Below are 144,179 nucleotides of genomic sequence, written 5' to 3'. Positions count from 1 at the left end.
CTTGGGAAAACAGGAGCAGAATGGAAGATGACAGCATGTGAAGGAGGTGTGGTGTCCATAGGTTCGGGGTCTGACGTGATTCCTGCTGAAGCACCGATGCCCGCCAAACCCGTCAATGGGGTGCTGGGGAAAACAGGAGCAGAGTGGAAGATGACAGCGTGTGAAGGAGGTGTGGTGTCCATAGGTTCGGGGTCTGAGGTGCTGCCTGCTGAAGCACCGATGCCCGCCAAAGCCGTCAATGGGGTGCTGGGGAAAACAGGAGCAGAATGGAAGATAACAGCATGGGAAGGAGGTGTGGTGTCCATAGGTTCGGGGTCAGACGTGCTGCCTGCTGAAGCCCCGATACCCGCCAAAGCCGTCAATGGGGTGCTGGGGAAAACATGAGCAGAATGGAAGAGGACAGCCTGGGAGGGAGGTGTGGTGTCCATAGCTTCCATATTAGAGGTACTGCCTGCCTGATCTGAGAGCAGAGAGTGAAAGTGGGAGAGCTTCTTCCTAGATTCTAACTCCTCTGAATTTATAGCACTGGCTCAGCCTGGCTTTATGACATATCCATTGTACGTGTCACAGAGAAAGGGCGGGCGGGGCAGGGGGTGAGGCAGGGGTCACGTGCAAGCCCAGCTGGTGGCTTAACCCAGGCCCAAAGGGAAAGGGTGGGGCCCCTTCTGGACTTTCTAGTGGCTGGGACTTCTCGCTGTGGGTGGCAGGTGTTTGGCGCCAGCTGGGCCACCATGCGGAGACTGCTGGGGACTGTGGAAGCCTCCTCCAGAGCTCACCCTGCCTGGGGACTGGCTCTGCAGGCCCCTCAGCCCTGTGTATGTATCGGCCAGGCCTTCCCCACCACGGGGCCCAGAGGCCAGAGCCTGCTGAGACCTGAGGGCAGGAGGCAGCCAGAGCTTACCAGGGTGTGGGCCACCTCGTCCGGAGACCTCCCCAGCTTCTCTGCGAGACCTGGAGACAGGATCGCCTTCTCCAGGGCTGCTCAGCTGCCAGCATCACCATGAGCCAGGTGGCCAAGGTTTCTGAGCAGGAGATGCAGAGCCCTGATCCGACTGGATACTGCACCCCACGATGTCCCTTCCCGGCAGATAGGTTCTTTCTTCACTTCTTTTTTGAAATCTGGTAAAACAACATTTAAACCTTGGCCTGTCCTTCAGGGTATATAGATGGTAGTGGCTTAGCTGGGATTCGATCCAAGCCTGTGTGATTCCAGAGCTCGTGCTCTGGACTGTGGTGCCTCCTTATCGTATATGCTTCATGTGTTACTTGTTTTTCTTTTTCTCTTGTAGTCCTTATGGTACTTAGCCCTAAGTGCCATACCTGTAACGAACAGCTACACTGCCCTGTAGGAGGTCTTCTTTTGTTCAATGCATGAATTGGTCATCCACCACACTGTGTTGTAATCTCAGAAGATACAGGTCAGGGACCACCAGTTGTCAGCATGGCACCATTCCATATTTCTAATTGAGGCTTGAAGCCCGTATTTTCCCTTTGTCTAGTTTGAAGGATCCAGATATGTCAAGATGATATTCTAGATAAATCATGGGCTATCGTGAAAGAAATTCACCAGTGAATTGTTCCGTATGGATTAGAAGCCAGCTTCTCTGGCCTTCCTGGAGTATATCCAGTAAGGCGTCTCATTCATGTCTAGAAAGCAAATATATCATTTATTGCAACTTCAGCGTGGGGCGATGTATTGGTATAAAGTACGATCAACACAATTTGGTCATTGTGAGTATGCCAGCTGGGTCCACTCTTACTACAGATATGTAACTCTAGAGATTCTTATGCCCAAGAGAGGAGACATACTCTTGGCTGTCTAGGACAAGGGAAGCATGTGTTGTTATTCAGGAGCTGGAAGCTTCAGCATGACAGGTAGGAATTGAACAATCCTGGTCTACACATCACTTGACCTTGCTTAAAACTTGTTTCTTTGGCTTGCTTCATTGGAGTGTTTTCTCCCTCCTGGGGCTGACATTGTCTGTTATGTATCACGCATGTGACATGTAGAAGTTTCAGAACCCAAAATCATATAGATCAGTAAAAATGTATATATATATATATATATGTATGTATGTATATATTTTAAAACCTATTGAAACTCACACTGGACATAATTCATATATTCCAAAATCAGTTTGACCCTCTGCTCATGAGATTCTTTTTATGGTATGTCCCAGCAAATCTGGGCTTCCATCCCCAATAAATGTTGGGGTTGGAGGACACAAAAGCTTTTGCTCAGACCTAAATTCTGTCTGAACAAAAGGGAAATATTATAAGCCCTTTGTAACCTCTCCAAGAGCAGAAATGATTTACAGCTGTGGCATTGAACCATAATTCCTCGATCTCCTTTGAGAAGAGTTCAGTTAGAAACAATGTCTTGATTTTTGTTTCTTTTGTTTCTTCCCTGTTTTCTTGTCTTGCTTACCAACAATCCATTGTAATTCATGAGTTAGTATGGCAGCAGGCTGAGTGTTCCCTGGAGCTCATTAAATGAACTGTTTTTCCTAAAATGACGTTTTGTCTCCTTGTTTTCAGCCCCTCTTCTTTCCTCTGCCCTTTACTATAACCGGAGCTCAGCAAAAGCTGAGTGGCTTTGTGCAGACCTTACTTAGGTTCAGCCTTTTTTTCTTCATTATTTTATTCACGGCTCCTCCATTTCATTGTTTGCCTTCTCGAAATGTGTTGAAATCTTTCTGTGGTTGATGACTTCCAAAATATCTTGGCTTTTATTGGTTGATTAATTTTGGTATGTCTACAGTTTTATTGAGATATGGTTTCAGGAGGAACAGAAAGTAAATATATTTCCTAGTCTGCCATCTTGAGCTGAAAATCCCTGTGGATTTTAGCATCCAGTGTTCCCATGGGAAAACACCCAACCATGGCATTAATGGATGTAACACTCAAGATTTCAGCTTTTCTTGAGCAATCACTAAGGATTTAATATGTGGTCATTTCTAATGGGGAAATAATAACTATCTCATGACGTTGATTTGGGGATTAAATTAGATAATGAACATGAAAATGCTTTGTAAGATTTAAAATTCTGTAAAAATGTTTTTGTTATTATTTGATTTGTTGCTATTTCAACTTCACTTGACAGTTGTTTATGACCTTGCCTATGTGAGAAAATGCCCTCTGGGTTACTTTTTTGAAAGCCAGAATGTATTTTTCAATAGCTCAACGGAACTGGCATCATTTGTGAAGGTTTAGGGTGAACGGGTAAATGTTTCTTGACCCCTATCACTTTACAGTGTTTTCAGGAACGAACTGACTCATGTATTCCTCTTCCAAATTTGGTTGAGGACCTCCTACCAGCCACATGCTTTACATCAGGTGTTGGAAAGCATCTTCTGGATTTTAAATATCTTAGGCTTTGTGGGCCATATACAGTTTCTGTAGCTTCTCCTCCTCTTTCTTCTTCAACAAGCTTTCTGAACGTGAGAACCGTTATTAGCTCACAGTCCCACAGATCCAGGCTGAGAGCCTGATTTGATTTGTGGCCATTATTTGTCGATTCCTGCCCTGCGTCCTCATTGAGGAGGGGGACCAGGTTTGAGTAATCACTTCTTTGAATCAACTGTTGGTCTTCTGGGGCTTGTCCTTGCTCTCCTACAATCTCTAATCAACGTGGCATCCAGAGAGATCTTGTTAAAACATAAGTCAGATCATGTCACTCAAATTTCTTCAGTGGCTTCTTCACAGAAAGTGCAAAGTCCTCAGAGTGCCTCCACAGACCTAGAAATCTGGGCCTCTGTTTCCTCTCTGAGTGTTTCCTTCTCCTCTCCAATTTGCTCGCTCTGTTTTTCACACGCTGACATCCTTTCTGCTCCTTGGATACTCCAAGCCTACTCTTGCCTCATTGACTTTCTGCCGCAGGCCAGCCGCAGAAAGAGGATTTCACCGCCCAGGGTCAGAAGGGAAGGGGTAAGGAACTGAAGTAGCACCGACGAATGGTGTCAGAAGCCCATGCGGTCAGAAGGCTGCAATGAGAAGCCTACTCACTGCAACAAAGAATAGACCCCCGCTCGCCAAAACTAGAGAAAGCATGCATGCAGCAATGAAGACCCAATGCAGCCAAAAATAAATAAATAAAAAATAAAGTATAGAATCTTAAAAATAATCTATAAAGGATATTACAAGAATAGAATCACAGGCCAGTTTCTCCTTTGAACATGCATGCAAAATGTGTAAAGAGAAGCACAAACTGTATCCATGGTATGTAAAACAATCATATATCAAAATCAAAGTAGCTTTATTCTGGCAATGCAAGGTTGCTTTAATGTCCAAACATGAAACTGATCCCAGGAATGAATTAGAGTGGGAAAAAAGTCATTTAAAACTGAAATCTTGGGACTTCCCTGGTGGTCCAGTGTTTAGAACATGGCGCTTTCACTGCTGGGACCCTGGGGTCCAATCCCATGTCAGGGAACTAAGATCCTGCAAGACATGAGGCAGGGCCACGAGAAAAAAAAAAGGAAAGAAAGAAGTCTTAACCAGGAGAAGCACAAGATCGAATAAACATAACAGATAACACCTTATGAAAAGTAGGTGAAGATTATGGAATATTCTAAAATTTAAAACAGAAAGAACCTTTTAAAGATTCAAAAGGATGTGGCAAATATTGTACATAGGCAAAAATAAAATGAAATAAAATATACAAATGACGGGAGCCCAAAATTCCAGATGCCCAAGTCCTGTCTCTGAAGATTCTCATTCAATGGGTTCAGGATTTCCTCTATATTTATAAAGCTACAGGTGATTCTGGTACGATTCACAGACACAATGTAAAGCTTCTCTTTTACAGGAAAGAATACCAGATTATTTTGTTATCTTATAGTTATACTAACAGGTTGTACTATTGACGGATAAGTCTGCTGTCAAAATGCACCCCCACTAGGGATAAAAAAGGAACTAGTAGTCTCTACTGCTACTTGGTGGCAGCATGCATGTATTGCAAGGGCAATTATTGTAGGAATCCAAATTAGTGGAACATTTTAGAATTGGAAGGCTACATACAGATCACCTAGTCAAGCTTCCAACTATTATAGTTGTAAAAACTAAGGCCCATATAAATGAAATGATTTATCTCCAAAGAGCATTAGTGAAAGTATGAAGTAACAAATACCTCTGAAGTTTTAAATTAGTGCTGTTTTTATCAATCTCGAGTATTAGCTTCAACTTCAGTGTGACAGATTTGGGATTGAATCCTTGCTCATGTTTACTGATTGCGTGCCTTTTAGTAAGTTACTAAAACACATTTTTTTAAAAATAGACGTATTTATTTATTTATCTTTGGCTGCCTAGGCTCTTCGTTGCTGTGCGCAGGCTTTCTCTAGTTGCAGTGAGCGGGGTCTACTCTGTTGCAGTACGCGGGATTCTCATTGTGGTGGCTTCTCGCTGTTGCTGAGCACGGGGTCTAGGTGCGTGGGCTTCAGTAGTTGTGGTTCACGGGCTCTAGCACGCAGGCTCAGTAGTTGTGGCACATGGTCTTAGTTGCTCCGTGGCATGTGGGATCTTCCCGGACCAGGGCTCAAACGTGTGTCCCGTGCACTGGCAGGTGGATCCTTAACCACTGCGCCAACAGGGAAGCCCTACGAATACACTTTTAACTTTGCTTTTCACGTATGTAAAATGGTGAGCCTTGACTGATATAGAACATGAGATAACCTAGCACTGTTCTTAACACATATATGTAGTTAAATTTTTTTGGCTCTCATCCCTCTTAAGCAGCCTCTATCCTCTTAATAAGGAATGTGTCTTTCAGCTAGCAGAGCACCCCAGAGCTGACCACATTCTGGCAAGAGATATAGGATTCTTTTTCTTACTGGGGGTTCTTTATACCTGATATTTGAACTGCACTTAAACATGAACAACTCTTGTTTATACTGTATTAATGGATTTGATGGATGAAGTTTAGAAAGTAATATGCAGGAATTGAGCTGCCTTACTCTCAAGAAATATAATTCGATAGCGGTGGCTAGAACGACAAACAGTGTTTGGACAGGGAGTCCATATTGGATGTGAACTTGCTGTACTCCCTCCCATTCGTCTATTAAGAATAAATAGAATCCTTTCAAAATGTGTTTTAAAGGGCAGTTATTTCTTTCTGCCTCATTTAAGTTACCTGCAAGAAAAAGACAATCTCCTGAATCCTTGTTTAATAGGCTTTTAATATAAATCAGCTAATTTTTTGCAACATTTCCCAAACTTTTCATTATCCAATTGGCTGAGGCTTCTCAACGATTATCATTTCACAACAACATCTCCATCTTCAGCTTCTTTCAATGAATTGGCCTAATAGATGTGCCATTAAAACAGAGCTTCACTCTCAACGTATTTTTAATTTTGTATTCAAAGAGTATGAAGGATTCAGCTGTAACAGTGAGTGGATTTCTGATACATGCTACATGATGGATGCAACTAAGTGAAAGAAGTCAGGCATGAAAGGCTACATATTGTATGGTTCCATTTATATGAAATGTCCAGCAGTGGCAAATCCATACACACAGAAAAGATTATACATTAGTGGTTGCCAGGGGTTTGGAAGAGAGGGAAATTGGGAATGACTCCTTAAAATGGGTGTAGGTTTCCTCTTGGTTGATGAAAATGTTTTGCAGCTAGGCAGTGGTGATAGTTGCACAACATTGTGACAGTAGTAAATTCCACTGAATGGTACAGTGAATTGTAAAATGATCCAAATGGTGAATTTTGTGTTATGTTCATTTTACTACAATAAAAAGGGGAAAGAATTGGAGAAAGACTTAGAGTTTGGGAAACTAAGGTGAACTGGTCAAGAAAATGACAGCTCTATTATTCAGTTTTCTCTCAGCTCTCCCAGTGCATTATTAATCCTCAGCAAAAAGTAGCCTGAACTTGTAGATGATAGCCATTCAACACAGTCCAGGGAAAAGTAAATAAAATAAAACCCAACTCTTCTTCTTTAACACATGTATGAAAGGTTAACTTGCTGCTCAGCCACGTGGACGTACATGAAGACGTTTCACTTTAGGTGTCCTCTACTTCAGTACTGTACTCACTTTAGCTCATTCACACGTGTAGGCAACAGCATTCCTTAATTCGATGGAATCTGCAGCACTGGTTGTGATCTGTGTCATGAAAAGAAAAGGAAAGGTGGCGCAGAAGCCAAGGGAAGAGATTTTCAAGACAGAGACGTTGTTTAAGGTCTAACTCGGCTTGGCGGTCACAAAGATATGGATTGAGAAGTAGTCCCCTCGACTTGTCAACAGAGAAATCATTGGGGGCTTCAAGGAGGTCAGTTTCACGGGAGTAGTGGGGCAGAAAACAGATCGCAGTGTAGATGGGAGGGGAGAAATGGGGGGCAAGTCAAGAAATTGATGGCAAAGGGAAAGAAGGGAGGGGTGGATAGGAGGACAGGAAAATGGAATGGAGGAGAGCATTTCCTTGTGGCTCTTTAATATGGCTGGGAGGGGCCAACAGAGAAGGAGAGCGTGAAGATGTAGGAAGAGGGGGTGGCATCCCGAGACCAAGGAGGACTGGCCCCTGTCTTCAGCTCCCACCAGCTGGATGTTCCCTTCCTCTAGCTTTCCACGTAGGCTGTGGAAGTTGCCCCTTGCCTCCTTGGATCAGCTGCCCTTGATTCGTTCGTCCTTTTCTTATTTCTCAGCACATCTCGGTCATACGTTATGTGAAGACAAACAAATCACCACTGATGCTTAATTTTCTTGAAAAATCCCCCAGGCAGGTACCATTTTGGAGAACTACATATTGTGCCTCAGAAAGCCAAAGTAGCCCATTTTTCCTCTGTCATTGAGAGAGACTGCTGTTTCTTGGAGAACCTGATGAAGAGGGTGACTCGCACTTAGGAATAACGTTGCTTGAAAGGTGCAAAAGGTGAGGTAGTTTGGCTATGAGGGGCCTCTGAGGCCTGAGACTTCCTGAGAGATGGCAGACTCACAGCTCCCATTTCCCTCTGACCCTGGGCTATGAGCTCATCAAATGAGATGGTAAATAAAATCACTGACATGGTTTAAAGGATAATTTTGTTCTCTCTTTTTCACTCAGAGCAAATTGAATGGAACTTGCATACAACATACGGATGAAACATCTATACGAAGGGGCTTGACCATATCCTCATGGTTCCCCTTCCCTTTTCTACATCTGGCCCCTTTAGCTCTGCAGACTTAACGCCACACCATCAGTCCACCCAGTCGGTCCGCTGAATGTCTCTTCCTCCTTCACATCTGGTCCTTGTCGTCACCTTGTTCTCCACTACCGCCCCCTGCAGTAGCTGTTAGGTCCAGAGCGGTTGGTTCACTGTGAGCAAGTAACCGTCAACTCCATGGACGGGTGGAAGTGACTTGGCAGCCGGGATGCGCCCACCCTGAGTTCATTATACCAATGAGGGTCAAGGAGAATGGGGATGCAGCTGGTCTGCAGAGCCCCAGCAGTTCTGAGACACATGCCCCTGGATCCAAACGTTGCTCCATACCCAGCCTTGCCTTTCTTTTTGCTCTCTCTTGACTCCATCCAGGTTTCTGCTCTCCTTGTCCCTTTGGGGAGGGAGGCCAGTACCAGCCCAGGTGTAGTCCCCCAAAGCTTCCTACTTCCAAGCATTACGTAGGCTTCTATATCCACTTGCTTGGGTTGCCCTGGTATTCGTGCCAACAAGTTGAGTGGTTTATGCCCTAGGCTCTCTTTTCTGGCAAGAATGTGCCTAAAAATCTCCACCTCTGGTTTGGTGGCCCCTAAACATTCCCAGTCAGTTTTGGTGAGGGGACACTTGGTGACAGTGTTGTCTTTCGAAATGAGTAGTTCCGTTACCGACAATACTTTGCTCCCCATACATTATTTATAAGGTTTCCCTGTTTGTATGTGCAAACTCTTTGTGTGTATATTTTGAGAAATACATTGTACAGGCCTCTTTTTTATTTCTTCCACACACCCTAGAGATGTCATAGAGGCAGTAAATGTGTCCAACTTTCTGAGAAATTGGAACAATCAAGACTTACCTGTATGGAATGCTGTTAAAGATGTCAATTCCCGCGACAGTACCTTTCATCTGACACACTTAGGGACTGTTAACAGGCTAAAAGTAGTAAAGACGTGGATAGAGAGAATTTTCATTATCTTGTGCTCTGAAATCTTGGATTTTCACTGGTTTGAATGGGCCTGAAAATGTATTTTTGTTAGTAGGGACATAGAAGCCTCTAGCGGTATTCTTAATAAAGCAAGGTGAGTTGTAAGCAATCATCTGATGGAGGGTAAATGTACCACACTCCAGTTTAAGAGAAATACAATATAAAAGTTTTACCATGGAAGAAAATCTTTATATGATCTTTTGTAAAAAAAAAAAGCTTCAAGAAACGTAAAGACATGACACCATATTCAGTTTAAAGTCAGTGACTTGTAAGCAAGGCAAAGCAAAGACAGTCTGATTAAGGCCGTTGCATTGTTCTGGCATTTTTGAGGTCTCACCCATTTCTGTGGCCTTTTTAGAACCTAAGCTTCTAGGGCACAGAGAACTTCATCTCGACGTAGGGCTGAGCAAATGCACGGAGCATTTCTCCATAAGTAGGCATTAAATTCTAAGTCCAGAAGGGGCCTTGAGATGCCCTCTCTTTACTCCTTGGTAGAACTGTTTTAACCATCCCCCGAAAACAGATTTTTTTTCTTTAAATCTCAAAATTCAGAGATTTCACAATCAGAACTTACTTCTCATATTGCCTTGTGGTCTGCTGTGGGCATCTGTCGAATGGTGTGAACTCTGCGTGGGGAGCCTGGCCTACCCTCCAGGCCCACGGTTTGGGCTGCGGTGGTGCCATGCTGTGCTCAGGGGCCTTCTTTTTTGGAAGTCTGGGCTCCAGTGAGCCTTGGTCATGTTCTTTTATGGAACCTTGGGTGCTAGACCACTCTGACCCTCAGTCTCATTTGCAGGTTCTGGGGAGGATGAAATGAGCTCATGTGATATCCAGGTGACTGAGGCAGAGTCGGCTCGGGATGAACCTTTGCTTCGTTTTCATTAGCCGTGGAGAAGACGATGACAGCTTGGTGCCTCTCCAACTTTAATATGGATATGCCTCTCTTGTGGATCTTGTTAAATGCAGGCTGGTATTCAGTAGTTCTGGGTGGGGCCTGGATTCTGTGCTTCTAACAAGCTCCTAGGTGACGGTGACGCTGAGGGCAAGGGTTTGGCACCTGTGTTTCTCCCTTTCCGGAAGAGCAGGATGTCTGCCCCGCCCCCACCCCGAGAGGAGAAAACATCCGCAACGTGACTACTAGGAACCAGCATCCCTCACAGGCAAGGGACCTGTACCACTGCTCCCAACCATTCTGTCTGAGGCGCAGCAAGCCAAAACACTGAAATGCTGAGGTTTGCAGCAAAGAGGAGGTTTATTCACAGGGCAGCCAAGCGAGGACGTGACGTGACAATAGGTCTCAAATCCGCCTCCCCAAAGGCAAGGGGCTTTGGGTATCTGTGGGATAAAGAATAAAGAAGCAGGGCAGTATGAGGCATGGGGAGCATGAGGAGAGGTGACTGGAAAAAGGTGTGCTCATCATTGTTCTGAGCTGGCGTAACTAGGCTACAGGGCTCAGCACATTCTCAGGCTGGAGATTTCGGCCCTCTGATGGCAGGAGGTCAAAAGGCACTTGCCCAGGTGGAAGATCGGTGGTCCTCTCCACTCTAAACCAGCTCAGCCTAACCAGGCACAGCTGATTCCAAGTTCCTGGACGATCACGGGACAGACATCTTATTGCTTATGCTACATGCTACTTGGAGGACGTGCAGGTGTTCAACCTACCTTGATGAGTGAAGACGGGATTTGACTAATCATGACACATTGTTTCACCACCAGGCGAGCAGAAGAGAGCTGTAGGCTGAGTCTGGCTCCTGGCACCTGGTATTGGAGGCAGGTGGTTTAAAAACGGGCTCTGCCACCCTCTGTGCGATATTAGGTAGATAGACTATTGAACCTTCCTGTGCCTGTTTCTCCACAAGCAGCATGGGGACGCCCAGAGTCCCTCTCTTGGGGGCTGTTATGAGGGTTCAGTGAGATATAGATGCATGCACAGGCACACGGGAGACACCCACTGTGTGTTCCCTTCGTGCTTATTTTTATTAGGACACCAGTATTGTTAGAAGATTTCTGGTTTGGACAACAAATTACATAGGTGGTCATTGCTATAGTTTATGCAACAGCAATTCACATTGCCATTTGCAAAAATGTAGTTGGTTGTCCAAAGGGGATTATAAACATCCGTTTAACATGAGCTACTGAACAGATAGTTTACACAGTAGCTACTTTATTTAAAATCAATTCTCTTTGTTTTCTTAAGCAATTGTTAACCCCCAATTTCGTGAGTACTACCAAGTAAGTCACTTGAAAATCATCTAGAGCCATCTATTTCGCTTAGCAAGCCTAAAGCTATAGTTCAACCATTTTATTTACTGTTCTGTGACAAAAATTACTCTCAACAGCTCTCCCCTGGATAAGTAATCAGCTAAAGCTAGTTTGACTGACTAAATCGATTTACTGAGTTAATAAGCCAGTTGTTTTAGAAAAGGTCTAATGCATATTTCTCGTCCATTCTGCATTAAACTATTTCCCATGCCTCAAATGTCTTTTTTCCCATTCGTACATACCCAAATTCCTACTTCTGTGCTGTAGGCCTTGGCTGAACTACACCTGCCTTCATTGAAACTTTTCTGCCCTGCACAATTGGAGATAATTTTAGTCTCCTCATGACTCCCACGGGGTTACCTCTGTTGTGACAATTGACTATTTGGTGGCATATTTTATTTTATTTTATTTGAAAAAGCCTTCCGTTCCTCCGTGCACATCAAACAGTGAATGCTTTCTCTTCGTACACCTGCATAACACTTTTCTGAACTCTTCTGCTCTGGGCAAGATTCATCAGTACACCAGGCAAACATAGTGAAAGAGGAGACAGTACTTGCGTTCTATTCAATTGGGTCTTGATACCTAAGTGTGACTCTTAACCAAGGATTACGCAGTAGTTAAGGACACAGATTAAAGTTGTTTAGGGTGTGTCCTAAAGTGTCAGTGGCAGAATGTAAGTCTCTACTCTGGAAATTGTAGACCTGAGACATACTACTTCCCTAAACGTCATTTCCTACATCTGAGAAAGATAATAGTATCTACCTTGTAGTAGACCGAATAATACCATTGCCCCCAAATGTCCACATCCTACTCTCCAGAACCTGTGAATGTCACCTTAAATGGCAGAAGGCACTTTGCCAGTGGGATGAAAGTAATGGTTCTCAGATGGGAAGATTCTCCTGGACTACCTGGACGGGCCCAAATATAACCACTGGTGTTCTCGTAAGAGAGAGGCAGAGGGGATTTTTACCCCAAAGAGAATGTGATGATGAAGTTGGGGTTGGATTGATGTGGCCAGAAGTGAAGGAATGCTGGCGAGGAAACAGATTCTCGCTTAGAGCCTCTAGAAGGAGGATGGATGGCCCTGTTGACTCCTGGTTTCAGCCCAGGGAAACTGGTTTTGGACCTCTGTCTTCCAGAACCATAAGAAAATAAGTGTGTTTTGTTAGAAGCAAGCACATTTGTAGTAATTTGTTACAGCAGCCATAGCGAACTAATGCCTACCTCATAGGAAGTATTTCCCCAATTAAAATGTGTGACTGGAAACACACTTAGTGGCATGTGTGACACACACTAGTTATGCTACCGTAGGTCGTTCTTGGAAACTGAAGCCTTGGTTTTGAGGGATCATCAAAACCAGTACAATGGTTGCCATGTTTCTCCTTGTTCAGCCTGGTGACCAACCCGGTAGAGAGAGCTCCATCCTTTCCCACAGGACACAACCTGTGGGTACGTAGAGGGGAGCGGTTATGTCTCACTTAAGGCACCTTTTTCTTTTCCTTTCTACTTTTGTCTTCGTTAATCTTCATCCAACTGACCTTTCTAAATTTTACAGGAAACAAAACCATTTCTCAGTGGATTCAGATTCTACCCCAAGTTAACATTCCAACCAAGTTCTTGTTCTTCTGGGTCTCATCACCAGAAATTTCTGAGCCTAAACCTTCTCTAGTTTCTAGGATCACTCATTTTCTCATTTCTCCCTTCTCCTTTTAGTTCAGAGTCTTGTCAATTTAGTCCCTTCCCTAACCACAACTTATAATAAGGTGACACAGCAAAGTGATGAAAGTCTAGATGGTCTGGTTTTAATCCCGGGTTTTGCCACCTACTAACTGTGTGGCATTAGGCAAGCTATTCAACGTCTCTGAGCCTCAGTTTCCCCCAAAAAAGTGAACACTATGAATATTCCCTACCACTAGGGTTGCCATTATGAGGAATAAGTGAGTTAATATTTGGTAAGCCCTTAGAATAGTACTTGTTATAGTCTAAGCACTACAGTTGTGCTTGTTAATAATAATAAATGAAATTCCAAGCGTATAACTTACTCAATTTTCTGTCATAACTTTGAAGTGTTGGTCTATCTGTTGGCTCACGTTGCAGGTAAATGAGTCGAGGCATGGGCTGAGGCATTGCTACCACTGGGTGGTGTGTTCCCAGAACTGGGAAGAGCAGTGTGAAATGGGTAGTGGTTCTACTTGGAGACAGGGCAGACTGGAAAATGACAGCCTGGGAAGGAGGTGTGGTGTCCATAGCTTTGGTGTTAGAGGTGCTGCCTGCTGAAGCACCAGTGCCAGCCTAAGCGGTAAATGGGGTGCTGGGGTAAAGAGGAGCAGGATGGAAGATGACAGCCTGGGAAGGAGGTGTGGTGTCCATAGGTTCGGGGTCTGAGGTGCTGACTGCTGAGGCACCGATGCCCACCAAAGCCGAAAATGGGGTGCTGGAGAAAACAGGAGCAGAATAGAAGATGACAGCCTGGGAAGGAGGTGTGTTGTCCATAGGTTCGGGGGTCAGACGTGCTGCCTGCTGAAGCCCCGATACCCGCCAACGCCGTCAATGGGGTGCTGGGGAAAACATGAGCAGAATGGAAGAGGACAGCCTGGGAGGGAGGTGTGGTGTCCATAGCTTCCATATTAGAGGTACTGCCTGCCTGATCTGAGAGCAGAGAGTGAAAGTGGGAGAGCTTCTTCCTAGATTCTAACTCCTCTGAATTTATAGCAGTGGCTCAGCCTGGCTTTATGACATATCCATTGTACGTGTCACAGAGAAAGGGTGGGCGGGGCAGGGGGTGAGGCAGGGGTCACGTGCAAGCCCAGCTGGTGGCTTAACCCAGGCCCAAAGGCAAAGGGTGGGGCCCCTTCTGGACTTTCTAGTGGCTGGGACTTCTCGCTGTGGGTGGCAGGTGTTTGGCGCCAGCTGGGCCACCATGCGGAGACTGCTGGGGACTGTGGAAGCCTCCTCCAGAGCTCACCCTGCCTGGGGACTGGCTCTGCAGGCCCCTCAGCCCTGTGTATGTATCGGCCAGGCCTTCCCCACCACGGGGCCCAGAGGCCAGAGCCTGCTGAGACCTGAGGGCAGGAGGCAGCCAGAGCTTACCAGGGTGTGGGCCACCTCGTCCGGAGACCTCCCCAGCTTCTCTGCGAGACCTGGAGACAGGATCGCCTTCTCCAGGGCTGCTCAGCTGCCAGCATCACCATGAGCCAGGTGGCCAAGGTTTCTGAGCAGGAGATGCAGAGCCCTGATCCGACTGGATACTGCACCCCACGATGTCCCTTCCCGGCAGATAGGTTCTTTCTTCACTTCTTTTTTGAAATCTGGTAAAACAACATTTAAACCTTGGCCTGTCCTTCAGGGTATATAGATGGTAGTGGCTTAGCTGGGATTCGATCCAAGCCTGTGTGATTCCAGAGCTCGTGCTCTGGACTGTGGTGCCTCCTTATCGTATATGCTTCATGTGTTACTTGTTTTTCTTTTTCTCTTGTAGTCCTTATGGTACTTAGCCCTAAGTGCCATACCTGTAACGAACAGCTACACTGCCCTGTAGGAGGTCTTCTTTTGTTCAATGCATGAATTGGTCATCCACCACACTGTGTTCTAATCTCAGAAGATACAGGTCAGGGACCACCAGTTGTCAGCATGGCACCATTCCATATTTCTAATTGAGGCTTGAAGCCCGTATTTTCCCTTTGTCTAGTTTGAAGGATCCAGATATGTCAAGATGATATTCTAGATAAATCATGGGCTATCGTGAAAGAAATTCACCAGTGAATTGTTCCGTATGGATTAGAAGCCAGCTTCTCTGGCCTTCCTGGAGTATATCCAGTAAGGCGTCTCATTCATGTCTAGAAAGCAAATATATCATTTATTGCAACTTCAGCGTGGGGCGATGTATTGGTATAAAGTACGATCAACACAATTTGGTCATTGTGAGTATGCCAGCTGGGTCCACTCTTACTACAGATATGTAACTCTAGAGATTCTTATGCCCAAGAGAGGAGACATACTCTTGGCTGTCTAGGACAAGGGAAGCATGTGTTGTTATTCAGGAGCTGGAAGCTTCAGCATGACAGGTAGGAATTGAACAATCCTGGTCTACACATCACTTGACCTTGCTTAAAACTTGTTTCTTTGGCTTGCTTCATTGGAGTGTTTTCTCCCTCCTGGGGCTGACATTGTCTGTTATGTATCACGCATGTGACATGTAGAAGTTTCAGAACCCAAAATCATATAGATCAGTAAAAATGTATATATATATATATATATGTATGTATGTATATATTTTAAAACCTATTGAAACTCACACTGGACATAATTCATATATTCCAAAATCAGTTTGACCCTCTGCTCATGAGATTCTTTTTATGGTATGTCCCAGCAAATCTGGGCTTCCATCCCCAATAAATGTTGGGGTTGGAGGACACAAAAGCTTTTGCTCAGACCTAAATTCTGTCTGAACAAAAGGGAAATATTATAAGCCCTTTGTAACCTCTCCAAGAGCAGAAATGATTTACAGCTGTGGCATTGAACCATAATTCCTCGATCTCCTTTGAGAAGAGTTCAGTTAGAAACAATGTCTTGATTTTTGTTTCTTTTGTTTCTTCCCTGTTTTCTTGTCTTGCTTACCAACAATCCATTGTAATTCATGAGTTAGTATGGCAGCAGGCTGAGTGTTCCCTGGAGCTCATTAAATGAACTGTTTTTCCTAAAATGACGTTTTGTCTCCTTGTTTTCAGCCCCTCTTCTTTCCTCTGCCCTTTACTATAACCGGAGCTCAGCAAAAGCTGAGTGGCTTTGTGCAGACCTTACTTAGGTTCAGCCTTTTTTTCTTCATTATTTTATTCACGGCTCCTCCATTTCATTGTTTGCCTTCTCGAAATGTGTTGAAATCTTTCTGTGGTTGATGACTTCCAAAATATCTTGGCTTTTATTGGTTGATTAATTTTGGTATGTCTACAGTTTTATTGAGATATGGTTTCAGGAGGAACAGAAAGTAAATATATTTCCTAGTCTGCCATCTTGAGCTGAAAATCCCTGTGGATTTTAGCATCCAGTGTTCCCATGGGAAAACACCCAACCATGGCATTAATGGATGTAACACTCAAGATTTCAGCTTTTCTTGAGCAATCACTAAGGATTTAATATGTGGTCATTTCTAATGGGGAAATAATAACTATCTCATGACGTTGATTTGGGGATTAAATTAGATAATGAACATGAAAATGCTTTGTAAGATTTAAAATTCTGTAAAAATGTTTTTGTTATTATTTGATTTGTTGCTATTTCAACTTCACTTGACAGTTGTTTATGACCTTGCCTATGTGAGAAAATGCCCTCTGGGTTACTTTTTTGAAAGCCAGAATGTATTTTTCAATAGCTCAACGGAACTGGCATCATTTGTGAAGGTTTAGGGTGAACGGGTAAATGTTTCTTGACCCCTATCACTTTACAGTGTTTTCAGGAACGAACTGACTCATGTATTCCTCTTCCAAATTTGGTTGAGGACCTCCTACCAGCCACATGCTTTACATCAGGTGTTGGAAAGCATCTTCTGGATTTTAAATATCTTAGGCTTTGTGGGCCATATACAGTTTCTGTAGCTTCTCCTCCTCTTTCTTCTTCAACAAGCTTTCTGAACGTGAGAACCGTTATTAGCTCACAGTCCCACAGATCCAGGCTGAGAGCCTGATTTGATTTGTGGCCATTATTTGTCGATTCCTGCCCTGCGTCCTCATTGAGGAGGGGGACCAGGTTTGAGTAATCACTTCTTTGAATCAACTGTTGGTCTTCTGGGGCTTGTCCTTGCTCTCCTACAATCTCTAATCAACGTGGCATCCAGAGAGATCTTGTTAAAACATAAGTCAGATCATGTCACTCAAATTTCTTCAGTGGCTTCTTCACAGAAAGTGCAAAGTCCTCAGAGTGCCTCCACAGACCTAGAAATCTGGGCCTCTGTTTCCTCTCTGAGTGTTTCCTTCTCCTCTCCAATTTGCTCGCTCTGTTTTTCACACGCTGACATCCTTTCTGCTCCTTGGATACTCCAAGCCTACTCTTGCCTCATTGACTTTCTGCCGCAGGCCAGCCGCAGAAAGAGGATTTCACCGCCCAGGGTCAGAAGGGAAGGGGTAAGGAACTGAAGTAGCACCGACGAATGGTGTCAGAAGCCCATGCGGTCAGAAGGCTGCAATGAGAAGCCTACTCACTGCAACAAAGAATAGACCCCCGCTCGCCAAAACTAGAGAAAGCATGCATGCAGCAATGAAGACCCAATGCAGCCAAAAATAAATAAATAAAAAATAAAGTATAGAATCTTAAAAATAATCTATAAAGGATATTACAAGAATAGAAACACAGGCCAGTTTCTCCTTTGAACATGCATGCAAAATGTGTAAAGAGAAGCACAAACTGTATCCATGGTATGTAAAACAATCATATATCAAAATCAAAGTAGCTTTATTCTGGCAATGCAAGGTTGCTTTAATGTCCAAACATGAAACTGATCCCAGGAATGAATTAGAGTGGGAAAAAAGTCATTTAAAACTGAAATCTTGGGACTTCCCTGGTGGTCCAGTGTTTAGAACATGGCGCTTTCACTGCTGGGACCCTGGGGTCCAATCCCATGTCAGGGAACTAAGATCCTGCAAGACATGAGGCAGGGCCACGAGAAAAAAAAAAGGAAAGAAAGAAGTCTTAACCAGGAGAAGCACAAGATCGAATAAACATAACAAATAACACCTTATGAAAAGTAGGTGAAGATTATGGAATATTCTAAAATTTAAAACAGAAAGAACCTTTTAAAGATTCAAAAGGATGTGGCAAATATTGTACATAGGCAAAAATAAAATGAAATAAAATATACAAATGATGGGAGCCCAAAATTCCAGATGCCCAAGTCCTGTCTCTGAAGATTCTCATTCAATGGGTTCAGGATTTCCTCTATATTTATAAAGCTACAGGTGATTCTGGTACGATTCACAGACACAATGTAAAGCTTCTCTTTTACAGGAAAGAATACCAGATTATTTTGTTATCTTATAGTTATACTAACAGGTTGTACTATTGACGGATAAGTCTGCTGTCAAAATGCACCCCCACTAGGGATAAAAAAGGAACTAGTAGTCTCTACTGCTACTTGGTGGCAGCATGCATGTATTGCAAGGGCAATTATTGTAGGAATCCAAATTAGTGGAACATTTTAGAATTGGAAGGCTACATACAGATCACCTAGTCAAGCTTCCAACTATTATAGTTGTAAAAACTAAGGCCCATATAAATGAAATGATTTATCTCCAAAGAGCATTAGTGAAAGTATGAAGTAACAAATACCTCTGAAGTTTTAAATTAGTGCTGTTTTTATCAATCTCGAGTATTAGCTTCAACTTCAGTGTGACAGATTTGGGATTGAATCCTTGCTCATGTTTACTGATTGCGTGCCTTTTAGTGAGTTACTAAAACACATTTTTTTAAAAATAGACGTATTTATTTATTTATCTTTGGCTGCCTAGGCTCTTCGTTGCTGTGCGCAGGCTTTCTCTAGTTGCAGTGAGCGGGGGCTACTCTGTTGCAGTACGCGGGATTCTCATTGTGGTGGCTTCTCGCTGTTGCTGAGCACGGGGTCTAGGTGCATGGGCTTCAGTAGTTGTGGTTCACGGGCTCTAGCACGCAGGCTCAGTAGTTGTGGCACATGGTCTTAGTTGCTCCGTGGCATGTGGGATCTTCACGGACCAGGGCTCAAACGTCTGTCCCGTGCACTGGCAGGTGGATCCTTAACCACTGTGCCAACAGGGAAGCCCTACGAATACACTTTTAACTTTGCTTTTCACGTATGTAAAATGGTGAGCCTTGACTGATATAGAACATGAGATAACCTAGCACTGTTCTTAACACATATATGTAGTTAAATTTTTTTGGCTCTCATCCCTCTTAAGCAGCCTCTATCCTCTTAATAAGGAATGTGTCTTTCAGCTAGCAGAGCACCCCAGAGCTGACCACATTCTGGCAAGAGATATAGGATTCTTTTTCTTACTGGGGGTTCTTTATACCTGATATTTGAACTGCACTTAAACATGAACAACTCTTGTTTATACTGTATTAATGGATTTGATGGATGAAGTTTAGAAAGTAATATGCAGGAATTGAGCTGCCTTACTCTCAAGAAATATAATTCGATAGCGGTGGCTAGAACGACAAACAGTGTTTGGACAGGGAGTCCATATTGGATGTGAACTTGCTGTACTCCCTCCCATTCGTCTATTAAGAATAAATAGAATCCTTTCAAAATGTGTTTTAAAGGGCAGTTATTTCTTTCTGCCTCATTTAAGTTACCTGCAAGAAAAAGACAATCTCCTGAATCCTTGTTTAATAGGCTTTTAATATAAATCAGCTAATTTTTTGCAACATTTCCCAAACTTTTCATTATCCAATTGGCTGAGGCTTCTCAACGATTATCATTTCACAACAACATCTCCATCTTCAGCTTCTTTCAATGAATTGGCCTAATAGATGTGCCATTAAAACAGAGCTTCACTCTCAACGTATTTTTAATTTTGTATTCAAACAGTATGAAGGATTCAGCTGTAACAGTGAGTGGATTTCTGATACATGCTACATGATGGATGCAACTAAGTGAAAGAAGTCAGGCATGAAAGGCTACATATTGTATGGTTCCATTTATATGAAATGTCCAGCAGTGGCAAATCCATACACACAGAAAAGATTATACATTAGTGGTTGCCAGGGGTTTGGAAGAGAGGGAAATTGGGAATGACTCCTTAAAATGGGTGTAGGTTTCCTCTTGGTTGATGAAAATGTTTTGCAGCTAGGCAGTGGTGATAGTTGCACAACATTGTGACAGTAGTAAATTCCACTGAATGGTACAGTGAATTGTAAAATGATCCAAATGGTGAATTTTGTGTTATGTTCATTTTACTACAATAAAAAGGGGAAAGAATTGGAGAAAGACTTAGAGTTTGGGAAACTAAGGTGAACTGGTCAAGAAAATGACAGCTCTATTATTCAGTTTTCTCTCAGCTCTCCCAGTGCATTATTAATCCTCAGCAAAAAGTAGCCTGAACTTGTAGATGATAGCCATTCAACACAGTCCAGGGAAAAGTAAATAAAATAAAACCCAACTCTTCTTCTTTAACACATGTATGAAAGGTTAACTTGCTGCTCAGCCACGTGGACGTACATGAAGACGTTTCACTTTAGGTGTCCTCTACTTCAGTACTGTACTCACTTTAGCTCATTCACACGTGTAGGCAACAGCATTCCTTAATTCGATGGAATCTGCAGCACTGGTTGTGATCTGTGTCATGAAAAGAAAAGGAAAGGTGGCGCAGAAGCCAAGGGAAGAGATTTTCAAGACAGAGACGTTGTTTAAGGTCTAACTCGGCTTGGCGGTCACAAAGATAAGGATTGAGAAGTAGTCCCCTGGACTTGTCAACAGAGAAATCATTGGGGGCTTCAAGGAGGTCAGTTTCACGGGAGTAGTGGGGCAGAAACCAGATCGCAGTGTAGATGGGAGGGGAGAAATGGGGGGCAAGTCAAGAAATTGATGGCAAAGGGAAAGAAGGGAGGGGTGGATAGGAGGACAGGAAAATGGAATGGAGGAGAGCATTTCCTTGTGGCTCTTTAATATGGCTGGGAGGGGCCAACAGAGAAGGAGAGCGTGAAGATGTAGGAAGAGGGGGTGGCATCCCGAGACCAAGGAGGACTGGCCCCTGTCTTCAGCTCCCACCAGCTGGATGTTCCCTTCCTCTAGCTTTCCACGTAGGCTGTGGAAGTTGCCCCTTGCCTCCTTGGATCAGCTGCCCTTGATTCGTTCGTCCTTTTCTTATTTCTCAGCACATCTCGGTCATACGTTATGTGAAGACAAACAAATCACCACTGATGCTTAATTTTCTTGAAAAATCCCCCAGGCAGGTACCATTTTGGAGAACTACATATTGTGCCTCAGAAAGCCAAAGTAGCCCATTTTTCCTCTGTCATTGAGAGAGACTGCTGTTTCTTGGAGAACCTGATGAAGAGGGTGACTCGCACTTAGGAATAACGTTGCTTGAAAGGTGCAAAAGGTGAGGTAGTTTGGCTATGAGGGGCCTCTGAGGCCTGAGACTTCCTGAGAGATGGCAGACTCACAGCTCCCATTTCCCTCTGACCCTGGGCTATGAGCTCATCAAATGAGATGGTAAATAAAATCACTGACATGGTTTAAAGGATAATTTTGTTCTCTCTTTTTCACTCAGAGCAAATTGAATGGAACTTGCATACAACATACGGATGAAACATCTATACGAAGGGGCTTGACCATATCCTCATGGTTCCCCTTCCCTTTTCTACATCTGGCCCCTTTAGCTCTGCAGACTTAACGCCACACCATCAGTCCACCCAGTCGGTCCGCTGAATGTCTCTTCCTCCTTCACATCTGGTCCTTGTCGTCACCTTGTTCTCCACTACCGCCCCCTGCAGTAGCTGTTAGGTCCAGAGCGGTTGGTTCACTGTGAGCAAGTAACCGTCAACTCCATGGACGGGTGGAAGTGACTTGGCAGCCGGGATGCGCCCACCCTGAGTTCATTATACCAATGAGGGTCAAGGAGAATGGGGATGCAGCTGGTCTGCAGAGCCCCAGCAGTTCTGAGACACATGCCCCTGGATCCAAACGTTGCTCCATACCCAGCCTTGCCTTTCTTTTTGCTCTCTCTTGACTCCATCCAGGTTTCTGCTCTCCTTGTCCCTTTGGGGAGGGAGGCCAGTACCAGCCCAGGTGTAGTCCCCCAAAGCTTCCTACTTCCAAGCATTACGTAGGCTTCTATATCCACTTGCTTGGGTTGCCCTGGTATTCGTGCCCACATGTTGAGTGGTTTATGCCCTAGGTTCTCTTTTCTGGCAAGAATGTGCCTAAAAATCTCCACCTCTGGTTTGGTGGCCCCTAAACATTCCCAGTCAGTTTTGGTGAGGGGACACTTGGTGACAGTGTTGTCTTTCGAAATGAGTAGTTCCGTTACCGACAATACTTTGCTCCCCATACATTATTTATAAGGTTTCCCTGTTTGTATGTGCAAACTCTTTGTGTGTATATTTTGAGAAATACATTGTACAGGCCTCTTTTTTATTTCTTCCACACACCCTAGAGATGTCATAGAGGCAGTACATGTGTCCAACTTTCTGAGAAATTGGAACAATCAAGACTTACCTGTATGGAATGCTGTTAAAGATGTCAATTCCCGCGACAGTACCTTTCATCTGACACACTTAGGGACTGTTAACAGGCTAAAAGTAGTAAAAGACGTGGATAGAGAGAATTTTCATTATCTTGTGCTCTGAAATCTTGGATTTTCACTGGTTTGAATGGGCCTGAAAATGTATTTTTGTTAGTAGGGACATAGAAGCCTCTAGCGGTATTCTTAATAAAGCAAGGTGAGTTGTAAGCAATCATCTGATGGAGGGTAAATGTACCACACTCCAGTTTAAGAGAAATACAATATAAAAGTTTTACCATGGAAGAAAATCTTTATATGATCTTTTGTAAAAAAAAAAGCTTCAAGAAACGTAAAGACATGACACCATATTCAGTTTAAAGTCAGTGACTTGTAAGCAAGGCAAAGCAAAGACAGTCTGATTAAGGCCGTTGCATTGTTCTGGCATTTTTGAGGTCTCACCCATTTCTGTGGCCTTTTTAGAACCTAAGCTTCTAGGGCACAGAGAACTTCATCTCGACGTAGGGCTGAGCAAATGCACGGAGCATTTCTCCATAAGTAGGCATTAAATTCTAAGTCCAGAAGGGGCCTTGAGATGCCCTCTCTTTACTCCTTGGTAGAACTGTTTTAACCATCCCCCGAAAACAGATTTTTTTCTTTAAATCTCAAAATTCAGAGATTCCACAATCAGAACTTACTTCTCATATTGCCTTGTGGTCTGCTGTGGGCATCTGTCGAATGGTGTGAACTCTGCGTGGGGAGCCTGGCCTACCCTCCAGGCCCACGGTTTGGGCTGCGGTGGTGCCATGCTGTGCTCAGGGGCCTTCTTTTTTGGAAGTCTGGGCTCCAGTGAGCCTTGGTCATGTTCTTTTATGGAACCTTGGGTGCTAGACCACTCTGACCCTCAGTCTCATTTGCAGGTTCTGGGGAGGATTAAATGAGCTCATGTGATATCCAGGTGACTGAGGCAGAGTCGGCTCGGGATGAACCTTTGCTTCGTTTTCATTAGCCGTGGAGAAGACGATGACAGCTTGGTGCCTCTCCAACTTTAATATGGGTATGCCTCTCTTGTGGATCTTGTTAAATGCAGGCTGGTATTCAGTAGTTCTGGGTGGGGCCTGGATTCTGGCTTCTAACAAGCTCCTAGGTGACGGTGACGCTGAGGGCAAGGGTTTGGCACCTGTGTTTCTCCCTTTCCGGAAGAGCAGGATGTCTGCCCCGCCCCCACCCCGAGAGGAGAAAACATCCGCAACGTGACTACTAGGAACCAGCATCCCTCACAGGCAAGGGACCTGTACCACTGCTCCCAACCATTCTGTCTGAGGCGCAGCAAGCCAAAACACTGAAATGCTGAGGTTTGCAGCAAAGAGGAGGTTTATTCACAGGGCAGCCAAGCGAGGACGTGACGTGACAATAGGTCTCAAATCCGCCTCCCCAAAGGCAAGGGGCTTTGGGTATCTGTGGGATAAAGAATAAAGAAGCAGGGCAGTATGAGGCATGGGGAGCATGAGGAGAGGTGACTGGAAAAAGGTGTGCTCATCATTGTTCTGAGCTGGCGTAACTAGGCTACAGGGCTCAGCACATTCTCAGGCTGGAGATTTCGGCCCTCTGATGGCAGGAGGTCAAAAGGCACTTGCCCAGGTGGAAGATCGGTGGTCCTCTCCACTCTAAACCAGCTCAGCCTAACCAGGCACAGCTGATTCCAAGTTCCTGGACGATCACGGGACAGACATCTTATTGCTTATGCTACATGCTACTTGGAGGACGTGCAGGTGTTCAACCTACCTTGATGAGTGAAGACGGGATTTGACTAATCATGACACATTGTTTCACCACCAGGCGAGCAGAAGAGAGCTGTAGGCTGAGTCTGGCTCCTGGCACCTGGTATTGGAGGCAGGTGGTTTAAAAACGGGCTCTGCCACCCTCTGTGCGATATTAGGTAGATAGACTATTGAACCTTCCTGTGCCTGTTTCTCCACAAGCAGCATGGGGACGCCCAGAGTCCCTCTCTTGGGGGCTGTTATGAGGGTTCAGTGAGATATAGATGCATGCACAGGCACACGGGAGACACCCACTGTGTGTTCCCTTCGTGCTTATTTTTATTAGGACACCAGTATTGTTAGAAGATTTCTGGTTTGGACAACAAATTACATAGGTGGTCATTGCTATAGTTTATGCAACAGCAATTCACATTGCCATTTGCAAAAATGTAGTTGGTTGTCCAAAGGGGATTATAAACATCCGTTTAACATGAGCTACTGAACAGATAGTTTACACAGTAGCTACTTTATTTAAAATCAATTCTCTTTGTTTTCTTAAGCAATTGTTAACCCCCAATTTCGTGAGTACTACCAAGTAAGTCACTTGAAAATCATCTAGAGCCATCTATTTCGCTTAGCAAGCCTAAAGCTATAGTTCAACCATTTTATTTACTGTTCTGTGACAAAAATTACTCTCAACAGCTCTCCCCTGGATAAGTAATCAGCTAAAGCTAGTTTGACTGACTAAATCGATTTACTGAGTTAATAAGCCAGTTGTTTTAGAAAAGGTCTAATGCATATTTCTCGTCCATTCTGCATTAAACTATTTCCCATGCCTCAAATGTCTTTTTTCCCATTCGTACATACCCAAATTCCTACTTCTGTGCTGTAGGCCTTGGCTGAACTACACCTGCCTTCATTGAAACTTTTCTGCCCTGCACAATTGGAGATAATTTTAGTCTCCTCATGACTCCCACGGGGTTACCTCTGTTGTGACAATTGACTATTTGGTGGCATATTTTATTTTATTTTATTTGAAAAAGCCTTCCGTTCCTCCGTGCACATCAAACAGTGAATGCTTTCTCTTCGTACACCTGCATAACACTTTTCTGAACTCTTCTGCTCTGGGCAAGATTCATCAGTACACCAGGCAAACATAGTGAAAGAGGAGACAGTACTTGCGTTCTATTCAATTGGGTCTTGATACCTAAGTGTGACTCTTAACCAAGGATTACGCAGTAGTTAAGGACACAGATTAAAGTTGTTTAGGGTGTGTCCTAAAGTGTCAGTGGCAGAATGTAAGTCTCTACTCTGGAAATTGTAGACCTGAGACATACTACTTCCCTAAACGTCATTTCCTACATCTGAGAAAGATAATAGTATCTACCTTGTAGTAGACCGAATAATACCATTGCCCCCAAATGTCCACATCCTACTCTCCAGAACCTGTGAATGTCACCTTAAATGGCAGAAGGCACTTTGCCAGTGGGATGAAAGTAATGGTTCTCAGATGGGAAGATTCTCCTGGACTACCTGGACGGGCCCAAATATAACCACTGGTGTTCTCGTAAGAGAGAGGCAGAGGGGATTTTTACCCCAAAGAGAATGTGATGATGAAGTTGGGGTTGGATTGATGTGGCCAGAAGTGAAGGAATGCTGGCGAGGAAACAGATTCTCGCTTAGAGCCTCTAGAAGGAGGATGGATGGCCCTGTTGACTCCTGGTTTCAGCCCAGGGAAACTGGTTTTGGACCTCTGTCTTCCAGAACCATAAGAAAATAAGTGTGTTTTGTTAGAAGCAAGCACATTTGTAGTAATTTGTTACAGCAGCCATAGCGAACTAATGCCTACCTCATAGGAAGTATTTCCCCAATTAAAATGTGTGACTGGAAACACACTTAGTGGCATGTGTGACACACACTAGTTATGCTACCGTAGGTCGTTCTTGGAAACTGAAGCCTTGGTTTTGAGGGATCATCAAAACCAGTACAATGGTTGCCATGTTTCTCCTTGTTCAGCCTGGTGACCAACCCGGTAGAGAGAGCTCCATCCTTTCCCACAGGACACAACCTGTGGGTACGTAGAGGGGAGCGGTTATGTCTCACTTAAGGCACCTTTTTCTTTTCCTTTCTACTTTTGTCTTCGTTAATCTTCATCCAACTGACCTTTCTAAATTTTACAGGAAACAAAACCATTTCTCAGTGGATTCAGATTCTACCCCAAGTTAACATTCCAACCAAGTTCTTGTTCTTCTGGGTCTCATCACCAGAAATTTCTGAGCCTAAACCTTCTCTAGTTTCTAGGATCACTCATTTTCTCATTTCTCCCTTCTCCTTTTAGTTCAGAGTCTTGTCAATTTAGTCCCTTCCCTAACCACAACTTATAATAAGGTGACACAGCAAAGTGATGAAAGTCTAGATGGTCTGGTTTTAATCCCGGGTTTTGCCACCTACTAACTGTGTGGCATTAGGCAAGCTATTCAACGTCTCTGAGCCTCAGTTTCCCCCAAAAAAGTGAACACTATGAATATTCCCTACCACTAGGGTTGCCATTATGAGGAATAAGTGAGTTAATATTTGGTAAGCCCTTAGAATAGTACTTGTTATAGTCTAAGCACTACAGTTGTGCTTGTTAATAATAATAAATGAAATTCCAAGCGTATAACTTACTCAATTTTCTGTCATAACTTTGAAGTGTTGGTCTATCTGTTGGCTCACGTTGCAGGTAAATGAGTCGAGGCATGGGCTGAGGCATTGCTACCACTGGGTGGTGTGTTCCCAGAACTGGGAAGAGCAGTGTGAAATGGGTAGTGGTTCTACTTGGAGACAGGGCAGACTGGAAAATGACAGCCTGGGAAGGAGGTGTGGTGTCCATAGCTTTGGTGTTAGAGGTGCTGCCTGCTGAAGCACCAGTGCCAGCCTAAGCGGTAAATGGGGTGCTGGGGTAAAGAGGAGCAGGATGGAAGATGACAGCCTGGGAAGGAGGTGTGGTGTCCATAGGTTCGGGGTCTGAGGTGCTGACTGCTGAGGCACCGATGCCCACCAAAGCCGAAAATGGGGTGCTGGAGAAAACAGGAGCAGAATAGAAGATGACAGCCTGGGAAGGAGGTGTGTTGTCCATAGGTTCGGGGGTCAGACGTGCTGCCTGCTGAAGCCCCGATACCCGCCAACGCCGTCAATGGGGTGCTGGGGAAAACATGAGCAGAATGGAAGAGGACAGCCTGGGAGGGAGGTGTGGTGTCCATAGCTTCCATATTAGAGGTACTGCCTGCCTGATCTGAGAGCAGAGAGTGAAAGTGGGAGAGCTTCTTCCTAGATTCTAACTCCTCTGAATTTATAGCAGTGGCTCAGCCTGGCTTTATGACATATCCATTGTACGTGTCACAGAGAAAGGGTGGGCGGGGCAGGGGGTGAGGCAGGGGTCACGTGCAAGCCCAGCTGGTGGCTTAACCCAGGCCCAAAGGCAAAGGGTGGGGCCCCTTCTGGACTTTCTAGTGGCTGGGACTTCTCGCTGTGGGTGGCAGGTGTTTGGCGCCAGCTGGGCCACCATGCGGAGACTGCTGGGGACTGTGGAAGCCTCCTCCAGAGCTCACCCTGCCTGGGGACTGGCTCTGCAGGCCCCTCAGCCCTGTGTATGTATCGGCCAGGCCTTCCCCACCACGGGGCCCAGAGGCCAGAGCCTGCTGAGACCTGAGGGCAGGAGGCAGCCAGAGCTTACCAGGGTGTGGGCCACCTCGTCCGGAGACCTCCCCAGCTTCTCTGCGAGACCTGGAGACAGGATCGCCTTCTCCAGGGCTGCTCAGCTGCCAGCATCACCATGAGCCAGGTGGCCAAGGTTTCTGAGCAGGAGATGCAGAGCCCTGATCCGACTGGATACTGCACCCCACGATGTCCCTTCCCGGCAGATAGGTTCTTTCTTCACTTCTTTTTTGAAATCTGGTAAAACAACATTTAAACCTTGGCCTGTCCTTCAGGGTATATAGATGGTAGTGGCTTAGCTGGGATTCGATCCAAGCCTGTGTGATTCCAGAGCTCGTGCTCTGGACTGTGGTGCCTCCTTATCGTATATGCTTCATGTGTTACTTGTTTTTCTTTTTCTCTTGTAGTCCTTATGGTACTTAGCCCTAAGTGCCATACCTGTAACGAACAGCTACACTGCCCTGTAGGAGGTCTTCTTTTGTTCAATGCATGAATTGGTCATCCACCACACTGTGTTCTAATCTCAGAAGATACAGGTCAGGGACCACCAGTTGTCAGCATGGCACCATTCCATATTTCTAATTGAGGCTTGAAGCCCGTATTTTCCCTTTGTCTAGTTTGAAGGATCCAGATATGTCAAGATGATATTCTAGATAAATCATGGGCTATCGTGAAAGAAATTCACCAGTGAATTGTTCCGTATGGATTAGAAGCCAGCTTCTCTGGCCTTCCTGGAGTATATCCAGTAAGGCGTCTCATTCATGTCTAGAAAGCAAATATATCATTTATTGCAACTTCAGCGTGGGGCGATGTATTGGTATAAAGTACGATCAACACAATTTGGTCATTGTGAGTATGCCAGCTGGGTCCACTCTTACTACAGATATGTAACTCTAGAGATTCTTATGCCCAAGAGAGGAGACATACTCTTGGCTGTCTAGGACAAGGGAAGCATGTGTTGTTATTCAGGAGCTGGAAGCTTCAGCATGACAGGTAGGAATTGAACAATCCTGGTCTACACATCACTTGACCTTGCTTAAAACTTGTTTCTTTGGCTTGCTTCATTGGAGTGTTTTCTCCCTCCTGGGGCTGACATTGTCTGTTATGTATCACGCATGTGACATGTAGAAGTTTCAGAACCCAAAATCATATAGATCAGTAAAAATGTATATATATATATATATATGTATGTATGTATATATTTTAAAACCTATTGAAACTCACACTGGACATAATTCATATATTCCAAAATCAGTTTGACCCTCTGCTCATGAGATTCTTTTTATGGTATGTCCCAGCAAATCTGGGCTTCCATCCCCAATAAATGTTGGGGTTGGAGGACACAAAAGCTTTTGCTCAGACCTAAATTCTGTCTGAACAAAAGGGAAATATTATAAGCCCTTTGTAACCTCTCCAAGAGCAGAAATGATTTACAGCTGTGGCATTGAACCATAATTCCTCGATCTCCTTTGAGAAGAGTTCAGTTAGAAACAATGTCTTGATTTTTGTTTCTTTTGTTTCTTCCCTGTTTTCTTGTCTTGCTTACCAACAATCCATTGTAATTCATGAGTTAGTATGGCAGCAGGCTGAGTGTTCCCTGGAGCTCATTAAATGAACTGTTTTTCCTAAAATGACGTTTTGTCTCCTTGTTTTCAGCCCCTCTTCTTTCCTCTGCCCTTTACTATAACCGGAGCTCAGCAAAAGCTGAGTGGCTTTGTGCAGACCTTACTTAGGTTCAGCCTTTTTTTCTTCATTATTTTATTCACGGCTCCTCCATTTCATTGTTTGCCTTCTCGAAATGTGTTGAAATCTTTCTGTGGTTGATGACTTCCAAAATATCTTGGCTTTTATTGGTTGATTAATTTTGGTATGTCTACAGTTTTATTGAGATATGGTTTCAGGAGGAACAGAAAGTAAATATATTTCCTAGTCTGCCATCTTGAGCTGAAAATCCCTGTGGATTTTAGCATCCAGTGTTCCCATGGGAAAACACCCAACCATGGCATTAATGGATGTAACACTCAAGATTTCAGCTTTTCTTGAGCAATCACTAAGGATTTAATATGTGGTCATTTCTAATGGGGAAATAATAACTATCTCATGACGTTGATTTGGGGATTAAATTAGATAATGAACATGAAAATGCTTTGTAAGATTTAAAATTCTGTAAAAATGTTTTTGTTATTATTTGATTTGTTGCTATTTCAACTTCACTTGACAGTTGTTTATGACCTTGCCTATGTGAGAAAATGCCCTCTGGGTTACTTTTTTGAAAGCCAGAATGTATTTTTCAATAGCTCAACGGAACTGGCATCATTTGTGAAGGTTTAGGGTGAACGGGTAAATGTTTCTTGACCCCTATCACTTTACAGTGTTTTCAGGAACGAACTGACTCATGTATTCCTCTTCCAAATTTGGTTGAGGACCTCCTACCAGCCACATGCTTTACATCAGGTGTTGGAAAGCATCTTCTGGATTTTAAATATCTTAGGCTTTGTGGGCCATATACAGTTTCTGTAGCTTCTCCTCCTCTTTCTTCTTCAACAAGCTTTCTGAACGTGAGAACCGTTATTAGCTCACAGTCCCACAGATCCAGGCTGAGAGCCTGATTTGATTTGTGGCCATTATTTGTCGATTCCTGCCCTGCGTCCTCATTGAGGAGGGGGACCAGGTTTGAGTAATCACTTCTTTGAATCAACTGTTGGTCTTCTGGGGCTTGTCCTTGCTCTCCTACAATCTCTAATCAACGTGGCATCCAGAGAGATCTTGTTAAAACATAAGTCAGATCATGTCACTCAAATTTCTTCAGTGGCTTCTTCACAGAAAGTGCAAAGTCCTCAGAGTGCCTCCACAGACCTAGAAATCTGGGCCTCTGTTTCCTCTCTGAGTGTTTCCTTCTCCTCTCCAATTTGCTCGCTCTGTTTTTCACACGCTGACATCCTTTCTGCTCCTTGGATACTCCAAGCCTACTCTTGCCTCATTGACTTTCTGCCGCAGGCCAGCCGCAGAAAGAGGATTTCACCGCCCAGGGTCAGAAGGGAAGGGGTAAGGAACTGAAGTAGCACCGACGAATGGTGTCAGAAGCCCATGCGGTCAGAAGGCTGCAATGAGAAGCCTACTCACTGCAACAAAGAATAGACCCCCGCTCGCCAAAACTAGAGAAAGCATGCATGCAGCAATGAAGACCCAATGCAGCCAAAAATAAATAAATAAAAAATAAAGTATAGAATCTTAAAAATAATCTATAAAGGATATTACAAGAATAGAAACACAGGCCAGTTTCTCCTTTGAACATGCATGCAAAATGTGTAAAGAGAAGCACAAACTGTATCCATGGTATGTAAAACAATCATATATCAAAATCAAAGTAGCTTTATTCTGGCAATGCAAGGTTGCTTTAATGTCCAAACATGAAACTGATCCCAGGAATGAATTAGAGTGGGAAAAAAGTCATTTAAAACTGAAATCTTGGGACTTCCCTGGTGGTCCAGTGTTTAGAACATGGCGCTTTCACTGCTGGGACCCTGGGGTCCAATCCCATGTCAGGGAACTAAGATCCTGCAAGACATGAGGCAGGGCCACGAGAAAAAAAAAAGGAAAGAAAGAAGTCTTAACCAGGAGAAGCACAAGATCGAATAAACATAACAAATAACACCTTATGAAAAGTAGGTGAAGATTATGGAATATTCTAAAATTTAAAACAGAAAGAACCTTTTAAAGATTCAAAAGGATGTGGCAAATATTGTACATAGGCAAAAATAAAATGAAATAAAATATACAAATGATGGGAGCCCAAAATTCCAGATGCCCAAGTCCTGTCTCTGAAGATTCTCATTCAATGGGTTCAGGATTTCCTCTATATTTATAAAGCTACAGGTGATTCTGGTACGATTCACAGACACAATGTAAAGCTTCTCTTTTACAGGAAAGAATACCAGATTATTTTGTTATCTTATAGTTATACTAACAGGTTGTACTATTGACGGATAAGTCTGCTGTCAAAATGCACCCCCACTAGGGATAAAAAAGGAACTAGTAGTCTCTACTGCTACTTGGTGGCAGCATGCATGTATTGCAAGGGCAATTATTGTAGGAATCCAAATTAGTGGAACATTTTAGAATTGGAAGGCTACATACAGATCACCTAGTCAAGCTTCCAACTATTATAGTTGTAAAAACTAAGGCCCATATAAATGAAATGATTTATCTCCAAAGAGCATTAGTGAAAGTATGAAGTAACAAATACCTCTGAAGTTTTAAATTAGTGCTGTTTTTATCAATCTCGAGTATTAGCTTCAACTTCAGTGTGACAGATTTGGGATTGAATCCTTGCTCATGTTTACTGATTGCGTGCCTTTTAGTGAGTTACTAAAACACATTTTTTTAAAAATAGACGTATTTATTTATTTATCTTTGGCTGCCTAGGCTCTTCGTTGCTGTGCGCAGGCTTTCTCTAGTTGCAGTGAGCGGGGGCTACTCTGTTGCAGTACGCGGGATTCTCATTGTGGTGGCTTCTCGCTGTTGCTGAGCACGGGGTCTAGGTGCATGGGCTTCAGTAGTTGTGGTTCACGGGCTCTAGCACGCAGGCTCAGTAGTTGTGGCACATGGTCTTAGTTGCTCCGTGGCATGTGGGATCTTCACGGACCAGGGCTCAAACGTCTGTCCCGTGCACTGGCAGGTGGATCCTTAACCACTGTGCCAACAGGGAAGCCCTACGAATACACTTTTAACTTTGCTTTTCACGTATGTAAAATGGTGAGCCTTGACTGATATAGAACATGAGATAACCTAGCACTGTTCTTAACACATATATGTAGTTAAATTTTTTTGGCTCTCATCCCTCTTAAGCAGCCTCTATCCTCTTAATAAGGAATGTGTCTTTCAGCTAGCAGAGCACCCCAGAGCTGACCACATTCTGGCAAGAGATATAGGATTCTTTTTCTTACTGGGGGTTCTTTATACCTGATATTTGAACTGCACTTAAACATGAACAACTCTTGTTTATACTGTATTAATGGATTTGATGGATGAAGTTTAGAAAGTAATATGCAGGAATTGAGCTGCCTTACTCTCAAGAAATATAATTCGATAGCGGTGGCTAGAACGACAAACAGTGTTTGGACAGGGAGTCCATATTGGATGTGAACTTGCTGTACTCCCTCCCATTCGTCTATTAAGAATAAATAGAATCCTTTCAAAATGTGTTTTAAAGGGCAGTTATTTCTTTCTGCCTCATTTAAGTTACCTGCAAGAAAAAGACAATCTCCTGAATCCTTGTTTAATAGGCTTTTAATATAAATCAGCTAATTTTTTGCAACATTTCCCAAACTTTTCATTATCCAATTGGCTGAGGCTTCTCAACGATTATCATTTCACAACAACATCTCCATCTTCAGCTTCTTTCAATGAATTGGCCTAATAGATGTGCCATTAAAACAGAGCTTCACTCTCAACGTATTTTTAATTTTGTATTCAAACAGTATGAAGGATTCAGCTGTAACAGTGAGTGGATTTCTGATACATGCTACATGATGGATGCAACTAAGTGAAAGAAGTCAGGCATGAAAGGCTACATATTGTATGGTTCCATTTATATGAAATGTCCAGCAGTGGCAAATCCATACACACAGAAAAGATTATACATTAGTGGTTGCCAGGGGTTTGGAAGAGAGGGAAATTGGGAATGACTCCTTAAAATGGGTGTAGGTTTCCTCTTGGTTGATGAAAATGTTTTGCAGCTAGGCAGTGGTGATAGTTGCACAACATTGTGACAGTAGTAAATTCCACTGAATGGTACAGTGAATTGTAAAATGATCCAAATGGTGAATTTTGTGTTATGTTCATTTTACTACAATAAAAAGGGGAAAGAATTGGAGAAAGACTTAGAGTTTGGGAAACTAAGGTGAACTGGTCAAGAAAATGACAGCTCTATTATTCAGTTTTCTCTCAGCTCTCCCAGTGCATTATTAATCCTCAGCAAAAAGTAGCCTGAACTTGTAGATGATAGCCATTCAACACAGTCCAGGGAAAAGTAAATAAAATAAAACCCAACTCTTCTTCTTTAACACATGTATGAAAGGTTAACTTGCTGCTCAGCCACGTGGACGTACATGAAGACGTTTCACTTTAGGTGTCCTCTACTTCAGTACTGTACTCACTTTAGCTCATTCACACGTGTAGGCAACAGCATTCCTTAATTCGATGGAATCTGCAGCACTGGTTGTGATCTGTGTCATGAAAAGAAAAGGAAAGGTGGCGCAGAAGCCAAGGGAAGAGATTTTCAAGACAGAGACGTTGTTTAAGGTCTAACTCGGCTTGGCGGTCACAAAGATAAGGATTGAGAAGTAGTCCCCTGGACTTGTCAACAGAGAAATCATTGGGGGCTTCAAGGAGGTCAGTTTCACGGGAGTAGTGGGGCAGAAACCAGATCGCAGTGTAGATGGGAGGGGAGAAATGGGGGGCAAGTCAAGAAATTGATGGCAAAGGGAAAGAAGGGAGGGGTGGATAGGAGGACAGGAAAATGGAATGGAGGAGAGCATTTCCTTGTGGCTCTTTAATATGGCTGGGAGGGGCCAACAGAGAAGGAGAGCGTGAAGATGTAGGAAGAGGGGGTGGCATCCCGAGACCAAGGAGGACTGGCCCCTGTCTTCAGCTCCCACCAGCTGGATGTTCCCTTCCTCTAGCTTTCCACGTAGGCTGTGGAAGTTGCCCCTTGCCTCCTTGGATCAGCTGCCCTTGATTCGTTCGTCCTTTTCTTATTTCTCAGCACATCTCGGTCATACGTTATGTGAAGACAAACAAATCACCACTGATGCTTAATTTTCTTGAAAAATCCCCCAGGCAGGTACCATTTTGGAGAACTACATATTGTGCCTCAGAAAGCCAAAGTAGCCCATTTTTCCTCTGTCATTGAGAGAGACTGCTGTTTCTTGGAGAACCTGATGAAGAGGGTGACTCGCACTTAGGAATAACGTTGCTTGAAAGGTGCAAAAGGTGAGGTAGTTTGGCTATGAGGGGCCTCTGAGGCCTGAGACTTCCTGAGAGATGGCAGACTCACAGCTCCCATTTCCCTCTGACCCTGGGCTATGAGCTCATCAAATGAGATGGTAAATAAAATCACTGACATGGTTTAAAGGATAATTTTGTTCTCTCTTTTTCACTCAGAGCAAATTGAATGGAACTTGCATACAACATACGGATGAAACATCTATACGAAGGGGCTTGACCATATCCTCATGGTTCCCCTTCCCTTTTCTACATCTGGCCCCTTTAGCTCTGCAGACTTAACGCCACACCATCAGTCCACCCAGTCGGTCCGCTGAATGTCTCTTCCTCCTTCACATCTGGTCCTTGTCGTCACCTTGTTCTCCACTACCGCCCCCTGCAGTAGCTGTTAGGTCCAGAGCGGTTGGTTCACTGTGAGCAAGTAACCGTCAACTCCATGGACGGGTGGAAGTGACTTGGCAGCCGGGATGCGCCCACCCTGAGTTCATTATACCAATGAGGGTCAAGGAGAATGGGGATGCAGCTGGTCTGCAGAGCCCCAGCAGTTCTGAGACACATGCCCCTGGATCCAAACGTTGCTCCATACCCAGCCTTGCCTTTCTTTTTGCTCTCTCTTGACTCCATCCAGGTTTCTGCTCTCCTTGTCCCTTTGGGGAGGGAGGCCAGTACCAGCCCAGGTGTAGTCCCCCAAAGCTTCCTACTTCCAAGCATTACGTAGGCTTCTATATCCACTTGCTTGGGTTGCCCTGGTATTCGTGCCCACATGTTGAGTGGTTTATGCCCTAGGTTCTCTTTTCTGGCAAGAATGTGCCTAAAAATCTCCACCTCTGGTTTGGTGGCCCCTAAACATTCCCAGTCAGTTTTGGTGAGGGGACACTTGGTGACAGTGTTGTCTTTCGAAATGAGTAGTTCCGTTACCGACAATACTTTGCTCCCCATACATTATTTATAAGGTTTCCCTGTTTGTATGTGCAAACTCTTTGTGTGTATATTTTGAGAAATACATTGTACAGGCCTCTTTTTTATTTCTTCCACACACCCTAGAGATGTCATAGAGGCAGTACATGTGTCCAACTTTCTGAGAAATTGGAACAATCAAGACTTACCTGTATGGAATGCTGTTAAAGATGTCAATTCCCGCGACAGTACCTTTCATCTGACACACTTAGGGACTGTTAACAGGCTAAAAGTAGTAAAAGACGTGGATAGAGAGAATTTTCATTATCTTGTGCTCTGAAATCTTGGATTTTCACTGGTTTGAATGGGCCTGAAAATGTATTTTTGTTAGTAGGGACATAGAAGCCTCTAGCGGTATTCTTAATAAAGCAAGGTGAGTTGTAAGCAATCATCTGATGGAGGGTAAATGTACCACACTCCAGTTTAAGAGAAATACAATATAAAAGTTTTACCATGGAAGAAAATCTTTATATGATCTTTTGTAAAAAAAAAAGCTTCAAGAAACGTAAAGACATGACACCATATTCAGTTTAAAGTCAGTGACTTGTAAGCAAGGCAAAGCAAAGACAGTCTGATTAAGGCCGTTGCATTGTTCTGGCATTTTTGAGGTCTCACCCATTTCTGTGGCCTTTTTAGAACCTAAGCTTCTAGGGCACAGAGAACTTCATCTCGACGTAGGGCTGAGCAAATGCACGGAGCATTTCTCCATAAGTAGGCATTAAATTCTAAGTCCAGAAGGGGCCTTGAGATGCCCTCTCTTTACTCCTTGGTAGAACTGTTTTAACCATCCCCCGAAAACAGATTTTTTTCTTTAAATCTCAAAATTCAGAGATTCCACAATCAGAACTTACTTCTCATATTGCCTTGTGGTCTGCTGTGGGCATCTGTCGAATGGTGTGAACTCTGCGTGGGGAGCCTGGCCTACCCTCCAGGCCCACGGTTTGGGCTGCGGTGGTGCCATGCTGTGCTCAGGGGCCTTCTTTTTTGGAAGTCTGGGCTCCAGTGAGCCTTGGTCATGTTCTTTTATGGAACCTTGGGTGCTAGACCACTCTGACCCTCAGTCTCATTTGCAGGTTCTGGGGAGGATTAAATGAGCTCATGTGATATCCAGGTGACTGAGGCAGAGTCGGCTCGGGATGAACCTTTGCTTCGTTTTCATTAGCCGTGGAGAAGACGATGACAGCTTGGTGCCTCTCCAACTTTAATATGGGTATGCCTCTCTTGTGGATCTTGTTAAATGCAGGCTGGTATTCAGTAGTTCTGGGTGGGGCCTGGATTCTGGCTTCTAACAAGCTCCTAGGTGACGGTGACGCTGAGGGCAAGGGTTTGGCACCTGTGTTTCTCCCTTTCCGGAAGAGCAGGATGTCTGCCCCGCCCCCACCCCGAGAGGAGAAAACATCCGCAACGTGACTACTAGGAACCAGCATCCCTCACAGGCAAGGGACCTGTACCACTGCTCCCAACCATTCTGTCTGAGGCGCAGCAAGCCAAAACACTGAAATGCTGAGGTTTGCAGCAAAGAGGAGGTTTATTCACAGGGCAGCCAAGCGAGGACGTGACGTGACAATAGGTCTCAAATCCGCCTCCCCAAAGGCAAGGGGCTTTGGGTATCTGTGGGATAAAGAATAAAGAAGCAGGGCAGTATGAGGCATGGGGAGCATGAGGAAAGGTGACTGGAAAAAGGTGTGCTCATCATTGTTCTGAGCTGGCGTAACTAGGCTACAGGGCTCAGCACATTCTCAGGCTGGAGATTTCGGCCCTCTGATGGCAGGAGGTCAAAAGGCACTTGCCCAGGTGGAAGATCGGTGGTCCTCTCCACTCTAAACCAGCTCAGCCTAACCAGGCACAGCTGATTCCAAGTTCCTGGACGATCACGGGACAGACATCTTATTGCTTATGCTACATGCTACTTGGAGGACGTGCAGGTGTTCAACCTACCTTGATGAGTGAAGACGGGATTTGGCTAATCATGACACATTGTTTCACCTCCAGGCGAGCAGAACAGAGCTGTAGGCTGAGTCTGGCTCCTGGCACCTGGTATTGGAGGCAGGTGGTTTAAAAACGGGCTCTGCCACCCTCTGTGCGATATTAGGTAGATAGACTATTGAACCTTCCTGTGCCTGTTTCTCCACAAGCAGCATGGGGACGCCCAGAGTCCCTCTCTTGGGGGCTGTTATGAGGGTTCAGTGAGATATAGATGCATGCACAGGCACACGGGAGACACCCACTGTGTGTTCCCTTCGTGCTTATTTTTATTAGGACACCAGTATTGTTAGAAGATTTCTGGTTTGGACAACAAATTACATAGGTGGTCATTGCTATAGTTTATGCAACAGCAATTCACATTGCCATTTGCAAAAATGTAGTTGGTTGTCCAATGGGGATTATAAACATCCGTTTAACATGAGCTACTGAACAGATAGTTTACACAGTAGCTACTTTATTTAAAATCAATTCTCTTTGTTTTCTTAAGCAATTGTTAACCCCCAATTTCGTGAGTACTACCAAGTAAGTCACTTGAAAATCATCTAGAGCCATCTATTTCGCTTAGCAAGCCTAAAGCTATAGTTCAACCATTTTATTTACTGTTCTGTGACAAAAATTACTCTCAACAGCTATCCCCTGGATAAGTAATCAGCTAAAGCTAGTTTGACTGACTAAATCGATTTACTGAGTTAATAAGCCAGTTGTTTTAGAAAAGGTCTAATGCATATTTCTCGTCCATTCTGCATTAAACTATTTCCCATGCCTCAAATGTCTTTTTTCCCATTCGTACATACCCAAATTCCTACTTCTGTGCTGTAGGCCTTGGCTGAACTACACCTGCCTTCATTGAAACTTTTCTGCCCTGCACAATTGGAGATAATTTTAGTCTCCTCATGACTCCCACGGGGTTACCTCTGTTGTGACAATTGACTATTTGGTGGCATATTTTATTTTATTTTATTTGAAAAAGCCTTCCGTTCCTCCGTGCACATCAAACAGTGAATGCCTTCTCTTCGTACACCTGCATAACACTTTTCTGAACTCTTCTGCTCTGGGCAAGATTCATCAGTACACCAGGCAAACATAGTGAAAGAGGAGACAGTACTTGCGTTCTATTCAATTGGGTCTTGATACCTAAGTGTGACTCTTAACCAAGGATTACGCAGTAGTTAAGGACACAGATTAAAGTTGTTTAGGGTGTGTCCTAAAGTGTCAGTGGCAGAATGTAAGTCTCTACTCTGGAAATTGTAGACCTGAGACAGACTACTTCCCTAAACGTCATTTCCTACATCTGAGAAAGATAATAGTATCTACCTTGTAGTAGACCGAATAATACCATTGCCCCCAAATGTCCACATCCTACTCTCCAGAACCTGTGAATGTCACCTTAAATGGCAGAAGGCACTTTGCCAGTGGGATGAAAGTAATGGTTCTCAGATGGGAAGATTCTCCTGGACTACCTGGACGGGCCCAAATATAACCACTGGTGTTCTCGTAAGAGAGAGGCAGAGGGGATTTTTACCCCAAAGAGAATGTGATGATGAAGTTGGGGTTGGATTGATGTGGCCAGAAGTGAAGGAATGCTGGCGCGGAAACAGATTCTCGCTTAGAGCCTCTAGAAGGAGGATGGATGGCCCTGTTGACTCCTGGTTTCAGCCCAGGGAAACTGGTTTTGGACCTCTGTCTTCCACAACCATAAGAAAATAAGTGTGTTTTGTTAGAAGCAAGCACATTTGTAGTAATTTGTTACAGCAGCCATAGCGAACTAATGCCTACCTCATAGGAAGTATTTCCCCAATTAAAATGTGTGACTGGAAACACACTTAGTGGCATGTGTGACACACACTAGTTATGCTACCGTAGGTCGTTCTTGGAAACTGAAGCCTTGGTTTTGAGGGATCATCAAAACCAGTACAATGGTTGCCATGTTTCTCCTTGTTCAGCCTGGTGACCAACCCGGTAGAGAGAGCTCCATCCTTTCCCACAGGACACAACCTGTGGGTACGTAGAGGGGAGCGGTTATGTCTCACTTAAGGCACCTTTTTCTTTTCCTTTCTACTTTTGTCTTCGTTAATCTTCATCCAACTGACCTTTCTAAATTTTACAGGAAACAAAACCATTTCTCAGTGGATTCAGATTCTACCCCAAGTTAACATTCCAACCAAGTTCTTGTTCTTCTGGGTCTCATCACCAGAAATTTCTGAGCCTAAACCTTCTCTAGTTTCTAGGATCACTCATTTTCTCATTTCTCCCTTCTCCTTTTAGTTCAGAGTCTTGTCAATTTAGTCCCTTCCCTAACCACAACTTATAATAAGGTGACACAGCAAAGTGATGAAAGTCTAGATGGTCTGGTTTTAATCCCGGGTTTTGCCACCTACTAACTGTGTGGCATTAGGCAAGCTATTCAACGTCTCTGAGCCTCAGTTTCCCCCCAAAAAGTGAACACTATGAATATTCCCTACCACTAGGGTTGCCATTATGAGGAATAAGTGAGTTAATATTTGGTAAGCCCTTAGAATAGTACTTGTTATAGTCTAAGCACTACAGTTGTGCTTGTTAATAATAATAAATGAAATTCCAAGCGTATAACTTACTCAATTTTCTGTCATAACTTTGAAGTGTTGGTCTATCTGTTGGCTCACGTTGCAGGTAAATGAGTCGAGGCATGGGCTGAGGCATTGCTACCACTGGGTGGTGTGTTCCCAGAACTGGGAACAGCAGTGTGAAATGGGTAGTGGTTCTACTTGGAGACAGGGCAGACTGGAAAATGACAGCCTGGGAAGGAGGTGTGGTGTCCATAGCTTTGGTGTTAGAGGTGCTGCCTGCTGAAGCACCAGTGCCGGCCTAAGCGGTAAATGGGGTGCTGGGGTAAAGAGGAGCAGGATGGAAGATGACAGCCTGGGAAGGAGGTGTGGTGTCCATAGGTTCGGGGTCTGAGGTGCTGACTGCTGAGGCACCGATGCCCACCAAAGCCGAAAATGGGGTGCTGGAGAAAACAGGAGCAGAATAGAAGATGACAGCCTGGGAAGGAGGTGTGGTGTCCATAGGTTCGGGGTCAGACGTGCTGACTGCGGAAGCACCGATGCCCGCCAGGGCCGTCAATGGGGTGCTGGGGAAAACAGGAGCAGAATGGAAGATGACAGCGTGTGAAGGAGGTGTGGTGTCCATAGGTTCGGGGTCTGACGTTCTCCCTGCTGAAGCACCGATGCCCGCCAAAGCCGAAACTGGGGTGCTTGGGAAAACAGGAGCAGAATGGAAGATGACAGCATGTGAAGGAGGTGTGGTGTCCATAGGTTCGGGGTCTGACGTGATTCCTGCTGAAGCACCGATGCCCGCCAAACCCGTCAATGGGGTGCTGGGGAAAACAGGAGCAGAGTGGAAGATGACAGCGTGTGAAGGAGGTGTGGTGTCCATAGGTTCGGGGTCTGAGGTGCTGCCTGCTGAAGCACCGATGCCCGCCAAAGCCGTCAATGGGGTGCTGGGGAAAACAGGAGCAGAATGGAAGATAACAGCATGGGAAGGAGGTGTGGTGTCCATAGGTTCGGGGTCAGACGTGCTGCCTGCTGAAGCCCCGATACCCGCCAAAGCCGTCAATGGGGTGCTGGGGAAAACATGAGCAGAATGGAAGAGGACAGCCTGGGAGGGAGGTGTGGTGTCCATAGCTTCCATATTAGAGGTACTGCCTGCCTGATCTGAGAGCAGAGAGTGAAAGTGGGAGAGCTTCTTCCTAGATTCTAACTCCTCTGAATTTATAGCACTGGCTCAGCCTGGCTTTATGACATATCCATTGTACGTGTCACAGAGAAAGGGCGGGCGGGGCAGGGGGTGAGGCAGGGGTCACGTGCAAGCCCAGCTGGTGGCTTAACCCAGGCCCAAAGGGAAAGGGTGGGGCCCCTTCTGGACTTTCTAGTGGCTGGGACTTCTCGCTGTGGGTGGCAGGTGTTTGGCGCCAGCTGGGCCACCATGCGGAGACTGCTGGGGACTGTGGAAGCCTCCTCCAGAGCTCACCCTGCCTGGGGACTGGCTCTGCAGGCCCCTCAGCCCTGTGTATGTATCGGCCAGGCCTTCCCCACCACGGGGCCCAGAGGCCAGAGCCTGCTGAGACCTGAGGGCAGGAGGCAGCCAGAGCTTACCAGGGTGTGGGCCACCTCGTCCGGAGACCTCCCCAGCTTCTCTGCGAGACCTGGAGACAGGATCGCCTTCTCCAGGGCTGCTCAGCTGCCAGCATCACCATGAGCCAGGTGGCCAAGGTTTCTGAGCAGGAGATGCAGAGCCCTGATCCGACTGGATACTGCACCCCACGATGTCCCTTCCCGGCAGATAGGTTCTTTCTTCACTTCTTTTTTGAAATCTGGTAAAACAACATTTAAACCTTGGCCTGTCCTTCAGGGTATATAGATGGTAGTGGCTTAGCTGGGATTCGATCCAAGCCTGTGTGATTCCAGAGCTCGTGCTCTGGACTGTGGTGCCTCCTTATCGTATATGCTTCATGTGTTACTTGTTTTTCTTTTTCTCTTGTAGTCCTTATGGTACTTAGCCCTAAGTGCCATACCTGTAACGAACAGCTACACTGCCCTGTAGGAGGTCTTCTTTTGTTCAATGCATGAATTGGTCATCCACCACACTGTGTTCTAATCTCAGAAGATACAGGTCAGGGACCACCAGTTGTCAGCATGGCACCATTCCATATTTCTAATTGAGGCTTGAAGCCCGTATTTTCCCTTTGTCTAGTTTGAAGGATCCAGATATGTCAAGATGATATTCTAGATAAATCATGGGCTATCGTGAAAGAAATTCACCAGTGAATTGTTCCGTATGGATTAGAAGCCAGCTTCTCTGGCCTTCCTGGAGTATATCCAGTAAGGCGTCTCATTCATGTCTAGAAAGCAAATATATCATTTATTGCAACTTCAGCGTGGGGCGATGTATTGGTATAAAGTACGATCAACACAATTTGGTCATTGTGAGTATGCCAGCTGGGTCCACTCTTACTACAGATATGTAACTCTAGAGATTCTTATGCCCAAGAGAGGAGACATACTCTTGGCTGTCTAGGACAAGGGAAGCATGTGTTGTTATTCAGGAGCTGGAAGCTTCAGCATGACAGGTAGGAATTGAACAATCCTGGTCTACACATCACTTGACCTTGCTTAAAACTTGTTTCTTTGGCTTGCTTCATTGGAGTGTTTTCTCCCTCCTGGGGCTGACATTGTCTGTTATGTATCACGCATGTGACATGTAGAAGTTTCAGAACCCAAAATCATATAGATCAGTAAAAATGTATATATATATATATATATATGTATGTATGTATATATTTTAAAACCTATTGAAACTCACACTGGACATAATTCATATATTCCAAAATCAGTTTGACCCTCTGCTCATGAGATTCTTTTTATGGTATGTCCCAGCAAATCTGGGCTTCCATCCCCAATAAATGTTGGGGTTGGAGGACACAAAAGCTTTTGCTCAGACCTAAATTCTGTCTGAACAAAAGGGAAATATTATAAGCCCTTTGTAACCTCTCCAAGAGCAGAAATGATTTACAGCTGTGGCATTGAACCATAATTCCTCGATCTCCTTTGAGAAGAGTTCAGTTAGAAACAATGTCTTGATTTTTGTTTCTTTTGTTTCTTCCCTGTTTTCTTGTCTTGCTTACCAACAATCCATTGTAATTCATGAGTTAGTATGGCAGCAGGCTGAGTGTTCCCTGGAGCTCATTAAATGAACTGTTTTTCCTAAAATGACGTTTTGTCTCCTTGTTTTCAGCCCCTCTTCTTTCCTCTGCCCTTTACTATAACCGGAGCTCAGCAAAAGCTGAGTGGCTTTGTGCAGACCTTACTTAGGTTCAGCCTTTTTTTCTTCATTATTTTATTCACGGCTCCTCCATTTCATTGTTTGCCTTCTCGAAATGTGTTGAAATCTTTCTGTGGTTGATGACTTCCAAAATATCTTGGCTTTTATTGGTTGATTAATTTTGGTATTTCTACAGTTTTATTGAGATATGGTTTCAGGAGGAACAGAAAGTAAATATATTTCCTAGTCTGCCATCTTGAGCTGAAAATCCCTGTGGATTTTAGCATCCAGTGTTCCCATGGGAAAACACCCAACCATGGCATTAATGGATGTAACACTCAAGATTTCAGCTTTTCTTGAGCAATCACTAAGGATTTAATATGTGGTCATTTCTAATGGGGAAATAATAACTATCTCATGACGTTGATTTGGGGATTAAATTAGATAATGAACATGAAAATGCTTTGTAAGATTTAAAATTCTGTAAAAATGTTTTTGTTATTATTTGATTTGTTGCTATTTCAACTTCACTTGACAGTTGTTTATGACCTTGCCTATGTGAGAAAATGCCCTCTGGGTTACTTTTTTGAAAGCCAGAATGTATTTTTCAATAGCTCAACGGAACTGGCATCATTTGTGAAGGTTTAGGGTGAACGGGTAAATGTTTCTTGACCCCTATCACTTTACAGTGTTTTCAGGAACGAACTGACTCATGTATTCCTCTTCCAAATTTGGTTGAGGACCTCCTACCAGCCACATGCTTTACATCAGGTGTTGGAAAGCATCTTCTGGATTTTAAATATCTTAGGCTTTGTGGGCCATATACAGTTTCTGTAGCTTCTCCTCCTCTTTCTTCTTCAACAAGCTTTCTGAACGTGAGAACCGTTATTAGCTCACAGTCCCACAGATCCAGGCTGAGAGCCTGATTTGATTTGTGGCCATTATTTGTCGATTCCTGCCCTGCGTCCTCATTGAGGAGGGGGACCAGGTTTGAGTAATCACTTCTTTGAATCAACTGTTGGTCTTCTGGGGCTTGTCCTTGCTCTCCTACAATCTCTAATCAACGTGGCATCCAGAGAGATCTTGTTAAAACATAAGTCAGATCATGTCACTCAAATTTCTTCAGTGGCTTCTTCACAGAAAGTGCAAAGTCCTCAGAGTGCCTCCACAGACCTAGAAATCTGGGCCTCTGTTTCCTCTCTGAGTGTTTCCTTCTCCTCTCCAATTTGCTCGCTCTGTTTTTCACACGCTGACATCCTTTCTGCTCCTTGGATACTCCAAGCCTACTCTTGCCTCATTGACTTTCTGCCGCAGGCCAGCCGCAGAAAGAGGATTTCACCGCCCAGGGTCAGAAGGGAAGGGGTAAGGAACTGAAGTAGCACCGACGAATGGTGTCAGAAGCCCATGCGGTCAGAAGGCTGCAATGAGAAGCCTACTCACTGCAACAAAGAATAGACCCCCGCTCGCCAAAACTAGAGAAAGCATGCATGCAGCAATGAAGACCCAATGCAGCCAAAAATAAATAAATAAAAAATAAAGTATAGAATCTTAAAAATAATCTATAAAGGATATTACAAGAATAGAATCACAGGCCAGTTTCTCCTTTGAACATGCATGCAAAATGTGTAAAGAGAAGCACAAACTGTATCCATGGTATGTAAAACAATCATATATCAAAATCAAAGTAGCTTTATTCTGGCAATGCAAGGTTGCTTTAATGTCCAAACATGAAACTGATCCCAGGAATGAATTAGAGTGGGAAAAAAGTCATTTAAAACTGAAATCTTGGGACTTCCCTGGTGGTCCAGTGTTTAGAACATGGCGCTTTCACTGCTGGGACCCTGGGGTCCAATCCCATGTCAGGGAACTAAGATCCTGCAAGACATGAGGCAGGGCCACGAGAAAAAAAAAAGGAAAGAAAGAAGTCTTAACCAGGAGAAGCACAAGATCGAATAAACATAACAGATAACACCTTATGAAAAGTAGGTGAAGATTATGGAATATTCTAAAATTTAAAACAGAAAGAACCTTTTAAAGATTCAAAAGGATGTGGCAAATATTGTACATAGGCAAAAATAAAATGAAATAAAATATACAAATGACGGGAGCCCAAAATTCCAGATGCCCAAGTCCTGTCTCTGAAGATTCTCATTCAATGGGTTCAGGATTTCCTCTATATTTATAAAGCTACAGGTGATTCTGGTACGATTCACAGACACAATGTAAAGCTTCTCTTTTACAGGAAAGAATACCAGATTATTTTGTTATCTTATAGTTATACTAACAGGTTGTACTATTGACGGATAAGTCTGCTGTCAAAATGCACCCCCACTAGGGATAAAAAAGGAACTAGTAGTCTCTACTGCTACTTGGTGGCAGCATGCATGTATTGCAAGGGCAATTATTGTAGGAATCCAAATTAGTGGAACATTTTAGAATTGGAAGGCTACATACAGATCACCTAGTCAAGCTTCCAACTATTATAGTTGTAAAAACTAAGGCCCATATAAATGAAATGATTTATCTCCAAAGAGCATTAGTGAAAGTATGAAGTAACAAATACCTCTGAAGTTTTAAATTAGTGCTGTTTTTATCAATCTCGAGTATTAGCTTCAACTTCAGTGTGACAGATTTGGGATTGAATCCTTGCTCATGTTTACTGATTGCGTGCCTTTTAGTAAGTTACTAAAACACATTTTTTTAAAAATAGACGTATTTATTTATTTATCTTTGGCTGCCTAGGCTCTTCGTTGCTGTGCGCAGGCTTTCTCTAGTTGCAGTGAGCGGGGGCTACTCTGTTGCAGTACGCGGGATTCTCATTGTGGTGGCTTCTCGCTGTTGCTGAGCACGGGGTCTAGGTGCGTGGGCTTCAGTAGTTGTGGTTCACGGGCTCTAGCACGCAGGCTCAGTAGTTGTGGCACATGGTCTTAGTTGCTCCGTGGCATGTGGGATCTTCCCGGACCAGGGCTCAAACGTGTGTCCCGTGCACTGGCAGGTGGATCCTTAACCACTGCGCCAACAGGGAAGCCCTACGAATACACTTTTAACTTTGCTTTTCACGTATGTAAAATGGTGAGCCTTGACTGATCTAGAACATGAGATAACCTAGCACTGTTCTTAACACATATATGTAGTTAAATTTTTTTGGCTCTCATCCCTCTTAAGCAGCCTCTATCCTCTTAATAAGGAATGTGTCTTTCAGCTAGCAGAGCACCCCAGAGCTGACCACATTCTGGCAAGAGATATAGGATTCTTTTTCTTACTGGGGGTTCTTTATACCTGATATTTGAACTGCACTTAAACATGAACAACTCTTGTTTATACTGTATTAATGGATTTGATGGATGAAGTTTAGAAAGTAATATGCAGGAATTGAGCTGCCTTACTCTCAAGAAATATAATTCGATAGCGGTGGCTAGAACGACAAACAGTGTTTGGACAGGGAGTCCATATTGGATGTGAACTTGCTGTACTCCCTCCCATTCGTCTATTAAGAATAAATAGAATCCTTTCAAAATGTGTTTTAAAGGGCAGTTATTTCTTTCTGCCTCATTTAAGTTACCTGCAAGAAAAAGACAATCTCCTGAATCCTTGTTTAATAGGCTTTTAATATAAATCAGCTAATTTTTTGCAACATTTCCCAAACTTTTCATTATCCAATTGGCTGAGGCTTCTCAACGATTATCATTTCACAACAACATCTCCATCTTCAGCTTCTTTCAATGAATTGGCCTAATAGATGTGCCATTAAAACAGAGCTTCACTCTCAACGTATTTTTAATTTTGTATTCAAACAGTATGAAGGATTCAGCTGTAACAGTGAGTGGATTTCTGATACATGCTACATGATGGATGCAACTAAGTGAAAGAAGTCAGGCATGAAAGGCTACATATTGTATGGTTCCATTTATATGAAATGTCCAGCAGTGGCAAATCCATACACACAGAAAAGATTATACATTAGTGGTTGCCAGGGGTTTGGAAGAGAGGGAAATTGGGAATGACTCCTTAAAATGGGTGTAGGTTTCCTCTTGGTTGATGAAAATGTTTTGCAGCTAGGCAGTGGTGATAGTTGCACAGCATTTTGACAGTAGTAAATTCCACTGAATGGTACAGTGAATTGTAAAATAATCCAAATGGTGAATTTTGTGTTATGTTCATTTTACTACAATAAAAAGGGGAAAGAATTGGAGAAAGACTTAGAGTTTGGGAAACTAAGGTGAACTGGTCAAGAAAATGACAGCTCTATTATTCAGTTTTCTCTCAGCTCTCCCAGTGCATTATTAATCCTCAGCAAAAAGTAGCCTGAACTTGTAGATGATAGCCATTCAACACAGTCCAGGGAAAAGTAAATAAAATAAAACCCAACTCTTCTTCTTTAACACATGTATGAAAGGTTAACTTGCTGCTCAGCCACGTGGACGTACATGAAGACGTTTCACTTTAGGTGTCCTCTACTTCAGTACTGTACTCACTTTAGCTCATTCACACGTGTAGGCAACAGCATTCCTTAATTCGATGGAATCTGCAGCACTGGTTGTGATCTGTGTCATGAAAAGAAAAGGAAAGGTGGCGCAGAAGCCAAGGGAAGAGATTTTCAAGACAGAGACGTTGTTTAAGGTCTAACTCGGCTTGGCGGTCACAAAGATATGGATTGAGAAGTAGTCCCCTCGACGTGTCAACAGAGAAATCATTGGGGGCTTCAAGGAGGTCAGTTTCACGGGAGTAGTGGGGCAGAAAACAGATCGCAGTGTAGACGGGAGGGGAGAAATGGGGGGCAAGTCAAGGAATTGATGGCAAAGGGAAAGAAGGGAGGGGTGGATAGGAGGACAGGAAAATGGAATGGAGGAGAGCATTTCCTTGTGGCTCTTTAATATGGCTGGGAGGGGCCAACAGAGAAGGAGAGCGTGAAGATGTAGGAAGAGGGGGTGGCATCCCGAGACCAAGGAGGACTGGCCCCTGTCTTCAGCTCCCACCAGCTGGATGTTCCCTTCCTCTAGCTTTCCACGTAGGCTGTGGAAGTTGCCCCTTGCCTCCTTGGATCAGCTGCCCTTGATTCGTTCGTCCTTTTCTTATTTCTCAGCACATCTCGGTCATACGTTATGTGAAGACAAACAAATCACCACTGATGCTTAATTTTCTTGAAAAATCCCCCAGGCAGGTACCATTTTGGAGAACTACATATTGTGCCTCAGAAAGCCAAAGTAGCCCATTTTTCCTCTGTCATTGAGAGAGACTGCTGTTTCTTGGAGAACCTGATGAAGAGGGTGACTCGCACTTAGGAATAACGTTGCTTGAAAGGTGCAAAAGGTGAGGTAGTTTGGCTATGAGGGGCCTCTGAGGCCTGAGACTTCCTGAGAGATGGCAGACTCACAGCTCCCATTTCCCTCTGACCCTGGGCTATGAGCTCATCAAATGAGATGGTAAATAAAATCACTGACATGGTTTAAAGGATAATTTTGTTCTCTCTTTTTCACTCAGAGCAAATTGAATGGAACTTGCATACAACATACGGATGAAACATCTATACGAAGGGGCTTGACCATATCCTCATGGTTCCCCTTCCCTTTTCTACATCTGGCCCCTTTAGCTCTGCAGACTTAACGCCACACCATCAGTCCACCCAGTCGGTCCGCTGAATGTCTCTTCCTCCTTCACATCTGGTCCTTGTCGTCACCTTGTTCTCCACTACCGCCCCCTGCAGTAGCTGTTAGGTCCAGAGCGGTTGGTTCACTGTGAGCAAGTAACCGTCAACTCCATGGACGGGTGGAAGTGACTTGGCAGCCGGGATGCGCCCACCCTGAGTTCATTATACCAATGAGGGTCAAGGAGAATGGGGATGCAGCTGGTCTGCAGAGCCCCAGCAGTTCTGAGACACATGCCCCTGGATCCAAACGTTGCTCCATACCCAGCCTTGCCTTTCTTTTTGCTCTCTCTTGACTCCATCCAGGTTTCTGCTCTCCTTGTCCCTTTGGGGAGGGAGGCCAGTACCAGCCCAGGTGTAGTCCCCCAAAGCTTCCTACTTCCAAGCATTACGTAGGCTTCTATATCCACTTGCTTGGGTTGCCCTGGTATTCGTGCCCACAAGTTGAGTGGTTTATGCCCTAGGTTCTCTTTTCTGGCAAGAATGTGCCTAAAAATCTCCACCTCTGGTTTGGTGGCCCCTAAACATTCCCAGTCAGTTTTGGTGAGGGGACACTTGGTGACAGTGTTGTCTTTCGAAATGAGTAGTTCCGTTACCGACAATACTTTGCTCCCCATACATTATTTATAAGGTTTCCCTGTTTGTATGTGCAAACTCTTTGTGTGTATATTTTGAGAAATACATTGTACAGGCCTCTTTTTTATTTCTTCCACACACCCCAGAGATGTCATAGAGGCAGTACATGTGTCCAACTTTCTGAGAAATTGGAACAATCAAGACTTACCTGTATGGAATGCTGTTAAAGATGTCAATTCCCGCGACAGTACCTTTCATCTGACACACTTAGGGACTGTTAACAGGCTAAAAGTAGTAAAAGACGTGGATAGAGAGAATTTTCATTATCTTGTGCTCTGAAATCTTGGATTTTCACTGGTTTGAATGGGCCTGAAAATGTATTTTTGTTAGTAGGGACATAGAAGCCTCTAGCGGTATTCTTAATAAAGCAAGGTGAGTTGTAAGCAATCATCTGATGGAGGGTAAATGTACCACACTCCAGTTTAAGAGAAATACAATATAAAAGTTTTACCATGGAAGAAAATCTTTATATGATCTTTTGTAAAAAAAAAAGCTTCAAGAAACGTAAAGACATGACACCATATTCAGTTTAAAGTCAGTGACTTGTAAGCAAGGCAAAGCAAAGACAGTCTGATTAAGGCCGTTGCATTGTTCTGGCATTTTTGAGGTCTCACCCATTTCTGTGGCCTTTTTAGAACCTAAGCTTCTAGGGCACAGAGAACTTCATCTCGACGTAGGGCTGAGCAAATGCACGGAGCATTTCTCCATAAGTAGGCATTAAATTCTAAGTCCAGAAGGGGCCTTGAGATGCCCTCTCTTTACTCCTTGGTAGAACTGTTTTAACCATCCCCCGAAAACAGATTTTTTTCTTTAAATCTCAAAATTCAGAGATTCCACAATCAGAACTTACTTCTCATATTGCCTTGTGGTCTGCTGTGGGCATCTGTCGAATGGTGTGAACTCTGCGTGGGGAGCCTGGCCTACCCTCCAGGCCCACGGTTTGGGCTGCGGTGGTGCCATGCTGTGCTCAGGGGCCTTCTTTTTTGGAAGTCTGGGCTCCAGTGAGCCTTGGTCATGTTCTTTTATGGAACCTTGGGTGCTAGACCACTCTGACCCTCAGTCTCATTTGCAGGTTCTGGGGAGGATGAAATGAGCTCATGTGATATCCAGGTGACTGAGGCAGAGTCGGCTCGGGATGAACCTTTGCTTCGTTTTCATTAGCCGTGGAGAAGACGATGACAGCTTGGTGCCTCTCCAACTTTAATATGGGTATGCCTCTCTTGTGGATCTTGTTAAATGCAGGCTGGTATTCAGTAGTTCTGGGTGGGGCCTGGATTCTGGCTTCTAACAAGCTCCTAGGTGACGGTGACGCTGAGGGCAAGGGTTTGGCACCTGTGTTTCTCCCTTTCCGGAAGAGCAGGATGTCTGCCCCGCCCCCACCCCGAGAGGAGAAAACATCCGCAACGTGACTACTAGGAACCAGCATCCCTCACAGGCAAGGGACCTGTACCACTGCTCCCAACCATTCTGTCTGAGGCGCAGCAAGCCAAAACACTGAAATGCTGAGGTTTGCAGCAAAGAGGAGGTTTATTCACAGGGCAGCCAAGCGAGGACGTGACGTGACAATAGGTCTCAAATCCGCCTCCCCAAAGGCAAGGGGCTTTGGGTATCTGTGGCATAAAGAATAAAGAAGCAGGGCAGTATGAGGCATGGGGAGCATGAGGAAAGGTGACTGGAAAAAGGTGTGCTCATCATTGTTCTGAGCTGGCGTAACTAGGCTACAGGGCTCAGCACATTCTCAGGCTGGAGATTTCGGCCCTCTGATGGCAGGAGGTCAAAAGGCACTTGCCCAGGTGGAAGATCGGTGGTCCTCTCCACTCTAAACCAGCTCAGCCTAACCAGGCACAGCTGATTCCAAGTTCCTGGACGATCACGGGACAGACATCTTATTGCTTATGCTACATGCTACTTGGAGGACGTGCAGGTGTTCAACCTACCTTGATGAGTGAAGACGGGATTTGGCTAATCATGACACATTGTTTCACCTCCAGGCGAGCAGAAGAGAGCTGTAGGCTGAGTCTGGCTCCTGGCACCTGGTATTGGAGGCAGGTGGTTTAAAAACGGGCTCTGCCACCCTCTGTGCGATATTAGGTAGATAGACTATTGAACCTTCCTGTGCCTGTTTCTCCACAAGCAGCATGGGGACGCCCAGAGTCCCTCTCTTGGGGGCTGTTATGAGGGTTCAGTGAGATATAGATGCATGCACAGGCACACGGGAGACACCCACTGTGTGTTCCCTTCGTGCTTATTTTTATTAGGACACCAGTATTGTTAGAAGATTTCTGGTTTGGACAACAAATTACATAGGTGGTCATTGCTATAGTTTATGCAACAGCAATTCACATTGCCATTTGCAAAAATGTAGTTGGTTGTCCAATGGGGATTATAAACATCCGTTTAACATGAGCTACTGAACAGATAGTTTACACAGTAGCTACTTTATTTAAAATCAATTCTCTTTGTTTTCTTAAGCAATTGTTAACCCCCAATTTCGTGAGTACTACCAAGTAAGTCACTTGAAAATCATCTAGAGCCATCTATTTCGCTTAGCAAGCCTAAAGCTATAGTTCAACCATTTTATTTACTGTTCTGTGACAAAAATTACTCTCAACAGCTATCCCCTGGATAAGTAATCAGCTAAAGCTAGTTTGACTGACTAAATCGATTTACTGAGTTAATAAGCCAGTTGTTTTAGAAAAGGTCTAATGCATATTTCTCGTCCATTCTGCATTAAACTATTTCCCATGCCTCAAATGTCTTTTTTCCCATTCGTACATACCCAAATTCCTACTTCTGTGCTGTAGGCCTTGGCTGAACTACACCTGCCTTCATTGAAACTTTTCTGCCCTGCACAATTGGAGATAATTTTAGTCTCCTCATGACTCCCACGGGGTTACCTCTGTTGTGACAATTGACTATTTGGTGGCATATTTTATTTTATTTTATTTGAAAAAGCCTTCCGTTCCTCCGTGCACATCAAACAGTGAATGCCTTCTCTTCGTACACCTGCATAACACTTTTCTGAACTCTTCTGCTCTGGGCAAGATTCATCAGTACACCAGGCAAACATAGTGAAAGAGGAGACAGTACTTGCGTTCTATTCAATTGGGTCTTGATACCTAAGTGTGACTCTTAACCAAGGATTACGCAGTAGTTAAGGACACAGATTAAAGTTGTTTAGGGTGTGTCCTAAAGTGTCAGTGGCAGAATGTAAGTCTCTACTCTGGAAATTGTAGACCTGAGACAGACTACTTCCCTAAACGTCATTTCCTACATCTGAGAAAGATAATAGTATCTACCTTGTAGTAGACCGAATAATACCATTGCCCCCAAATGTCCACATCCTACTCTCCAGAACCTGTGAATGTCACCTTAAATGGCAGAAGGCACTTTGCCAGTGGGATGAAAGTAATGGTTCTCAGATGGGAAGATTCTCCTGGACTACCTGGACGGGCCCAAATATAACCACTGGTGTTCTCGTAAGAGAAAGGCAGAGGGGATTTTTACCCCAAAGAGAATGTGATGATGAAGTTGGGGTTGGATTGATGTGGCCAGAAGTGAAGGAATGCTGGCGAGGAAACAGATTCTCGCTTAGAGCCTCTAGAAGGAGGATGGATGGCCCTGTTGACTCCTGGTTTCAGCCCAGGGAAACTGGTTTTGGACCTCTGTCTTCCAGAACCATAAGAAAATAAGTGTGTTTTGTTAGAAGCAAGCACATTTGTAGTAATTTGTTACAGCAGCCATAGCGAACTAATGCCTACCTCATAGGAAGTATTTCCCCAATTAAAATGTGTGACTGGAAACACACTTAGTGGCATGTGTGACACACACTAGTTATGCTACCGTAGGTCGTTCTTGGAAACTGAAGCCTTGGTTTTGAGGGATCATCAAAACCAGTACAATGGTTGCCATGTTTCTCCTTGTTCAGCCTGGTGACCAACCCGGTAGAGAGAGCTCCATCCTTTCCCACAGGACACAACCTGTGGGTACGTAGAGGGGAGCGGTTATGTCTCACTTAAGGCACCTTTTTCTTTTCCTTTCTACTTTTGTCTTCGTTAATCTTCATCCAACTGACCTTTCTAAATTTTACAGGAAACAAAACCATTTCTCAGTGGATTCAGATTCTACCCCAAGTTAACATTCCAACCAAGTTCTTGTTCTTCTGGGTCTCATCACCAGAAATTTCTGAGCCTAAACCTTCTCTAGTTTCTAGGATCACTCATTTTCTCATTTCTCCCTTCTCCTTTTAGTTCAGAGTCTTGTCAATTTAGTCCCTTCCCTAACCACAACTTATAATAAGGTGACACAGCAAAGTGATGAAAGTCTAGATGGTCTGGTTTTAATCCCGGGTTTTGCCACCTACTAACTGTGTGGCATTAGGCAAGCTATTCAACGTCTCTGAGCCTCAGTTTCCCCCCAAAAAGTGAACACTATGAATATTCCCTACCACTAGGGTTGCCATTATGAGGAATAAGTGAGTTAATATTTGGTAAGCCCTTAGAATAGTACTTGTTATAGTCTAAGCACTACAGTTGTGCTTGTTAATAATAATAAATGAAATTCCAAGCGTATAACTTACTCAATTTTCTGTCATAACTTTGAAGTGTTGGTCTATCTGTTGGCTCACGTTGCAGGTAAATGAGTCGAGGCATGGGCTGAGGCATTGCTACCACTGGGTGGTGTGTTCCCAGAACTGGGAAGAGCAGTGTGAAATGGGTAGTGGTTCTACTTGGAGACAGGGCAGACTGGAAAATGACAGCCTGGGAAGGAGGTGTGGTGTCCATAGCTTTGGTGTTAGAGGTGCTGCCTGCTGAAGCACCAGTGCCGGCCTAAGCGGTAAATGGGGTGCTGGGGTAAAGAGGAGCAGGATGGAAGATGACAGCCTGGGAAGGAGGTGTGGTGTCCATAGGTTCGGGGTCTGAGGTGCTGACTGCTGAGGCACCGATGCCCACCAAAGCCGAAAATGGGGTGCTGGAGAAAACAGGAGCAGAATAGAAGATGACAGCCTGGGAAGGAGGTGTGGTGTCCATAGGTTCGGGGTCAGACGTGCTGACTGCGGAAGCACCGATGCCTGCCAGGGCCGTCAATGGGGTGCTGGGGAAAACAGGAGCAGAATGGAAGATGACAGCGTGTGAAGGAGGTGTGGTGTCCATAGGTTCGGGGTCTGACGTTCTCCCTGCTGAAGCACCGATGCCCGCCAAAGCCGAAACTGGGGTGCTTGGGAAAACAGGAGCAGAATGGAAGATGACAGCATGTGAAGGAGGTGTGGTGTCCATAGGTTCGGGGTCTGACGTGATTCCTGCTGAAGCACCGATGCCCGCCAAACCCGTCAATGGGGTGCTGGGGAAAACAGGAGCAGAGTGGAAGATGACAGCGTGTGAAGGAGGTGTGGTGTCCATAGGTTCGGGGTCTGAGGTGCTGCCTGCTGAAGCACCGATGCCCGCCAAAGCCGTCAATGGGGTGCTGGGGAAAACAGGAGCAGAATGGAAGATAACAGCATGGGAAGGAGGTGTGGTGTCCATAGGTTCGGGGTCAGACGTGCTGCCTGCTGAAGCCCCGATACCCGCCAAAGCCGTCAATGGGGTGCTGGGGAAAACATGAGCAGAATGGAAGAGGACAGCCTGGGAGGGAGGTGTGGTGTCCATAGCTTCCATATTAGAGGTACTGCCTGCCTGATCTGAGAGCAGAGAGTGAAAGTGGGAGAGCTTCTTCCTAGATTCTAACTCCTCTGAATTTATAGCACTGGCTCAGCCTGGCTTTATGACATATCCATTGTACGTGTCACAGAGAAAGGGCGGGCGGGGCAGGGGGTGAGGCAGGGGTCACGTGCAAGCCCAGCTGGTGGCTTAACCCAGGCCCAAAGGGAAAGGGTGGGGCCCCTTCTGGACTTTCTAGTGGCTGGGACTTCTCGCTGTGGGTGGCAGGTGTTTGGCGCCAGCTGGGCCACCATGCGGAGACTGCTGGGGACTGTGGAAGCCTCCTCCAGAGCTCACCCTGCCTGGGGACTGGCTCTGCAGGCCCCTCAGCCCTGTGTATGTATCGGCCAGGCCTTCCCCACCACGGGGCCCAGAGGCCAGAGCCTGCTCAGACCTGAGGGCAGGAGGCAGCCAGAGCTTACCAGGGTGTGGGCCACCTCGTCCGGAGACCTCCCCAGCTTCTCTGCGAGACCTGGAGACAGGATCGCCTTCTCCAGGGCTGCTCAGCTGCCAGCATCACCATGAGCCAGGTGGCCAAGGTTTCTGAGCAGGAGATGCAGAGCCCTGATCCGACTGGATACTGCACCCCACGATGTCCCTTCCCGGCAGATAGGTTCTTTCTTCACTTCTTTTTTGAAATCTGGTAAAACAACATTTAAACCTTGGCCTGTCCTTCAGGGTATATAGATGGTAGTGGCTTAGCTGGGATTCGATCCAAGCCTGTGTGATTCCAGAGCTCGTGCTCTGGACTGTGGTGCCTCCTTATCGTATATGCTTCATGTGTTACTTGTTTTTCTTTTTCTCTTGTAGTCCTTATGGTACTTAGCCCTAAGTGCCATACCTGTAACGAACAGCTACACTGCCCTGTAGGAGGTCTTCTTTTGTTCAATGCATGAATTGGTCATCCACCACACTGTGTTCTAATCTCAGAAGATACAGGTCAGGGACCACCAGTTGTCAGCATGGCACCATTCCATATTTCTAATTGAGGCTTGAAGCCCGTATTTTCCCTTTGTCTAGTTTGAAGGATCCAGATATGTCAAGATGATATTCTAGATAAATCATGGGCTATCGTGAAAGAAATTCACCAGTGAATTGTTCCGTATGGATTAGAAGCCAGCTTCTCTGGCCTTCCTGGAGTATATCCAGTAAGGCGTCTCATTCATGTCTAGAAAGCAAATATATCATTTATTGCAACTTCAGCGTGGGGTGATGTATTGGTATAAAGTACGATCAACACAATTTGGTCATTGTGAGTATGCCAGCTGGGTCCACTCTTACTACAGATATGTAACTCTAGAGATTCTTATGCCCAAGAGAGGAGACATACTCTTGGCTGTCTAGGACAAGGGAAGCATGTGTTGTTATTCAGGAGCTGGAAGCTTCAGCATGACAGGTAGGAATTGAACAATCCTGGTCTACACATCACTTGACCTTGCTTAAAACTTGTTTCTTTGGCTTGCTTCATTGGAGTGTTTTCTCCCTCCTGGGGCTGACATTGTCTGTTATGTATCACGCATGTGACATGTAGAAGTTTCAGAACCCAAAATCATATAGATCAGTAAAAATGTATATATATATATATATATATATGTATGTATGTATATATTTTAAAACCTATTGAAACTCACACTGGACATAATTCATATATTCCAAAATCAGTTTGACCCTCTGCTCATGAGATTCTTTTTATGGTATGTCCCAGCAAATCTGGGCTTCCATCCCCAATAAATGTTGGGGTTGGAGGACACAAAAGCTTTTGCTCAGACCTAAATTCTGTCTGAACAAAAGGGAAATATTATAAGCCCTTTGTAACCTCTCCAAGAGCAGAAATGATTTACAGCTGTGGCATTGAACCATAATTCCTCGATCTCCTTTGAGAAGAGTTCAGTTAGAAACAATGTCTTGATTTTTGTTTCTTTTGTTTCTTCCCTGTTTTCTTGTCTTGCTTACCAACAATCCATTGTAATTCATGAGTTAGTATGGCAGCAGGCTGAGTGTTCCCTGGAGCTCATTAAATGAACTGTTTTTCCTAAAATGACGTTTTGTCTCCTTGTTTTCAGCCCCTCTTCTTTCCTCTGCCCTTTACTATAACCGGAGCTCAGCAAAAGCTGAGTGGCTTTGTGCAGACCTTACTTAGGTTCAGCCTTTTTTTCTTCATTATTTTATTCACGGCTCCTCCATTTCATTGTTTGCCTTCTCGAAATGTGTTGAAATCTTTCTGTGGTTGATGACTTCCAAAATATCTTGGCTTTTATTGGTTGATTAATTTTGGTATTTCTACAGTTTTATTGAGATATGGTTTCAGGAGGAACAGAAAGTAAATATATTTCCTAGTCTGCCATCTTGAGCTGAAAATCCCTGTGGATTTTAGCATCCAGTGTTCCCATGGGAAAACACCCAACCATGGCATTAATGGATGTAACACTCAAGATTTCAGCTTTTCTTGAGCAATCACTAAGGATTTAATATGTGGTCATTTCTAATGGGGAAATAATAACTATCTCATGACGTTGATTTGGGGATTAAATTAGATAATGAACATGAAAATGCTTTGTAAGATTTAAAATTCTGTAAAAATGTTTTTGTTATTATTTGATTTGTTGCTATTTCAACTTCACTTGACAGTTGTTTATGACCTTGCCTATGTGAGAAAATGCCCTCTGGGTTACTTTTTTGAAAGCCAGAATGTATTTTTCAATAGCTCAACGGAACTGGCATCATTTGTGAAGGTTTAGGGTGAACGGGTAAATGTTTCTTGACCCCTATCACTTTACAGTGTTTTCAGGAACGAACTGACTCATGTATTCCTCTTCCAAATTTGGTTGAGGACCTCCTACCAGCCACATGCTTTACATCAGGTGTTGGAAAGCATCTTCTGGATTTTAAATATCTTAGGCTTTGTGGGCCATATACAGTTTCTGTAGCTTCTCCTCCTCTTTCTTCTTCAACAAGCTTTCTGAACGTGAGAACCGTTATTAGCTCACAGTCCCACAGATCCAGGCTGAGAGCCTGATTTGATTTGTGGCCATTATTTGTCGATTCCTGCCCTGCGTCCTCATTGAGGAGGGGGACCAGGTTTGAGTAATCACTTCTTTGAATCAACTGTTGGTCTTCTGGGGCTTGTCCTTGCTCTCCTACAATCTCTAATCAACGTGGCATCCAGAGAGATCTTGTTAAAACATAAGTCAGATCATGTCACTCAAATTTCTTCAGTGGCTTCTTCACAGAAAGTGCAAAGTCCTCAGAGTGCCTCCACAGACCTAGAAATCTGGGCCTCTGTTTCCTCTCTGAGTGTTTCCTTCTCCTCTCCAATTTGCTCGCTCTGTTTTTCACACGCTGACATCCTTTCTGCTCCTTGGATACTCCAAGCCTACTCTTGCCTCATTGACTTTCTGCCGCAGGCCAGCCGCAGAAAGAGGATTTCACCGCCCAGGGTCAGAAGGGAAGGGGTAAGGAACTGAAGTAGCACCGACGAATGGTGTCAGAAGCCCATGCGGTCAGAAGGCTGCAATGAGAAGCCTACTCACTGCAACAAAGAATAGACCCCCGCTCGCCAAAACTAGAGAAAGCATGCATGCAGCAATGAAGACCCAATGCAGCCAAAAATAAATAAATAAAAAATAAAGTATAGAATCTTAAAAATAATCTATAAAGGATATTACAAGAATAGAATCACAGGCCAGTTTCTCCTTTGAACATGCATGCAAAATGTGTAAAGAGAAGCACAAACTGTATCCATGGTATGTAAAACAATCATATATCAAAATCAAAGTAGCTTTATTCTGGCAATGCAAGGTTGCTTTAATGTCCAAACATGAAACTGATCCCAGGAATGAATTAGAGTGGGAAAAAAGTCATTTAAAACTGAAATCTTGGGACTTCCCTGGTGGTCCAGTGTTTAGAACATGGCGCTTTCACTGCTGGGACCCTGGGGTCCAATCCCATGTCAGGGAACTAAGATCCTGCAAGACATGAGGCAGGGCCACGAGAAAAAAAAAAGGAAAGAAAGAAGTCTTAACCAGGAGAAGCACAAGATCGAATAAACATAACAGATAACACCTTATGAAAAGTAGGTGAAGATTATGGAATATTCTAAAATTTAAAACAGAAAGAACCTTTTAAAGATTCAAAAGGATGTGGCAAATATTGTACATAGGCAAAAATAAAATGAAATAAAATATACAAATGATGGGAGCCCAAAATTCCAGATGCCCAAGTCCTGTCTCTGAAGATTCTCATTCAATGGGTTCAGGATTTCCTCTATATTTATAAAGCTACAGGTGATTCTGGTACGATTCACAGACACAATGTAAAGCTTCTCTTTTACAGGAAAGAATACCAGATTATTTTGTTATCTTATAGTTATACTAACAGGTTGTACTATTGACGGATAAGTCTGCTGTCAAAATGCACCCCCACTAGGGATAAAAAAGGAACTAGTAGTCTCTACTGCTACTTGGTGGCAGCATGCATGTATTGCAAGGGCAATTATTGTAGGAATCCAAATTAGTGGAACATTTTAGAATTGGAAGGCTACATACAGATCACCTAGTCAAGCTTCCAACTATTATAGTTGTAAAAACTAAGGCCCATATAAATGAAATGATTTATCTCCAAAGAGCATTAGTGAAAGTATGAAGTAACAAATACCTCTGAAGTTTTAAATTAGTGCTGTTTTTATCAATCTCGAGTATTAGCTTCAACTTCAGTGTGACAGATTTGGGATTGAATCCTTGCTCATGTTTACTGATTGCGTGCCTTTTAGTAAGTTACTAAAACACATTTTTTTAAAAATAGACGTATTTATTTATTTATCTTTGGCTGCCTAGGCTCTTCGTTGCTGTGCGCAGGCTTTCTCTAGTTGCAGTGAGCGGGGGCTACTCTGTTGCAGTACGCGGGATTCTCATTGTGGTGGCTTCTCGCTGTTGCTGAGCACGGGGTCTAGGTGCGTGGGCTTCAGTAGTTGTGGTTCACGGGCTCTAGCACGCAGGCTCAGTAGTTGTGGCACATGGTCTTAGTTGCTCCGTGGCATGTGGGATCTTCCCGGACCAGGGCTCAAACGTGTGTCCCGTGCACTGGCAGGTGGATCCTTAACCACTGCGCCAACAGGGAAGCCCTACGAATACACTTTTAACTTTGCTTTTCACGTATGTAAAATGGTGAGCCTTGACTGATCTAGAACATGAGATAACCTAGCACTGTTCTTAACACATATATGTAGTTAAATTTTTTTGGCTCTCATCCCTCTTAAGCAGCCTCTATCCTCTTAATAAGGAATGTGTCTTTCAGCTAGCAGAGCACCCCAGAGCTGACCACATTCTGGCAAGAGATATAGGATTCTTTTTCTTACTGGGGGTTCTTTATACCTGATATTTGAACTGCACTTAAACATGAACAACTCTTGTTTATACTGTATTAATGGATTTGATGGATGAAGTTTAGAAAGTAATATGCAGGAATTGAGCTGCCTTACTCTCAAGAAATATAATTCGATAGCGGTGGCTAGAACGACAAACAGTGTTTGGACAGGGAGTCCATATTGGATGTGAACTTGCTGTACTCCCTCCCATTCGTCTATTAAGAATAAATAGAATCCTTTCAAAATGTGTTTTAAAGGGCAGTTATTTCTTTCTGCCTCATTTAAGTTACCTGCAAGAAAAAGACAATCTCCTGAATCCTTGTTTAATAGGCTTTTAATATAAATCAGCTAATTTTTTGCAACATTTCCCAAACTTTTCATTATCCAATTGGCTGAGGCTTCTCAACGATTATCATTTCACAACAACATCTCCATCTTCAGCTTCTTTCAATGAATTGGCCTAATAGATGTGCCATTAAAACAGAGCTTCACTCTCAACGTATTTTTAATTTTGTATTCAAACAGTATGAAGGATTCAGCTGTAACAGTGAGTGGATTTCTGATACATGCTACATGATGGATACAACTAAGTGAAAGAAGTCAGGCATGAAAGGCTACATATTGTATGGTTCCATTTATATGAAATGTCCAGCAGTGGCAAATCCATACACACAGAAAAGATTATACATTAGTGGTTGCCAGGGGTTTGGAAGAGAGGGAAATTGGGAATGACTCCTTAAAATGGGTGTAGGTTTCCTCTTGGTTGATGAAAATGTTTTGCAGCTAGGCAGTGGTGATAGTTGCACAGCATTTTGACAGTAGTAAATTCCACTGAATGGTACAGTGAATTGTAAAATGATCCAAATGGTGAATTTTGTGTTATGTTCATTTTACTACAATAAAAAGGGGAAAGAATTGGAGAAAGACTTAGAGTTTGGGAAACTAAGGTGAACTGGTCAAGAAAATGACAGCTCTATTATTCAGTTTTCTCTCAGCTCTCCCAGTGCATTATTAATCCTCAGCAAAAAGTAGCCTGAACTTGTAGATGATAGCCATTCAACACAGTCCAGGGAAAAGTAAATAAAATAAAACCCAACTCTTCTTCTTTAACACATGTATGAAAGGTTAACTTGCTGCTCAGCCACGTGGACGTACATGAAGACGTTTCACTTTAGGTGTCCTCTACTTCAGTACTGTACTCACTTTAGCTCATTCACACGTGTAGGCAACAGCATTCCTTAATTCGATGGAATCTGCAGCACTGGTTGTGATCTGTGTCATGAAAAGAAAAGGAAAGGTGGCGCAGAAGCCAAGGGAAGAGATTTTCAAGACAGAGACGTTGTTTAAGGTCTAACTCGGCTTGGCGGTCACAAAGATATGGATTGAGAAGTAGTCCCCTCGACGTGTCAACAGAGAAATCATTGGGGGCTTCAAGGAGGTCAGTTTCACGGGAGTAGTGGGGCAGAAAACAGATCGCAGTGTAGACGGGAGGGGAGAAATGGGGGGCAAGTCAAGAAATTGATGGCAAAGGGAAAGAAGGGAGGGGTGGATAGGAGGACAGGAAAATGGAATGGAGGAGAGCATTTCCTTGTGGCTCTTTAATATGGCTGGGAGGGGCCAACAGAGAAGGAGAGCGTGAAGATGTAGGAAGAGGGGGTGGCATCCCGAGACCAAGGAGGACTGGCCCCTGTCTTCAGCTCCCACCAGCTGGATGTTCCCTTCCTCTAGCTTTCCACGTAGGCTGTGGAAGTTGCCCCTTGCCTCCTTGGATCAGCTGCCCTTGATTCGTTCGTCCTTTTCTTATTTCTCAGCACATCTCGGTCATACGTTATGTGAAGACAAACAAATCACCACTGATGCTTAATTTTCTTGAAAAATCCCCCAGGCAGGTACCATTTTGGAGAACTACATATTGTGCCTCAGAAAGCCAAAGTAGCCCATTTTTCCTCTGTCATTGAGAGAGACTGCTGTTTCTTGGAGAACCTGATGAAGAGGGTGACTCGCACTTAGGAATAACGTTGCTTGAAAGGTGCAAAAGGTGAGGTAGTTTGGCTATGAGGGGCCTCTGAGGCCTGAGACTTCCTGAGAGATGGCAGACTCACAGCTCCCATTTCCCTCTGACCCTGGGCTATGAGCTCATCAAATGAGATGGTAAATAAAATCACTGACATGGTTTAAAGGATAATTTTGTTCTCTCTTTTTCACTCAGAGCAAATTGAATGGAACTTGCATACAACATACGGATGAAACATCTATACGAAGGGGCTTGACCATATCCTCATGGTTCCCCTTCCCTTTTCTACATCTGGCCCCTTTAGCTCTGCAGACTTAACGCCACACCATCAGTCCACCCAGTCGGTCCGCTGAATGTCTCTTCCTCCTTCACATCTGGTCCTTGTCGTCACCTTGTTCTCCACTACCGCCCCCTGCAGTAGCTGTTAGGTCCAGAGCGGTTGGTTCACTGTGAGCAAGTAACCGTCAACTCCATGGACGGGTGGAAGTGACTTGGCAGCCGGGATGCGCCCACCCTGAGTTCATTATACCAATGAGGGTCAAGGAGAATGGGGATGCAGCTGGTCTGCAGAGCCCCAGCAGTTCTGAGACACATGCCCCTGGATCCAAACGTTGCTCCATACCCAGCCTTGCCTTTCTTTTTGCTCTCTCTTGACTCCATCCAGGTTTCTGCTCTCCTTGTCCCTTTGGGGAGGGAGGCCAGTACCAGCCCAGGTGTAGTCCCCCAAAGCTTCCTACTTCCAAGCATTACGTAGGCTTCTATATCCACTTGCTTGGGTTGCCCTGGTATTCGTGCCCACAAGTTGAGTGGTTTATGCCCTAGGTTCTCTTTTCTGGCAAGAATGTGCCTAAAAATCTCCACCTCTGGTTTGGTGGCCCCTAAACATTCCCAGTCAGTTTTGGTGAGGGGACACTTGGTGACAGTGTTGTCTTTCGAAATGAGTAGTTCCGTTACCGACAATACTTTGCTCCCCATACATTATTTATAAGGTTTCCCTGTTTGTATGTGCAAACTCTTTGTGTGTATATTTTGAGAAATACATTGTACAGGCCTCTTTTTTATTTCTTCCACACACCCCAGAGATGTCATAGAGGCAGTACATGTGTCCAACTTTCTGAGAAATTGGAACAATCAAGACTTACCTGTATGGAATGCTGTTAAAGATGTCAATTCCCGCGACAGTACCTTTCATCTGACACACTTAGGGACTGTTAACAGGCTAAAAGTAGTAAAAGACGTGGATAGAGAGAATTTTCATTATCTTGTGCTCTGAAATCTTGGATTTTCACTGGTTTGAATGGGCCTGAAAATGTATTTTTGTTAGTAGGGACATAGAAGCCTCTAGCGGTATTCTTAATAAAGCAAGGTGAGTTGTAAGCAATCATCTGATGGAGGGTAAATGTACCACACTCCAGTTTAAGAGAAATACAATATAAAAGTTTTACCATGGAAGAAAATCTTTATATGATCTTTTGTAAAAAAAAACCTTCAAGAAACGTAAAGACATGACACCATATTCAGTTTAAAGTCAGTGACTTGTAAGCAAGGCAAAGCAAAGACAGTCTGATTAAGGCCGTTGCATTGTTCTGGCATTTTTGAGGTCTCACCCATTTCTGTGGCCTTTTTAGAACCTAAGCTTCTAGGGCACAGAGAACTTCATCTCGACGTAGGGCTGAGCAAATGCACGGAGCATTTCTCCATAAGTAGGCATTAAATTCTAAGTCCAGAAGGGGCCTTGAGATGCCCTCTCTTTACTCCTTGGTAGAACTGTTTTAACCATCCCCCGAAAACAGATTTTTTTCTTTAAATCTCAAAATTCAGAGATTCCACAATCAGAACTTACTTCTCATATTGCCTTGTGGTCTGCTGTGGGCATCTGTCGAATGGTGTGAACTCTGCGTGGGGAGCCTGGCCTACCCTCCAGGCCCACGGTTTGGGCTGCGGTGGTGCCATGCTGTGCTCAGGGGCCTTCATTTTTGGAAGTCTGGGCTCCAGTGAGCCTTGGTCATGTTCTTTTATGGAACCTTGGGTGCTAGACCACTCTGACCCTCAGTCTCATTTGCAGGTTCTGGGGAGGATTAAATGAGCTCATGTGATATCCAGGTGACTGAGGCAGAGTCGGCTCGGGATGAACCTTTGCTTCGTTTTCATTAGCCGTGGAGAAGACGATGACAGCTTGGTGCCTCTCCAACTTTAATATGGGTATGCCTCTCTTGTGGATCTTGTTAAATGCAGGCTGGTATTCAGTAGTTCTGGGTGGGGCCTGGATTCTGGCTTCTAACAAGCTCCTAGGTGACGGTGACGCTGAGGGCAAGGGTTTGGCACCTGTGTTTCTCCCTTTCCGGAAGAGCAGGATGTCTGCCCCGCCCCCACCCCGAGAGGAGAAAACATCCGCAACGTGACTACTAGGAACCAGCATCCCTCACAGGCAAGGGACCTGTACCACTGCTCCCAACCATTCTGTCTGTGGTGCAGCAAGCCAAAACACTGAAATGCTGAGGTTTGCAGCAAAGAGGAGGTTTATTCACAGGGCAGCCAAGCGAGGACGTGACGTGACAATAGGTCTCAAATCCGCCTCCCCAAAGGCAAGGGGCTTTGGGTATCTGTGGGATAAAGAATAAAGAAGCAGGGCAGTATGAGGCATGGGGAGCATGAGGAAAGGTGATTGGAAAAAGGTGTGCTCATCATTGTTCTGAGCTGGCGTAACTAGGCTACAGGGCTCAGCACATTCTCAGGCTGGAGATTTCGGCCCTCTGATGGCAGGAGGTCAAAAGGCACTTGCCCAGGTGGAAGATCGGTGGTCCTCTCCACTCTAAACCAGCTCAGCCTAACCAGGCACAGCTGATTCCAAGTTCCTGGACGATCACGGGACAGACATCTTATTGCTTATGCTACATGCTACTTGGAGGACGTGCAGGTGTTCAACCTACCTTGATGAGTGAAGACGGGATTTGGCTAATCATGACACATTGTTTCACCTCCAGGCGAGCAGAAGAGAGCTGTAGGCTGAGTCTGGCTCCTGGCACCTGGTATTGGAGGCAGGTGGTTTAAAAACGGGCTCTGCCACCCTCTGTGCGATATTAGGTAGATAGACTATTGAACCTTCCTGTGCCTGTTTCTCCACAAGCAGCATGGGGACGCCCAGAGTCCCTCTCTTGGGGGCTGTTATGAGGGTTCAGTGAGATATAGATGCATGCACAGGCACACGGGAGACACCCACTGTGTGTTCCCTTCGTGCTTATTTTTATTAGGACACCAGTATTGTTAGAAGATTTCTGGTTTGGACAACAAATTACATAGGTGGTCATTGCTATAGTTTATGCAACAGCAATTCACATTGCCATATGCAAAAATGTAGTTGGTTGTCCAATGGGGATTATAAACATCCGTTTAACATGAGCTACTGAACAGATAGTTTACACAGTAGCTACTTTATTTAAAATCAATTCTCTTTGTTTTCTTAAGCAATTGTTAACCCCCAATTTCGTGAGTACTACCAAGTAAGTCACTTGAAAATCATCTAGAGCCATCTATTTCGCTTAGCAAGCCTAAAGCTATAGTTCAACCATTTTATTTACTGTTCTGTGACAAAAATTACTCTCAACAGCTATCCCCTGGATAAGTAATCAGCTAAAGCTAGTTTGACTGACTAAATCGATTTACTGAGTTAATAAGCCAGTTGTTTTAGAAAAGGTCTAATGCATATTTCTCGTCCATTCTGCATTAAACTATTTCCCATGCCTCAAATGTCTTTTTTCCCATTCGTACATACCCAAATTCCTACTTCTGTGCTGTAGGCCTTGGCTGAACTACACCTGCCTTCATTGAAACTTTTCTGCCCTGCACAATTGGAGATAATTTTAGTCTCCTCATGACTCCCACGGGGTTACCTCTGTTGTGACAATTGACTATTTGGTGGCATATTTTATTTTATTTTATTTGAAAAAGCCTTCCGTTCCTCCGTGCACATCAAACAGTGAATGCTTTCTCTTCGTACACCTGCATAACACTTTTCTGAACTCTTCTGCTCTGGGCAAGATTCATCAGTACACCAGGCAAACATAGTGAAAGAGGAGACAGTACTTGCGTTCTATTCAATTGGGTCTTGATACCTAAGTGTGACTCTTAACCAAGGATTACGCAGTAGTTAAGGACACAGATTAAAGTTGTTTAGGGTGTGTCCTAAAGTGTCAGTGGCAGAATGTAAGTCTCTACTCTGGAAATTGTAGACCTGAGACAGACTACTTCCCTAAACGTCATTTCCTACATCTGAGAAAGATAATAGTATCTACCTTGTAGTAGACCGAATAATACCATTGCCCCCAAATGTCCACATCCTACTCTCCAGAACCTGTGAATGTCACCTTAAATGGCAGAAGGCACTTTGCCAGTGGGATGAAAGTAATGGTTCTCAGATGGGAAGATTCTCCTGGACTACCTGGACGGGCCCAAATATAACCACTGGTGTTCTCGTAAGAGAAAGGCAGAGGGGATTTTTACCCCAAAGAGAATGTGATGATGAAGTTGGGGTTGGATTGATGTGGCCAGAAGTGAAGGAATGCTGGCGAGGAAACAGATTCTCGCTTAGAGCCTCTAGAAGGAGGATGGATGGCCCTGTTGACTCCTGGTTTCAGCCCAGGGAAACTGGTTTTGGACCTCTGTCTTCCAGAACCATAAGAAAATAAGTGTGTTTTGTTAGAAGCAAGCACATTTGTAGTAATTTGTTACAGCAGCCATAGCGAACTAATGCCTACCTCATAGGAAGTATTTCCCCAATTAAAATGTGTGACTGGAAACACACTTAGTGGCATGTGTGACACACACTAGTTATGCTACCGTAGGTCGTTCTTGGAAACTGAAGCCTTGGTTTTGAGGGATCATCAAAACCAGTACAATGGTTGCCATGTTTCTCCTTGTTCAGCCTGGTGACCAACCCGGTAGAGAGAGCTCCATCCTTTCCCACAGGACACAACCTGTGGGTACGTAGAGGGGAGCGGTTATGTCTCACTTAAGGCACCTTTTTCTTTTCCTTTCTACTTTTGTCTTCGTTAATCTTCATCCAACTGACCTTTCTAAATTTTACAGGAAACAAAACCATTTCTCAGTGGATTCAGATTCTACCCCAAGTTAACATTCCAACCAAGTTCTTGTTCTTCTGGGTCTCATCACCAGAAATTTCTGAGCCTAAACCTTCTCTAGTTTCTAGGATCACTCATTTTCTCATTTCTCCCTTCTCCTTTTAGTTCAGAGTCTTGTCAATTTAGTCCCTTCCCTAACCACAACTTATAATAAGGTGACACAGCAAAGTGATGAAAGTCTAGATGGTCTGGTTTTAATCCCGGGTTTTGCCACCTACTAACTGTGTGGCATTAGGCAAGCTATTCAACGTCTCTGAGCCTCAGTTTCCCCCCAAAAAGTGAACACTATGAATATTCCCTACCACTAGGGTTGCCATTATGAGGAATAAGTGAGTTAATATTTGGTAAGCCCTTAGAATAGTACTTGTTATAGTCTAAGCACTACAGTTGTGCTTGTTAATAATAATAAATGAAATTCCAAGCGTATAACTTACTCAATTTTCTGTCATAACTTTGAAGTGTTGGTCTATCTGTTGGCTCACGTTGCAGGTAAATGAGTCGAGGCATGGGCTGAGGCATTGCTACCACTGGGTGGTGTGTTCCCAGAACTGGGAAGAGCAGTGTGAAATGGGTAGTGGTTCTACTTGGAGACAGGGCAGACTGGAAAATGACAGCCTGGGAAGGAGGTGTGGTGTCCATAGCTTTGGTGTTAGAGGTGCTGCCTGCTGAAGCACCAGTGCCGGCCTAAGCGGTAAATGGGGTGCTGGGGTAAAGAGGAGCAGGATGGAAGATGACAGCCTGGGAAGGAGGTGTGGTGTCCATAGGTTCGGGGTCTGAGGTGCTGACTGCTGAGGCACCGATGCCCACCAAAGCCGAAAAAGGGGTGCTGGAGAAAACAGGAGCAGAATAGAAGATGACAGCCTGGGAAGGAGGTGTGGTGTCCATAGGTTCGGGGTCAGACGTGCTGACTGCGGAAGCACCGATGCCCGCCAGGGCCGTCAATGGGGTGCTGGGGAAAACAGGAGCAGAATGGAAGATGACAGCGTGTGAAGGAGGTGTGGTGTCCATAGGTTCGGGGTCTGACGTGCTCCCTGCTGAAGCACCGATGCCCGCCAAAGCCGAAACTGGGGTGCTTGGGAAAACAGGAGCAGAATGGAAGATGACAGCATGTGAAGGAGGTGTGGTGTCCATAGGTTCGGGGTCTGACGTGATTCCTGCTGAAGCACCGATGCCCGCCAAACCCGTCAATGGGGTGCTGGGGAAAACAGGAGCAGAGTGGAAGATGACAGCGTGTGAAGGAGGTGTGGTGTCCATAGGTTCGGGGTCTGAGGTGCTGCCTGCTGAAGCACCGATGCCCGCCAAAGCCGTCAATGGGGTGCTGGGGAAAACAGGAGCAGAATGGAAGATAACAGCATGGGAAGGAGGTGTGGTGTCCATAGGTTCGGGGTCAGACGTGCTGCCTGCTGAAGCCCCGATACCCGCCAAAGCCGTCAATGGGGTGCTGGGGAAAACATGAGCAGAATGGAAGAGGACAGCCTGGGAGGGAGGTGTGGTGTCCATAGCTTCCATATTAGAGGTACTGCCTGCCTGATCTGAGAGCAGAGAGTGAAAGTGGGAGAGCTTCTTCCTAGATTCTAACTCCTCTGAATTTATAGCACTGGCTCAGCCTGGCTTTATGACATATCCATTGTACGTGTCACAGAGAAAGGGCGGGCGGGGCAGGGGGTGAGGCAGGGGTCACGTGCAAGCCCAGCTGGTGGCTTAACCCAGGCCCAAAGGGAAAGGGTGGGGCCCCTTCTGGACTTTCTAGTGGCTGGGACTTCTCGCTGTGGGTGGCAGGTGTTTGGCGCCAGCTGGGCCACCATGCGGAGACTGCTGGGGACTGTGGAAGCCTCCTCCAGAGCTCACCCTGCCTGGGGACTGGCTCTGCAGGCCCCTCAGCCCTGTGTATGTATCGGCCAGGCCTTCCCCACCACGGGGCCCAGAGGCCAGAGCCTGCTCAGACCTGAGGGCAGGAGGCAGCCAGAGCTTACCAGGGTGTGGGCCACCTCGTCCGGAGACCTCCCCAGCTTCTCTGCGAGACCTGGAGACAGGATCGCCTTCTCCAGGGCTGCTCAGCTGCCAGCATCACCATGAGCCAGGTGGCCAAGGTTTCTGAGCAGGAGATGCAGAGCCCTGATCCGACTGGATACTGCACCCCACGATGTCCCTTCCCGGCAGATAGGTTCTTTCTTCACTTCTTTTTTGAAATCTGGTAAAACAACATTTAAACCTTGGCCTGTCCTTCAGGGTATATAGATGGTAGTGGCTTAGCTGGGATTCGATCCAAGCCTGTGTGATTCCAGAGCTCGTGCTCTGGACTGTGGTGCCTCCTTATCGTATATGCTTCATGTGTTACTTGTTTTTCTTTTTCTCTTGTAGTCCTTATGGTACTTAGCCCTAAGTGCCATACCTGTAACGAACAGCTACACTGCCCTGTAGGAGGTCTTCTTTTGTTCAATGCATGAATTGGTCATCCACCACACTGTGTTCTAATCTCAGAAGATACAGGTCAGGGACCACCAGTTGTCAGCATGGCACCATTCCATATTTCTAATTGAGGCTTGAAGCCCGTATTTTCCCTTTGTCTAGTTTGAAGGATCCAGATATGTCAAGATGATATTCTAGATAAATCATGGGCTATCGTGAAAGAAATTCACCAGTGAATTGTTCCGTATGGATTAGAAGCCAGCTTCTCTGGCCTTCCTGGAGTATATCCAGTAAGGCGTCTCATTCATGTCTAGAAAGCAAATATATCATTTATTGCAACTTCAGCGTGGGGCGATGTATTGGTATAAAGTACGATCAACACAATTTGGTCATTGTGAGTATGCCAGCTGGGTCCACTCTTACTACAGATATGTAACTCTAGAGATTCTTATGCCCAAGAGAGGAGACATACTCTTGGCTGTCTAGGACAAGGGAAGCATGTGTTGTTATTCAGGAGCTGGAAGCTTCAGCATGACAGGTAGGAATTGAACAATCCTGGTCTACACATCACTTGACCTTGCTTAAAACTTGTTTCTTTGGCTTGCTTCATTGGAGTGTTTTCTCCCTCCTGGGGCTGACATTGTCTGTTATGTATCACGCATGTGACATGTAGAAGTTTCAGAACCCAAAATCATATAGATCAGTAAAAATGTATATATATATATATATATGTATGTATGTATATATTTTAAAACCTATTGAAACTCACACTGGACATAATTCATATATTCCAAAATCAGTTTGACCCTCTGCTCATGAGATTCTTTTTATGGTATGTCCCAGCAAATCTGGGCTTCCATCCCCAATAAATGTTGGGGTTGGAGGACACAAAAGCTTTTGCTCAGACCTAAATTCTGTCTGAACAAAAGGGAAATATTATAAGCCCTTTGTAACCTCTCCAAGAGCAGAAATGATTTACAGCTGTGGCATTGAACCATAATTCCTCGATCTCCTTTGAGAAGAGTTCAGTTAGAAACAATGTCTTGATTTTTGTTTCTTTTGTTTCTTCCCTGTTTTCTTGTCTTGCTTACCAACAATCCATTGTAATTCATGAGTTAGTATGGCAGCAGGCTGAGTGTTCCCTGGAGCTCATTAAATGAACTGTTTTTCCTAAAATGACGTTTTGTCTCCTTGTTTTCAGCCCCTCTTCTTTCCTCTGCCCTTTACTATAACCGGAGCTCAGCAAAAACTGAGTGGCTTTGTGCAGACCTTACTTAGGTTCAGCCTTTTTTTCTTCATTATTTTATTCACGGCTCCTCCATTTCATTGTTTGCCTTCTCGAAATGTGTTGAAATCTTTCTGTGGTTGATGACTTCCAAAATATCTTGGCTTTTATTGGTTGATTAATTTTGGTATTTCTACAGTTTTATTGAGATATGGTTTCAGGAGGAACAGAAAGTAAATATATTTCCTAGTCTGCCATCTTGAGCTGAAAATCCCTGTGGATTTTAGCATCCAGTGTTCCCATGGGAAAACACCCAACCATGGCATTAATGGATGTAACACTCAAGATTTCAGCTTTTCTTGAGCAATCACTAAGGATTTAATATGTGGTCATTTCTAATGGGGAAATAATAACTATCTCATGACGTTGATTTGGGGATTAAATTAGATAATGAACATGAAAATGCTTTGTAAGATTTAAAATTCTGTAAAAATGTTTTTGTTATTATTTGATTTGTTGCTATTTCAACTTCACTTGACAGTTGTTTATGACCTTGCCTATGTGAGAAAATGCCCTCTGGGTTACTTTTTTGAAAGCCAGAATGTATTTTTCAATAGCTCAACGGAACTGGCATCATTTGTGAAGGTTTAGGGTGAACGGGTAAATGTTTCTTGACCCCTATCACTTTACAGTGTTTTCAGGAACGAACTGACTCATGTATTCCTCTTCCAAATTTGGTTGAGGACCTCCTACCAGCCACATGCTTTACATCAGGTGTTGGAAAGCATCTTCTGGATTTTAAATATCTTAGGCTTTGTGGGCCATATACAGTTTCTGTAGCTTCTCCTCCTCTTTCTTCTTCAACAAGCTTTCTGAACGTGAGAACCGTTATTAGCTCACAGTCCCACAGATCCAGGCTGAGAGCCTGATTTGATTTGTGGCCATTATTTGTCGATTCCTGCCCTGCGTCCTCATTGAGGAGGGGGACCAGGTTTGAGTAATCACTTCTTTGAATCAACTGTTGGTCTTCTGGGGCTTGTCCTTGCTCTCCTACAATCTCTAATCAACGTGGCATCCAGAGAGATCTTGTTAAAACATAAGTCAGATCATGTCACTCAAATTTCTTCAGTGGCTTCTTCACAGAAAGTGCAAAGTCCTCAGAGTGCCTCCACAGACCTAGAAATCTGGGCCTCTGTTTCCTCTCTGAGTGTTTCCTTCTCCTCTCCAATTTGCTCGCTCTGTTTTTCACACGCTGACATCCTTTCTGCTCCTTGGATACTCCAAGCCTACTCTTGCCTCATTGACTTTCTGCCGCAGGCCAGCCGCAGAAAGAGGATTTCACTGCCCAGGGTCAGAAGGGAAGGGGTAAGGAACTGAAGTAGCACCGACGAATGGTGTCAGAAGCCCATGCGGTCAGAAGGCTGCAATGAGAAGCCTACTCACTGCAACAAAGAATAGACCCCCGCTCGCCAAAACTAGAGAAAGCATGCATGCAGCAATGAAGACCCAATGCAGCCAAAAATAAATAAATAAAAAATAAAGTATAGAATCTTAAAAATAATCTATAAAGGATATTACAAGAATAGAATCACAGGCCAGTTTCTCCTTTGAACATGCATGCAAAATGTGTAAAGAGAAGCACAAACTGTATCCATGGTATGTAAAACAATCATATATCAAAATCAAAGTAGCTTTATTCTGGCAATGCAAGGTTGCTTTAATGTCCAAGCATGAAACTGATCCCAGGAATGAATTAGAGTGGGAAAAAAGTCATTTAAAACTGAAATCTTGGGACTTCCCTGGTGGTCCAGTGTTTAGAACATGGCGCTTTCACTGCTGGGACCCTGGGGTCCAATCCCATGTCAGGGAACTAAGATCCTGCAAGACATGAGGCAGGGCCACGAGAAAAAAAAAGGAAAGAAAGAAGTCTTAACCAGGAGAAGCACAAGATCGAATAAACATAACAGATAACACCTTATGAAAAGTAGGTGAAGATTATGGAATATTCTAAAATTTAAAACAGAAAGAACCTTTTAAAGATTCAAAAGGATGTGGCAAATATTGTACATAGGCAAAAATAAAATGAAATAAAATATACAAATGATGGGAGCCCAAAATTCCAGATGCCCAAGTCCTGTCTCTGAAGATTCTCATTCAATGGGTTCAGGATTTCCTCTATATTTATAAAGCTACAGGTGATTCTGGTACGATTCACAGACACAATGTAAAGCTTCTCTTTTACAGGAAAGAATACCAGATTATTTTGTTATCTTATAGTTATACTAACAGGTTGTACTATTGACGGATAAGTCTGCTGTCAAAATGCACCCCCACTAGGGATAAAAAAGGAACTAGTAGTCTCTACTGCTACTTGGTGGCAGCATGCATGTATTGCAAGGGCAATTATTGTAGGAATCCAAATTAGTGGAACATTTTAGAATTGGAAGGCTACATACAGATCACCTAGTCAAGCTTCCAACTATTACAGTTGTAAAAACTAAGGCCCATATAAATGAAATGATTTATCTCCAAAGAGCATTAGTGAAAGTATGAAGTAACAAATACCTCTGAAGTTTTAAATTAGTGCTGTTTTTATCAATCTCGAGTATTAGCTTCAACTTCAGTGTGACAGATTTGGGATTGAATCCTTGCTCATGTTTACTGATTGCGTGCCTTTTAGTAAGTTACTAAAACACATTTTTTTAAAAATAGACGTATTTATTTATTTATCTTTGGCTGCCTAGGCTCTTCGTTGCTGTGCGCAGGCTTTCTCTAGTTGCAGTGAGCGGGGGCTACTCTGTTGCAGTACGCGGGATTCTCATTGTGGTGGCTTCTCGCTGTTGCTGAGCACGGGGTCTAGGTGCGTGGGCTTCAGTAGTTGTGGTTCACGGGCTCTAGCACGCAGGCTCAGTAGTTGTGGCACATGGTCTTAGTTGCTCCGTGGCATGTGGGATCTTCCCGGACCAGGGCTCAAACGTGTGTCCCGTGCACTGGCAGGTGGATCCTTAACCACTGCGCCAACAGGGAAGCCCTACGAATACACTTTTAACTTTGCTTTTCACGTATGTAAAATGGTGAGCCTTGACTGATATAGAACATGAGATAACCTAGCACTGTTCTTAACACATATATGTAGTTAAATTTTTTTGGCTCTCATCCCTCTTAAGCAGCCTCTATCCTCTTAATAAGGAATGTGTCTTTCAGCTAGCAGAGCACCCCAGAGCTGACCACATTCTGGCAAGAGATATAGGATTCTTTTTCTTACTGGGGGTTCTTTATACCTGATATTTGAACTGCACTTAAACATGAACAACTCTTGTTTATACTGTATTAATGGATTCGATGGATGAAGTTTAGAAAGTAATATGCAGGAATTGAGCTGCCTTACTCTCAAGAAATATAATTCGATAGCGGTGGCTAGAACGACAAACAGTGTTTGGACAGGGAGTCCATATTGGATGTGAACTTGCTGTACTCCCTCCCATTCGTCTATTAAGAATAAATAGAATCCTTTCAAAATGTGTTTTAAAGGGCAGTTATTTCTTTCTGCCTCATTTAAGTTACCTGCAAGAAAAAGACAATCTCCTGAATCCTTGTTTAATAGGCTTTTAATATAAATCAGCTAATTTTTTGCAACATTTCCCAAACTTTTCATTATCCAATTGGCTGAGGCTTCTCAACGATTATCATTTCACAACAACATCTCCATCTTCAGCTTCTTTCAATGAATTGGCCTAATAGATGTGCCATTAAAACAGAGCTTCACTCTCAACGTATTTTTAATTTTGTATTCAAACAGTATGAAGGATTCAGCTGTAACAGTGAGTGGATTTCTGATACATGCTACATGATGGATGCAACTAAGTGAAAGAAGTCAGGCATGAAAGGCTACATATTGTATGGTTCCATTTATATGAAATGTCCAGCAGTGGCAAATCCATACACACAGAAAAGATTATACATTAGTGGTTGCCAGGGGTTTGGAAGAGAGGGAAATTGGGAATGACTCCTTAAAATGGGTGTAGGTTTCCTCTTGGTTGATGAAAATGTTTTGCAGCTAGGCAGTGGTGATAGTTGCACAACATTGTGACAGTAGTAAATTCCACTGAATGGTACAGTGAATTGTAAAATGATCCAAATGGTGAATTTTGTGTTATGTTCATTTTACTACAATAAAAAGGGGAAAGAATTGGAGAAAGACTTAGAGTTTGGGAAACTAAGGTGAACTGGTCAAGAAAATGACAGCTCTATTATTCAGTTTTCTCTCAGCTCTCCCAGTGCATTATTAATCCTCAGCAAAAAGTAGCCTGAACTTGTAGATGATAGCCATTCAACACAGTCCAGGGAAAAGTAAATAAAATAAAACCCAACTCTTCTTCTTTAACACATGTATGAAAGGTTAACTTGCTGCTCAGCCACGTGGACGTACATGAAGACGTTTCACTTTAGGTGTCCTCTACTTCAGTACTGTACTCACTTTAGCTCATTCACACGTGTAGGCAACAGCATTCCTTAATTCGATGGAATCTGCAGCACTGGTTGTGATCTGTGTCATGAAAAGAAAAGGAAAGGTGGCGCAGAAGCCAAGGGAAGAGATTTTCAAGACAGAGACGTTGTTTAAGGTCTAACTCGGCTTGGCGGTCACAAAGATATGGATTGAGAAGTAGTCCCCTGGACTTGTCAACAGAGAAATCATTGGGGGCTTCAAGGAGGTCAGTTTCACGGGAGTAGTGGGGCAGAAACCAGATCGCAGTGTAGATGGGAGGGGAGAAATGGGGGGCAAGTCAAGAAATTGATGGCAAAGGGAAAGAAGGGAGGGGTGGATAGGAGGACAGGAAAATGGAATGGAGGAGAGCATTTCCTTGTGGCTCTTTAATATGGCTGGGAGGGGCCAACAGAGAAGGAGAGCGTGAAGATGTAGGAAGAGGGGGTGGCATCCCGAGACCAAGGAGGACTGGCCCCTGTCTTCAGCTCCCACCAGCTGGATGTTCCCTTCCTCTAGCTTTCCACGTAGGCTGTGGAAGTTGCCCCTTGCCTCCTTGGATCAGCTGCCCTTGATTCGTTCGTCCTTTTCTTATTTCTCAGCACATCTCGGTCATACGTTATGTGAAGACAAACAAATCACCACTGATGCTTAATTTTCTTGAAAAATCCCCCAGGCAGGTACCATTTTGGAGAACTACATATTGTGCCTCAGAAAGCCAAAGTAGCCCATTTTTCCTCTGTCATTGAGAGAGACTGCTGTTTCTTGGAGAACCTGATGAAGAGGGTGACTCGCACTTAGGAATAACGTTGCTTGAAAGGTGCAAAAGGTGAGGTAGTTTGGCTATGAGGGGCCTCTGAGGCCTGAGACTTCCTGAGAGATGGCAGACTCACAGCTCCCATTTCCCTCTGACCCTGGGCTATGAGCTCATCAAATGAGATGGTAAATAAAATCACTGACATGGTTTAAAGGATAATTTTGTTCTCTCTTTTTCACTCAGAGCAAATTGAATGGAACTTGCATACAACATACGGATGAAACATCTATACGAAGGGGCTTGACCATATCCTCATGGTTCCCCTTCCCTTTTCTACATCTGGCCCCTTTAGCTCTGCAGACTTAACGCCACACCATCAGTCCACCCAGTCGGTCCGCTGAATGTCTCTTCCTCCTTCACATCTGGTCCTTGTCGTCACCTTGTTCTCCACTACCGCCCCCTGCAGTAGCTGTTAGGTCCAGAGCGGTTGGTTCACTGTGAGCAAGTAACCGTCAACTCCATGGACGGGTGGAAGTGACTTGGCAGCCGGGATGCGCCCACCCTGAGTTCATTATACCAATGAGGGTCAAGGAGAATGGGGATGCAGCTGGTCTGCAGAGCCCCAGCAGTTCTGAGACACATGCCCCTGGATCCAAACGTTGCTCCATACCCAGCCTTGCCTTTCTTTTTGCTCTCTCTTGACTCCATCCAGGTTTCTGCTCTCCTTGTCCCTTTGGGGAGGGAGGCCAGTACCAGCCCAGGTGTAGTCCCCCAAAGCTTCCTACTTCCAAGCATTACGTAGGCTTCTATATCCACTTGCTTGGGTTGCCCTGGTATTCGTGCCCACAAGTTGAGTGGTTTATGCCCTAGGCTCTCTTTTCTGGCAAGAATGTGCCTAAAAATCTCCACCTCTGGTTTGGTGGCCCCTAAACATTCCCAGTCAGTTTTGGTGAGGGGACACTTGGTGACAGTGTTGTCTTTCGAAATGAGTAGTTCCGTTACCGACAATACTTTGCTCCCCATACATTATTTATAAGGTTTCCCTGTTTGTATGTGCAAACTCTTTGTGTGTATATTTTGAGAAATACATTGTACAGGCCTCTTTTTTATTTCTTCCACACACCCTAGAGATGTCATAGAGGCAGTAAATGTGTCCAACTTTCTGAGAAATTGGAACAATCAAGACTTACCTGTATGGAATGCTGTTAAAGATGTCAATTCCCGCGACAGTACCTTTCATCTGACACACTTAGGGACTGTTAACAGGCTAAAAGTAGTAAAGACGTGGATAGAGAGAATTTTCTTTATCTTGTGCTCTGAAATCTTGGATTTTCACTGGTTTGAATGGGCCTGAAAATGTATTTTTGTTAGTAGGGACATAGAAGCCTCTAGCGGTATTCTTAATAAAGCAAGGTGAGTTGTAAGCAATCATCTGATGGAGGGTAAATGTACCACACTCCAGTTTAAGAGAAATACAATATAAAAGTTTTACCATGGAAGAAAATCTTTATATGATCTTTTGTAAAAAAAAAAAGCTTCAAGAAACGTAAAGACATGACACCATATTCAGTTTAAAGTCAGTGACTTGTAAGCAAGGCAAAGCAAAGACAGTGTGATTAAGGCCGTTGCATTGTTCTGGCATTTTTGAGGTCTCACCCATTTCTGTGGCCTTTTTAGAGCCTAAGCTTCTAGGGCACAGAGAACTTCATCTCGACATAGGGCTGAGCAAATGCACGGAGCATTTCTCCATAAGTAGGCATTAAATTCTAAGTCCAGAAGGGGCCTTGAGATGCCCTCTCTTTACTCCTTGGTAGAACTGTTTTAACCATCCCCCGAAAACAGATTTTTTTCTTTAAATCTCAAAATTCAGAGATTCCACAATCAGAACTTACTTCTCATATTGCCTTGTGGTCTGCTGTGGGCATCTGTCGAATGGTGTGAACTCTGCGTGGGGAGCCTGGCCTACCATCCAGGCCCACGGTTTGAGCTGCGGTGGTGCCATGCTGTGCTCAGGGGCCTTCTTTTTTGGAAGTCTGGGCTCCAGTGAGCCTTGGTCATGTTCTTTTATGGAACCTTGGGTGCTAGACCACTCTGACCCTCAGTCTCATTTGCAGGTTCTGGGGAGGATGAAATGAGCTCATGTGATATCCAGGTGACTGAGGCAGAGTCGGCTCGGGATGAACCTTTGCTTCGTTTTCATTAGCCGTGGAGAAGACGATGACAGCTTGGTGCCTCTCCAACTTTAATATGGGTATGCCTCTCTTGTGGATCTTGTTAAATGCAGGCTGGTATTCAGTAGTTCTGGGTGGGGCCTGGATTCTGGCTTCTAACAAGCTCCTAGGTGACGGTGACGCTGAGGGCAAGGGTTTGGCACCTGTGTTTCTCCCTTTCCGGAAGAGCAGGATGTCTGCCCCGCCCCCACCCCGAGAGGAGAAAACATCCGCAACGTGACTACTAGGAACCAGCATCCCTCACAGGCAAGGGACCTGTACCACTGCTCCCAACTATTCTGTCTGAGGCGCAGCAAGCCAAAACACTGAAATGCTGAGGTTTGCAGCAAAGAGGAGGTTTATTCACAGGGCAGCCAAGCGAGGACGTGACGTGACAATAGGTCTCAAATCCGCCTCCCCAAAGGCAAGGGGCTTTGGGTACCTGTGGGATAAAGAATAAAGAAGCAGGGCAGTATGAGGCATGGGGAGCATGAGGAAAGGTGACTGGAAAAAGGTGTGCTCATCATTGTTCTGAGCTGGCGTAACTAGGCTACAGGGCTCAGCACATTCTCAGGCTGGAGATTTCGGCCCTCTGATGGCAGGAGGTCAAAAGGCACTTGCCCAGGTGGAAGATCGGTGGTCCTCTCCACTCTAAACCAGCTCAGCCTAACCAGGCACAGCTGATTCCAAGTTCCTGGACGATCACGGGACAGACATCTTATTGCTTATGCTACATGCTACTTGGAGGACGTGCAGGTGTTCAACCTACCTTGATGAGTGAAGACGGGATTTGGCTAATCATGACACATTGTTTCACCTCCAGGCGAGCAGAAGAGAGCTGTAGGCTGAGTCTGGCTCCTGGCACCTGGTATTGGAGGCAGGTGGTTTAAAAACGGGCTCTGCCACCCTCTGTGTGATATTAGGTAGATAGACTATTGAACCTTCCTGTGCCTGTTTCTCCACAAGCAGCATGGGGACGCCCAGAGTCCCTCTCTTGGGGGCTGTTATGAGGGTTCAGTGAGATATAGATGCATGCACAGGCACACGGGAGACACCCACTGTGTGTTCCCTTCGTGCTTATTTTTATTAGGACACCAGTATTGTTAGAAGATTTCTGGTTTGGACAACAAATTACATAGGTGGTCATTGCTATAGTTTATGCAACAGCAATTCACATTGCCATTTGCAAAAATGTAGTTGGTTGTCCAATGGGGATTATAAACATCCGTTTAACATGAGCTACTGAACAGATAGTTTACACAGTAGCTACTTTATTTAAAATCAATTCTCTTTGTTTTCTTAAGCAATTGTTAATCCCCAATTTCGTGAGTACTACCAAGTAAGTCACTTGAAAATCATCTAGAGCCATCTATTTCGCTTAGCAAGCCTAAAGCTATAGTTCAACCATTTTATTTACTGTTCTGTGACAAAAATTACTCTCAACAGCTATCCCCTGGATAAGTAATCAGCTAAAGCTAGTTTGACTGACTAAATCGATTTACTGAGTTAATAAGCCAGTTGTTTTAGAAAAGGTCTAATGCATATTTCTCGTCCATTCTGCATTAAACTATTTCCCATGCCTCAAATGTCTTTTTTCCCATTCGTACATACCCAAATTCCTACTTCTGTGCTGTAGGCCTTGGCTGAACTACACCTGCCTTCATTGAAACTTTTCTGCCCTGCACAATTGGAGATAATTTTAGTCTCCTCATGACTCCCACGGGGTTACCTCTGTTGTGACAATTGACTATTTGGTGGCATATTTTATTTTATTTTATTTGAAAAAGCCTTCCGTTCCTCCGTGCACATCAAACAGTGAATGCTTTCTCTTCGTACACCTGCATAACACTTTTCTGAACTCTTCTGCTCTGGGCAAGATTCATCAGTACACCAGGCAAACATAGTGAAAGAGGAGACAGTACTTGCGTTCTATTCAATTGGGTCTTGATACCTAAGTGTGACTCTTAACCAAGGATTACGCAGTAGTTAAGGACACAGATTAAAGTTGTTTAGGGTGTGTCCTAAAGTGTCAGTGGCAGAATGTAAGTCTCTACTCTGGAAATTGTAGACCTGAGACAGACTACTTCCCTAAACGTCATTTCCTACATCTGAGAAAGATAATAGTATCTACCTTGTAGTAGACCGAATAATACCATTGCCCCCAAATGTCCACATCCTACTCTCCAGAACCTGTGAATGTCACCTTAAATGGCAGAAGGCACTTTGCCAGTGGGATGAAAGTAATGGTTCTCAGATGGGAAGATTCTCCTGGACTACCTGGACGGGCCCAAATATAACCACTGGTGTTCTCGTAAGAGAGAGGCAGAGGGAATTTTTACCCCAAAGAGAATGTGATGATGAAGTTGGGGTTGGATTGATGTGGCCAGAAGTGAAGGAATGCTGGCGAGAAAACAGATTCTCGCTTAGAGCCTCTAGAAGGAGGATGGATGGCCCTGTTGACTCCTGGTTTCAGCCCAGGGAAACTGGTTTTGGACCTCTGTCTTCCAGAACCATAAGAAAATAAGTGTGTTTTGTTAGAAGCAAGCACATTTGTAGTAATTTGTTACAGCAGCCATAGCGAACTAATGCCTACCTCATAGGAAGTATTTCCCCAATTAAAATGTGTGACTGGAAACACACTTAGTGGCATGTGTGACACACACTAGTTATGCTACCGTAGGTCGTTCTTGGAAACTGAAGCCTTGGTTTTGAGGGATCATCAAAACCAGTACAATGGTTGCCATGTTTCTCCTTGTTCAGCCTGGTGACCAACCCGGTAGAGAGAGCTCCATCCTTTCCCACAGGACACAACCTGTGGGTACGTAGAGGGGAGCGGTTATGTCTCACTTAAGGCACCTTTTTCTTTTCCTTTCTACTTTTGTCTTCGTTAATCTTCATCCAACTGACCTTTCTAAATTTTACAGGAAACAAAACCATTTCTCAGTGGATTCAGATTCTACCCCAAGTTAACATTCCAACCAAGTTCTTGTTCTTCTGGGTCTCATCACCAGAAATTTCTGAGCCTAAACCTTCTCTAGTTTCTAGGATCACTCATTTTCTCATTTCTCCCTTCTCCTTTTAGTTCAGAGTCTTGTCAATTTAGTCCCTTCCCTAACCACAACTTATAATAAGGTGACACAGCAAAGTGATGAAAGTCTAGATGGTCTGGTTTTAATCCCGGGTTTTGCCACCTACTAACTGTGTGGCATTAGGCAAGCTATTCAACGTCTCTGAGCCTCAGTTTCCCCCCAAAAAGTGAACACTATGAATATTCCCTACCACTAGGGTTGCCATTATGAGGAATAAGTGAGTTAATATTTGGTAAGCCCTTAGAATAGTACTTGTTATAGTCTAAGCACTACAGTTGTGCTTGTTAATAATAATAAATGAAATTCCAAGCGTATAACTTACTCAATTTTCTGTCATAACTTTGAAGTGTTGGTCTATCTGTTGGCTCACGTTGCAGGTAAATGAGTCGAGGCATGGGCTGAGGCATTGCTACCACTGGGTGGTGTGTTCCCAGAACTGGGAAGAGCAGTGTGAAATGGGTAGTGGTTCTACTTGGAGACAGGGCAGACTGGAAAATGACAGCCTGGGAAGGAGGTGTGGTGTCCATAGCTTTGGTGTTAGAGGTGCTGCCTGCTGAAGCACCAGTGCCGGCCTAAGCGGTAAATGGGGTGCTGGGGTAAAGAGGAGCAGGATGGAAGATGACAGCCTGGGAAGGAGGTGTGGTGTCCATAGGTTCGGGGTCTGAGGTGCTGACTGCTGAGGCACCGATGCCCACCAAAGCCGAAAAAGGGGTGCTGGAGAAAACAGGAGCAGAATAGAAGATGACAGCCTGGGAAGGAGGTGTGGTGTCCATAGGTTCGGGGTCAGACGTGCTGACTGCGGAAGCACCGATGCCCGCCAGGGCCGTCAATGGGGTGCTGGGGAAAACAGGAGCAGAATGGAAGATGACAGCGTGTGAAGGAGGTGTGGTGTCCATAGGTTCGGGGTCTGACGTGCTCCCTGCTGAAGCACCGATGCCCGCCAAAGCCGAAACTGGGGTGCTTGGGAAAACAGGAGCAGAATGGAAGATGACAGCATGTGAAGGAGGTGTGGTGTCCATAGGTTCGGGGTCTGACGTGATTCCTGCTGAAGCACCGATGCCCGCCAAACCCGTCAATGGGGTGCTGGGGAAAACAGGAGCAGAGTGGAAGATGACAGCGTGTGAAGGAGGTGTGGTGTCCATAGGTTCGGGGTCTGAGGTGCTGCCTGCTGAAGCACCGATGCCCGCCAAAGCCGTCAATGGGGTGCTGGGGAAAACAGGAGCAGAATGGAAGATAACAGCATGGGAAGGAGGTGTGGTGTCCATAGGTTCGGGGTCAGACGTGCTGCCTGCTGAAGCCCCGATACCCGCCAAAGCCGTCAATGGGGTGCTGGGGAAAACATGAGCAGAATGGAAGAGGACAGCCTGGGAGGGAGGTGTGGTGTCCATAGCTTCCATATTAGAGGTACTGCCTGCCTGATCTGAGAGCAGAGAGTGAAAGTGGGAGAGCTTCTTCCTAGATTCTAACTCCTCTGAATTTATAGCACTGGCTCAGCCTGGCTTTATGACATATCCATTGTACGTGTCACAGAGAAAGGGCGGGCGGGGCAGGGGGTGAGGCAGGGGTCACGTGCAAGCCCAGCTGGTGGCTTAACCCAGGCCCAAAGGGAAAGGGTGGGGCCCCTTCTGGACTTTCTAGTGGCTGGGACTTCTCGCTGTGGGTGGCAGGTGTTTGGCGCCAGCTGGGCCACCATGCGGAGACTGCTGGGGACTGTGGAAGCCTCCTCCAGAGCTCACCCTGCCTGGGGACTGGCTCTGCAGGCCCCTCAGCCCTGTGTATGTATCGGCCAGGCCTTCCCCACCACGGGGCCCAGAGGCCAGAGCCTGCTCAGACCTGAGGGCAGGAGGCAGCCAGAGCTTACCAGGGTGTGGGCCACCTCGTCCGGAGACCTCCCCAGCTTCTCTGCGAGACCTGGAGACAGGATCGCCTTCTCCAGGGCTGCTCAGCTGCCAGCATCACCATGAGCCAGGTGGCCAAGGTTTCTGAGCAGGAGATGCAGAGCCCTGATCCGACTGGATACTGCACCCCACGATGTCCCTTCCCGGCAGATAGGTTCTTTCTTCACTTCTTTTTTGAAATCTGGTAAAACAACATTTAAACCTTGGCCTGTCCTTCAGGGTATATAGATGGTAGTGGCTTAGCTGGGATTCGATCCAAGCCTGTGTGATTCCAGAGCTCGTGCTCTGGACTGTGGTGCCTCCTTATCGTATATGCTTCATGTGTTACTTGTTTTTCTTTTTCTCTTGTAGTCCTTATGGTACTTAGCCCTAAGTGCCATACCTGTAACGAACAGCTACACTGCCCTGTAGGAGGTCTTCTTTTGTTCAATGCATGAATTGGTCATCCACCACACTGTGTTCTAATCTCAGAAGATACAGGTCAGGGACCACCAGTTGTCAGCATGGCACCATTCCATATTTCTAATTGAGGCTTGAAGCCCGTATTTTCCCTTTGTCTAGTTTGAAGGATCCAGATATGTCAAGATGATATTCTAGATAAATCATGGGCTATCGTGAAAGAAATTCACCAGTGAATTGTTCCGTATGGATTAGAAGCCAGCTTCTCTGGCCTTCCTGGAGTATATCCAGTAAGGCGTCTCATTCATGTCTAGAAAGCAAATATATCATTTATTGCAACTTCAGCGTGGGGCGATGTATTGGTATAAAGTACGATCAACACAATTTGGTCATTGTGAGTATGCCAGCTGGGTCCACTCTTACTACAGATATGTAACTCTAGAGATTCTTATGCCCAAGAGAGGAGACATACTCTTGGCTGTCTAGGACAAGGGAAGCATGTGTTGTTATTCAGGAGCTGGAAGCTTCAGCATGACAGGTAGGAATTGAACAATCCTGGTCTACACATCACTTGACCTTGCTTAAAACTTGTTTCTTTGGCTTGCTTCATTGGAGTGTTTTCTCCCTCCTGGGGCTGACATTGTCTGTTATGTATCACGCATGTGACATGTAGAAGTTTCAGAACCCAAAATCATATAGATCAGTAAAAATGTATATATATATATATATATGTATGTATGTATATATTTTAAAACCTATTGAAACTCACACTGGACATAATTCATATATTCCAAAATCAGTTTGACCCTCTGCTCATGAGATTCTTTTTATGGTATGTCCCAGCAAATCTGGGCTTCCATCCCCAATAAATGTTGGGGTTGGAGGACACAAAAGCTTTTGCTCAGACCTAAATTCTGTCTGAACAAAAGGGAAATATTATAAGCCCTTTGTAACCTCTCCAAGAGCAGAAATGATTTACAGCTGTGGCATTGAACCATAATTCCTCGATCTCCTTTGAGAAGAGTTCAGTTAGAAACAATGTCTTGATTTTTGTTTCTTTTGTTTCTTCCCTGTTTTCTTGTCTTGCTTACCAACAATCCATTGTAATTCATGAGTTAGTATGGCAGCAGGCTGAGTGTTCCCTGGAGCTCATTAAATGAACTGTTTTTCCTAAAATGACGTTTTGTCTCCTTGTTTTCAGCCCCTCTTCTTTCCTCTGCCCTTTACTATAACCGGAGCTCAGCAAAAGCTGAGTGGCTTTGTGCAGACCTTACTTAGGTTCAGCCTTTTTTTCTTCATTATTTTATTCACGGCTCCTCCATTTCATTGTTTGCCTTCTCGAAATGTGTTGAAATCTTTCTGTGGTTGATGACTTCCAAAATATCTTGGCTTTTATTGGTTGATTAATTTTGGTATTTCTACAGTTTTATTGAGATATGGTTTCAGGAGGAACAGAAAGTAAATATATTTCCTAGTCTGCCATCTTGAGCTGAAAATCCCTGTGGATTTTAGCATCCAGTGTTCCCATGGGAAAACACCCAACCATGGCATTAATGGATGTAACACTCAAGATTTCAGCTTTTCTTGAGCAATCACTAAGGATTTAATATGTGGTCATTTCTAATGGGGAAATAATAACTATCTCATGACGTTGATTTGGGGATTAAATTAGATAATGAACATGAAAATGCTTTGTAAGATTTAAAATTCTGTAAAAATGTTTTTGTTATTATTTGATTTGTTGCTATTTCAACTTCACTTGACAGTTGTTTATGACCTTGCCTATGTGAGAAAATGCCCTCTGGGTTACTTTTTTGAAAGCCAGAATGTATTTTTCAATAGCTCAACGGAACTGGCATCATTTGTGAAGGTTTAGGGTGAACGGGTAAATGTTTCTTGACCCCTATCACTTTACAGTGTTTTCAGGAACGAACTGACTCATGTATTCCTCTTCCAAATTTGGTTGAGGACCTCCTACCAGCCACATGCTTTACATCAGGTGTTGGAAAGCATCTTCTGGATTTTAAATATCTTAGGCTTTGTGGGCCATATACAGTTTCTGTAGCTTCTCCTCCTCTTTCTTCTTCAACAAGCTTTCTGAACGTGAGAACCGTTATTAGCTCACAGTCCCACAGATCCAGGCTGAGAGCCTGATTTGATTTGTGGCCATTATTTGTCGATTCCTGCCCTGCGTCCTCATTGAGGAGGGGGACCAGGTTTGAGTAATCACTTCTTTGAATCAACTGTTGGTCTTCTGGGGCTTGTCCTTGCTCTCCTACAATCTCTAATCAACGTGGCATCCAGAGAGATCTTGTTAAAACATAAGTCAGATCATGTCACTCAAATTTCTTCAGTGGCTTCTTCACAGAAAGTGCAAAGTCCTCAGAGTGCCTCCACAGACCTAGAAATCTGGGCCTCTGTTTCCTCTCTGAGTGTTTCCTTCTCCTCTCCAATTTGCTCGCTCTGTTTTTCACACGCTGACATCCTTTCTGCTCCTTGGATACTCCAAGCCTACTCTTGCCTCATTGACTTTCTGCCGCAGGCCAGCCGCAGAAAGAGGATTTCACCGCCCAGGGTCAGAAGGGAAGGGGTAAGGAACTGAAGTAGCACCGACGAATGGTGTCAGAAGCCCATGCGGTCAGAAGGCTGCAATGAGAAGCCTACTCACTGCAACAAAGAATAGACCCCCGCTCGCCAAAACTAGAGAAAGCATGCATGCAGCAATGAAGACCCAATGCAGCCAAAAATAAATAAATAAAAAATAAAGTATAGAATCTTAAAAATAATCTATAAAGGATATTACAAGAATAGAATCACAGGCCAGTTTCTCCTTTGAACATGCATGCAAAATGTGTAAAGAGAAGCACAAACTGTATCCATGGTATGTAAAACAATCATATATCAAAATCAAAGTAGCTTTATTCTGGCAATGCAAGGTTGCTTTAATGTCCAAACATGAAACTGATCCCAGGAATGAATTAGAGTGGGAAAAAAGTCATTTAAAACTGAAATCTTGGGACTTCCCTGGTGGTCCAGTGTTTAGAACATGGCGCTTTCACTGCTGGGACCCTGGGGTCCAATCCCATGTCAGGGAACTAAGATCCTGCAAGACATGAGGCAGGGCCACGAGAAAAAAAAAAGGAAAGAAAGAAGTCTTAACCAGGAGAAGCACAAGATCGAATAAACATAACAGATAACACCTTATGAAAAGTAGGTGAAGATTATGGAATATTCTAAAATTTAAAACAGAAAGAACCTTTTAAAGATTCAAAAGGATGTGGCAAATATTGTACATAGGCAAAAATAAAATGAAATAAAATATACAAATGATGGGAGCCCAAAATTCCAGATGCCCAAGTCCTGTCTCTGAAGATTCTCATTCAATGGGTTCAAGATTTCCTCTATATTTATAAAGCTACAGGTGATTCTGGTACGATTCACAGACACAATGTAAAGCTTCTCTTTTACAGGAAAGAATACCAGATTATTTTGTTATCTTATAGTTATACTAACAGGTTGTACTATTGACGGATAAGTCTGCTGTCAAAATGCACCCCCACTAGGGATAAAAAAGGAACTAGTAGTCTCTACTGCTACTTGGTGGCAGCATGCATGTATTGCAAGGGCAATTATTGTAGGAATCCAAATTAGTGGAACATTTTAGAATTGGAAGGCTACATACAGATCACCTAGTCAAGCTTCCAACTATTATAGTTGTAAAAACTAAGGCCCATATAAATGAAATGATTTATCTCCAAAGAGCATTAGTGAAAGTATGAAGTAACAAATACCTCTGAAGTTTTAAATTAGTGCTGTTTTTATCAATCTCGAGTATTAGCTTCAACTTCAGTGTGACAGATTTGGGATTGAATCCTTGCTCATGTTTACTGATTGCGTGCCTTTTAGTAAGTTACTAAAACACATTTTTTTAAAAATAGACGTATTTATTTATTTATCTTTGGCTGCCTAGGCTCTTCGTTGCTGTGCGCAGGCTTTCTCTAGTTGCAGTGAGCGGGGGCTACTCTGTTGCAGTACGCGGGATTCTCATTGTGGTGGCTTCTCGCTGTTGCTGAGCACGGGGTCTAGGTGCGTGGGCTTCAGTAGTTGTGGTTCACGGGCTCTAGCACGCAGGCTCAGTAGTTGTGGCACATGGTCTTAGTTGCTCCGTGGCATGTGGGATCTTCCCGGACCAGGGCTCAAACGTGTGTCCCGTGCACTGGCAGGTGGATCCTTAACCACTGCGCCAACAGGGAAGCCCTACGAATACACTTTTAACTTTGCTTTTCACGTATGTAAAATGGTGAGCCTTGACTGATATAGAACATGAGATAACCTAGCACTGTTCTTAACACATATATGTAGTTAAATTTTTTTGGCTCTCATCCCTCTTAAGCAGCCTCTATCCTCTTAATAAGGAATGTGTCTTTCAGCTAGCAGAGCACCCCAGAGCTGACCACATTCTGGCAAGAGATATAGGATTCTTTTTCTTACTGGGGGTTCTTTATACCTGATATTTGAACTGCACTTAAACATGAACAACTCTTGTTTATACTGTATTAATGGATTTGATGGATGAAGTTTAGAAAGTAATATGCAGGAATTGAGCTGCCTTACTCTCAAGAAATATAATTCGATAGCGGTGGCTAGAACGACAAACAGTGTTTGGACAGGGAGTCCATATTGGATGTGAACTTGCTGTACTCCCTCCCATTCGTCTATTAAGAATAAATAGAATCCTTTCAAAATGTGTTTTAAAGGGCAGTTATTTCTTTCTGCCTCATTTAAGTTACCTGCAAGAAAAAGACAATCTCCTGAATCCTTGTTTAATAGGCTTTTAATATAAATCAGCTAATTTTTTGCAACATTTCCCAAACTTTTCATTATCCAATTGGCTGAGGCTTCTCAACGATTATCATTTCACAACAACATCTCCATCTTCAGCTTCTTTCAATGAATTGGCCTAATAGATGTGCCATTAAAACAGAGCTTCACTCTCAACGTATTTTTAATTTTGTATTCAAACAGTATGAAGGATTCAGCTGTAACAGTGAGTGGATTTCTGATACATGCTACATGATGGATGCAACTAAGTGAAAGAAGTCAGGCATGAAAGGCTACATATTGTATGGTTCCATTTATATGAAATGTCCAGCAGTGGCAAATCCACACACACAGAAAAGATTATACATTAGTGGTTGCCAGGGGTTTGGAAGAGAGGGAAATTGGGAATGACTCCTTAAAATGGGTGTAGGTTTCCTCTTGGTTGATGAAAATGTTTTGCAGCTAGGCAGTGGTGATAGTTGCACAACATTGTGACAGTAGTAAATTCCACTGAATGGTACAGTGAATTGTAAAATGATCCAAATGGTGAATTTTGTGTTATGTTCATTTTACTACAATAAAAAGGGAAAAGAATTGGAGAAAGACTTAGAGTTTGGGAAACTAAGGTGAACTGGTCAAGAAAATGACAGCTCTATTATTCAGTTTTCTCTCAGCTCTCCCAGTGCATTATTAATCCTCAGCAAAAAGTAGCCTGAACTTGTAGATGATAGCCATTCAACACAGTCCAGGGAAAAGTAAATAAAATAAAACCCAACTCTTCTTCTTTAACACATGTATGAAAGGTTAACTTGCTGCTCAGCCACGTGGACGTACATGAAGACGTTTCACTTTAGGTGTCCTCTACTTCAGTACTGTACTCACTTTAGCTCATTCACACGTGTAGGCAACAGCATTCCTTAATTCGATGGAATCTGCAGCACTGGTTGTGATCTGTGTCATGAAAAGAAAAGGAAAGGTGGCGCAGAAGCCAAGGGAAGAGATTTTCAAGACAGAGACGTTGTTTAAGGTCTAACTCGGCTTGGCGGTCACAAAGATATGGATTGAGAAGTAGTCCCCTGGACTTATCAACAGAGAAATCATTGGGGGCTTCAAGGAGGTCAGTTTCACGGGAGTAGTGGGGCAGAAAACAGATCGCAGTGTAGATGGGAGGGGAGAAATGGGGGGCAAGTCAAGAAATTGATGGCAAAGGGAAAGAAGGGAGGGGTGGATAGGAGGACAGGAAAATGGAATGGAGGAGAGCATTTCCTTGTGGCTCTTTAATATGGCTGGGAGGGGCCAACAGAGAAGGAGAGCGTGAAGATGTAGGAAGAGGGGGTGGCATCCCGAGACCAAGGAGGACTGGCCCCTGTCTTCAGCTCCCACCAGCTGGATGTTCCCTTCCTCTAGCTTTCCACGTAGGCTGTGGAAGTTGCCCCTTGCCTCCTTGGATCAGCTGCCCTTGATTCGTTCGTCCTTTTCTTATTTCTCAGCACATCTCGGTCATACGTTATGTGAAGACAAACAAATCACCACTGATGCTTAATTTTCTTGAAAAATCCCCCAGGCAGGTACCATTTTGGAGAACTACATATTGTGCCTCAGAAAGCCAAAGTAGCCCATTTTTCCTCTGTCATTGAGAGAGACTGCTGTTTCTTGGAGAACCTGATGAAGAGGGTGACTCGCACTTAGGAATAACGTTGCTTGAAAGGTGCAAAAGGTGAGGTAGTTTGGCTATGAGGGGCCTCTGAGGCCTGAGACTTCCTGAGAGATGGCAGACTCACAGCTCCCATTTCCCTCTGACCCTGGGCTATGAGCTCATCAAATGAGATGGTAAATAAAATCACTGACATGGTTTAAAGGATAATTTTGTTCTCTCTTTTTCACTCAGAGCAAATTGAATGGAACTTGCATACAACATACGGATGAAACATCTATACGAAGGGGCTTGGCCATATCCTCATGGTTCCCCTTCCCTTTTCTACATCTGGCCCCTTTAGCTCTGCAGACTTAACGCCACACCATCAGTCCACCCAGTCGGTCCGCTGAATGTCTCTTCCTCCTTCACATCTGGTCCTTGTCGTCACCTTGTTCTCCACTACCGCCCCCTGCAGTAGCTGTTAGGTCCAGAGTGGTTGGTTCACTGTGAGCAAGTAACCGTCAACTCCATGGACGGGTGGAAGTGACTTGGCAGCCGGGATGCGCCCACCCTGAGTTCATTATACCAATGAGGGTCAAGGAGAATGGGGATGCAGCTGGTCTGCAGAGCCCCAGCAGTTCTGAGACACATGCCCCTGGATCCAAACGTTGCTCCATACCCAGCCTTGCCTTTCTTTTTGCTCTCTCTTGACTCCATCCAGGTTTCTGCTCTCCTTGTCCCTTTGGGGAGGGAGGCCAGTACCAGCCCAGGTGTAGTCCCCCAAAGCTTCCTACTTCCAAGCATTACGTAGGCTTCTATATCCACGTGCTTGGGTTGCCCTGGTATTCGTGCCCACAAGTTGAGTGGTTTATGCCCTAGGCTCTCTTTTCTGGCAAGAATGTGCCTAAAAATCTCCACCTCTGGTTTGGTGGCCCCTAAACATTCCCAGTCAGTTTTGGTGAGGGGACACTTGGTGACAGTGTTGTCTTTCGAAATGAGTAGTTCCGTTACCGACAATACTTTGCTCCCCATACATTATTTATAAGGTTTCCCTGTTTGTATGTGCAAACTCTTTGTGTGTATATTTTGAGAAATACATTGTACAGGCCTCTTTTTTATTTCTTCCACACACCCTAGAGATGTCATAGAGGCAGTAAATGTGTCCAACTTTCTGAGAAATTGGAACAATCAAGACTTACCTGTATGGAATGCTGTTAAAGATGTCAATTCCCGCGACAGTACCTTTCATCTGACACACTTAGGGACTGTTAACAGGCTAAAAGTAGTAAAAGACGTGGATAGAGAGAATTTTCATTATCTTGTGCTCTGAAATCTTGGATTTTCACTGGTTTGAATGGGCCTGAAAATGTATTTTTGTTAGTAGGGACATAGAAGCCTCTAGCGGTATTCTTAATAAAGCAAGGTGAGTTGTAAGCAATCATCTGATGGAGGGTAAATGTACCACACTCCAGTTTAAGAGAAATACAATATAAAAGTTTTACCATGGAAGAAAATCTTTATATGATCTTTTGTAAAAAAAAAAAGCTTCAAGAAACGTAAAGACATGACACCATATTCAGTTTAAAGTCAGTGACTTGTAAGCAAGGCAAAGCAAAGACAGTCTGATTAAGGCCGTTGCATTGTTCTGGCATTTTTGAGGTCTCACCCATTTCTGTGGCCTTTTTAGAACCTAAGCTTCTAGGGTACAGAGAACTTCATCTCGACATAGGGCTGAGCAAATGCACGGAGCATTTCTCCATAAGTAGGCATTAAATTCTAAGTCCAGAAGGGGCCTTGAGATGCCCTCTCTTTACTCCTTGGTAGAACTGTTTTAACCATCCCCCGAAAACAGATTTTTTTCTTTAAATCTCAAAATTCAGAGATTCCACAATCAGAACTTACTTCTCATATTGCCTTGTGGTCTGCTGTGGGCATCTGTCGAATGGTGTGAACTCTGCGTGGGGAGCCTGGCCTACCCTCCAGGCCCACGGTTTGGGCTGCGGTGGTGCCATGCTGTGCTCAGGGGCCTTCTTTTTTGGAAGTCTGGGCTCCAGTGAGCCTTGGTCATGTTCTTTTATGGAACCTTGGGTGCTAGACCACTCTGACCCTCAGTCTCATTTGCAGGTTCTGGGGAGGATTAAATGAGCTCATGTGATATCCAGGTGACTGAGGCAGAGTCGGCTCGGGATGAACCTTTGCTTTGTTTTCATTAGCCGTGGAGAAGACGATGACAGCTTGGTGCCTCTCCAACTTTAATATGGGTATGCCTCTCTTGTGGATCTTGTTAAATGCAGGCTGGTATTCAGTAGTTCTGGGTGGGGCCTGGATTCTGGCTTCTAACAAGCTCCTAGGTGACGGTGACGCTGAGGGCAAGGGTTTGGCACCTGTGTTTCTCCCTTTCCGGAAGAGCAGGATGTCTGCCCCGCCCCCACCCCGAGAGGAGAAAACATCCGCAACGTGACTACTAGGAACCAGCATCCCTCACAGGCAAGGGACCTGTACCACTGCTCCCAACCATTCTGTCTGAGGCGCAGCAAGCCAAAACACTGAAATGCTGAGGTTTGCAGCAAAGAGGAGGTTTATTCACAGGGCAGCCAAGCGAGGACGTGACGTGACAATAGGTCTCAAATCCGCCTCCCCAAAGGCAAGGGGCTTTGGGTACCTGTGGGATAAAGAATAAAGAAGCAGGGCAGTATGAGGCATGGGGAGCATGAGGAAAGGTGACTGGAAAAAGGTGTGCTCATCATTGTTCTGAGCTGGCGTAACTAGGCTACAGGGCTCAGCACATTCTCAGGCTGGAGATTTCGGCCCTCTGATGGCAGGAGATCAAAAGGCACTTGCCCAGGTGGAAGATCGGTGGTCCTCTCCACTCTAAACCAGCTCAGCCTAACCAGGCACAGCTGATTCCAAGTTCCTGGACGATCACGGGACAGACATCTTATTGCTTATGCTACATGCTACTTGGAGGACGTGCAGGTGTTCAACCTACCTTGATGAGTGAAGACGGGATTTGGCTAATCATGACACATTGTTTCACCTCCAGGCGAGCAGAAGAGAGCTGTAGGCTGAGTCTGGCTCCTGGCACCTGGTATTGGAGGCAGGTGGTTTAAAAACGGGCTCTGCCACCCTCTGTGCGATATTAGGTAGATAGACTATTGAACCTTCCTGTGCCTGTTTCTCCACAAGCAGCATGGGGACGCCCAGAGTCCCTCTCTTGGGGGCTGTTATGAGGGTTCAGTGAGATATAGATGCATGCACAGGCACACGGGAGACACCCACTGTGTGTTCCCTTCGTGCTTATTTTTATTAGGACACCAGTATTGTTAGAAGATTTCTGGTTTGGACAACAAATTACATAGGTGGTCATTGCTATAGTTTATGCAACAGCAATTCACATTGCCATTTGCAAAAATGTAGTTGGTTGTCCAATGGGGATTATAAACATCCGTTTAACATGAGCTACTGAACAGATAGTTTACACAGTAGCTACTTTATTTAAAATCAATTCTCTTTGTTTTCTTAAGCAATTGTTAACCCCCAATTTCGTGAGTACTACCAAGTAAGTCACTTGAAAATCATCTAGAGCCATCTATTTCGCTTAGCAAGCCTAAAGCTATAGTTCAACCATTTTATTTACTGTTCTGTGACAAAAATTACTCTCAACAGCTATCCCCTGGATAAGTAATCAGCTAAAGCTAGTTTGACTGACTAAATCGATTTACTGAGTTAATAAGCCAGTTGTTTTAGAAAAGGTCTAATGCATATTTCTCGTCCATTCTGCATTAAACTATTTCCCATGCCTCAAATGTCTTTTTTCCCATTCGTACATACCCAAATTCCTACTTCTGTGCTGTAGGCCTTGGCTGAACTACACCTGCCTTCATTGAAACTTTTCTGCCCTGCACAATTGGAGATAATTTTAGTCTCCTCATGACTCCCACGGGGTTACCTCTGTTGTGACAATTGACTATTTGGTGGCATATTTTATTTTATTTTATTTGAAAAAGCCTTCCGTTCCTCCGTGCACATCAAACAGTAAATGCTTTCTCTTCGTACACCTGCATAACACTTTTCTGAACTCTTCTGCTCTGGGCAAGATTCATCAGTACACCAGGCAAACATAGTGAAAGAGGAGACAGTACTTGCGTTCTATTCAATTGGGTCTTGATACCTAAGTGTGACTCTTAACCAAGGATTACGCAGTAGTTAAGGACACAGATTAAAGTTGTTTAGGGTGTGTCCTAAAGTGTCAGTGGCAGAATGTAAGTCTCTACTCTGGAAATTGTAGACCTGAGACAGACTACTTCCCTAAACGTCATTTCCTACATCTGAGAAAGATAATAGTATCTACCTTGTAGTAGACCGAATAATACCATTGCCCCCAAATGTCCACATCCTACTCTCCAGAACCTGTGAATGTCACCTTAAATGGCAGAAGGCACTTTGCCAGTGGGATGAAAGTAATGGTTCTCAGATGGGAAGATTCTCCTGGACTACCTGGACGGGCCCAAATATAACCACTGGTGTTCTCGTAAGAGAGAGGCAGAGGGGATTTTTACCCCAAAGAGAATGTGATGATGAAGTTGGGGTTGGATTGATGTGGCCAGAAGTGAAGGAATGCTGGCGAGGAAACAGATTCTCGCTTAGAGCCTCTAGAAGGAGGATGGATGGCCCTGTTGACTCCTGGTTTCAGCCCAGGGAAACTGGTTTTGGACCTCTGTCTTCCAGAACCATAAGAAAATAAGTGTGTTTTGTTAGAAGCAAGCACATTTGTAGTAATTTGTTACAGCAGCCATAGCGAACTAATGCCTACCTCATAGGAAGTATTTCCCCAATTAAAATGTGTGACTGGAAACACACTTAGTGGCATGTGTGACACACACTAGTTATGCTACCGTAGGTCGTTCTTGGAAACTGAAGCCTTGGTTTTGAGGGATCATCAAAACCAGTACAATGGTTGCCATGTTTCTCCTTGTTCAGCCTGGTGACCAACCCGGTAGAGAGAGCTCCATCCTTTCCCACAGGACACAACCTGTGGGTACGTAGAGGGGAGCGGTTATGTCTCACTTAAGGCACCTTTTTCTTTTCCTTTCTACTTTTGTCTTCGTTAATCTTCATCCAACTGACCTTTCTAAATTTTACAGGAAACAAAACCATTTCTCAGTGGATTCAGATTCTACCCCAAGTTAACATTCCAACCAAGTTCTTGTTCTTCTGGGTCTCATCACCAGAAATTTCTGAGCCTAAACCTTCTCTAGTTTCTAGGATCACTCATTTTCTCATTTCTCCCTTCTCCTTTTAGTTCAGAGTCTTGTCAATTTAGTCCCTTCCCTAACCACAACTTATAATAAGGTGACACAGCAAAGTGATGAAAGTCTAGATGGTCTGGTTTTAATCCCGGGTTTTGCCACCTACTAACTGTGTGGCATTAGGCAAGCTATTCAACGTCTCTGAGCCTCAGTTTCCCCCCAAAAAGTGAACACTATGAATATTCCCTACCACTAGGGTTGCCATTATGAGGAATAAGTGAGTTAATATTTGGTAAGCCCTTAGAATAGTACTTGTTATAGTCTAAGCACTACAGTTGTGCTTGTTAATAATAATAAATGAAATTCCAAGCGTATAACTTACTCAATTTTCTGTCATAACTTTGAAGTGTTGGTCTATCTGTTGGCTCACGTTGCAGGTAAATGAGTCGAGGCATGGGCTGAGGCATTGCTACCACTGGGTGGTGTGTTCCCAGAACTGGGAAGAGCAGTGTGAAATGGGTAGTGGTTCTACTTGGAGACAGGGCAGACTGGAAAATGACAGCCTGGGAAGGAGGTGTGGTGTCCATAGCTTTGGTGTTAGAGGTGCTGCCTGCTGAAGCACCAGTGCCGGCCTAAGCGGTAAATGGGGTGCTGGGGTAAAGAGGAGCAGGATGGAAGATGACAGCCTGGGAAGGAGGTGTGGTGTCCATAGGTTCGGGGTCTGAGGTGCTGACTGCTGAGGCACCGATGCCCATCAAAGCCAAAAAAGGGGTGCTGGAGAAAACAGGAGCAGAATAGAAGATGACAGCCTGGGAAGGAGGTGTGGTGTCCATAGGTTCGGGGTCAGACGTGCTGACTGCGGAAGCACCGATGCCCGCCAGGACCGTCAATGGGGTGCTGGGGAAAACAGGAGCAGAATGGAAGATGACAGCGTGTGAAGGAGGTGTGGTGTCCATAGGTTCGGGGTCTGACGTGCTCCCTGCTGAAGCACCGATGCCCGCCAAAGCCGAAACTGGGGTGCTTGGGAAAACAGGAGCAGAATGGAAGATGACAGCATGTGAAGGAGGTGTGGTGTCCATAGGTTCGGGGTCTGACGTGATTCCTGCTGAAGCACCGATGCCCGCCAAACCCGTCAATGGGGTGCTGGGGAAAACAGGAGCAGAGTGGAAGATGACAGCGTGTGAAGGAGGTGTGGTGTCCATAGGTTCGGGGTCTGAGGTGCTGCCTGCTGAAGCACCGATGCCCGCCAAAGCCGTCAATGGGGTGCTGGGGAAAACAGGAGCAGAATGGAAGATAACAGCATGGGAAGGAGGTGTGGTGTCCATAGGTTCGGGGTCAGACGTGCTGCCTGCTGAAGCCCCGATACCCGCCAAAGCCGTCAATGGGGTGCTGGGGAAAACATGAGCAGAATGGAAGAGGACAGCCTGGGAGGGAGGTGTGGTGTCCATAGCTTCCATATTAGAGGTACTGCCTGCCTGATCTGAGAGCAGAGAGTGAAAGTGGGAGAGCTTCTTCCTAGATTCTAACTCCTCTGAATTTATAGCACTGGCTCAGCCTGGCTTTATGACATATCCATTGTACGTGTCACAGAGAAAGGGCGGGCGGGGCAGGGGGTGAGGCAGGGGTCACGTGCAAGCCCAGCTGGTGGCTTAACCCAGGCCCAAAGGGAAAGGGTGGGGCCCCTTCTGGACTTTCTAGTGGCTGGGACTTCTCGCTGTGGGTGGCAGGTGTTTGGCGCCAGCTGGGCCACCATGCGGAGACTGCTGGGGACTGTGGAAGCCTCCTCCAGAGCTCACCCTGCCTGGGGACTGGCTCTGCAGGCCCCTCAGCCCTGTGTATGTATCGGCCAGGCCTTCCCCACCATGGGGCCTAGAGGCCAGAGCCTGCTGAGACCTGAGGGCAGGAGGCAGCCAGAGCTTACCAGGGTGTGGGCCACCTCGTCCGGAGACCTCCCCAGCTTCTCTGCGAGACCTGGAGACAGGATCGCCTTCTCCAGGGCTGCTCAGCTGCCAGCATCACCATGAGCCAGGTGGCCAAGGTTTCTGAGCAGGAGATGCAGAGCCCTGATCCGACTGGATACTGCACCCCACGATGTCCCTTCCCGGCAGATAGGTTCTTTCTTCACTTCTTTTTTGAAATCTGGTAAAACAACATTTAAACCTTGGCCTGTCCTTCAGGGTATATAGATGGTAGTGGCTTAGCTGGGATTCGATCCAAGCCTGTGTGATTCCAGAGCTCGTGCTCTGGACTGTGGTGCCTCCTTATCGTATATGCTTCATGTGTTACTTGTTTTTCTTTTTCTCTTGTAGTCCTTATGGTACTTAGCCCTAAGTGCCATACCTGTAACGAACAGCTACACTGCCCTGTAGGAGGTCTTCTTTTGTTCAATGCATGAATTGGTCATCCACCACACTGTGTTGTAATCTCAGAAGATACAGGTCAGGGACCACCAGTTGTCAGCATGGCACCATTCCATATTTCTAATTGAGGCTTGAAGCCCGTATTTTCCCTTTGTCTAGTTTGAAGGATCCAGATATGTCAAGATGATATTCTAGATAAATCATGGGCTATCGTGAAAGAAATTCACCAGTGAATTGTTCCATATGGATTAGAAGCCAGCTTCTCTGGCCTTCCTGGAGTATATCCAGTAAGGCGTCTCATTCATGTCTAGAAAGCAAATATATCATTTATTGCAACTTCAGCGTGGGGCGATGTATTGGTATAAAGTACGATCAACACAATTTGGTCATTGTGAGTATGCCAGCTGGGTCCACTCTTACTACAGATATGTAACTCTAGAGATTCTTATGCCCAAGAGAGGAGACATACTCTTGGCTGTCTAGGACAAGGGAAGCATGTGTTGTTATTCAGGAGCTGGAAGCTTCAGCATGACAGGTAGGAATTGAACAATCCTGGTCTACACATCACTTGACCTTGCTTAAAACTTGTTTCTTTGGCTTGCTTCATTGGAGTGTTTTCTCCCTCCTGGGGCTGACATTGTCTGTTATGTATCACGCATGTGACATGTAGAAGTTTCAGAACCCAAAATCATATAGATCAGTAAAAATGTATACATATATATATATATATATATATATATATGTATGTATGTATATATTTTAAAACCTATTGAAACTCACACTGGACATAATTCATATATTCCAAAATCAGTTTGACCCTCTGCTCATGAGATTCTTTTTATGGTATGTCCCAGCAAATCTGGGCTTCCATCCCCAATAAATGTTGGGGTTGGAGGACACAAAAGCTTTTGCTCAGACCTAAATTCTGTCTGAACAAAAGGGAAATATTATAAGCCCTTTGTAACCTCTCCAAGAGCAGAAATGATTTACAGCTGTGGCATTGAACCATAATTCCTCGATCTCCTTTGAGAAGAGTTCAGTTAGAAACAATGTCTTGATTTTTGTTTCTTTTGTTTCTTCCCTGTTTTCTTGTCTTGCTTACCAACAATCCATTGTAATTCATGAGTTAGTATGGCAGCAGGCTGAGTGTTCCCTGGAGCTCATTAAATGAACTGTTTTTCCTAAAATGACGTTTTGTCTCCTTGTTTTCAGCCCCTCTTCTTTCCTCTGCCCTTTACTATAACCGGAGCTCAGCAAAAGCTGAGTGGCTTTGTGCAGACCTTACTTAGGTTCAGCCTTTTTTTCTTCATTATTTTATTCACGGCTCCTCCATTTCATTGTTTGCCTTCTCGAAATGTGTTGAAATCTTTCTGTGGTTGATGACTTCCAAAATATCTTGGCTTTTATTGGTTGATTAATTTTGGTATTTCTACAGTTTTATTGAGATATGGTTTCAGGAGGAACAGAAAGTAAATATATTTCCTAGTCTGCCATCTTGAGCTGAAAATCCCTGTGGATTTTAGCATCCAGTGTTCCCATGGGAAAACACCCAACCATGGCATTAATGGATGTAACACTCAAGATTTCAGCTTTTCTTGAGCAATCACTAAGGATTTAATATGTGGTCATTTCTAATGGGGAAATAATAACTATCTCATGACGTTGATTTGGGGATTAAATTAGATAATGAACATGAAAATGCTTTGTAAGATTTAAAATTCTGTAAAAATGTTTTTGTTATTATTTGATTTGTTGCTATTTCAACTTCACTTGACAGTTGTTTATGACCTTGCCTATGTGAGAAAATGCCCTCTGGGTTACTTTTTTGAAAGCCAGAATGTATTTTTCAATAGCTCAACGGAACTGGCATCATTTGTGAAGGTTTAGGGTGAACGGGTAAATGTTTCTTGACCCCTATCACTTTACAGTGTTTTCAGGAACGAACTGACTCATGTATTCCTCTTCCAAATTTGGTTGAGGACCTCCTACCAGCCACATGCTTTACATCAGGTGTTGGAAAGCATCTTCTGGATTTTAAATATCTTAGGCTTTGTGGGCCATATACAGTTTCTGTAGCTTCTCCTCCTCTTTCTTCTTCAACAAGCTTTCTGAACGTGAGAACCGTTATTAGCTCACAGTCCCACAGATCCAGGCTGAGAGCCTGATTTGATTTGTGGCCATTATTTGTCGATTCCTGCCCTGCGTCCTCATTGAGGAGGGGGACCAGGTTTGAGTAATCACTTCTTTGAATCAACTGTTGGTCTTCTGGGGCTTGTCCTTGCTCTCCTACAATCTCTAATCAACGTGGCATCCAGAGAGATCTTGTTAAAACATAAGTCAGATCATGTCACTCAAATTTCTTCAGTGGCTTCTTCACAGAAAGTGCAAAGTCCTCAGAGTGCCTCCACAGACCTAGAAATCTGGGCCTCTGTTTCCTCTCTGAGTGTTTCCTTCTCCTCTCCAATTTGCTCGCTCTGTTTTTCACACGCTGACATCCTTTCTGCTCCTTGGATACTCCAAGCCTACTCTTGCCTCATTGACTTTCTGCCGCAGGCCAGCCGCAGAAAGAGGATTTCACCGCCCAGGGTCAGAAGGGAAGGGGTAAGGAACTGAAGTAGCACCGACGAATGGTGTCAGAAGCCCATGCGGTCAGAAGGCTGCAATGAGAAGCCTACTCACTGCAACAAAGAATAGACCCCCGCTCGCCAAAACTAGAGAAAGCATGCATGCAGCAATGAAGACCCAATGCAGCCAAAAATAAATAAATAAAAAATAAAGTATAGAATCTTAAAAATAATCTATAAAGGATATTACAAGAATAGAATCACAGGCCAGTTTCTCCTTTGAACATGCATGCAAAATGTGTAAAGAGAAGCACAAACTGTATCCATGGTATGTAAAACAATCATATATCAAAATCAAAGTAGCTTTATTCTGGCAATGCAAGGTTGCTTTAATGTCCAAACATGAAACTGATCCCAGGAATGAATTAGAGTGGGAAAAAAGTCATTTAAAACTGAAATCTTGGGACTTCCCTGGTGGTCCAGTGTTTAGAACATGGCGCTTTCACTGCTGGGACCCTGGGGTCCAATCCCATGTCAGGGAACTAAGATCCTGCAAGACATGAGGCAGGGCCACGAGAAAAAAAAAGGAAAGAAAGAAGTCTTAACCAGGAGAAGCACAAGATCGAATAAACATAACAGATAACACCTTATGAAAAGTAGGTGAAGATTATGGAATATTCTAAAATTTAAAACAGAAAGAACCTTTTAAAGATTCAAAAGGATGTGGCAAATATTGTACATAGGCAAAAATAAAATGAAATAAAATATACAAATGATGGGAGCCCAAAATTCCAGATGCCCAAGTCCTGTCTCTGAAGATTCTCATTCAATGGGTTCAGGATTTCCTCTATATTTATAAAGCTACAGGTGATTCTGGTACGATTCACAGACACAATGTAAAGCTTCTCTTTTACAGGAAAGAATACCAGATTATTTTGTTATCTTATAGTTATACTAACAGGTTGTACTATTGACGGATAAGTCTGCTGTCAAAATGCACCCCCACTAGGGATAAAAAAGGAACTAGTAGTCTCTACTGCTACTTGGTGGCAGCATGCATGTATTGCAAGGGCAATTATTGTAGGAATCCAAATTAGTGGAACATTTTAGAATTGGAAGGCTACATACAGATCACCTAGTCAAGCTTCCAACTATTATAGTTGTAAAAACTAAGGCCCATATAAATGAAATGATTTATCTCCAAAGAGCATTAGTGAAAGTATGAAGTAAAAAATACCTCTGAAGTTTTAAATTAGTGCTGTTTTTATCAATCTCGAGTATTAGCTTCAACTTCAGTGTGACAGATTTGGGATTGAATCCTTGCTCATGTTTACTGATTGCGTGCCTTTTAGTAAGTTACTAAAACACATTTTTTTAAAAATAGACGTATTTATTTATTTATCTTTGGCTGCCTAGGCTCTTCGTTGCTGTGCGCAGGCTTTCTCTAGTTGCAGTGAGCGGGGGCTACTCTGTTGCAGTACGCGGGATTCTCATTGTGGTGGCTTCTCGCTGTTGCTGAGCACGGGGTCTAGGTGCGTGGGCTTCAGTAGTTGTGGTTCACGGGCTCTAGCACGCAGGCTCAGTAGTTGTGGCACATGGTCTTAGTTGCTCCGTGGCATGTGGGATCTTCCCGGACCAGGGCTCAAACGTGTGTCCCGTGCACTGGCAGGTGGATCCTTAACCACTGCGCCAACAGGGAAGCCCTACGAATACACTTTTAACTTTGCTTTTCACGTATGTAAAATGGTGAGCCTTGACTGATATAGAACATGAGATAACCTAGCACTGTTCTTAACACATATATGTAGTTAAATTTTTTTGGCTCTCATCCTTCTTAAACAGCCTCTATCCTCTTAATAAGGAATGTGTCTTTCAGCTAGCAGAGCACCCCAGAGCTGACCACATTCTGGCAAGAGATATAGGATTCTTTTTCTTACTGGGGGTTCTTTATACCTGATATTTGAACTGCACTTAAACATGAACAACTCTTGTTTATACTGTATTAATGGATTTGATGGATGAAGTTTAGAAAGTAATATGCAGGAATTGAGCTGCCTTACTCTCAAGAAATATAATTCGATAGCGGTGGCTAGAACGACAAACAGTGTTTGGACAGGGAGTCCATATTGGATGTGAGCTTGCTGTACTCCCTCCCATTCGTCTATTAAGAATAAATAGAATCCTTTCAAAATGTGTTTTAAAGGGCAGTTATTTCTTTCTGCCTCATTTAAGTTACCTGCAAGAAAAAGACAATCTCCTGAATCCTTGTTTAATAGGCTTTTAATATAAATCAGCTAATTTTTTGCAACATTTCCCAAACTTTTCATTATCCAATTGGCTGAGGCTTCTCAACGATTATCATTTCACAACAACATCTCCATCTTCAGCTTCTTTCAATGAATTGGCCTAATAGATGTGCCATTAAAACAGAGCTTCACTCTCAACGTATTTTTAATTTTGTATTCAAACAGTATGAAGGATTCAGCTGTAACAGTGAGTGGATTTCTGATACATGCTACATGATGGATGCAACTAAGTGAAAGAAGTCAGGCATGAAAGGCTACATATTGTATGGTTCCATTTATATGAAATGTCCAGCAGTGGCAAATCCACACACACAGAAAAGATTATACATTAGTGGTTGCCAGGGGTTTGGAAGAGAGGGAAATTGGGAATGACTCCTTAAAATGGGTGTAGGTTTCCTCTTGGTTGATGAAAATGTTTTGCAGCTAGGCAGTGGTGATAGTTGCACAACATTGTGACAGTAGTAAATTCCACTGAATGGTACAGTGAATTGTAAAATGATCCAAATGGTGAATTTTGTGTTATGTTCATTTTACTACAATAAAAAGGGAAAAGAATTGGAGAAAGACTTAGAGTTTGGGAAACTAAGGTGAACTGGTCAAGAAAATGACAGCTCTATTATTCAGTTTTCTCTCAGCTCTCCCAGTGCATTATTAATCCTCAGCAAAAAGTAGCCTGAACTTGTAGATGATAGCCATTCAACACAGTCCAGGGAAAAGTAAATAAAATAAAACCCAACTCTTCTTCTTTAACACATGTATGAAAGGTTAACTTGCTGCTCAGCCACGTGGACGTACATGAAGACGTTTCACTTTAGGTGTCCTCTACTTCAGTACTGTACTCACTTTAGCTCATTCACACATGTAGGCAACAGCATTCCTTAATTCGATGGAATCTGCAGCACTGGTTGTGATCTGTGTCATGAAAAGAAAAGGAAAGGTGGCGCAGAAGCCACGGGAAGAGATTTTCAAGACAGAGACGTTGTTTAAGGTCTAACTCGGCTTGGCGGTCACAAAGATAAGGATTGAGAAGTAGTCCCCTGGACTTGTCAACAGAGAAATCATTGGGGGCTTCAAGGAGGTCAGTTTCACGGGAGTAGTGGGGCAGAAAACAGATCGCAGTGTAGATGGGAGGGGAGAAATGGGGGGCAAGTCAAGAAATTGATGGCAAAGGGAAAGAAGGGAGGGGTGGATAGGAGGACAGGAAAATGGAATGGAGGAGAGCATTTCCTTGTGGCTCTTTAATATGGCTGGGAGGGGCCAACAGAGAAGGAGAGCGTGAAGATGTAGGAAGAGGGGGTGGCATCCCGAGACCAAGGAGGACTGGCCCCTGTCTTCAGCTCCCACCAGCTGGATGTTCCCTTCCTCTAGCTTTCCACGTAGGCTGTGGAAGTTGCCCCTTGCCTCCTTGGATCAGCTGCCCTTGATTCGTTCGTCCTTTTCTTATTTCTCAGCACATCTGGGTCATACGTTATGTGAAGACAAACAAATCACCACTGATGCTTAATTTTCTTGAAAAATCCCCCAGGCAGGTACCATTTTGGAGAACTACATATTGTGCCTCAGAAAGCCAAAGTAGCCCATTTTTCCTCTGTCATTGAGAGAGACTGCTGTTTCTTGGAGAACCTGATGAAGAGGGTGACTCGCACTTAGGAATAACGTTGCTTGAAAGGTGCAAAAGGTGAGGTAGTTTGGCTATGAGGGGCCTCTGAGGCCTGAGACTTCCTGAGAGATGGCAGACTCACAGCTCCCATTTCCCTCTGACCCTGGGCTATGAGCTCATCAAATGAGATGGTAAATAAAATCACTGACATGGTTTAAAGGATAATTTTGTTCTCTCTTTTTCACTCAGAGCAAATTGAATGGAACTTGCATACAACATACGGATGAAACATCTATACGAAGGGGCTTGACCATATCCTCATGGTTCCCCTTCCCTTTTCTACATCTGGCCCCTTTAGCTCTGCAGACTTAACGCCACACCATCAGTCCACCCAGTCGGTCCGCTGAATGTCTCTTCCTCCTTCACATCTGGTCCTTGTCGTCACCTTGTTCTCCACTACCGCCCCCTGCAGTAGCTGTTAGGTCCAGAGCGGTTGGTTCACTGTGAGCAAGTAACCGTCAACTCCATGGACGGGTGGAAGTGACTTGGCAGCCGGGATGCGCCCACCCTGAGTTCATTATACCAATGAGGGTCAAGGAGAATGGGGATGCAGCTGGTCTGCAGAGCCCCAGCAGTTCTGAGACACATGCCCCTGGATCCAAATGTTGCTCCATACCCAGCCTTGCCTTTCTTTTTGCTCTCTCTTGACTCCATCCAGGTTTCTGCTCTCCTTGTCCCTTTGGGGAGGGAGGCCAGTACCAGCCCAGGTGTAGTCCCCCAAAGCTTCCTACTTCCAAGCATTACGTAGGCTTCTATATCCACGTGCTTGGGTTGCCCTGGTATTCGTGCCCACAAGTTGAGTGGTTTATGCCCTAGGCTCTCTTTTCTGGCAAGAATGTGCCTAAAAATCTCCACCTCTGGTTTGGTGGCCCCTAAACATTCCCAGTCAGTTTTGGTGAGGGGACACTTGGTGACAGTGTTGTCTTTCGAAATGAGTAGTTCCGTTACCGACAATACTTTGCTCCCCATACATTATTTATAAGGTTTCCCTGTTTGTATGTGCAAACTCTTTGTGTGTATATTTTGAGAAATACATTGTACAGGCCTCTTTTTTATTTCTTCCACACACCCTAGAGATGTCATAGAGGCAGTAAATGTGTCCAACTTTCTGAGAAATTGGAACAATCAAGACTTACCTGTATGGAATGCTGTTAAAGATGTCAATTCCCGCGACAGTACCTTTCATCTGACACACTTAGGGACTGTTAACAGGCTAAAAGTAGTAAAAGACGTGGATAGAGAGAATTTTCATTATCTTGTGCTCTGAAATCTTGGATTTTCACTGGTTTGAATGGGCCTGAAAATGTATTTTTGTTAGTAGGGACATAGAAGCCTCTAGCGGTATTCTTAATAAAGCAAGGTGAGTTGTAAGCAATCATCTGATGGAGGGTAAATGTACCACACTCCAGTTTAAGAGAAATACAATATAAAAGTTTTACCATGGAAGAAAATCTTTATATGATCTTTTGTAAAAAAAAAAAGCTTCAAGAAACGTAAAGACATGACACCATATTCAGTTTAAAGTCAGTGACTTGTAAGCAAGGCAAAGCAAAGACAGTCTGATTAAGGCCGTTGCATTGTTCTGGCATTTTTGAGGTCTCACCCATTTCTGTGGCCTTTTTAGAACCTAAGCTTCTAGGGCACAGAGAACTTCATCTCGACGTAGGGCTGAGCAAATGCACGGAGCATTTCTCCATAAGTAGGCATTAAATTCTAAGTCCAGAAGGGGCCTTGAGATGCCCTCTCTTTACTCCTTGGTAGAACTGTTTTAACCATCCCCCGAAAACAGATTCTTTTCTTTAAATCTCAAAATTCAGAGATTCCACAATCAGAACTTACTTCTCATATTGCCTTGTGGTCTGCTGTGGGCATCTGTCGAATGGTGTGAACTCTGCGTGGGGAGCCTGGCCTACCCTCCAGGCCCACGGTTTGGGCTGCAGTGGTGCCATGCTGTGCTCAGGGGCCTTCTTTTTTGGAAGTCTGGGCTCCAGTGAGCCTTGGTCATGTTCTTTTATGGAACCTTGGGTGCTAGACCACTCTGACCCTCAGTCTCATTTGCAGGTTCTGGGGAGGATTAAATGAGCTCATGTGATATCCAGGTGACTGAGGCAGAGTCGGCTCGGGATGAACCTTTGCTTCGTTTTCATTAGCCGTGGAGAAGACGATGACAGCTTGGTGCCTCTCCAACTTTAATATGGGTATGCCTCTCTTGTGGATCTTGTTAAATGCAGGCTGGTATTCAGTAGTTCTGGGTGGGGCCTGGATTCTGGCTTCTAACAAGCTCCTAGGTGACGGTGACGCTGAGGGCAAGGGTTTGGCACCTGTGTTTCTCCCTTTCCGGAAGAGCAGGATGTCTGCCCCGCCCCCACCCCGAGAGGAGAAAACATCCGCAACGTGACTACTAGGAACCAGCATCCCTCACAGGCAAGGGACCTGTACCACTGCTCCCAACCATTCTGTCTGAGGCGCAGCAAGCCAAAACACTGAAATGCTGAGGTTTGCAGCAAAGAGGAGGTTTATTCACAGGGCAGCCAAGCGAGGACGTGACGTGACAATAGGTCTCAAATCCGCCTCCCCAAAGGCAAGGGGCTTTGGGTACCTGTGGGATAAAGAATAAAGAAGCAGGGCAGTATGAGGCATGGGGAGCATGAGGAAAGGTGACTGGAAAAAGGTGTGCTCATCATTGTTCTGAGCTGGCGTAACTAGGCTACAGGGCTCAGCACATTCTCAGGCTGGAGATTTCGGCCCTCTGATGGCAGGAGGTCAAAAGGCACTTGCCCAGGTGGAAGATCGGTGGTCCTCTCCACTCTAAACCAGCTCAGCCTAACCAGGCACAGCTGATTCCAAGTTCCTGGACGATCACGGGACAGACATCTTATTGCTTATGCTACATGCTACTTGGAGGACGTGCAGGTGTTCAACCTACCTTGATGAGTGAAGACGGGATTTGGCTAATCATGACACATTGTTTCACCTCCAGGCGAGCAGAAGAGAGCTGTAGGCTGAGTCTGGCTCCTGGCACCTGGTATTGGAGGCAGGTGGTTTAAAAACGGGCTCTGCCACCCTCTGTGCGATATTAGGTAGATAGACTATTGAACCTTCCTGTGCCTGTTTCTCCACAAGCAGCATGGGGACGCCCAGAGTCCCTCTCTTGGGGGCTGTTATGAGGGTTCAGTGAGATATAGATGCATGCACAGGCACACGGGAGACACCCACTGTGTGTTCCCTTCGTGCTTATTTTTATTAGGACACCAGTATTGTTAGAAGATTTCTGGTTTGGACAACAAATTACATAGGTGGTCATTGCTATAGTTTATGCAACAGCAATTCACATTGCCATTTGCAAAAATGTAGTTGGTTGTCCAATGGGGATTATAAACATCCGTTTAACATGAGCTACTGAACAGATAGTTTACACAGTAGCTACTTTATTTAAAATCAATTCTCTTTGTTTTCTTAAGCAATTGTTAACCCCCAATTTCGTGAGTACTACCAAGTAAGTCACTTGAAAATCATCTAGAGCCATCTATTTCGCTTAGCAAGCCTAAAGCTATAGTTCAACCATTTTATTTACTGTTCTGTGACAAAAATTACTCTCAACAGCTATCCCCTGGATAAGTAATCAGCTAAAGCTAGTTTGACTGACTAAATCGATTTACTGAGTTAATAAGCCAGTTGTTTTAGAAAAGGTCTAATGCATATTTCTCGTCCATTCTGCATTAAACTATTTCCCATGCCTCAAATGTCTTTTTTCCCATTCGTACATACCCAAATTCCTACTTCTGTGCTGTAGGCCTTGGCTGAACTACACCTGCCTTCATTGAAACTTTTCTGCCCTGCACAATTGGAGATAATTTTAGTCTCCTCATGACTCCCACGGGGTTACCTCTGTTGTGACAATTGACTATTTGGTGGCATATTTTATTTTATTTTATTTGAAAAAGCCTTCCGTTCCTCCGTGCACATCAAACAGTAAATGCTTTCTCTTCGTACACCTGCATAACACTTTTCTGAACTCTTCTGCTCTGGGCAAGATTCATCAGTACACCAGGCAAACATAGTGAAAGAGGAGACAGTACTTGCGTTCTATTCAATTGGGTCTTGATACCTAAGTGTGACTCTTAACCAAGGATTACGCAGTAGTTAAGGACACAGATTAAAGTTGTTTAGGGTGTGTCCTAAAGTGTCAGTGGCAGAATGTAAGTCTCTACTCTGGAAATTGTAGACCTGAGACAGACTACTTCCCTAAACGTCATTTCCTACATCTGAGAAAGATAATAGTATCTACCTTGTAGTAGACCGAATAATACCATTGCCGCCAAATGTCCACATCCTACTCTCCAGAACCTGTGAATGTCACCTTAAATGGCAGAAGGCACTTTGCCAGTGGGATGAAAGTAATGGTTCTCAGATGGGAAGATTCTCCTGGACTACCTGGACGGGCCCAAATATAACCACTGGTGTTCTCGTAAGAGAGAGGCAGAGGGGATTTTTACCCCAAAGAGAATGTGATGATGAAGTTGGGGTTGGATTGATGTGGCCAGAAGTGAAGGAATGCTGGCGAGGAAACAGATTCTCGCTTAGAGCCTCTAGAAGGAGGATGGATGGCCCTGTTGACTCCTGGTTTCAGCCCAGGGAAACTGGTTTTGGACCTCTGTCTTCCAGAACCATAAGAAAATAAGTGTGTTTTGTTAGAAGCAAGCACATTTGTAGTAATTTGTTACAGCAGCCATAGCGAACTAATGCCTACCTCATAGGAAGTATTTCCCCAATTAAAATGTGTGACTGGAAACACACTTAGTGGCATGTGTGACACACACTAGTTATGCTACCGTAGGTCGTTCTTGGAAACTGAAGCCTTGGTTTTGAGGGATCATCAAAACCAGTACAATGGTTGCCATGTTTCTCCTTGTTCAGCCTGGTGACCAACCCGGTAGAGAGAGCTCCATCCTTTCCCACAGGACACAACCTGTGGGTACGTAGAGGGGAGCGGTTATGTCTCACTTAAGGCACCTTTTTCTTTTCCTTTCTACTTTTGTCTTCGTTAATCTTCATCCAACTGACCTTTCTAAATTTTACAGGAAACAAAACCATTTCTCAGTGGATTCAGATTCTACCCCAAGTTAACATTCCAACCAAGTTCTTGTTCTTCTGGGTCTCATCACCAGAAATTTCTGAGCCTAAACCTTCTCTAGTTTCTAGGATCACTCATTTTCTCATTTCTCCCTTCTCCTTTTAGTTCAGAGTCTTGTCAATTTAGTCCCTTCCCTAACCACAACTTATAATAAGGTGACACAGCAAAGTGATGAAAGTCTAGATGGTCTGGTTTTAATCCCGGGTTTTGCCACCTACTAACTGTGTGGCATTAGGCAAGCTATTCAACGTCTCTGAGCCTCAGTTTCCCCCCAAAAAGTGAACACTATGAATATTCCCTACCACTAGGGTTGCCATTATGAGGAATAAGTGAGTTAATATTTGGTAAGCCCTTAGAATAGTACTTGTTATAGTCTAAGCACTACAGTTGTGCTTGTTAATAATAATAAATGAAATTCCAAGCGTATAACTTACTCAATTTTCTGTCATAACTTTGAAGTGTTGGTCTATCTGTTGGCTCACGTTGCAGGTAAATGAGTCGAGGCATGGGCTGAGGCATTGCTACCACTGGGTGGTGTGTTCCCAGAACTGGGAAGAGCAGTGTGAAATGGGTAGTGGTTCTACTTGGAGACAGGGCAGACTGGAAAATGACAGCCTGGGAAGGAGGTGTGGTGTCCATAGCTTTGGTGTTAGAGGTGCTGCCTGCTGAAGCACCAGTGCCGGCCTAAGCGGTAAATGGGGTGCTGGGGTAAAGAGGAGCAGGATGGAAGATGACAGCCTGGGAAGGAGGTGTGGTGTCCATAGGTTCGGGGTCTGAGGTGCTGACTGCTGAGGCACCGATGCCCACCAAAGCCGAAAAAGGGGTGCTGGAGAAAACAGGAGCAGAATAGAAGATGACAGCCTGGGAAGGAGGTGTGGTGTCCATAGGTTCGGGGTCAGACGTGCTGACTGCGGAAGCACCGATGCCCGCCACGGCCGTCAATGGGGTGCTGGGGAAAACAGGAGCAGAATGGAAGATGACAGCGTGTGAAGGAGGTGTGGTGTCCATAGGTTCGGGGTCTGACGTGCTCCCTGCTGAAGCACCGATGCCCGCCAAAGCCGAAACTGGGGTGCTTGGGAAAACAGGAGCAGAATGGAAGATGACAGCATGTGAAGGAGGTGTGGTGTCCATAGGTTCGGGGTCTGAGGTGCTGCCTGCTGAAGCACCGATGCCCGCCAAAGCCGTCAATGGGGTGCTGGGGAAAACAGGAGCAGAATGGAAGATAACAGCATGGGAAGGAGGTGTGGTGTCCATAGGTTCGGGGTCAGACGTGCTGCCTGCTGAAGCCCCGATACCCGCCAAAGCCGTCAATGGGGTGCTGGGGAAAACATGAGCAGAATGGAAGAGGACAGCCTGGGAGGGAGGTGTGGTGTCCATAGCTTCCATATTAGAGGTACTGCCTGCCTGATCTGAGAGCAGAGAGTGAAAGTGGGAGAGCTTCTTCCTAGATTCTAACTCCTCTGAATTTATAGCACTGGCTCAGCCTGGCTTTATGACATATCCATTGTACGTGTCACAGAGAAAGGGCGGGCGGGGCAGGGGGTGAGGCAGGGGTCACGTGCAAGCCCAGCTGGTGGCTTAACCCAGGCCCAAAGGGAAAGGGTGGGGCCCCTTCTGGACTTTCTAGTGGCTGGGACTTCTCGCTGTGGGTGGCAGGTGTTTGGCGCCAGCTGGGCCACCATGCGGAGACTGCTGGGGACTGTGGAAGCCTCCTCCAGAGCTCACCCTGCCTGGGGACTGGCTCTGCAGGCCCCTCAGCCCTGTGTATGTATCGGCCAGGCCTTCCCCACCACGGGGCCCAGAGGCCAGAGCCTGCTGAGACCTGAGGGCAGGAGGCAGCCAGAGCTTACCAGGGTGTGGGCCACCTCGTCCGGAGACCTCCCCAGCTTCTCTGCGAGACCTGGAGACAGGATCGCCTTCTCCAGGGCTGCTCAGCTGCCAGCATCACCATGAGCCAGGTGGCCAAGGTTTCTGAGCAGGAGATGCAGAGCCCTGATCCGACTGGATACTGCACCCCACGATGTCCCTTCCCGGCAGATAGGTTCTTTCTTCACTTCTTTTTTGAAATCTGGTAAAACAACATTTAAACCTTGGCCTGTCCTTCAGGGTATATAGATGGTAGTGGCTTAGCTGGGATTCGATCCAAGCCTGTGTGATTCCAGAGCTCGTGCTCTGGACTGTGGTGCCTCCTTATCGTATATGCTTCATGTGTTACTTGTTTTTCTTTTTCTCTTGTAGTCCTTATGGTACTTAGCCCTAAGTGCCATACCTGTAACGAACAGCTACACTGCCCTGTAGGAGGTCTTCTTTTGTTCAATGCATGAATTGGTCATCCACCACACTGTGTTGTAATCTCAGAAGATACAGGTCAGGGACCACCAGTTGTCAGCATGGCACCATTCCATATTTCTAATTGAGGCTTGAAGCCCGTATTTTCCCTTTGTCTAGTTTGAAGGATCCAGATATGTCAAGATGATATTCTAGATAAATCATGGGCTATCGTGAAAGAAATTCACCAGTGAATTGTTCCGTATGGATTAGAAGCCAGCTTCTCTGGCCTTCCTGGAGTATATCCAGTAAGGCGTCTCATTCATGTCTAGAAAGCAAATATATCATTTATTGCAACTTCAGCGTGGGGCGATGTATTGGTATAAAGTACGATCAACACAATTTGGTCATTGTGAGTATGCCAGCTGGGTCCACTCTTACTACAGATATGTAACTCTAGAGATTCTTATGCCCAAGAGAGGAGACATACTCTTGGCTGTCTAGGACAAGGGAAGCATGTGTTGTTATTCAGGAGCTGGAAGCTTCAGCATGACAGGTAGGAATTGAACAATCCTGGTCTACACATCACTTGACCTTGCTTAAAACTTGTTTCTTTGGCTTGCTTCATTGGAGTGTTTTCTCCCTCCTGGGGCTGACATTGTCTGTTATGTATCACGCATGTGACATGTAGAAGTTTCAGAACCCAAAATCGTATAGATCAGTAAAAATGTATATATATATATATATATATATATATATATGTATGTATGTATATATTTTAAAACCTATTGAAACTCACACTGGACATAATTCATATATTCCAAAATCAGTTTGACCCTCTGCTCATGAGATTCTTTTTATGGTATGTCCCAGCAAATCTGGGCTTCCATCCCCAATAAATGTTGGGGTTGGAGGACACAAAAGCTTTTGCTCAGACCTAAATTCTGTCTGAACAAAAGGGAAATATTATAAGCCCTTTGTAAGCTCTCCAAGAGCAGAAATGATTTACAGCTGTGGCATTGAACCATAATTCCTCGATCTCCTTTGAGAAGAGTTCAGTTAGAAACAATGTCTTGATTTTTGTTTCTTTTGTTTCTTCCCTGTTTTCTTGTCTTGCTTACCAACAATCCATTGTAATTCATGAGTTAGTATGGCAGCAGGCTGAGTGTTCCCTGGAGCTCATTAAATGAACTGTTTTTCCTAAAATGACGTTTTGTCTCCTTGTTTTCAGCCCCTCTTCTTTCCTCTGCCCTTTACTATAACCGGAGCTCAGCAAAAGCTGAGTGGCTTTGTGCAGACCTTACTTAGGTTCAGCCTTTTTTTCTTCATTATTTTATTCACGGCTCCTCCATTTCATTGTTTGCCTTCTCGAAATGTGTTGAAATCTTTCTGTGGTTGATGACTTCCAAAATATCTTGGCTTTTATTGGTTGATTAATTTTGGTATTTCTACAGTTTTATTGAGATATGGTTTCAGGAGGAACAGAAAGTAAATATATTTCCTAGTCTGCCATCTTGAGCTGAAAATCCCTGTGGATTTTAGCATCCAGTGTTCCCATGGGAAAACACCCAACCATGGCATTAATGGATGTAACACTCAAGATTTCAGCTTTTCTTGAGCAATCACTAAGGATTTAATATGTGGTCATTTCTAATGGGGAAATAATAACTATCTCATGACGTTGATTTGGGGATTAAATTAGATAATGAACATGAAAATGCTTTGTAAGATTTAAAATTCTGTAAAAATGTTTTTGTTATTATTTGATTTGTTGCTATTTCAACTTCACTTGACAGTTGTTTATGACCTTGCCTATGTGAGAAAATGCCCTCTGGGTTACTTTTTTGAAAGCCAGAATGTATTTTTCAATAGCTCAACGGAACTGGCATCATTTGTGAAGGTTTAGGGTGAACGGGTAAATGTTTCTTGACCCCTATCACTTTACAGTGTTTTCAGGAACGAACTGACTCATGTATTCCTCTTCCAAATTTGGTTGAGGACCTCCTACCAGCCACATGCTTTACATCAGGTGTTGGAAAGCATCTTCTGGATTTTAAATATCTTAGGCTTTGTGGGCCATATACAGTTTCTGTAGCTTCTCCTCCTCTTTCTTCTTCAACAAGCTTTCTGAACGTGAGAACCGTTATTAGCTCACAGTCCCACAGATCCAGGCTGAGAGCCTGATTTGATTTGTGGCCATTATTTGTCGATTCCTGCCCTGCGTCCTCATTGAGGAGGGGGACCAGGTTTGAGTAATCACTTCTTTGAATCAACTGTTGGTCTTCTGGGGCTTGTCCTTGCTCTCCTACAATCTCTAATCAACGTGGCATCCAGAGAGATCTTGTTAAAACATAAGTCAGATCATGTCACTCAAATTTCTTCAGTGGCTTCTTCACAGAAAGTGCAAAGTCCTCAGAGTGCCTCCACAGACCTAGAAATCTGGGCCTCTGTTTCCTCTCTGAGTGTTTCCTTCTCCTCTCCAATTTGCTCGCTCTGTTTTTCACACGCTGACATCCTTTCTGCTCCTTGGATACTCCAAGCCTACTCTTGCCTCATTGACTTTCTGCCGCAGGCCAGCCGCAGAAAGAGGATTTCACCGCCCAGGGTCAGAAGGGAAGGGGTAAGGAACTGAAGTAGCACCGACGAATGGTGTCAGAAGCCCATGCGGTCAGAAGGCTGCAATGAGAAGCCTACTCACTGCAACAAAGAATAGACCCCCGCTCGCCAAAACTAGAGAAAGCATGCATGCAGCAATGAAGACCCAATGCAGCCAAAAATAAATAAATAAAAAATAAAGTATAGAATCTTAAAAATAATCTATAAAGGATATTACAAGAATAGAATCACAGGCCAGTTTCTCCTTTGAACATGCATGCAAAATGTGTAAAGAGAAGCACAAACTGTATCCATGGTATGTAAAACAATCATATATCAAAATCAAAGTAGCTTTATTCTGGCAATGCAAGGTTGCTTTAATGTCCAAACATGAAACTGATCCCAGGAATGAATTAGAGTGGGAAAAAAGTCATTTAAAACTGAAATCTTGGGACTTCCCTGGTGGTCCAGTGTTTAGAACATGGCGCTTTCACTGCTGGGACCCTGGGGTCCAATCCCATGTCAGGGAACTAAGATCCTGCAAGACATGAGGCAGGGCCACGAGAAAAAAAAAAGGAAAGAAAGAAGTCTTAACCAGGAGAAGCACAAGATCGAATAAACATAACAGATAACACCTTATGAAAAGTAGGTGAAGATTATGGAATATTCTAAAATTTAAAACAGAAAGAACCTTTTAAAGATTCAAAAGGATGTGGCAAATATTGTACATAGGCAAAAATAAAATGAAATAAAATATACAAATGACGGGAGCCCAAAATTCCAGATGCCCAAGTCCTGTCTCTGAAGATTCTCATTCAATGGGTTCAGGATTTCCTCTATATTTATAAAGCTACAGGTGATTCTGGTACGATTCACAGACACAATGTAAAGCTTCTCTTTTACAGGAAAGAATACCAGATTATTTTGTTATCTTATAGTTATACTAACAGGTTGTACTATTGACGGATAAGTCTGCTGTCAAAATGCACCCCCACTAGGGATAAAAAAGGAACTAGTAGTCTCTACTGCTACTTGGTGGCAGCATGCATGTATTGCAAGGGCAATTATTGTAGGAATCCAAATTAGTGGAACATTTTAGAATTGGAAGGCTACATACAGATCACCTAGTCAAGCTTCCAACTATTACAGTTGTAAAAACTAAGGCCCATATAAATGAAATGATTTATCTCCAAAGAGCATTAGTGAAAGTATGAAGTAACAAATACCTCTGAAGTTTTAAATTAGTGCTGTTTTTATCAATCTCGAGTATTAGCTTCAACTTCAGTGTGACAGATTTGGGATTGAATCCTTGCTCATGTTTACTGATTGCGTGCCTTTTAGTAAGTTACTAAAACACATTTTTTTAAAAATAGACGTATTTATTTATTTATCTTTGGCTGCCTAGGCTCTTCGTTGCTGTGCGCAGGCTTTCTCTAGTTGCAGTGAGCGGGGGCTACTCTGTTGCAGTACGCGGGATTCTCATTGTGGTGGCTTCTCGCTGTTGCTGAGCACGGGGTCTAGGTGCGTGGGCTTCAGTAGTTGTGGTTCACGGGCTCTAGCACGCAGGCTCAGTAGTTGTGGCACATGGTCTTATTTGCTCCGTGGCATGTGGGATCTTCCCGGACCAGGGCTCAAACGTGTGTCCCGTGCACTGGCAGGTGGATCCTTAACCACTGCGCCAACAGGGAAGCCCTACGAATACACTTTTAACTTTGCTTTTCACGTATGTAAAATGGTGAGCCTTGACTGATATAGAACATGAGATAACCTAGCACTGTTCTTAACACATATATGTAGTTAAATTTTTTTGGCTCTCATCCCTCTTAAGCAGCCTCTATCCTCTTAATAAGGAATGTGTCTTTCAGCTAGCAGAGCACCCCAGAGCTGACCACATTCTGGCAAGAGATATAGGATTCTTTTTCTTACTGGGGGTTCTTTATACCTGATATTTGAACTGCACTTAAACATGAACAACTCTTGTTTATACTGTATTAATGGATTTGATGGATGAAGTTTAGAAAGTAATATGCAGGAATTGAGCTGCCTTACTCTCAAGAAATATAATTCGATAGCGGTGGCTAGAACAACAAACAGTGTTTGGACAGGGAGTCCATATTGGATGTGAACTTGCTGTACTCCCTCCCATTCGTCTATTAAGAATAAATAGAATCCTTTCAAAATGTGTTTTAAAGGGCAGTTATTTCTTTCTGCCTCATTTAAGTTACCTGCAAGAAAAAGACAATCTCCTGAATCCTTGTTTAATAGGCTTTTAATATAAATCAGCTAATTTTTTGCAACATTTCCCAAACTTTTCATTATCCAATTGGCTGAGGCTTCTCAACGATTATCATTTCACAACAACATCTCCATCTTCAGCTTCTTTCAATGAATTGGCCTAATAGATGTGCCATTAAAACAGAGCTTCACTCTCAACGTATTTTTAATTTTGTATTCAAACAGTATGAAGGATTCAGCTGTAACAGTGAGTGGATTTCTGATACATGCTACATGATGGATGCAACTAAGTGAAAGAAGTCAGGCATGAAAGGCTACATATTGTATGGTTCCATTTATATGAAATGTCCAGCAGTGGCAAATCCATACACACAGAAAAGATTATACATTAGTGGTTGCCAGGGGTTTGGAAGAGAGGGAAATTGGGAATGACTCCTTAAAATGGGTGTAGGTTTCCTCTTGGTTGATGAAAATGTTTTGCAGCTAGGCAGTGGTGATAGTTGCACAACATTGTGACAGTAGTAAATTCCACTGAATGGTACAGTGAATTGTAAAATGATCCAAATGGTGAATTTTGTGTTATGTTCATTTTACTACAATAAAAAGGGAAAAGAATTGGAGAAAGACTTAGAGTTTGGGAAACTAAGGTGAACTGGTCAAGAAAATGACAGCTCTATTATTCAGTTTTCTCTCAGCTCTCCCAGTGCATTATTAATCCTCAGCAAAAAGTAGCCTGAACTTGTAGATGATAGCCATTCAACACAGTCCAGGGAAAAGTAAATAAAATAAAACCCAACTCTTCTTCTTTAACACATGTATGAAAGGTTAACTTGCTGCTCAGCCACGTGGACGTACATGAAGACGTTTCACTTTAGGTGTCCTCTACTTCAGTACTGTACTCACTTTAGCTCATTCACACGTGTAGGCAACAGCATTCCTTAATTCGATGGAATCTGCAGCACTGGTTGTGATCTGTGTCATGAAAAGAAAAGGAAAGGTGGCGCAGAAGCCAAGGGAAGAGATTTTCAAGACAGAGACGTTGTTTAAGGTCTAACTCGGCTTGGCGGTCACAAAGATAAGGATTGAGAAGTAGTCCCCTGGACTTGTCAACAGAGAAATCATTGGGGGCTTCAAGGAGGTCAGTTTCACGGGAGTAGTGGGGCAGAAAACAGATCGCAGTGTAGATGGGAGGGGAGAAATGGGGGGCAAGTCAAGAAATTGATGGCAAAGGGAAAGAAGGGAGGGGTGGATAGGAGGACAGGAAAGTGGAATGGAGGAGAGCATTTCCTTGTGGCTCTTTAATATGGCTGGGAGGGGCCAACAGAGAAGGAGAGCGTGAAGATGTAGGAAGAGGGGGTGGCATCCCGAGACCAAGGAGGACTGGCCCCTGTCTTCAGCTCCCACCAGCTGTATGTTCCCTTCCTCTAGCTTTCCACGTAGGCTGTGGAAGTTGCCCCTTGCCTCCTTGGATCAGCTGCCTTTGATTCGTTCGTCCTTTTCTTATTTCTCAGCACATCTCGGTCATACGTTATGTGAAGACAAACAAATCACCACTGATGCTTAATTTTCTTGAAAAATCCCCCAGGCAGGTACCATTTTGGAGAACTACATATTGTGCCTCAGAAAGCCAAAGTAGCCCATTTTTCCTCTGTCATTGAGAGAGACTGCTGTTTCTTGGAGAACCTGATGAAGAGGGTGACTCGCACTTAGGAATAACGTTGCTTGAAAGGTGCAAAAGGTGAGGTAGTTTGGCTATGAGGGGCCTCTGAGGCCTGAGACTTCCTGAGAGATGGCAGACTCACAGCTCCCATTTCCCTCTGACCCTGGGCTATGAGCTCATCAAATGAGATGGTAAATAAAATCACTGACATGGTTTAAAGGATAATTTTGTTCTCTCTCTTTCACTCAGAGCAAATTGAATGGAACTTGCATACAACATACGGATGAAACATCTATACGAAGGGGCTTGACCATATCCTCATGGTTCCCCTTCCCTTTTCTACATCTGGCCCCTTTAGCTCTGCAGACTTAACGCCACACCATCAGTCCACCCAGTCGGTCCGCTGAATGTCTCTTCCTCCTTCGCATCTGGTCCTTGTCGTCACCTTGTTCTCCACTACCGCCCCCTGCAGTAGCTGTTAGGTCCAGAGCGGTTGGTTCACTGTGAGCAAGTAACCGTCAACTCCATGGACGGGTGGAAGTGACTTGGCAGCCGGGATGCGCCCACCCTGAGTTCATTATACCAATGAGGGTCAAGGAGAATGGGGATGCAGCTGGTCTGCAGAGCCCCAGCAGTTCTGAGACACATGCCCCTGGATCCAAACGTTGCTCCATACCCAGCCTTGCCTTTCTTTTTGCTCTCTCTTGACTCCATCCAGGTTTCTGCTCTCCTTGTCCCTTTGGGGAGGGAGGCCAGTACCAGCCCAGGTGTAGTCCCTCAAAGCTTCCTACTTCCAAGCATTACGTAGGCTTCTATATCCACTTGCTTGGGTTGCCCTGGCATTCGTGCCAACAAGTTGAGTGGTTTATGCCCTAGGCTCTCTTTTCTGGCAAGAATGTGCCTAAAAATCTCCACCTCTGGTTTGGTGGCCCCTAAACATTCCCAGTCAGTTTTGGTGAGGGGACACTTGGTGACAGTGTTGTCTTTCGAAATGAGTAGTTCCGTTACCGACAATACTTTGCTCCCCATACATTATTTATAAGGTTTCCCTGTTTGTATGTGCAAACTCTTTGTGTGTATATTTTGAGAAATACATTGTACAGGCCTCTTTTTTATTTCTTCCACACACCCTAGAGATGTCATAGAGGCAGTAAATGTGTCCAACTTTCTGAGAAATTGGAACAATCAAGACTTACCTGTATGGAATGCTGTTAAAGATGTCAATTCCCGCGACAGTACCTTTCATCTGACACACTTAGGGACTGTTAACAGGCTAAAAGTAGTAAAAGACGTGGATAGAGAGAATTTTCATTATCTTGTGCTCTGAAATCTTGGATTTTCACTGGTTTGAATGGGCCTGAAAATGTATTTTTGTTAGTAGGGACATAGAAGCCTCTAGCGGTATTCTTAATAAAGCAAGGTGAGTTGTAAGCAATCATCTGATGGAGGGTAAATGTACCACACTCCAGTTTAAGAGAAATACAATATAAAAGTTTTACCATGGAAGAAAATCTTTATATGATCTTTTGTAAAAAAAAAAAGCTTCAAGAAACGTAAAGACATGACACCATATTCAGTTTAAAGTCAGTGACTTGTAAGCAAGGCAAAGCAAAGACAGTCTGATTAAGGCCGTTGCATTGTTCTGGCATTTTTGAGGTCTCACCCATTTCTGTGGCCTTTTTAGAACCTAAGCTTCTAGGGCACAGAGAACTTCATCTCGACGTAGGGCTGAGCAAATGCACGGAGCATTTCTCCATAAGTAGGCATTAAATTCTAAGTCCAGAAGGGGCCTTGAGATGCCCTCTCTTTACTCCTTGGTAGAACTGTTTTAACCATCCCCCGAAAACAGATTTTTTTCTTTAGATCTCAAAATTCAGAGATTCCACAATCAGAACTTACTTCTCATATTGCCTTGTGGTCTGCTGTGGGCATCTGTCGAATGGTGTGAACTCTGCGTGGGGAGCCTGGCCTACCCTCCAGGCCCACGGTTTGGGCTGCGGTGGTGCCATGCTGTGCTCAGGGGCCTTCTTTTTTGGAAGTCTGGGCTCCAGTGAGCCTTGGTCATGTTCTTTTATGGAACCTTGGGTGCTAGACCACTCTGACCCTCAGTCTCATTTGCAGGTTCTGGGGAGGATTAAATGAGCTCATGTGATATCCAGGTGACTGAGGCAGAGTCGGCTCGGGATGAACCTTTGCTTCGTTTTCATTAGCCGTGGAGAAGACGATGACAGCTTGGTGCCTCTCCAACTTTAATATGGGTATGCCTCTCTTGTGGATCTTGTTAAATGCAGGCTGGTATTCAGTAGTTCTGGGTGGGGCCTGGATTCTGTGCTTCTAACAAGCTCCTAGGTGACGGTGACGCTGAGGGCAAGGGTTTGGCACCTGTGTTTCTCCCTTTCCGGAAGAGCAGGATGTCTGCCCCGCCCCCACCCCGAGAGGAGAGAACATCCGCAACGTGACTACTAGGAACCAGCATCCCTCACAGGCAAGGGACCTGTACCACTGCTCCCAACCATTCTGTCTGAGGCGCAGCAAGCCAAAACACTGAAATGCTGAGGTTTGCAGCAAAGAGGAGGTTTATTCACAGGGCAGCCAAGCGAGGACGTGACGTGACAATAGGTCTCAAATCCGCCTCCCCAAAGGCAAGGGGCTTTGGGTATCTGTGGGATAAAGAATAAAGAAGCAGGGCAGTATGAGGCATGGGGAGCATGAGGAAAGGTGACTGGAAAAAGGTGTGCTCATCATTGTTCTGAGCTGGCGTAACTAGGCTACAGGGCTCAGCACATTCTCAGGCTGGAGATTTCGGCCCTCTGATGGCAGGAGGTCAAAAGGCACTTGCCCAGGTGGAAGATCGGTGGTCCTCTCCACTCTAAACCAGCTCAGCCTAACCAGGCACAGCTGATTCCAAGTTCCTGGACGATCACGGGACAGACATCTTATTGCTTATGCTACATGCTACTTGGAGGACGTGCAGGTGTTCAACCTACCTTGATGAGTGAAGACGGGATTTGGCTAATCATGACACATTGTTTCACCTCCAGGCGAGCAGAAGAGAGCTGTAGGCTGAGTCTGGCTCCTGGCACCTGGTATTGGAGGCAGGTGGTTTAAAAACGGGCTCTGCCACCCTCTGTGCGATATTAGGTAGATAGACTATTGAACCTTCCTGTGCCTGTTTCTCCACAAGCAGCATGGGGACGCCCAGAGTCCCTCTCTTGGGGGCTGTTATGAGGGTTCAGTGAGATATAGATGCATGCACAGGCACACGGGAGACACCCACTGTGTGTTCCCTTCGTGCTTATTTTTATTAGGACACCAGTATTGTTAGAAGATTTCTGGTTTGGACAACAAATTACATAGGTGGTCATTGCTATAGTTTATGCAACAGCAATTCACATTGCCATTTGCAAAAATGTAGTTGGTTGTCCAATGGGGATTATAAACATCCGTTTAACATGAGCTACTGAACAGATAGTTTACACAGTAGCTACTTTATTTAAAATCAATTCTCTTTGTTTTCTTAAGCAATTGTTAACCCCCAATTTCGTGAGTACTACCAAGTAAGTCACTTGAAAATCATCTAGAGCCATCTATTTCGCTTAGCAAGCCTAAAGCTATAGTTCAACCATTTTATTTACTGTTCTGTGACAAAAATTACTCTCAACAGCTATCCCCTGGATAAGTAATCAGCTAAAGCTAGTTTGACTGACTAAATCGATTTACTGAGTTAATAAGCCAGTTGTTTTAGAAAAGGTCTAATGCATATTTCTCGTCCATTCTGCATTAAACTATTTCCCATGCCTCAAATGTCTTTTTTCCCATTCGTACATACCCAAATTCCTACTTCTGTGCTGTAGGCCTTGGCTGAACTACACCTGCCTTCATTGAAACTTTTCTGCCCTGCACAATTGGAGATAATTTTAGTCTCCTCATGACTCCCACGGGGTTACCTCTGTTGTGACAATTGACTATTTGGTGGCATATTTTATTTTATTTTATTTGAAAAAGCCTTCCGTTCCTCCGTGCACATCAAACAGTAAATGCTTTCTCTTCGTACACCTGCATAACACTTTTCTGAACTCTTCTGCTCTGGGCAAGATTCATCAGTACACCAGGCAAACATAGTGAAAGAGGAGACAGTACTTGCGTTCTATTCAATTGGGTCTTGATACCTAAGTGTGACTCTTAACCAAGGATTACGCAGTAGTTAAGGACACAGATTAAAGTTGTTTAGGGTGTGTCCTAAAGTGTCAGTGGCAGAATGTAAGTCTCTACTCTGGAAATTGTAGACCTGAGACAGACTACTTCCCTAAACGTCATTTCCTACATCTGAGAAAGATAATAGTATCTACCTTGTAGTAGACCGAATAATACCATTGCCCCCAAATGTCCACATCCTACTCTCCAGAACCTGTGAATGTCACCTTAAATGGCAGAAGGCACTTTGCCAGTGGGATGAAAGTAATGGTTCTCAGATGGGAAGATTCTCCTGGACTACCTGGACGGGCCCAAATATAACCACTGGTGTTCTCGTAAGAGAGAGGCAGAGGGAATTTTTACCCCAAAGAGAATGTGATGATGAAGTTGGGGTTGGATTGATGTGGCCAGAAGTGAAGGAATGCTGGCGAAGAAACAGATTCTCGCTTAGAGCCTCTAGAAGGAGGATGGATGGCCCTGTTGACTCCTGGTTTCAGCCCAGGGAAACTGGTTTTGGACCTCTGTCTTCCAGAACCATAAGAAAATAAGTGTGTTTTGTTAGAAGCAAGCACATTTGTAGTAATTTGTTACAGCAGCCATAGCGAACTAATGCCTACCTCATAGGAAGTATTTCCCCAATTAAAATGTGTGACTGGAAACACACTTAGTGGCATGTGTGACACACACTAGTTATGCTACTGTAGGTCGTTCTTGGAAACTGAAGCCTTGGTTTTGAGGGATCATCAAAACCAGTACAATGGTTGCCATGTTTCTCCTTGTTCAGCCTGGTGACCAACCCGGTAGAGAGAGCTCCATCCTTTCCCACAGGACACAACCTGTGGGTACGTAGAGGGGAGCGGTTATGTCTCACTTAAGGCACCTTTTTCTTTTCCTTTCTACTTTTGTCTTCGTTAATCTTCATCCAACTGACCTTTCTAAATTTTACAGGAAACAAAACCATTTCTCAGTGGATTCAGATTCTACCCCAAGTTAACATTCCAACCAAGTTCTTGTTCTTCTGGGTCTCATCACCAGAAATTTCTGAGCCTAAACCTTCTCTAGTTTCTAGGATCACTCATTTTCTCATTTCTCCCTTCTCCTTTTAGTTCAGAGTCTTGTCAATTTAGTCCCTTCCCTAACCACAACTTATAATAAGGTGACACAGCAAAGTGATGAAAGTCTAGATGGTCTGGTTTTAATCCCGGGTTTTGCCACCTACTAACTGTGTGGCATTAGGCAAGCTATTCAACGTCTCTGAGCCTCAGTTTCCCCCCAAAAAGTGAACACTATGAATATTCCCTACCACTAGGGTTGCCATTATGAGGAATAAGTGAGTTAATATTTGGTAAGCCCTTAGAATAGTACTTGTTATAGTCTAAGCACTACAGTTGTGCTTGTTAATAATAATAAATGAAATTCCAAGCGTATAACTTACTCAATTTTCTGTCATAACTTTGAAGTGTTGGTCTATCTGTTGGCTCACGTTGCAGGAAAATGAGTCGAGGCATGGGCTGAGGCATTGCTACCACTGGGTGGTGTGTTCCCAGAACTGGGAAGAGCAGTGTGAAATGGGTAGTGGTTCTACTTGGAGACAGGGCAGACTGGAAAATGACAGCCTGGGAAGGAGGTGTGGTGTCCATAGCTTTGGTGTTAGAGGTGCTGCCTGCTGAAGCACCAGTGCCGGCCTAAGCGGTAAATGGGGTGCTGGGGTAAAGAGGAGCAGGATGGAAGATGACAGCCTGGGAAGGAGGTGTGGTGTCCATAGGTTCGGGGTCTGAGGTGCTGACTGCTGAGGCACCGATGCCCACCAAAGCCGAAAAAGGGGTGCTGGAGAAAACAGGAGCAGAATAGAAGATGACAGCCTGGGAAGGAGGTGTGGTGTCCATAGGTTCGGGGTCAGACGTGCTGACTGCGGAAGCACCGATGCCCGCCAGGGCCGTCAATGGGGTGCTGGGGAAAACAGGAGCAGAATGGAAGATGACAGCGTGTGAAGGAGGTGTGGTGTCATAGGTTCGGGGTCTGACGTGCTCCCTGCTGAAGCACCGATGCCCGCCAAAGCCGAAACTGGGGTGCTTGGGAAAACAGGAGCAGAATGGAAGATGACAGCATGTGAAGGAGGTGTGGTGTCCATAGGTTCGGGGTCTGAGGTGCTGCCTGCTGAAGCACCGATGCCCGCCAAAGCCGTCAATGGGGTGCTGGGGAAAACAGGAGCAGAATGGAAGATAACAGCATGGGAAGGAGGTGTGGTGTCCATAGGTTCGGGGTCAGACGTGCTGCCTGCTGAAGCCCCGATACCCGCCAAAGCCGTCAATGGGGTGCTGGGGAAAACATGAGCAGAATGGAAGAGGACAGCCTGGGAGGGAGGTGTGGTGTCCATAGCTTCCATATTAGAGGTACTGCCTGCCTGATCTGAGAGCAGAGAGTGAAAGTGGGAGAGCTTCTTCCTAGATTCTAACTCCTCTGAATTTATAGCACTGGCTCAGCCTGGCTTTATGACATATCCATTGTACGTGTCACAGAGAAAGGGCGGGCGGGGCAGGGGGTGAGGCAGGGGTCACGTGCAAGCCCAGCTGGTGGCTTAACCCAGGCCCAAAGGGAAAGGGTGGGGCCCCTTCTGGACTTTCTAGTGGCTGGGACTTCTCGCTGTGGGTGGCAGGTGTTTGGCGCCAGCTGGGCCACCATGCGGAGACTGCTGGGGACTGTGGAAGCCTCCTCCAGAGCTCACCCTGCCTGGGGACTGGCTCTGCAGGCCCCTCAGCCCTGTGTATGTATCGGCCAGGCCTTCCCCACCACGGGGCCCAGAGGCCAGAGCCTGCTCAGACCTGAGGGCAGGAGGCAGCCAGAGCTTACCAGGGTGTGGGCCACCTCGTCCGGAGACCTCCCCAGCTTCTCTGCGAGACCTGGAGACAGGATCGCCTTCTCCAGGGCTGCTCAGCTGCCAGCATCACCATGAGCCAGGTGGCCAAGGTTTCTGAGCAGGAGATGCAGAGCCCTGATCCGACTGGATACTGCACCCCACGATGTCCCTTCCCGGCAGATAGGTTCTTTCTTCACTTCTTTTTTGAAATCTGGTAAAACAACATTTAAACCTTGGCCTGTCCTTCAGGGTATATAGATGGTAGTGGCTTAGCTGGGATTCGATCCAAGCCTGTGTGATTCCAGAGCTCGTGCTCTGGACTGTGGTGCCTCCTTATCGTATATGCTTCATGTGTTACTTGTTTTTCTTTTTCTCTTGTAGTCCTTATGGTACTTAGCCCTAAGTGCCATACCTGTAACGAACAGCTACACTGCCCTGTAGGAGGTCTTCTTTTGTTCAATGCATGAATTGGTCATCCACCACACTGTGTTCTAATCTCAGAAGATACAGGTCAGGGACCACCAGTTGTCAGCATGGCACCATTCCATATTTCTAATTGAGGCTTGAAGCCCGTATTTTCCCTTTGTCTAGTTTGAAGGATCCAGATATGTCAAGATGATATTCTAGATAAATCATGGGCTATCGTGAAAGAAATTCACCAGTGAATTGTTCCGTATGGATTAGAAGCCAGCTTCTCTGGCCTTCCTGGAGTATATCCAGTAAGGCGTCTCATTCATGTCTAGAAAGCAAATATATCATTTATTGCAACTTCAGCGTGGGGCGATGTATTGGTATAAAGTATGATCAACACAATTTGGTCATTGTGAGTATGCCAGCTGGGTCCACTCTTACTACAGATATGTAACTCTAGAGATTCTTATGCCCAAGAGAGGAGACATACTCTTGGCTGTCTAGGACAAGGGAAGCATGTGTTGTTATTCAGGAGCTGGAAGCTTCAGCATGACAGGTAGGAATTGAACAATCCTGGTCTACACATCACTTGACCTTGCTTAAAACTTGTTTCTTTGGCTTGCTTCATTGGAGTGTTTTCTCCCTCCTGGGGCTGACATTGTCTGTTATGTATCACGCATGTGACATGTAGAAGTTTCAGAACCCAAAATCATATAGATCAGTAAAAATGTATATATATATATATATATGTATGTATGTATATATTTTAAAACCTATTGAAACTCACACTGGACATAATTCATATATTCCAAAATCAGTTTGACCCTCTGCTCATGAGATTCTTTTTATGGTATGTCCCAGCAAATCTGGGCTTCCATCCCCAATAAATGTTGGGGTTGGAGGACACAAAAGCTTTTGCTCAGACCTAAATTCTGTCTGAACAAAAGGGAAATATTATAAGCCCTTTGTAACCTCTCCAAGAGCAGAAATGATTTACAGCTGTGGCATTGAACCATAATTCCTCGATCTCCTTTGAGAAGAGTTCAGTTAGAAACAATGTCTTGATTTTTGTTTCTTTTGTTTCTTCCCTGTTTTCTTGTCTTGCTTACCAACAATCCATTGTAATTCATGAGTTAGTATGGCAGCAGGCTGAGTGTTCCCTGGAGCTCATTAAATGAACTGTTTTTCCTAAAATGACGTTTTGTCTCCTTGTTTTCAGCCCCTCTTCTTTCCTCTGCCCTTTACTATAACCGGAGCTCAGCAAAAGCTGAGTGGCTTTGTGCAGACCTTACTTAGGTTCAGCCTTTTTTTCTTCATTATTTTATTCACGGCTCCTCCATTTCATTGTTTGCCTTCTCGAAATGTGTTGAAATCTTTCTGTGGTTGATGACTTCCAAAATATCTTGGCTTTTATTGGTTGATTAATTTTGGTATTTCTACAGTTTTATTGAGATATGGTTTCAGGAGGAACAGAAAGTAAATATATTTCCTAGTCTGCCATCTTGAGCTGAAAATCCCTGTGGATTTTAGCATCCAGTGTTCCCATGGGAAAACACCCAACCATGGCATTAATGGATGTAACACTCAAGATTTCAGCTTTTCTTGAGCAATCACTAAGGATTTAATATGTGGTCATTTCTAATGGGGAAATAATAACTATCTCATGACGTTGATTTGGGGATTAAATTAGATAATGAACATGAAAATGCTTTGTAAGATTTAAAATTCTGTAAAAATGTTTTTGTTATTATTTGATTTGTTGCTATTTCAACTTCACTTGACAGTTGTTTATGACCTTGCCTATGTGAGAAAATGCCCTCTGGGTTACTTTTTTGAAAGCCAGAATGTATTTTTCAATAGCTCAACGGAACTGGCATCATTTGTGAAGGTTTAGGGTGAACGGGTAAATGTTTCTTGACCCCTATCACTTTACAGTGTTTTCAGGAACGAACTGACTCATGTATTCCTCTTCCAAATTTGGTTGAGGACCTCCTACCAGCCACATGCTTTACATCAGGTGTTGGAAAGCATCTTCTGGATTTTAAATATCTTAGGCTTTGTGGGCCATATACAGTTTCTGTAGCTTCTCCTCCTCTTTCTTCTTCAACAAGCTTTCTGAACGTGAGAACCGTTATTAGCTCACAGTCCCACAGATCCAGGCTGAGAGCCTGATTTGATTTGTGGCCATTATTTGTCGATTCCTGCCCTGCGTCCTCATTGAGGAGGGGGACCAGGTTTGAGTAATCACTTCTTTGAATCAACTGTTGGTCTTCTGGGGCTTGTCCTTGCTCTCCTACAATCTCTAATCAACGTGGCATCCAGAGAGATCTTGTTAAAACATAAGTCAGATCATGTCACTCAAATTTCTTCAGTGGCTTCTTCACAGAAAGTGCAAAGTCCTCAGAGTGCCTCCACAGACCTAGAAATCTGGGCCTCTGTTTCCTCTCTGAGTGTTTCCTTCTCCTCTCCAATTTGCTCGCTCTGTTTTTCACACGCTGACATCCTTTCTGCTCCTTGGATACTCCAAGCCTACTCTTGCCTCATTGACTTTCTGCCGCAGGCCAGTCGCAGAAAGAGGATTTCACCGCCCAGGGTCAGAAGGGAAGGGGTAAGGAACTGAAGTAGCACCGACGAATGGTGTCAGAAGCCCATGCGGTCAGAAGGCTGCAATGAGAAGCCTACTCACTGCAACAAAGAATAGACCCCCGCTCGCCAAAACTAGAGAAAGCATGCATGCAGCAATGAAGACCCAATGCAGCCAAAAATAAATAAATAAAAAATAAAGTATAGAATCTTAAAAATAATCTATAAAGGATATTACAAGAATAGAATCACAGGCCAGTTTCTCCTTTGAACATGCATGCAAAATGTGTAAAGAGAAGCACAAACTGTATCCATGGTATGTAAAACAATCATATATCAAAATCAAAGTAGCTTTATTCTGGCAATGCAAGGTTGCTTTAATGTCCAAACATGAAACTGATCCCAGGAATGAATTAGAGTGGGAAAAAAGTCATTTAAAACTGAAATCTTGGGACTTCCCTGGTGGTCCAGTGTTTAGAACATGGCGCTTTCACTGCTGGGACCCTGGGGTCCAATCCCATGTCAGGGAACTAAGATCCTGCAAGACATGAGGCAGGGCCACGAGAAAAAAAAAAGGAAAGAAAGAAGTCTTAACCAGGAGAAGCACAAGATCGAATAAACATAACAGATAACACCTTATGAAAAGTAGGTGAAGATTATGGAATATTCTAAAATTTAAAACAGAAAGAACCTTTTAAAGATTCAAAAGGATGTGGCAAATATTGTACATAGGCAAAAATAAAATGAAATAAAATATACAAATGACGGGAGCCCAAAATTCCAGATGCCCAAGTCCTGTCTCTGAAGATTCTCATTCAATGGGTTCAGGATTTCCTCTATATTTATAAAGCTACAGGTGATTCTGGTACGATTCACAGACACAATGTAAAGCTTCTCTTTTACAGGAAAGAATACCAGATTATTTTGTTATCTTATAGTTATACTAACAGGTTGTACTATTGACGGATAAGTCTGCTGTCAAAATGCACCCCCACTAGGGATAAAAAAGGAACTAGTAGTCTCTACTGCTACTTGGTGGCAGCATGCATGTATTGCAAGGGCAATTATTGTAGGAATCCAAATTAGTGGAACATTTTAGAATTGGAAGGCTACATACAGATCACCTAGTCAAGCTTCCAACTATTACAGTTGTAAAAACTAAGGCCCATATAAATGAAATGATTTATCTCCAAAGAGCATTAGTGAAAGTATGAAGTAACAAATACCTCTGAAGTTTTAAATTAGTGCTGTTTTTATCAATCTCGAGTATTAGCTTCAACTTCAGTGTGACAGATTTGGGATTGAATCCTTGCTCATGTTTACTGATTGCGTGCCTTTTAGTAAGTTACTAAAACACATTTTTTTAAAAATAGACGTATTTATTTATTTATCTTTGGCTGCCTAGGCTCTTCGTTGCTGTGCGCAGGCTTTCTCTAGTTGCAGTGAGCGGGGGCTACTCTGTTGCAGTACGCGGGATTCTCATTGTGGTGGCTTCTCGCTGTTGCTGAGCACGGGGTCTAGGTGCGTGGGCTTCAGTAGTTGTGGTTCACGGGCTCTAGCACGCAGGCTCAGTAGTTGTGGCACATGGTCTTAGTTGCTCCGTGGCATGTGGGATCTTCCCGGACCAGGGCTCAAACGTGTGTCCCGTGCACTGGCAGGTGGATCCTTAACCACTGCACCAACAGGGAAGCCCTACGAATACACTTTTAACTTTGCTTTTCACGTATGTAAAATGGTGAGCCTTGACTGATATAGAACATGAGATAACCTAGCACTGTTCTTAACACATATATGTAGTTAAATTTTTTTGGCTCTCATCCCTCTTAAGCAGCCTCTATCCTCTTAATAAGGAATGTGTCTTTCAGCTAGCAGAGCACCCCAGAGCTGACCACATTCTGGCAAGAGATATAGGATTCTTTTTCTTACTGGGGGTTCTTTATACCTGATATTTGAACTGCACTTAAACATGAACAACTCTTGTTTATACTGTATTAATGGATTTGATGGATGAAGTTTAGAAAGTAATATGCAGGAATTGAGCTGCCTTACTCTCAAGAAATATAATTCGATAGCGGTGGCTAGAACGACAAACAGTGTTTGGACAGGGAGTCCATATTGGATGTGAACTTGCTGTACTCCCTCCCATTCGTCTATTAAGAATAAATAGAATCCTTTCAAAATGTGTTTTAAAGGGCAGTTATTTCTTTCTGCCTCATTTAAGTTACCTGCAAGAAAAAGACAATCTCCTGAATCCTTGTTTAATAGGCTTTTAATATAAATCAGCTAATTTTTTGCAACATTTCCCAAACTTTTCATTATCCAATTGGCTGAGGCTTCTCAACGATTATCATTTCACAACAACATCTCCATCTTCAGCTTCTTTCAATGAATTGGCCTAATAGATGTGCCATTAAAACAGAGCTTCACTCTCAACGTATTTTTAATTTTGTATTCAAACAGTATGAAGGATTCAGCTGTAACAGTGAGTGGATTTCTGATACATGCTACATGATGGATGCAACTAAGTGAAAGAAGTCAGGCATGAAAGGCTACATATTGTATGGTTCCATTTATATGAAATGTCCAGCAGTGGCAAATCCATACACACAGAAAAGATTATACATTAGTGGTTGCCAGGGGTTTGGAAGAGAGGGAAATTGGGAATGACTCCTTAAAATGGGTGTAGGTTTCCTCTTGGTTGATGAAAATGTTTTGCAGCTAGGCAGTGGTGATAGTTGCACAACATTGTGACAGTAGTAAATTCCACTGAATGGTACAGTGAATTGTAAAATGATCCAAATGGTGAATTTTGTGTTATGTTCATTTTACTACAATAAAAAGGGAAAAGAATTGGAGAAAGACTTAGAGTTTGGGAAACTAAGGTGAACTGGTCAAGAAAATGACAGCTCTATTATTCAGTTTTCTCTCAGCTCTCCCAGTGCATTATTAATCCTCAGCAAAAAGTAGCCTGAACTTGTAGATGATAGCCATTCAACACAGTCCAGGGAAAAGTAAATAAAATAAAACCCAACTCTTCTTCTTTAACACATGTATGAAAGGTTAACTTGCTGCTCAGCCACGTGGACGTACATGAAGACGTTTCACTTTAGGTGTCCTCTACTTCAGTACTGTACTCACTTTAGCTCATTCACACGTGTAGGCAACAGCATTCCTTAATTCGATGGAATCTGCAGCACTGGTTGTGATCTGTGTCATGAAAAGAAAAGGAAAGGTGGCGCAGAAGCCAAGGGAAGAGATTTTCAAGACAGAGACGTTGTTTAAGGTCTAACTCGGCTTGGCGGTCACAAAGATAAGGATTGAGAAGTAGTCCCCTGGACTTGTCAACAGAGAAATCATTGGGGGCTTCAAGGAGGTCAGTTTCACGGGAGTAGTGGGGCAGAAACCAGATCGCAGTGTAGATGGGAGGGGAGAAATGGGGGGCAAGTCAAGAAATTGATGGCAAAGGGAAAGAAGGGAGGGGTGGATAGGAGGACAGGAAAATGGAATGGAGGAGAGCATTTCCTTGTGGCTCTTTAATATGGCTGGGAGGGGCCAACAGAGAAGGAGAGCGTGAAGATGTAGGAAGAGGGGGTGGCATCCCGAGACCAAGGAGGACTGGCCCCTGTCTTCAGCTCCCACCAGCTGGATGTTCCCTTCCTCTAGCTTTCCACGTAGGCTGTGGAAGTTGCCCCTTGCCTCCTTGGATCAGCTGCCCTTGATTCGTTCGTCCTTTTCTTATTTCTCAGCACATCTGGGTCATACGTTATGTGAAGACAAACAAATCACCACTGATGCTTAATTTTCTTGAAAAATCCCCCAGGCAGGTACCATTTTGGAGAACTACATATTGTGCCTCAGAAAGCCAAAGTAGCCCATTTTTCCTCTGTCATTGAGAGAGACTGCTGTTTCTTGGAGAACCTGATGAAGAGGGTGACTCGCACTTAGGAATAACGTTGCTTGAAAGGTGCAAAAGGTGAGGTAGTTTGGCTATGAGGGGCCTCTGAGGCCTGAGACTTCCTGAGAGATGGCAGACTCACAGCTCCCATTTCCCTCTGACCCTGGGCTATGAGCTCATCAAATGAGATGGTAAATAAAATCACTGACATGGTTTAAAGGATAATTTTGTTCTCTCTTTTTCACTCAGAGCAAATTGAATGGAACTTGCATACAACATACGGATGAAACATCTATACGAAGGGGCTTGACCATATCCTCATGGTTCCCCTTCCCTTTTCTACATCTGGCCCCTTTAGCTCTGCAGACTTAACGCCACACCATCAGTCCACCCAGTCGGTCCGCTGAATGTCTCTTCCTCCTTCGCATCTGGTCCTTGTCGTCACCTTGTTCTCCACTACCGCCCCCTGCAGTAGCTGTTAGGTCCAGAGCGGTTGGTTCACTGTGAGCAAGTAACCGTCAACTCCATGGACGGGTGGAAGTGACTTGGCAGCCGGGATGCGCCCACCCTGAGTTCATTATACCAATGAGGGTCAAGGAGAATGGGGATGCAGCTGGTCTGCAGAGCCCCAGCAGTTCTGAGACACATGCCCCTGGATCCAAACGTTGCTCCATACCCAGCCTTGCCTTTCTTTTTGCTCTCTCTTGACTCCATCCAGGTTTCTGCTCTCCTTGTCCCTTTGGGGAGGGAGGCCAGTACCAGCCCAGGTGTAGTCCCCCAAAGCTTCCTACTTCCAAGCATTACGTAGGCTTCTATATCCACTTGCTTGGGTTGCCCTGGCATTCGTGCCAACAAGTTGAGTGGTTTATGCCCTAGGCTCTCTTTTCTGGCAAGAATGTGCCTAAAAATCTCCACCTCTGGTTTGGTGGCCCCTAAACATTCCCAGTCAGTTTTGGTGAGGGGACACTTGGTGACAGTGTTGTCTTTCGAAATGAGTAGTTCCGTTACCGACAATACTTTGCTCCCCATACATTATTTATAAGGTTTCCCTGTTTGTATGTGCAAACTCTTTGTGTGTATATTTTGAGAAATACATTGTACAGGCCTCTTTTTTATTTCTTCCACACACCCTAGAGATGTCATAGAGGCAGTAAATGTGTCCAACTTTCTGAGAAATTGGAACAATCAAGACTTACCTGTATGGAATGCTGTTAAAGATGTCAATTCCCGCAACAGTACCTTTCATCTGACACACTTAGGGACTGTTAACAGGCTAAAAGTAGTAAAAGACGTGGATAGAGAGAATTTTCATTATCTTGTGCTCTGAAATCTTGGATTTTCACTGGTTTGAATGGGCCTGAAAATGTATTTTTGTTAGTAGGGACATAGAAGCCTCTAGCGGTATTCTTAATAAAGCAAGGTGAGTTGTAAGCAATCATCTGATGGAGGGTAAATGTACCACACTCCAGTTTAAGAGAAATACAATATAAAAGTTTTACCATGGAAGAAAATCTTTATATGATCTTTTGTAAAAAAAAAAAGCTTCAAGAAACGTAAAGACATGACACCATATTCAGTTTAAAGTCAGTGACTTGTAAGCAAGGCAAAGCAAAGACAGTCTGATTAAGGCCGTTGCATTGTTCTGGCATTTTTGAGGTCTCACCCATTTCTGTGGCCTTTTTAGAACCTAAGCTTCTAGGGCACAGAGAACTTCATCTCGACGTAGGGCTGAGCAAATGCACGGAGCATTTCTCCATAAGTAGGCATTAAATTCTAAGTCCAGAAGGGGCCTTGAGATGCCCTCTCTTTACTCCTTGGTAGAACTGTTTTAACCATCCCCCGAAAACAGATTTTTTTCTTTAGATCTCAAAATTCAGAGATTCCACAATCAGAACTTACTTCTCATATTGCCTTGTGGTCTGCTGTGGGCATCTGTCGAATGGTGTGAACTCTGCGTGGGGAGCCTGGCCTACCCTCCAGGCCCACGGTTTGGGCTGTGGTGGTGCCATGCTGTGCTCAGGGGCCTTCTTTTTTGGAAGTCTGGGCTCCAGTGAGCCTTGGTCATGTTCTTTTATGGAACCTTGGGTGCTAGACCACTCTGACCCTCAGTCTCATTTGCAGGTTCTGGGGAGGATGAAATGAGCTCATGTGATATCCAGGTGACTGAGGCAGAGTCGGCTCGGGATGAACCTTTGCTTCGTTTTCATTAGCCGTGGAGAAGACGATGACAGCTTGGTGCCTCTCCAACTTTAATATGGGTATGCCTCTCTTGTGGATCTTGTTAAATGCAGGCTGGTATTCAGTAGTTCTGGGTGGGGCCTGGATTCTGTGCTTCTAACAAGCTCCTAGGTGACGGTGACGCTGAGGGCAAGGGTTTGGCACCTGTGTTTCTCCCTTTCCGGAAGAGCAGGATGTCTGCCCCGCCCCCACCCCGAGAGGAGAGAACATCCGCAACGTGACTACTAGGAACCAGCATCCCTCACAGGCAAGGGACCTGTACCACTGCTCCCAACCATTCTGTCTGAGGCGCAGCAAGCCAAAACACTGAAATGCTGAGGTTTGCAGCAAAGAGGAGGTTTATTCACAGGGCAGCCAAGCGAGGACGTGACGTGACAATAGGTCTCAAATCCGCCTCCCCAAAGGCAAGGGGCTTTGGGTATCTGTGGGATAAAGAATAAAGAAGCAGGGCAGTATGAGGCATGGGGAGCATGAGGAAAGGTGACTGGAAAAAGGTGTGCTCATCATTGTTCTGAGCTGGCGTAACTAGGCTACAGGGCTCAGCACATTCTCAGGCTGGAGATTTCGGCCCTCTGATGGCAGGAGGTCAAAAGGCACTTGCCCAGGTGGAAGATCGGTGGTCCTCTCCACTCTAAACCAGCTCAGCCTAACCAGGCACAGCTGATTCCAAGTTCCTGGACGATCACGGGACAGACATCTTATTGCTTATGCTACATGCTACTTGGAGGACGTGCAGGTGTTCAACCTACCTTGATGAGTGAAGACGGGATTTGGCTAATCATGACACATTGTTTCACCTCCAGGCGAGCAGAAGAGAGCTGTAGGCTGAGTCTGGCTCCTGGCACCTGGTATTGGAGGCAGGTGGTTTAAAAACGGGCTCTGCCACCCTCTGTGCGATATTAGGTAGATAGACTATTGAACCTTCCTGTGCCTGTTTCTCCACAAGCAGCATGGGGACGCCCAGAGTCCCTCTCTTGGGGGCTGTTATGAGGGTTCAGTGAGATATAGATGCATGCACAGGCACACGGGAGACACCCACTGTGTGTTCCCTTCGTGCTTATTTTTATTAGGACACCAGTATTGTTAGAAGATTTCTGGTTTGGACAACAAATTACATAGGTGGTCATTGCTATAGTTTATGCAACAGCAATTCACATTGCCATTTGCAAAAATGTAGTTGGTTGTCCAATGGGGATTATAAACATCCGTTTAACATGAGCTACTGAACAGATAGTTTACACAGTAGCTACTTTATTTAAAATCAATTCTCTTTGTTTTCTTAAGCAATTGTTAACCCCCAATTTCGTGAGTACTACCAAGTAAGTCACTTGAAAATCATCTAGAGCCATCTATTTCGCTTAGCAAGCCTAAAGCTATAGTTCAACCATTTTATTTACTGTTCTGTGACAAAAATTACTCTCAACAGCTCTCCCCTGGATAAGTAATCAGCTAAAGCTAGTTTGACTGACTAAATCGATTTACTGAGTTAATAAGCCAGTTGTTTTAGAAAAGGTCTAATGCATATTTCTCGTCCATTCTGCATTAAACTATTTCCCATGCCTCAAATGTCTTTTTTCCCATTCGTACATACCCAAATTCCTACTTCTGTGCTGTAGGCCTTGGCTGAACTACACCTGCCTTCATTGAAACTTTTCTGCCCTGCACAATTGGAGATAATTTTAGTCTCCTCATGACTCCCACGGGGTTACCTCTGTTGTGACAATTGACTATTTGGTGGCATATTTTATTTTATTTTATTTGAAAAAGCCTTCCGTTCCTCCGTGCACATCAAACAGTAAATGCTTTCTCTTCGTACACCTGCATAACACTTTTCTGAACTCTTCTGCTCTGGGCAAGATTCATCAGTACACCAGGCAAACATAGTGAAAGAGGAGACAGTACTTGCGTTCTATTCAATTGGGTCTTGATACCTAAGTGTGACTCTTAACCAAGGATTACGCAGTAGTTAAGGACACAGATTAAAGTTGTTTAGGGTGTGTCCTAAAGTGTCAGTGGCAGAATGTAAGTCTCTACTCTGGAAATTGTAGACCTGAGACAGACTACTTCCCTAAACGTCATTTCCTACATCTGAGAAAGATAATAGTATCTACCTTGTAGTAGACCGAATAATACCATTGCCCCCAAATGTCCACATCCTACTCTCCAGAACCTGTGAATGTCACCTTAAATGGCAGAAGGCACTTTGCCAGTGGGATGAAAGTAATGGTTCTCAGATGGGAAGATTCTCCTGGACTACCTGGACGGGCCCAAATATAACCACTGGTGTTCTCGTAAGAGAGAGGCAGAGGGGATTTTTACCCCAAAGAGAATGTGATGATGAAGTTGGGGTTGGATTGATGTGGCCAGAAGTGAAGGAATGCTGGCGAAGAAACAGATTCTCGCTTAGAGCCTCTAGAAGGAGGATGGATGGCCCTGTTGACTCCTGGTTTCAGCCCAGGGAATCTGGTTTTGGACCTCTGTCTTCCAGAACCATAAGAAAATAAGTGTGTTTTGTTAGAAGCAAGCACATTTGTAGTAATTTGTTACAGCAGCCATAGCGAACTAATGCCTACCTCATAGGAAGTATTTCCCCAATTAAAATGTGTGACTGGAAACACTTAGTGGCATGTGTGACACACACTAGTTATGCTACCGTAGGTCGTTCTTGGAAACTGAAGCCTTGGTTTTGAGGGATCATCAGAACCAGTACAATGGTTGCCATGTTTCTCCTTGTTCAGCCTGGTGACCAACCCGGTAGAGAGAGCTCCATCCTTTCCCACAGGACACAACCTGTGGGTACGTAGAGGGGAGCGGTTATGTCTCACTTAAGGCACCTTTTTCTTTTCCTTTCTACTTTTGTCTTCGTTAATCTTCATCCAACTGACCTTTCTAAATTTTACAGGAAACAAAACCATTTCTCAGTGGATTCAGATTCTACCCCAAGTTAACATTCCAACCAAGTTCTTGTTCTTCTGGGTCTCATCACCAGAAATTTCTGAGCCTAAACCTTCTCTAGTTTCTAGGATCACTCATTTTCTCATTTCTCCCTTCTCCTTTTAGTTCAGAGTCTTGTCAATTTAGTCCCTTCCCTAACCACAACTTATAATAAGGTGACACAGCAAAGTGATGAAAGTCTAGATGGTCTGGTTTTAATCCCGGGTTTTGCCACCTACTAACTGTGTGGCATTAGGCAAGCTATTCAACGTCTCTGAGCCTCAGTTTCCCCCCAAAAAGTGAACACTATGAATATTCCCTACCACTAGGGTTGCCATTATGAGGAATAAGTGAGTTAATATTTGGTAAGCCCTTAGAATAGTACTTGTTATAGTCTAAGCACTACAGTTGTGCTTGTTAATAATAATAAATGAAATTCCAAGCGTATAACTTACTCAATTTTCTGTCATAACTTTGAAGTGTTGGTCTATCTGTTGGCTCACGTTGCAGGTAAATGAGTCGAGGCATGGGCTGAGGCATTGCTACCACTGGGTGGTGTGTTCCCAGAACTGGGAAGAGCAGTGTGAAATGGGTAGTGGTTCTACTTGGAGACAGGGCAGACTGGAAAATGACAGCCTGGGAAGGAGGTGTGGTGTCCATAGCTTTGGTGTTAGAGGTGCTGCCTGCTGAAGCACCAGTGCCGGCCTAAGCGGTAAATGGGGTGCTGGGGTAAAGAGGAGCAGGATGGAAGATGACAGCCTGGGAAGGAGGTGTGGTGTCCATAGGTTCGGGGTCTGAGGTGCTGACTGCTGAGGCACCGATGCCCACCAAAGCCGAAAAAGGGGTGCTGGAGAAAACAGGAGCAGAATAGAAGATGACAGCGTGTGAAGGAGGTGTGGTGTCCATAGGTTCGGGGTCTGACGTGCTCCCTGCTGAAGCACCGATGCCCGCCAAAGCCGTCAATGGGGTGCTGGGGAAAACATGAGCAGAATGGAAGAGGACAGCCTGGGAGGGAGGTGTGGTGTCCATAGCTTCCATATTAGAGGTACTGCCTGCCTGATCTGAGAGCAGAGAGTGAAAGTGGGAGAGCTTCTTCCTAGATTCTAACTCCTCTGAATTTATAGCACTGGCTCAGCCTGGCTTTATGACATATCCATTGTACGTGTCACAGAGAAAGGGCGGGCGGGGCAGGGGGTGAGGCAGGGGTCACGTGCAAGCCCAGCTGGTGGCTTAACCCAGGCCCAAAGGGAAAGGGTGGGGCCCCTTCTGGACTTTCTAGTGGCTGGGACTTCTCGCTGTGGGTGGCAGGTGTTTGGCGCCAGCTGGGCCACCATGCGGAGACTGCTGGGGACTGTGGAAGCCTCCTCCAGAGCTCACCCTGCCTGGGGACTGGCTCTGCAGGCCCCTCAGCCCTGTGTATGTATCGGCCAGGCCTTCCCCACCACGGGGCCCAGAGGCCAGAGCCTGCTCAGACCTGAGGGCAGGAGGCAGCCAGAGCTTACCAGGGTGTGGGCCACCTCGTCCGGAGACCTCCCCAGCTTCTCTGCGAGACCTGGAGACAGGATCGCCTTCTCCAGGGCTGCTCAGCTGCCAGCATCACCATGAGCCAGGTGGCCAAGGTTTCTGAGCAGGAGATGCAGAGCCCTGATCCGACTGGATACTGCACCCCACGATGTCCCTTCCCGGCAGATAGGTTCTTTCTTCACTTCTTTTTTGAAATCTGGTAAAACAACATTTAAACCTTGGCCTGTCCTTCAGGGTATATAGATGGTAGTGGCTTAGCTGGGATTCGATCCAAGCCTGTGTGATTCCAGAGCTCGTGCTCTGGACTGTGGTGCCTCCTTATCGTATATGCTTCATGTGTTACTTGTTTTTCTTTTTCTCTTGTAGTCCTTATGGTACTTAGCCCTAAGTGCCATACCTGTAACGAACAGCTACACTGCCCTGTAGGAGGTCTTCTTTTGTTCAATGCATGAATTGGTCATCCACCACACTGTGTTCTAATCTCAGAAGATACAGGTCAGGGACCACCAGTTGTCAGCATGGCACCATTCCATATTTCTAATTGAGGCTTGAAGCCCGTATTTTCCCTTTGTCTAGTTTGAAGGATCCAGATATGTCAAGATGATATTCTAGATAAATCATGGGCTATCGTGAAAGAAATTCACCAGTGAATTGTTCCGTATGGATTAGAAGCCAGCTTCTCTGGCCTTCCTGGAGTATATCCAGTAAGGCGTCTCATTCATGTCTAGAAAGCAAATATATCATTTATTGCAACTTCAGCGTGGGGCGATGTATTGGTATAAAGTATGATCAACACAATTTGGTCATTGTGAGTATGCCAGCTGGGTCCACTCTTACTACAGATATGTAACTCTAGAGATTCTTATGCCCAAGAGAGGAGACATACTCTTGGCTGTCTAGGACAAGGGAAGCATGTGTTGTTATTCAGGAGCTGGAAGCTTCAGCATGACAGGTAGGAATTGAACAATCCTGGTCTACACATCACTTGACCTTGCTTAAAACTTGTTTCTTTGGCTTGCTTCATTGGAGTGTTTTCTCCCTCCTGGGGCTGACATTGTCTGTTATGTATCACGCATGTGACATGTAGAAGTTTCAGAACCCAAAATCATATAGATCAGTAAAAATGTATATATATATATATATATGTATGTATGTATATATTTTAAAACCTATTGAAACTCACACTGGACATAATTCATATATTCCAAAATCAGTTTGACCCTCTGCTCATGAGATTCTTTTTATGGTATGTCCCAGCAAATCTGGGCTTCCATCCCCAATAAATGTTGGGGTTGGAGGACACAAAAGCTTTTGCTCAGACCTAAATTCTGTCTGAACAAAAGGGAAATATTATAAGCCCTTTGTAACCTCTCCAAGAGCAGAAATGATTTACAGCTGTGGCATTGAACCATAATTCCTCGATCTCCTTTGAGAAGAGTTCAGTTAGAAACAATGTCTTGATTTTTGTTTCTTTTGTTTCTTCCCTGTTTTCTTGTCTTGCTTACCAACAATCCATTGTAATTCATGAGTTAGTATGGCAGCAGGCTGAGTGTTCCCTGGAGCTCATTAAATGAACTGTTTTTCCTAAAATGACGTTTTGTCTCCTTGTTTTCAGCCCCTCTTCTTTCCTCTGCCCTTTACTATAACCGGAGCTCAGCAAAAGCTGAGTGGCTTTGTGCAGACCTTACTTAGGTTCAGCCTTTTTTTCTTCATTATTTTATTCACGGCTCCTCCATTTCATTGTTTGCCTTCTCGAAATGTGTTGAAATCTTTCTGTGGTTGATGACTTCCAAAATATCTTGGCTTTTATTGGTTGATTAATTTTGGTATTTCTACAGTTTTATTGAGATATGGTTTCAGGAGGAACAGAAAGTAAATATATTTCCTAGTCTGCCATCTTGAGCTGAAAATCCCTGTGGATTTTAGCATCCAGTGTTCCCATGGGAAAACACCCAACCATGGCATTAATGGATGTAACACTCAAGATTTCAGCTTTTCTTGAGCAATCACTAAGGATTTAATATGTGGTCATTTCTAATGGGGAAATAATAACTATCTCATGACGTTGATTTGGGGATTAAATTAGATAATGAACATGAAAATGCTTTGTAAGATTTAAAATTCTGTAAAAATGTTTTTGTTATTATTTGATTTGTTGCTATTTCAACTTCACTTGACAGTTGTTTATGACCTTGCCTATGTGAGAAAATGCCCTCTGGGTTACTTTTTTGAAAGCCAGAATGTATTTTTCAATAGCTCAACGGAACTGGCATCATTTGTGAAGGTTTAGGGTGAACGGGTAAATGTTTCTTGACCCCTATCACTTTACAGTGTTTTCAGGAACGAACTGACTCATGTATTCCTCTTCCAAATTTGGTTGAGGACCTCCTACCAGCCACATGCTTTACATCAGGTGTTGGAAAGCATCTTCTGGATTTTAAATATCTTAGGCTTTGTGGGCCATATACAGTTTCTGTAGCTTCTCCTCCTCTTTCTTCTTCAACAAGCTTTCTGAACGTGAGAACCGTTATTAGCTCACAGTCCCACAGATCCAGGCTGAGAGCCTGATTTGATTTGTGGCCATTATTTGTCGATTCCTGCCCTGCGTCCTCATTGAGGAGGGGGACCAGGTTTGAGTAATCACTTCTTTGAATCAACTGTTGGTCTTCTGGGGCTTGTCCTTGCTCTCCTACAATCTCTAATCAACGTGGCATCCAGAGAGATCTTGTTAAAACATAAGTCAGATCATGTCACTCAAATTTCTTCAGTGGCTTCTTCACAGAAAGTGCAAAGTCCTCAGAGTGCCTCCACAGACCTAGAAATCTGGGCCTCTGTTTCCTCTCTGAGTGTTTCCTTCTCCTCTCCAATTTGCTCGCTCTGTTTTTCACACGCTGACATCCTTTCTGCTCCTTGGATACTCCAAGCCTACTCTTGCCTCATTGACTTTCTGCCGCAGGCCAGCCGCAGAAAGAGGATTTCACCGCCCAGGGTCAGAAGGGAAGGGGTAAGGAACTGAAGTAGCACCGACGAATGGGGTCAGAAGCCCATGCGGTCAGAAGGCTGCAATGAGAAGCCTACTCACTGCAACAAAGAATAGACCCCCGCTCGCCAAAACTAGAGAAAGCATGCATGCAGCAATGAAGACCCAATGCAGCCAAAAATAAATAAATAAAAAATAAAGTATAGAATCTTAAAAATAATCTATAAAGGATATTACAAGAATAGAATCACAGGCCAGTTTCTCCTTTGAACATGCATGCAAAATGTGTAAAGAGAAGCACAAACTGTATCCATGGTATGTAAAACAATCATATATCAAAATCAAAGTAGCTTTATTCTGGCAATGCAAGGTTGCTTTAATGTCCAAACATGAAACTGATCCCAGGAATGAATTAGAGTGGGAAAAAAGTCATTTAAAACTGAAATCTTGGGACTTCCCTGGTGGTCCAGTGTTTAGAACATGGCGCTTTCACTGCTGGGACCCTGGGGTCCAATCCCATGTCAGGGAACTAAGATCCTGCAAGACATGAGGCAGGGCCACGAGAAAAAAAAAAGGAAAGAAAGAAGTCTTAACCAGGAGAAGCACAAGATCGAATAAACATAACAGATAACACCTTATGAAAAGTAGGTGAAGATTATGGAATATTCTAAAATTTAAAACAGAAAGAACCTTTTAAAGATTCAAAAGGATGTGGCAAATATTGTACATAGGCAAAAATAAAATGAAATAAAATATACAAATGATGGGAGCCCAAAATTCCAGATGCCCAAGTCCTGTCTCTGAAGATTCTCATTCAATGGGTTCAGGATTTCCTCTATATTTATAAAGCTACAGGTGATTCTGGTACGATTCACAGACACAATGTAAAGCTTCTCTTTTACAGGAAAGAATACCAGATTATTTTGTTATCTTATAGTTATACTAACAGGTTGTACTATTGACGGATAAGTCTGCTGTCAAAATGCACCCCCACTAGGGATAAAAAAGGAACTAGTAGTCTCTACTGCTACTTGGTGGCAGCATGCATGTATTGCAAGGGCAATTATTGTAGGAATCCAAATTAGTGGAACATTTTAGAATTGGAAGGCTACATACAGATCACCTAGTCAAGCTTCCAACTATTACAGTTGTAAAAACTAAGGCCCATATAAATGAAATGATTTATCTCCAAAGAGCATTAGTGAAAGTATGAAGTAACAAATACCTCTGAAGTTTTAAATTAGTGCTGTTTTTATCAATCTCGAGTATTAGCTTCAACTTCAGTGTGACAGATTTGGGATTGAATCCTTGCTCATGTTTACTGATTGCGTGCCTTTTAGTA

This window comes from Delphinapterus leucas, chromosome 12, assembly GCF_059928025.1.
Source record: "Delphinapterus leucas isolate spDelLeu-1000000601 "Yukka" chromosome 12, BTC_Dleu_Yukka2, whole genome shotgun sequence".
Classification (NCBI taxonomy): Eukaryota; Metazoa; Chordata; class Mammalia; order Artiodactyla; family Monodontidae; genus Delphinapterus; species Delphinapterus leucas.
This window is presented reverse-complemented; position numbering follows the sequence as displayed.